The sequence below is a fragment of the Gadus chalcogrammus genome, chromosome 18 (genome assembly GCF_026213295.1).
Source record: "Gadus chalcogrammus isolate NIFS_2021 chromosome 18, NIFS_Gcha_1.0, whole genome shotgun sequence".
NCBI classification, from domain to species: Eukaryota; Metazoa; Chordata; class Actinopteri; order Gadiformes; family Gadidae; genus Gadus; species Gadus chalcogrammus.
In genome coordinates this window covers 6,684,861-6,827,835 of record NC_079429.1, presented here as the reverse complement: position 1 = coordinate 6,827,835, position 142,975 = coordinate 6,684,861, and the positions used below count along the sequence as shown (strand labels likewise).

The window sequence follows — 142,975 nt, the reverse complement described above, 5'->3', positions numbered from 1 at the left end:
TAACAATATTCCTGGGTGGGGAAACTAACTCAGATAGCGTTTAGAGCCAAGATGGCCGGCGGTTGAATGAGGACCAAAGACGGCCCAAAGCACTCTGGTGTTTTACACGAAGGAGTCAGGTGCTGAGAGGTTAGGGGGGGGGGGGGGATGACAGATTGTCTACTAGCAGGAGACAGAACACCCCTGGAATCGAATGTTGAAGTGATAACGTGACAGCACTGGACTGTACACAGGAACAGGAGATGTCAGACCGCGCCACACCTCTGTCCTCCCCCTCTGTAGAGGTATGGGGGGGGCCGAGTGTGTGTCCGTGTGTGTGTGTGTGTGCGTGTGTGTTTGTGTGTGTCCAAAAGTATGGCCAGTTCTGAGCTCCAGTAAACTGCTCGCTCTGTGACCTATATATATTGTGTTGTGTGAGTCATTGCAGCGGTGTGTGTTTGTGTGTGTGTATCTGTTTGTGCTTGCATGCAAATGATTGAATTCCCCTTTGATCGTTGTGGCGTAACCCACGATCTAGTAGCTTGTTTGGAATGGATTTTGCCATGAATGTAATGGCTTCCATTACAGACACACACATGGACACACTGCAACCACAGTGTTCTTACTGATTAACATGATATTTTTTGTATAGAGATGTATGTGTGTGTGTGTGTGTGTGTGTGTGTGTGTGTGTGTGTGTGTGTGTGTGTGTGTGTGTGTGTGTGTGTGTGTGTGTGTGTGTGTGAATGTGTATGTGCGTGTGTGTATTTGTGTGTGTGTGTGTGTGTGTGTGTGTGTGTGTGTGTGTGTGTGTGTGTGTGTGTGTGTGTGTGTGTGTGTGTGTGTGTGTGTGTGTGCGTGTGTGTGTGTCTGTGTGTGTGTGTGTGTGTGTGTGTGTGTTTGCGTAGTTGTGTGTGTGTGTGTGTGTTTGCATATTTGTGTGTGTGTCTGCATGTGTATGATTGTGTGCATATTTGTGTGTGTGTGTGTGAGAGTGTGTGTGTATCCAGAAACAAATCAACGCAAGTTAATCAAAGGAACGCTATTTAGACCAACTGCCAAAGGAAAGAAACGTCAATCAATCCAAGCCGTATGGTCTCCTGACACGCCATCATCACAGACCACACATCATTCAGGTAACGATGAGCAATGTTGTCTATCAACCGTTCCATGAAATGTGGCCTATAGGACATTTCACACAGAAACGTGGAGAACAAATACCCGATATTCTGATCTAGCGTGAACAAACGTTTCCAGAAACATGTCCTCACCAGACCAGTCCCACCACACGCTTTACCTTCACAGTTCCCTCACTACTGTTTGCATTTGGAATCGGGGATGCAGCCAACCCATTGGTCCATCAAGCTGCCCGTTCCGCCCTTCAATTCGTGTCAAGACCAATCCGCCCAATCACAGCTCAAGCTCACTTGGGATTGGCCTGCCCCTCGACTGTCAGGGTCTTCCCCTGCAGGCGCTCTTGTACAACAACCGGGACATCACATCGGCTGACGCCGCACAGAATCCCTGACAGCGCGCAGCCCAGTGAGACCGCTACACCTTCTAGTCGGTTCCTGTTTGTTCAACGGGGATCAGCCTATAGCTGGCAGCCGACGCAAAACACACAAACCGCTTTGGTATCGCTTCCTGCTAAAGCGACTTTCGGAAACTGAATCCCACCTGCTGTCACCGCAACCCCACCTGCTCTCCCTGTGTCCTCACCTCCCCTCGCTGACATAGGGGGGGGAGGGGGAGGCCCTGTCACTCGCTGTGGTTTGACGTGAGGTGATAGACAGAACCGGCCCGGTAGCGGGGCAGCGGATGCTAGCCGGGGACCGGAGTCCGGAGTCCCTTTGATCTCCCATCCTACCGGACCCGGGAGTGAAGGGACAAAGCTGCTGATGACTACAGGAGAGCTGTGTGTGTGTGTGTGTGTGTGTGTGTGTGTGTGTGTGTGTGTGTGTGTGTGTGTGTGTGTGTGTGTGTGTGTGTGTGTGTGTGTGTGTGTGTGTGTGTGTGTGTGTGTGTGTGTGTGTGTGTGTGTGTGTGTGTGTGTGTGTGTGTGTGTGTCCCAGAGAGAGAGAGAGAGAGAGAGAGAGAGAGAGAGAGAGAGAGAGAGAGAGAGAGAGAGAGAGAGAGAGAGAGAGAGAGAGAGAGGAAATTGAAGAGAAGGAGTAATAATGTTCTGTTTGTTTAGCACGGGCACAAACCGCCAAAAATATATTACACAATAAACGAACATGAACAAATGACAAGCAAAGATTTCAGGCTCAAGTTTGTTGCGTGAGTCAGACATTGGACTGGGCATGCAGAACAAATGCACGAGATCCCTATCCTTTAATAAGCTCTTATTGGTATTATGTGGTGTGTGTGTGTGTGTGTGTGTGTGTGTGTGTGTGTGTGTGTGTGTGTGTGTGTGTGTGTGTGTGTGTGTGTGTGTGTGTGTGTGTGTGTGTGTGTGTGTGTGTGTGTGTGTGTGTGTGTGTGTGTGTACGCACCAAATAGGCCTGTATATTGATCATGCATCAAATCAAAGACAACGCATTGTTGCAGAAACCATAATGACACGTAGGCCATCATTGCTGAATAAACTCATCATCCCGGTCCGAATGACACTCGCCCTGCGGCATAGCCCGGGTTCTTAGTTGTCGCAAAATATAACACTGGTGGTGCTGTGCTGCTTCAACTCACCATTCACTCCGTCCACATCCGAGGGCTCTGGAAGTCCGGCCCATTAAGCCGTGCAGGTGATAAACAGAGCGGCTGACACGACGGCATACTACCCCGGTGGAGCTGGGGATGGAACCGACAACCGTGGACGCGTCCTGCTCACTCCGCGCGACACTGAACCACCACTGTCGAGGTGTATTCGTGCTGCCTCTTGGCATTTCGCAGCAGGGTCCCCTTGAGCGCTGTCCTCCTAGCTATTGTCTCCTCGGTCTGTTGGCAGGCAGGAGGAGGGGAGAGCAGGGAGATGGGATGGGGGATGTTAGACCCGCCCCTTTCCAACCGCTCGACCAATCAGAGGGCCGCTCCGTCGGACTCCCGCTATGCTCAGCTCGTTCCTGAGCGACCGGCGGGTACGCTGTCTCCGTACAGATTAGACCACAGTCCCGTACGCACCGGGAAACAACGTGCTCGCTTTCTTTAGATTTATTCCAAACATGAGTATTGTCCAAGTAGGTAAACAATATCATACAGACTCCACGCCGTGGCTGCGGAAATCTGCCACGTCGCGTTGGAGTGATAGACATCGACGGCAAGTGCACAGCATCACACGCCGAGTAGGCTACACACACCGACGCGACGAGGCTACACATCCACCGCCCGGTTAGATTACCAGCTCATTTGTTTTAGTCAGCAAAGTGAAAGCTGCACGTCAGACTGGTTGTAGGCTAAATATCGCACAGCATGAAATTGCCAGATTGCATAAACACAACATGACAATGTCCCTCCCTGTGGATGCCCGATCCTTGGAGAAGGGTCCAGCTGCAGGCTTGGGCGTTTCCGTCATGACACAAGAACGCCCGTGCCCACTACCTCCTTCAGTCAACGGAGGTGGGAAGGCGTTGCTGACTGATGGGGGAGTAGTCTTTGCAAAGGCATCCGTCAGCCAATCAAATCAGTTCGCCGGGTTCTTCCCGCTACTTCCTGCTTGTTGCGATGCAAGATGACCCGCTTTCCCGCTTTCCAGTATCGTCAGAGCCCGAGTCGCGTCACAGTGCTTAAATTTGCAGACGCGATCTGATTGGATGACGGATCCGTCGCTGCCGAAAAAGTTGAAAATTTTTCAACTTCTTGACTGAGCCGAAGGCTCCAACGGAACGGACGGATCCACAATGCATTGCGCGTCCGTCCCCATTAAAGTCAATGGGGATCACGCAACGGACGGAGGTAGTGGGCACGGGGCGTGAGGCGTTCCTGGTAGCGTTTCATCGACCAATCACGAGGTGTTTCGAAAGGCATACTGGGTTTCGCAAGGCATACTGCGAAGCACAGTCGCAAGGCATACTATGCTTTCCTTCCTAAATGGTAATTTTACCTCTCTCATTAGATTTAGCAATCATGGAGCCCCCACTTGGCTAACGTTAGTTCTATGCTACCCGTACTTGAAACTGCTGTTTGAGAAAATCTAACTAGCGTATGTTTCGGATGTTGACAGCCGTGCGAAAAAGAAGGGGTTCGGTGTGGACGGTGAAAGTTAGGCCGGTTTATAGCAGAGTTTCCGTTTTCGGTTATTACCGGTCAATGACCGGAAAAAAATGAGGAGGACCGACAATTCTAAATGTCCCAGGTCAGAATGACCAGTGGCGACTGGTCATTAGGGGCAAGTCGCTACTCTCACAAGAAAAAAAGAAAATGAAAAAAAAAGAAATATATAAAAAATAGAATATATATATATTGATATATATATATATATATATTTTTTTTTAAATAATAATAATCTCCCCAGAAAGTACTATAAAATAATAATTTCGGCGCTTTTATTTAATTTTTAGTCGACCCTGGCTTGCTTCTTCCGGCTGAGTTCGTCTGGAGGGGCAAGAGGGGTTCTAGCCCCACCAGCCCAATGTAATGTGTATTGGACTTGAAACATTGAAATGCGTGTTTCTCTGTTGAAGTGGAAAGAGATTATTTTACTTACTGGTGGGGCTAGCCCTTATTATGTCCATGGGCTAGCTCAATATGTACATGGTGTGGACTTGGGACCGTTAAATATCCCAGGATGCATTTCGCATTTCGCATTCCTGTTTTAAAATATCAGTGTGTAAGCTATAAAATAGGCTATGTAGGAACATTTTAAAAGTATAGAAAGATGGAGGCCTATTCAACATATTTACATACTATTATTTTAAAATGAAAGAGGGGTTTTGTTTTACATAATTTGTGTATTGTATAAGTCGCTGATGGAGGAAACCCATCGCAACGGAAATCCCGGTCGGATCCATCTGAGTGTGTGTGCGTGTGTGTGCGTGTGTGCGTGTGTGTTTCTATTCTATTCAATTCTATTATATTCTATACAGTGTTACCCTTTAGGTTTCATTTGATAAAAACGACAGTGTTAGCCCTTATGTCTTTTTCCCATGATGAATGATGAAAAACAACAGTGTTACCCCTTATATTTTATTTGACAAGGACACATTTTTTTTTTTTTTTCAAATATGTTTTTTTTCATGACGACCAATAAAATACGACAGTGTTACCCCTTATATTTGATTTGACAAAGACAACAGTGTTACCCCTTGTGTTTTTTTTCATGACGACCAATAAAAAACAACAGTGTTACCCCTTATGGTTTTTTTTCATGACGACCAATAAAAAACAACAGTGTTACCCCTTATGTTTTTTTTCATGCCGACCAATAAAAAACGACAGTGTTACCCCTTACGTTTTTTTCATGACGACCAATAAAAAACAACAGTGTTACCCCTTGTGTTTTATTTGACAAAGACAACAGTGTTCCCCTTTATGTTTTTTTTCATGACGACCAATAAAAAACCACAGTGTTACCCCTTGTGTTTTTTTTCAAGACGACCAATAAAAAACGACAGTGTTACCCCTAAGTTTTTTTCATGACGACCAATAAAAAACAACTGTGTTACCCCTTGTGTTTTATTTGACAAAGACAACAGTGTTCCCCTTTATGTTTTTTTTCATGACGACCAATAAAAAACCACAGTGTTACCCCTTATGTTTTTTTTCATGAGGACCAATAAAAAACGACAGTGTTACCCCTTATGTTTTTTTTCATGACGACCAATAAAAAACGACAGTGTTACCCCTTATGTTTTTTTTCATGAGGACCAATAAAAAACAACAGTGTTACCCCTTATGTTTTTTTTCATGAGGACCAATAAAAAACGACTTATGTTTTTTTTCATGACGACCAATAAAAAACGACAGTGTTACCCCTTATGTTTTTTTTCATGACGACCAATGAAATAACAACAGTGTTAGACCCTATGTTTTATTTGATGAATTTCGACATTACAACAGAAGACATCAACCGGACTTGAACCCCGGTCTCCAGGGGGTTAGGCAGAGTGCACTCCACTGCACCACGGAGGCGAAGACAAAACATATTAATCAATAATCAATAAAGACGATATACATGACATTAAAATGTATGTTTGTTTATTTTGCCTGTGTTGATATGGATCCTCCTGGGTCTGAAATAAAGAATTATTATTATGTGTGTATTTCTATTATTTCCCTTATGTTTTTTTTCATGACGACCAATAAAAAAACGACAGTGTTACCCCTTATGGTTTTTTTCATGACGACCAATAAAAAACAACAGTGTTACCCCTTATGTTTTTTTTTTTTTTCATGAGGACCAATAAAAAACGACAGTGTTACCCCTTATGTTTTTTTTCATGACGACCGATAAAAAACGACAGTGTTACCCCTTATGTTTTTTTTCATGACGACCGATAAAAAACAACAGTGTTACCCCTCATGTTTTTTTTCATGACGACCGATAAAAAACGACAGTGTTACCCCTTATGTTTTTTTTCATGACGACCGATAAAAAACGTCAGTGTTACCCCTTATGTTTTTTTCTCATGACGACCGATAAAAAACGACAGTGTTACCCCTTATTTTTTTTTTCATGACGACCAATAAAAAACGACAGTGTTACCCCTTATGTTTTTTTTCATGACGACCAATAAAAAACAACAGTGTTACCCCTTATGTTTTTTTTCATGACGACCGATAAAAAACAACAGTGTTACCCCTTATGTTTTTTTTCATGAGGACCAATAAAAAATGACCGTGTTACCCCTTATGTTTTTTTTCATGAGGACCAATAAAAAAGGACAGTGTTACCCCTTATGTTTTTTTTCATGACGACCAATAAAAAACAACAGTGTTACCCCTTATGTTTTTTTTCATGACGACCGATTAAAAACGACAGTGTTACCCCTTATGTTTTTTTTTCATGAGGACCAATAAAAAACGACCGTGCTACCCCTTATGTTTTTTTTCATGAGGACCAATAAAAAAGGACAGTGTTACCCCTTATGTTTTTTTTCATGACGACCAATAAAAAACAACAGTGTTACCCCTTATGTTTTTTTTCATGACGACCAATGATATAACAACAGCGTTAGACCCTATGTTTTATTTGATGTATTTCGACATTACAACAGAAGACATCAACCGGACTTGAACCCCGGTCTCCAGGGGGTTAGGCAGAGTGCACTCCACTACGGAGGCGAAGACAAAACATATTAATCAATAATCAATAAAGAGGATATACATGACATTAAAATGTATGTTTGTTTATTTTGTCTGTGTTGATATGGATCCTCCTGGGTCTGAAATAAAGAATTATTATTATGTGTGTATTTCTATTATTTCCCTTATGTTTTTTTTCATGACGACCAATAAAAAACGACAGTGTTACCCCTTATGGTTTTTTTCAGGACGACCAATAAAAAACAACAGTGCTACCCCTTATGTTTTTTTTTTTTTTTCATGAGGACCAATAAAAAAGGACAGTGTTACCCCTTATGTTTTTCCAGCCGTGTCCTGGAGGAACGGACATTCATGTCCATGCGCTTCTTGAGCTTATTACCACTAGATGATGACGCTGATTGTACTCAAATACCTTCAGCCTCCACCACCGGTGTTGTGCTGGCGCAGTGGTTAGCACTGCTGCCTCACAGCCACAAGGTCCCTGGTTGAAACCCGGTGGGGGTCGGTCTTTCTATCTCCCTGTGTGGAGCCTGTCTCTCTCTCCTCGTGTGGAGCCTCTCTGTCTCTCTCTCCCCGTGTGGAGCCTGTCTCTCTCTCTCCCCGTGTGGAGCCAGTCTGTCTCTCTCTCCCTGTGTGGAGCCTGTCTGTCTCTCTCCCCGTGTGGAGCCTGTCTCTCTCTCTCCCCGTGTGGAGCCTGTCTGTCTCTCTCCCCATGTCGATTTATTATTTTTATTATTATATATGCAGAGATCATCAGACGACCAATAAAAAACAACAGTGTTACCCCTTATGGTTTTTTTCATGAGGACCAATAAAAAAGGACAGTGTTACCCCTTATGTTTTTTTCATGACAACCAATAATAAACAACAGTGTTACCCCTTATGTTTTTTTTCAGGACGACCAATAAAAAACAACAGTGTTACCCCTTATGTTTTTTTTTTTTTTCATGAGGACCAATAAAAAACGACAGTGTTACCCCTTATGTTTTTTTTCATCACGACCGATAAAAAACGACAGTGTTACCCCTTATGTTTTTTTTCATGACGACCGATAAAAAACGACAGTGTTACCCCTTATGTTTTTTTTCATGACGACCGATAAAAAACAACAGTGTTACCCCTCATGTTTTTTTTCATGACGACCGATAAAAAACGACAGTGTTACCCCTTATGTTTTTTTTCATGACGACCGATAAAAAACCTCAGTGTTACCCCTTATGTTTTTTTCTCATGACGACCGATAAAAAACGACAGTGTTACCCCTTATGTTTTTTTCATGACGACCAATAAAAAACGACAGTGTTACCCCTTATGTTTTTTTTCATGACGACCAATAAAAAACAACAGTGTTACCCCTTATGTTTTTTTTCATGACGACCGAAAAAAAACAACAGTGTTACCCCTTATGTTTTTTTTCATGACGACCGATTAAAAACGACAGTGTTACCCGTTATGTTTTTTTTCATGAGGACCAATAAAAAACGACCGTGTTACCCCTTATGTTCTTTTTCATGAGGACCAATAAAAAAGGACAGTGTTACCCCTTATGTTTTTTTTCATGACGACCAATAAAAAACGACAGTGTTACCCCTTATGTTTTTTTTCATGACGACCAATGAAATAACAACAGCTTTACACCTTATGTTTTATTTGATGTATTTCGACATTACAACAGAAGACATCAACCGGACTTGAACCCCGGTCTCCAGCGGGTTAGGCAGAGTGCACTCCACTGCACCACGGAGGCGAAGACAAAACATATTAATCAATAATCAATAAAGAGGACATACATGATATTAAAATGTATGTTTGTTTATTTTGTCTGTGTTGATATGGATCCTCCTGGGTCTGAAATAAAGAATTATTATTATGTGTGTATTTTTATTATTTCCCTTATGGTTTTTTTCATGAGGACCAATAAAAAAACGACAGTGTTACCCTTTATGTTTTTTTTCATGACGACCAATAAAAAACGACAGTGTTACCCCTTATGGTTTTTTTCAGGACGGCCAATAAAAAACAACAGTGTTACCCCTTATGTTTTTTTTTTTTTTCATGAGGACCAATAAAAAAGGACAGTGTTACCCCTTATGTTTTTCCAGCTGTGTCCTGGAGGAACGGACATTCATGTCCATGCGCTTCTTGAGCTGATTACCACTAGAAAAAACGACGCTGATTGTACTCAAATACGTTCAGCCTCCACCACCGGTGTCGTGCTGGCACAGTGGTTAGCACTGCTGCCTCACAGCCACAAGGTCCCTGGTTGAAACCCGGTGTGGGTCGGTCTTTCTATCTCCCTGTGTGGAGCAAGTCTCTCTCTCCTCGTGTGGAGCCTGTCTGTCTCTCTCTCCCCGTGTGGAGCCTCTCTGTCTCTCTCTCCCCGTGTGGAGCCTGTCTGTCTCTCTCCCCGTGTGGAGCCTGTCTCTCTCTCTCTCCCCGTGTGGAGCCTGTCTCTCTCTCTCCCCGTGTGGAGCCTGTCTGTCTCTCTCTCCCCGTGTGGAGCCTGTCTCTCTCTCTCCCCGTGTGGAGCCTGTCTGTCTCTCTCTCCCCGTGTGGAGCCTGTCTCTCTCTCTCCCCGTGTGGAGCCTGTCTGTCTCTCTCCCCGTGTGGAGCCTGTCTCTCTCTCTCCCCGTGTGGAGCCTGTCTGTCTCTCTCCCCATGTCCATTTATTATTTTTATTATTATATATGCAGAGATCATCAGACGACCAATAAAAAACAACAGTGTTACCCCTTATGGTTTTTTTCATGAGGACCAATAAAAAAGGACAGTGTTACCCCTTATGTTTTTTTCATGACAACCAATAATAAACAACAGTGTTACCCCTTATGGTTTTTTTCATGAGGACCAATAAAAAACAACAGTGTTACCCCTTATGTTTTTTTCTTGACGACCAATAAAAAACGACAGTGTTACCCCTTATGTTTTTTTTCATGAGGAGTTGAGGACCAATAAAAAACGACATTGTTACCCCTTATGTCTTTTTTCATGACGACCGATAAAAAAGGACAGTGTTACCCCTTACTTTTTTTTTCATGAGGACCAATAAAAAACGACAGTGTTACCCCTTATGTTTTTTTTCATGACGACCAATAAAAAACGACTTATTTCTTTTTTCATGAGGACCAATAAAAAACGACAGTGTTACCCCTTATGTTTTTTTTCATGACGACCAATGAAATAACAACAGTGTTCGACCCTATGTTTTATTTGATGAATTTCAACATTACAACAGAAGACATCAACCGGACTTGAACCCCAGTCTCCAGGGGGCTAGGCAGAGTGCACTCCACTGCACCACGGAGGCGAAGACAAAACATATTAATCAATAATCAATAAAGAGGATATACATGACATTAAAATGTATGTTTGTTTGTTTTGCCTGTGTTGATATGGATCCTCCTGGGTCTGAAATAAAGAATTATTATTATGTGTGTATTTCTATTATTTCCCTTATATATTTTTCATGACGACCAATAAAAAAACGACAGTGTTACCCCTTATGGTTTTTTTCATGACGACCAATAAAAAACGACAGTGTTACCCCTTATGGTTTTTTTCATGACGACCAATAAAAAACAACAGTGTTACCCCTTATGTTTTTTTCTTGACGACCAATAAAAAACGACAGTGTTACCCCTTATGTTTTTTTTCATGAGGACCAATAAAAAACGACAGTGTTACCCCTTATGTCTTTTTTCATGAGGACCAATAAAAAACGACAGTGTTACCCCTTATGTTTTTTTTCATGACGACCAATGAAATAACAACAGTGTTAGACCCTATGTTTTATTTGATGAATTTCGACATCACAACAGATGACATCAACCGGACTTGAACCCCGGTCTCCAGGGGGTTAGGCAGAGTGCACTCCACTGCACAACGGAGGCGAAGACAAAACATATTAATCAATAATCAATAAAGAGGATATACATGACATTAAAATGTATGTTTGTTTATTTTGCCTGTGTTGATATGGATCCTCCTGGGTCTGAAATGAAGAATTATTATTATGCGTGTATTTCTATTATTTCCCTTATGGTTTTTTTCATGACGACCAATAAAAAAACGACAGTGTTACCCCTTATGTTTTTTTTCATGACGACCGATAAAAAACAACAGTGTTACCCCTCATGTTTTTTTTCATGACGACCGATAAAAAACGACAGTGTTACCCCTTATGTTTTTTTTCATGACGACCGATAAAAAACGTCAGTGTTACCCCTTATGTTTTTTTCTCATGACGACCGATAAAAACAACAGTGTTACCCCTTATGTTTTTTTTCATGACGACCAATAAAAAACGACAGTGTTACCCCTTATGTTTTTTTTCATGACGACCAATAAAAAACAACAGTGTTACCCCTTATGTTTTTTTTCATGACGACCGATAAAAAACAACAGTGTCACCCCTTATGTTTTTTTTCATGACGACCGATTAAAAACGACAGTGTTACCCCTTATGTTTTTTTTCATGAGGACCAATAAAAAACGACCGTGTTACCCCTTATGTTTTTTTCTTGACGACCAATAAAAAACGACAGTGTTACCCCTTATGTTTTTTTTCATGAGGACCAATAAAAAACGACAGTGTTACCCCTTATGTCTTTTTTCATGACGACCAATAAAAAACGACAGTGTTACCCCTTATGTTTTTTTTCATGAGGACCAATAAAAAACAACAGTGTTACCCCTTATGTTTTTTTTCATGAGGACCAATAAAAAACGACTTATGTTTTTTTTCATGAGGACCAATAAAAAACGACAGTGTTACCCCTTATGTTTTTTTTCATGACGACCAATGAAATAACAACAGGGTTAGACCCTATGTTTTATTTTATGAATTTCGACATTACAACAGCAGACATCAACCGGACTTGAACCCCGGTCTCCAGGGGGATAGGCAGAGTTCACTCCACTGCACCACGGAGGCGAAGACAAAACATATTAATCAATAATCAATAAAGATGACGAAAATGTATGTTTGTTTATTTTGCCTGTGTTGATATGGATCCTCCTGGGTCTGAAATAAAGAATTATTATTATGTGTGTATTTCTATTATTTCCCTTATGTTTTTTTTCATGACGACCAATAAAAAAACGACAGTGTTACCCCTTATGGTTTTTTTCATGACGACCAATAAAAAACGACAGTTTTACCCCTTATGGTTTTTTTCATGACGACCAATAAAAAACGACAGTGTTACCCCTTATGTTTTTTTTCATGACGACCGATAAAAAACAAGTGTTACCCCTCATGTTTTTTTTCATGACGACCGATAAAAAACGACAGTGTTACCCCTTATGTTTTTTTTCATGACGACCGATAAAAAACGTCAGTGTTACCCCTTATGTTTTTTTCTCATGACGACCGATAAAAAACGACAGTGTTACCCCTTCAGTTTTTTTTCATGACGACCAATAAAAAACGACAGTGTTACCCCTTATGGTTTTTTTCATGACGACCAATAAAAAACAACAGTGTAACCCCTTATGTTTTTTTTTTTTTTCATGTGGACCAATAAAAAACGAGTGTTACCCCTTATGTTTTTTTTCATGACGACCGATAAAAAACGACAGTGTTACCCCTTATGTTTTTATTCATAACGACCGATAAAAAACAACAGTGTTACCCCTCATGTTTTTTTTCATGACGACCGATAAAAAACGACAGTGTTACCCCTTATGTTTTTTTTCATGACGACCGATAAAAAACGTCAGTGTTACCCCTTGTGTTTTTTTCTCATGACGACCGATAAAAAACGACAGTGTTACCCCTTCAGTTTTTTTTCATGACGACCAATAAAAAATGACAGTGTTACCCCTTATGTTTTTTTTCATGACGACCAATAAAAAACAACAGTGTTACCCCTTATGGTTTTTTTCATGACGACCGATAAAAAACAACAGTGTTACCCCTTATGTTTTTTTTCATGACGACCGATTAAAAACGACAGTGTTATCCCTTATGTTTTTTTTCATGAGTACCAATAAAAAACGACCGTGTTACCCCTTATGTTTTTTTTCATGACGACCAATAAAAAAGGACAGTGTTACCCCTTATGTTTTTTTTCATGACGACCAATAAAATACGACAGTGTTACCCATTATGTCTTTTTTCATGACGACCGATAAAAAAGGACAGTGTTACCCCTTATGTTTTTTTTCATGAGGACCAATAAAAAAGAGTGTTACCCCTTATGTTTTTTTTCATGACGACCAATAAAAAACGACAGTGTTACCCCTTATGTTTTTTTTCATGAGGACCAATAAAAAACAACAGTGTTACCCCTTATGTTTTTTTTCATGAGGACCAATAAAAAACAACTTATGTTTTTTTTCATGAGGACCAATAAAAAATGACGGTGTTACCCCTTATGTTTTTTTTCATGACGACCAATGAAATAACAACAGGGTTAGACCCTATGTTTTATTTGATGAATTTCGACATTACAACAGAAGACATCAACCGGACTTGAACCCCGGTCTCCAGGGGGTTAGGCAGAGTTCACTCCACTGCACCACGGAGGCGAAGACAAAACATATTAATCAATAATCAATAAAGATGAAGAAAATGTTTGTTTATTTTGCCTGTGTTGATATGGATCCTCCTGGGTCTGAAATAAAGAATTATTATTATGTGTGTATTTCTATTATTTCCCTTATGTTTTTTTTCATGACGACCAATAAAAAAACGACAGTGTTACCCCTTATGGTTTTTTTCATGACGACCAATAAAAAACGACAGTGTTACCCCTTATGGTTTTTTTCATGACGACCAATAAAAAACAACAGTGTTACCCCTTATGTTTTTTTTTTTTTTCATGAGGACCAATAAAAAACGACAGTGTTACCCCTTATGTTTTTTTTCATGACGACCGATAAAAAACGACAGTGTTACCCCTTATGTTTTTTTTCATGACGACCGATAAAAAACAACAGTGTTACCCCTCATGTTTTTTTTCATGACGACCGATAAAATACGACAGTGTTACCCCTTATGTTTTTTTTCATGACGACCGATAAAAAACGTCAGTGTTACCCCTTATGTTTTTTTCTCATGACGACCGATAAAAAACGACAGTGTTACCCCATCAGTTTTTTTTCATGACGACCAATAAAAACGACAGTGTTACCCCTTATGTTTTTTTTCATGACGACCAATAAAAAACAACAGTGTTACCCCTAATGTTTTTTTTCATGACGACCGATAAAAAACAACAGTTTTACCCCGTATGTTTTTTTTCATGACGACCAATAAAAAAGGACAGTGTTACCCCCTATGTTTCTTTTCATGACGACCAATAAAATACAACAGTGTTACCCCTTATGTTTTTTTTCATGACGACCGATAAAAAACGACAGTGTTACCCCTCATGTTTTTTTTCATGACGACCGATAAAAAACGACAGTGTTACCCCTTATGTTTTTTTTCATGACGACCGATAAAAAACGTCAGTGTTACCCCTTATGTTTTTTCTCATGACGACCGATAAAAAACGACAGTGTTACCCCTTCAGTTTTTTTTCATAACGACCAATAAAAAACGACAGTGTTACCCCTTATGGTTTTTTTCATGACGACCAATAAAAAACAACAGTGTTACCCCTTATGGTTTTTTTCATGAGGACCAATAAAAAAGGACAGTGTTACCCCTTATGTTTTTTTTCATGAGGACCGATAAAAAACGTCAGTTTTACCCCTAATGTTTTTTCTCATGACGACCGATAAAAAACGACAGTGTTACCCCTTATGTTTTTTTTCATGACGACCGATAAAAAACAACAGTGTTACCCCTTATGTTTTTTTTCATGACGACCGATAAAAAACAACAGTGTTACCCCTTATGTTTTTTTTCATGACGACCGATAAAAAACGTCAGTGTTACCCCTTATGTTTTTTTTCATGACGACCGATTAAAAACGACAGTGTTACCCCTTATATTTCTTTTCATGAGGACCAATAAAAAACGACAGTGTTACCCCTTATGTTTATTTTCATGACGACCGATAAAAAACAACAGTGTTACCCCTCATGTTTTTTTTCATGACGACCGATAAAAAACGACAGTGTTACCCCTTATGTTTTTTTTCATGACGACCGATAAAAAACGTCAGTGTTACCCCTTATGTTTTTTTTCATGACGACCGATTAAAAACGACAGTGTTACCCCTTATGTTTTTTTTCATGAGGACCGATAAAAAACGACAGTGTTACCCCTTATGTTTTTTTTCATGAGGACCAATAAAAAAGGACAGTGTTACCCCTTATGTTTTTTTTCAGGACGACCAATAATAAACAACAGTGTTACACCTTATGTTTTTTTTCATGACGACCAATAAAAAACAACAGTGTTACCCCTTATGGTTTTTTTCATGAGGACCAATAAAAAACAACAGTGTTACCCCTTATGTTTTTTTTTTTTTTTCATGAGGACCATTAAAAAACGACAGTGTTACCCCTTAGGTTTTTTTTCATGAGGACCAATTAAAAAGGACAGTGTTACCCCTTCTGTTTTTTTTCATGACGACCGATAAAAAACGACAGTGTTACCCCTAATGTTTTTTTTCATGACGACCGATAAAAAACAACAGTGTTACCCCTCATGTTTTTTTTCATGACGACCGATAAAAAACGACAGTGTTACCCCTTATGTTTTTTTTCATGACGACCGATAAAAAACGTCAGTGTTACCCCTTATGTTTTTTCTCATGATGACCGATAAAAAACGACGGTGTTACCCCGTATGTTTTTTTTCATGACGACCAATAAAAAACGACAGTGTTACCCCTTATGTTTTTTTTCATGACGACCGATAAAAACGACAGTGTTACCCCTTATGTTTTTTTTCATGACGACCGATAAAAAACGACAGTGTTACCCCTTATGTTTTTTTTCATGACGACCGATAAAAAACGACAGTGTTACCCCTTATGTTTTTTTTCATGACGACCGATTAAAAACGACAGTGTTACCCCTTATGGTTTTTTCATGAGGACCAAAAAAAAACGACAGTGTTACCCCTTATGTCTATTTTCATGACGACCGATAAAAAACAACAGTGTTACCCCTCATGTTTTTTTTCATGACGACCGATAAAAAACGACAGTGTTACCCCTTATGTCTTTTTTCATGACGACCGATAAAAAACGTCAGTGTTACCCCTTATGTTTTTTTTCATGACGACCGATTAAAAACGACAGTGTTACCCCTTATGTTTTTTTTCATGAGGACCAATAAAAAACGACAGTGTTACCCCTTATGTTTTTTTTCATGACGACCGATAAAAAACAACAGTGTTACCCCTCATGTTTTTTTTCATGACGACCGATAAAAAACGACAGTGTTACCCCTTATGTTTTTTTTCATGACGACCGATAAAAAACGTCAGTGTTACCCCTTATGTTTTTTCTCATGACGACCGATAAAAAACGACAGTGTTACCCATTATGTTTTTTTTCATGACGACCAATAAAAAACGACAGTGTTACCCCTTATGTTTTTTTTCATGACGACCGATAAAAAACGACAGTGTTACCCCTTATGTTTTTTTCATGACGACCGATAAAAAACGACAGTGTTACCCCTTATGTTTTTTTTCATGACGACCGATAAAAAACGACAGTGTTACCCCTTATGTTTTTTTTCATGACGACCGATTAAAAAGGACAGTGTTACCCCTTATGGTTTTTTCATGAGGACCAATAAAAAACGACAGTGTTACCCCTTATGTCTATTTTCATGACGACCGATAAAAAACAACAGTGTTACCCCTCATGTTTTTTTTCATGACGACCGATAAAAAACGACAGTGTTACCCCTTATGTCTTTTTTCATGACGACCGATAAAAAACGTCAGTGTTACCCCTTATGTTTTTTTTCATGACGACCGATTAAAAACGACAGTGTTACCCCTTATGTTTTTTTTCATGAGGACCAATAAAAAACAACAGTGTTACCCCTTATGTTTTTTTTCATGACGACCGATAAAAAACAACAGTGTTACCCCTCATGTTTTTTTTTCATGACGACCGATAAAAACAACAGTGATACCCCTTATGTTTTTTTCACGACGACCAATAAAAAACGTCAGTGTTACCCCTTATGTTATTTTTCATGAGGACCAATAAAAAATGACAGTGTTACCCCTTATGTTTTTTTTCATGAGGACCAATAAAAAATGACAGTGTTACCCATTATGTTTTTTTTCATGACGACCGATAAAAAACGACAGTGTTACCCCTTATGTTTTTTTTCATGACGACCGATTAAAAAGGACAGTGTTACCCCTTATGGTTTTTTCATGAGGACCAATAAAAAACGACAGTGTTACCCCTTATGTCTATTTTCATGACGACCGATAAAAAACAACAGTGTTACCCCTCATGTTTTTTTTCATGACGACCGATAAAAAACGACAGTGTTACCCCTTATGTCTTTTTTCATGACGACCGATAAAAAACGTCAGTGTTACCCCTTATGTTTTTTTTCATGACGACCGATTAAAAACGACAGTGTTACCCCTTATGTTTTTTTTCATGAGGACCAATAAAAAACAACAGTGTTACCCCTTATGTTTTTTTTCATGACGACCGATAAAAAACAAGTGTTACCCCTCATGTTTTTTTTTCATGACGACCGATAAAAAACAACAGTGATACCCCTTATGTTTTTTTTCACGACGACCAATAAAAAACGTCAGTGTTACCCCTTATGTTATTTTTCATGAGGACCAATAAAAAATGACAGTGTTACCCCTTATGTTTTTTTTCATGAGGACCAATAAAAAATGACAGTGTTACCCCTTATGTTTTTTTTCATGAGGACCAATAAAAAAGGACAGTGTTACCCCTCATGTTTTTTTTCATGAGGACTGATAAAAAACGACAGTGTTACCCCTTATGTTTATTTTCATGACGACCGATAAAAAACAACAGTGTTACCCCTCATGTTTTTTTTTCATGACGACCGATAAAAAACAACAGTGATACCCCTTATGTTTTTTTTCATGAAGACCAATAAAAAACGTCAGTGTTACCCCTTATGTTATTTTTTATGAGGAACAATAAAAAATGACAGTGTTACCCCTTATGTTTTTTTTCATGAGGACCAATAAAAAACGACAGTGTTACCACTTATGTTTTTTTTCATGAGGACCAATAAAAAAGGACAGTGTTACCCCTCATGTTTTTTTTCATGAGGACCGATAAAAAACGACAGTGTTACCCCTTATGTTTATTTTCATGACGACCGATAAAAAACAACAGTGTTACCCCTCATGTTTTTTTTTCATGACGACCGATAAAAAACAACAGTGATACCCCTTATGTTATTTTTCATGAGGACCAATAAAAAATGACAGTGTTACCCCTTATGTTTTTTTTCATGAGGACCAATAAAAAACGACAGTGTTACCCCTTATGTTTTTTTTCATGAGGACCAATAAAAAACGACAGTGTTACCCCTTATGTTTTTTTTCATGACGACCAAAGAAAAACAACAGTGTTACCCCTTATGTTTTTTTCATGAGGACCAATAAAAAACGACAGTGTTACCCCTTATGTTTTTTTTCATGAGGACCAATAAAAAAGGACAGTGTTACCCCTTATGTTTTTTTTCAGGACGACCAATAATAAACAACAGTGTTACACCTTATGTTTTTTTTCATGACGACCAATAAAAAACAACAGTGTTACCCCTTATGGTTTTTTTCATGAGGACCAATAAAAAACAACAGTGTTACCCCTTATGTTTTTTTTTTTTTTTCATGAGGACCATTAAAAAACGACAGTGTTACCCCTTAGGTTTTTTTTCATGAGGACCAATTAAAAAGGACAGTGTTACCCCTTCTGTTTTTTTTCATGACGACCGATAAAAAACGACAGTGTTACCCCTTATGTTTTTTTTCATGACGACCGATAAAAAACAACAGTGTTACCCCTCATGTTTTTTTTCATGACGACCGATAAAAAACGTCAGTGTTACCCCTTATGTTTTTTCTCATGACGACCGATAAAAAACGACAGTGTTACCCCTTATGTTTTTTTTCATGACGACCAATAAAAAACGACAGTGTTACCCCTTATGTTTTTTTTCATGACGACCGATAAAAAACGACAGTGTTACCCCTTATGTTTTTTTTCATGACGACCGATAAAAAACGACAGTGTTACCCCTTATGTTTTTTTTCATGACGACCGATAAAAAACGACAGTGTTACCCCTTATGTTTTTTTTCATGACGACCGATTAAAAACGACAGTGTTACCCCTTATGGTTTTTTCATGAGGACCAATAAAAAACGACAGTGTTACCCCTTATGTCTATTTTCATGACGACCGATAAAAAACAACAGTGTTACCCCTCATGTTTTTTTTCATGACGACCGATAAAAAACGACAGTGTTACCCCTTATGTCTTTTTTCATGACGACCGATAAAAAACCTCAGTGTTACCCCTTATGTTTTTTTTCATGACGACCGATTAAAAACGACAGTGTTACCCCTTATGTTTTTTTTCATGACGACCGATAAAAAACAACAGTGTTACCCCTCATGTTTTTTTTTCATGACGACCGATAAAAAACAACAGTGATACCCCTTATGTTTTTTATCACGACGACCAATAAAAAACGTCAGTGTACCCCTTATGTTATTTTTCATGAGGACCAATAAAAAATGACAGTGTTACCCCTTATGTTTTTTTTCATGAGGACCAATAAAAAAGGACAGTGTTACCCCTCATGTTTTTTTTCATGAGGACCGATAAAAAACGACAGTGTTACCCCTTATGTTTATTTTCATGACGACCGATAAAAAACAACAGTGTTACCCCTCATGTTTTTTTTTCATGACGACCGATAAAAAACAACAGTGATACCCCTTATGTTTTTTTTCATGACGACCAATAAAAAACGTCAGTGTTACCCCTTATGTTATTTTTCATGAGGACCAATAAAAAATGACAGTGTTACCCCTTATGTTTTTTTTCATGAGGACCAATAAAAAACGACAGTGTTACCCCTTATGTTTTTTTCATGAGGACCAATAAAAAAGGACAGTGTTACCCCTTATGGTTTTTTTCATGAGGACCAATAAAAAACAACAGTGTTACCCCTTATGTTTTTTGTTTTTTTTCATGAGGACCATTAAAAAACGACAGTGTTACCCCTTAGGTTTTTTTTCATGAGGACCAATAAAAAAGGACAGTGTTACCCCTTCTGTTTTTTTTCATGACGACCGATAAAAAACGTCAGTGTTACCCCTTATGTTTTTTTTCATGACGGCCGATAAAAAACAACAGTGTTACCCCTCATGTTTTTTTTCATGACGACCGATAAAAAACGTCAGTGTTACCCCTTATGTTTTTTCTCACGACGACCGATAAAAAACGACAGTGTTACCCCTTATGTTTTTTTTCATGACGACCAATAAAAAACGACAGTGTTACCCCTTATGTTTTTTTTCATGAGGACCAATAAAAAAGGACAGTGTTACCCCTTATGTTTTTTTTCATGAGGACCAATAAAAAAGGACAGTGTTACCCCTCATGTTTTTTTTCATGAGGACCGATAAAAAACGACAGTGTTACCCCTTATGTTTATTTTCATGACGACCGATAAAAAACAACAGTGTTACCCCTCATGTTTTTTTTTCATGACGACCAATAAAAAACAACAGTGATACCCCTTATGTTATTTTTCATGAGGACCAATAAAAAATGACAGTGTTACCCCTTATGTTTTTTTTCATGAGGACCAATAAAAAACGACAGTGTTACCCCTTATGTTTTTTTCATGAAGACCAATAAAAATCAACAGTGTTACCCCTTATGGTTTTTTTCATGAGGACCAATAAAAATCAACAGTGTTACCCCTTATGGTTTTTTTCATGAGGACCAATAAAAAACAACAGTGTTACCCCTTATGTTTTTTTTTTTTTTTCATGAGGACCATTAAAAACGACAGTGTTACCCCTTAGGTTTTTTTTCATGAGGACCAATAAAAAAGGACAGTGTTACCCCTTCTGTTTTTTTTCATGACGACCGATAAAAAACGACAGTGTTACCCCTTATGTTTTTTTTCATGACGACCGATAAAAAACAACAGTGTTACCCCTCATGTTTTTTTTCATGACGACCGATAAAAAACGACAGTGTTACCCCTTATGTTTTTTTTCATGACGACCGATAAAAAACGTCAGTGTTACCCCTTATGTTTTTTCTCATGACGACCGATAAAAAACGACAGTGTTACCCCTTATGTTTTTTTTTCATGACGACCGATAAAAAACGACAGTGTTATCCCTTATGTTTTTTTTCATGACGACCGATAAAAAACGACAGTGTTACCCCTTATGTTTTTTTTCATGACGACCGATAAAAAACGACAGTGTTACCCCTTATGTTTTTTTTCATGACGACCGATAAAAAACGACAGTGTTACCCCTTATGTTTTTTTTCATGACGACCGATTAAAAACGACAGTGTTACCCCTTATGTTTTTTTCATGAGGACCAATAAAAAACGACAGTGTTACCCCTTATGTCTATTTTCATGACGACCGATAAAAAACAACAGTGTTACCCCTCATGTTTTTTTTCATGACGACCGATAAAAAACGACAGTGTTACCCCTTATGTCTTTTTTCATGACGACCGATAAAAAACGTCAGTGTTACCCCTTATGTTTTTTTTCATGACGACCGATTAAAAACGACAGTGTTACCCCTTATGTTTTTTTTCATGAGGACCAATAAAAAACGACAGTGTTACCCCTTATGTTTTTTTTCATGACGACCGATAAAAAACAACAGTGTTACCCCTCATTTTTTTTTTTCATGACGACCGATAAAAAACAACAGTGATACCCCTTATGTTTTTTTTCATGACGACCAATAAAAAACGTCAGTGTTACCCCTTATGTTATTTTTCATGAGGACCAATAAAAAATGACAGTGTTACCCCTTATATTTTTTTTCATGAGGACCAATAAAAAACGACAGTGTCACCCCTCATGTTCCATTTGGTGAAAACGACCGTGTTACCCCCTATGTTTTATTCGATACATTTCGACAGTGCAAGCAATGTTATACTTAAAAGGAGCAAGTAAATTACATATTAATTTAGTCTTTCGGCCTGTAGCATGTAAACAAAATGAAGCAACTGTCCCATATTTCTAACTCCATTTGAAGTAGACATTGAGACTCACAAAAAATGGACGCTATAGGGCAGTGATCATGATTTGTCTCAATATCAGAATAACAACAATGGGTCAAATAGCAATGGCTGGTGGAATGGCCATAAAGTAGGTCTGTATATGCAGTGTAAGCTTGTCCAGGCCCTGCAATTCAGGATGTAGGCTATGAATCTGAATGAAAAGCAGGTAAATAGGTAGTGGCCATCCCCAAAATGCACCAGAATACAGGAAATCAAATCTATTAAATTCCAATATTGGGGGGGGGGGGGGGCGAGAACCTCAGACCCCCTGTCTATTACTGTGTGCCCCACCAACATGTTTGATCGCCAGCCGCCACTGACCAATGGAAATAATTCTCTGCACAATTTGAATTGTGTTTAAATGCTACAGTGGTCATTTGTTTAGCCAATTCATGTTAAACAATGAGGGTTTTGATTGTCGGGTCGGGCCTTTGATCGATCGTTTGTGTTCTTTTTGTTTTTGTTATCATTGCTTTATAGGCCTCATTTTAGGAGAAATCTATGCCATAAACAGACATTTTATAGGCCTTTATTACACGGGTCTTCTCAAAGCCGTGGAACACTCCGTTCAATTGCATGGGTAGTAGTCCGGTATCTTGTCAACCCCAGCGTCTTCGGTTGCTAAGCGACGTCAACGTCTTAGAGCGGACTATTTCACTGCTGATCAACACTACGAATGCTGGTAACGAATACATTGTAAAAAGACACACCATGTGAAGTTATTTTCCAAATAAGATTTGAAAAGCTTTGAAAGTTTATATACAACACTATTTACATGGTTTCGGAGTAGTACACTTTGACATTTTAATACAGTTCAGCGAGAAAGGCGACGAAAGAATAAGAAGAGGGCGTTCCAGTCTGCGTAAACGGGAACCCCCACCGCACGAGAACGCCCATTTGCGTCTGCAGTGGGATGATATTGGATCCTTGTGGTTGCCAAGGGGTTGCATCACAGTACCCATCATCTCCACCCGAGGCACGGGTGGGGATGAGAAACTCTTCCCAGATACAGTACAGATACTACACATCTCTCAGACCAGACACGAACCACCCAGCTGGGCGAAACGCTGGGAATAGCAGAGCAGCACTGCCCGAGGAAGGATGATCTCTTTTGACCATCAGAATCCGAATTAAAGTAGCTGGTGAACATCAGCCAGCTGTCGTGTCGCAGCAGGGAGCCGTGCAGTGACTGGATGTTATATTTAGCCATGCGTGGAAAGGTGACGACAATCTCAGGGTGACCTAGGCTTTATTCTGTTCAACAGTGTCCATGAGGGCACAAGCTGTTAAGGATACTTTTTCAGTAAAGAACGGAATACATTTATTGAATTATTTTCAGAAAAGTAACAGATTGCTTTATTGGAAAAGTAACTGATTACTTTTCTGAAAAAGTAACGGAACACCTTTTTTATTGTTTATTAACTGGATTACATTTGATGATAACTTTTAGATAACACTTTTCCGCCTGTTTTTTGTTCCTTTTATTAATGCGTGACATGACATGGTTGCGCAATGGTGAGAAGAATGTTCTTGAAAAGAGCCTATGTCAACTTGATAATTAATAGAGGGAATTGCATTTAAATGTAATATCAGAAGCTTCTATTTATCTTCCCAAGGTTAAGAGAAGGAAATACAGAATATCTATTGAGTTTATTATGCTCCATTTACTTTAACACCACTTTGAATATTTAATGCATGGTTTTAATTTGTCCACGTTGGGTGCTGTGATGAAATGTTTAGGCCCTCTTATAACGTCATGTATCCAATGATTATTTAGGTCTCCTTGCTTATTACTAAAACGCACAGATGAATATCAAAAGCAAAAACAATGAACTCAAGTCAGAAACATTTTTATTTAGATTAAAATGCCACAGGTAAACAGAAGCATCAATATTAAAAACCTTGTGAACGTGTGCCTGAACGGGGAATGGTTTAGATGCTGAAACTGGAGGAAAAGCCTTCACAAATACCACAAAAGTTCTGGGCAGTCTACGCTATACGGTCTGTTGAGAAAAGATTGGACAACCTTTGTAAAATTCAACATTTTTAAAAGGAAAAGTGCAAACGCTGCTGACAAATGACAGTGGATACACAGATAAAAGCAGCGATTAAAAAACACTAATTAATTTAGTAAAAAATCGGAACAAAGTACACAAATCCAGAACAACGCAAACAGCCTGTGCAGAGGCAGTCAAGATCCCTTCCGTTTTCAGTGCCTGAGTAGAAACAGTAAATAGTGCCCAGCACGACACAGAGGCCTCCAGCAGGTCCTCATCTCGGGGGTTAAAGGTCACCACAGCTTCTAACCACCACCTGGTCCACAGACTAATAAAAATAAAAATACAGAGTGCAAACTACCAAGGATACAGGTGTGGGAGAGGGAGGGGGGGGTTGGGAGGGCTCGGCTGGGTTGTGTTGTGTGTTTGGGCCAATCACAGCGCTGCGTCAGATGAACAGGAAGAGCTCCAGGTCCTTGGCGTGCAGCTTCTGCGCCAGGTTCCGGACGCGACACAGGCGCACGTTCTGGGCGTCGCCCACGCTGTACACCCGCAGGATGTGGTAGCGCTCGCGCTCCGTCAGGGCGAAGTCCAGCTCGTTGGCCGACAGGTGGATGAAGGCCTTGTCCCGCTTCACCGTCGACTTCACCTCCACGTACACGACCTCCCCCTCAGCCCCGGGCTGTGGGCCCGCCGCCGCCGCCGCCGCCGCCGCGGGGAAGGTCAGCTTGAAGTCGTAGGGCTGGCCGCTCTCCGCCTGCTGGTTGCACCAGGTGACCTCCGAGGGCCGGTCGGCCGCGTCGCCGTCCCGCCAGTGGCACAGGAAGGAGTGGACCAGCTGCTCCCCCCACGCCCCGATGGCCGCCAGGTCCCCCGGGACGTCCGTCAGCACCACCTGAGCAGGCACCACCACCCAACCATCAGCTCTTTGGTCTCATGCACACACCCCCACCCGACACCCTAACATCGGAGTCACCTACACCGCCCGCCAACCCCGGCAGCTCCTTCACCAACCCACCACCTCAACCTCGGCTCCACCTTCACACACACACACACACCCACACACACACACACACACACACACACACACACACACACACACACACACACACACACACACACACACACACACACACACACACACACACACACACACACACACACACACACACACACACACACACACACACACCACTACTACAACTGCTTGGGTCTCAGGGATTGGTGTTGAACATTTCTGAGATTTTTGACAGAAATGTGTCAAGTGGAAGGCTCCGTTTAGAAGGCTCTGTTTCACAACACCTGGCACACCCGCTCCTTTGTGTCCGCTGCTCCTCATACCTCCAACATCCGTCTTGTTTTGGCCTAATCGTCTGGACGGATGTTGTGCTGCGACGGGTTTGGGGGGCTTAGTAGAGCCAGCAGTGCTGGCGCGGTACTCACGGTGGTGGGTCGCGTGCAGGCCAGCTCCATGTCCTCCAGCTCCAGCAGGGCGCTCTTGTTCCACTGGGGGAAGTCCATGGCCAGGGGGGGGCGCTGGGACACGCCCTCCGTGCCCTGGAAGGTGCTGCCCGCCACCACCAGCTCGGGGACAGGCCTTTGGGCGGGGGGGGGGGAATCGTTTAAGGAAACTGATGAAAAGTGTTGTGTCTTGAATCAAGCAACTACCCAAGAGGTCTGTATAACATGAATATAGTTATGTATACACATCCACATGTTGGCCACTGCCATATTTAAAAGTAACCAACATGCTCAACTGTTTTCTACTGATTACCGCCTTAGAGGGTACTGCTAAAACGCATGTGCGCCATCTTCAACACAGAAAATCAGACGACTGACGTCATCAGTCCTACATAGAGAACCCAAATCCTACCAGGAGAACCCAAATCCTACTAGGAGAACCCAAATCCTACATAGAGAACCCAAATCCTACTAGGAGAACCCAAATCCTACCAGGAGAACCCAAATCCTACTAGCAGAACCCAAATCCTACTAGGAGAACCCAAATCCTACTAGGAGAACCCAAATCCTACTAGGAGAACCCAAATCCTACTAGAGGAACCCAAGTCCTACTAGAGTAACCCAAGTCCTACTAGGAAACCCCAAATCCTACTAGGAGAACCCAAATCCTACATAGAGAACCCAAATCCTACATAGAGAACCCAAATCCTACTCGGGAGAACCCAAGTCCCGACTGATGTCATCCGTCTGCAGTACTAAGTCCTCTCAGGATCGAGCAGAGCGGACCGCTCCCCTCAACGACAGGGCTAAGGGGAGGCGAAGGGCGGCGGGGGGTCTCACTGGATGGCTGCTGGACGCTGGTCTGAGTCCGTCTTGGGCCGGTCCGGAGGGGGGCCGCTGTGGACGGGCCTCTCCCCGCCGCTAAACCCGGCGCCGGGCCCCGGGGGGTGACCCTCGCGCTGGCCGCCCTCTGACCCTGAAACAGGAAGGGAGTTAGGACCCCACGGAAACACGGGAAGACCGCTCCACACAGGCTAGGGCTGAGCCGTTTGAGGTTCAGAAGGAGATCTTTCTCTTTTAAAGTTCCTATTGTTCTGTAGTATTCGTTAAACAAGCAATGAATATCCTATACTTTGACCGACACAACACGTGAAGCAGTCGACATATAAAGTGCTCTTTCCTTCAGGCCAGGCCTGTGTTGTTATGATTTGATGCATGAATTGATACAACATTTGTATTCAAATGTCGAATACAAGATAATTATGTTTTTGTTACGCAAACCGCAGCCGTGGCGATGTGCATATTGCGTTCTATTACATCGCAACTTCGGTTTGAACTAGTCTAATAGTTCCGCCCGCGCACGGGCAAACGGTCCTCAGCCGGGGGAGCTCGGGGCAGAGTCTCTCCCGACGCGGCGTGCAACACGCCGAGTGCTACAACCAGAGGAGAGCCGGCGTGAGTCAGCCCTACGCTGAGAGGGCTTCAACGGGGGTGGAGAGGACGTGAGTCACCTGGGGACGGCTGGCTGCTGCCAGCGTGGCCAGCGCCGGGGGAGCCGGCGTGGGCGAGCCTGGGCAGGTCCGAGCCGGGCCTGGGTTGGTCCGAGGCGGGCCTTGGCTGGCCCGCCGCCGCCGCCGCCCCTGGGTCGCCGCTGTGCGGGGGCCCCGGTGGGCCCTGTGGCACCCCCGTGCCGGAGGAGGCGGGGCCGCGGTCGCCCCTGTCGAGGTCCTGGTCCTTCGGGGGCGCCGGGGGGGGCCACATCTTCATGACGGCGTCCACCGCGTCGCTGTCGTTGCGGGCGCCTGCGGAGCAACGGGGATGATCGTGTTGTTGCCACGGTGACTACAGCATTGAACACACATCGCCTCTGACAGCACGACTGCATCAGGGGCGAAGGACAACTGAACGATCTCCGACATATCCTCCACTCATGGAAAATAACAGCGTTACTCATTGATTTAACCTGAACATTCTAATCAGGACACTGAGCATCTCATGACAAGTGATAGGCCAAAAAAGACCTCGCGTAACGTTTGGGGTCAGAGCCTTCTCCAGGGCCGCTCCTAGGCTCCATCCCGCCTCAAAACCCATCTTGTCTCTACTGCCTACTCTTAGCCGCCGCCCCCCCCCCCCCCAGATTGACAGCCATGTGTCAATGCTGTCAGTCTGTTTGTTTTACCATCACGCCCCTCAGTGTCCTGGAAAAGCTCTTTATAAATCCCATTTAATATTATAATAATTATTCTATTATTATTAGAATAGAATAAGTTGACCTCTTGTGGTTTGGTCTACAAACAGATTCCTGCATCCCTCTCGCTCCAGAGAGCCTGGTGTTTCCAGGGCGAGGGCCAGCCTGAGCGTACCTGTGCGACCGGACGTGGCCACGGTGCCCATGCTGGCCTTCGGGGGCCAGCAGGCCAGAGTCTGCTCTCCGTCCTCCTCCCGTCGGGGAGCCTCCTCCGGGGGCGCCAACGGCCTGGGTGCTGCTGGTCGTGGGGGAGGGAGGGCGGGGGAGAGGAGGGAGGGGGGAGGTTGTTCAGTCGGGGGGGGGGAGAGGAGGGGAAACAACGGGAGAGGATAATTGAAGAAGGGCTAATGTGACATTTCAGCGAACGTTGCAAATGTCATCGAATCAGTTTTTCGGCGTGCTCTTCTCAGATGTCGGACGCGTGTATCGGCGTTACACAATCGAGGGGCAGGGCTCGAGATACACAGCAGCTCTGTGATCGCGGGGTCCTTGCGGTGTTTCCTACGGAGACGTTACCCAACCAGCCCAGGCAGCCTATGCACGCCGCATGAGCAGATGGGTAAAAATAAAGACGGACCCGACCTATTAAGAGGCACGCTTGGTGTTGACGCAAAGGCCCCGCAGACCGGAGCATCTGCGCGCGGAAAGGCAGCGTTAGCAGAACGCTGGCGACATGTGGATGAAGAAAAGGTCCGCCGTGGGGCCCTTTAGGACGCAAGCATCGGAGACAGAGACGCAGCTGTGGAAAATAGGGCCCACTATTTAATTATAGTGTGTGTGTGTGTGTGTGTGTGTGTGTGTGTGTGTGTGTGTGTGTGTGTATCGGTTTCTGTGTGTGTGTGTATCGGTTTCTGTGTGTGTGTATCGGTTTCTGTGTGTGTGTGTTTCGGTTTCTGTCTGCGTGTGTTTGTGTGTGCGTGTGTGTGTTTCTGTGTGCGTGTGTTTCTGTGTGCGTACGTGTGTGTGTGTGTGTTTCTGTGTGTGTGCGTGTGTTTCTGTGTGTGTGCGTGTGTTTCTGTGTGTGTGCGTGTGTTTCTGTGTGTGTGCGTGTGTTTCTGTGTGTGTGCGTGTGTTTCTGTGTGCGTGTGTTTCTGTGTGTGTGTGCATGTTTCTGTGTGCGTGTGTTTCTGTGTGTGTGTGCATGTTTCTGTGTGCGTGTGTTTCTGTGTGCGTGTGTGCGTTTCTGTGTTTCTGTGCGTGCGTGCGTGCGTGCGTGCGTGCGTGCGTGTGTCTGTGCGTGTTCCTGTGTGCATGTTTCTGTGGGTGTGTGTGTCTGTGTTCGCTGTGTCTTATGGACTCCTGGCCCAGCCAGCTGCTCCTTCAGCTGGTGCTGTGAGTCCTCTCTCTGGACCCACAGGCTGTCAGCTCTCCAGTGCTAACATGGCTCACACGCTGCTCACCGAGACCAGGCAGGCCTCCCCGCTCTGCCAAGAGCGGCGACACCATCGCATAAATAACACATAGTGATTAAGCATCTTGGGATGAGCGGTATGAAAAATTAGAGCATGTTTCCAAGTCGAGATCTCCAGGCCCAGAGAGATTTTGTGACGCTCTATTCGGCTCATTTGATGTGATTTGCGATAATTTGACCGTGATGATACACATCCCTCCCTCCCTCCCTCCCTCCCTCGTCGGTACCTGGGGGGAGCTCAGGGCGGGGGGGCTCGGGCACCTCCCAGGGCACCTCGTCCTTGGGCAGCTCCTGCACGTCCTCCCTCTTCAGGAAGCGCTTCAGAGACGCCGGGTCCTGAGGACGGACACACACACACACACACACACACACACACACACACACACACACACACACACACACACACACACACACACACACACACACACACACACACACACACACACACACACACACACACACACACAAAGACAGAGAGAGGGGGAGAGGCACACACACAAACACAGAGAGAGAAGAAGAGACACGGACAAAACCACAGAGAGCGAGGGGGAGAGACACACAAAAACACACAGAAGGAGACAGAAACAGAAAGAGAGACACACACACAAAAAGGTTGGTTGGGTAGTGTAATCCTCAGTGACTTCAGCAGCCGATGGGACGTTCCATGTAAAGGTAGCAGTGATGCACAGAGGTGCAGCGCTCATGAAATACACGGAAGACGTCCCAATAAACACACCTCCATGTTGGTTTTTCTTTAAGGGGAGCTCTGGAGAAGCATGGTCTCCACGGAATGTCAAGAAGCCGATTAGCATGCGCTATCTCATTAGGGCTTCCCCCCCCGCACTGATAAAATAGTTTTTTTTTTAAAGAAATAAATAAACTAAGCAATTTTCAGAAGCCTTTTATGTGCAAAGATCCGGGCGGCGGTAGTTGGCACGGAATGGGATTGCAGTTATTGAGTATCAGATGATGAAACAAATTAATTACACGGGAATGTATTACATTCGCAATGTTGGCAATTTCACCGATGCAGCTTATCCAATCAGAGAAACAGACTCGTTCAGGCAGCACTGAGAAAAAGACTGCACAGGCAACACTATCGGAGCAGTTGTTGCACATAAATGAGGATTGTTCAGGTACAGCACCTTGTACGGGACCGTAAAAGGTGTACGGGCAAATTATCATGATTACAAAGATTAGACACCAGAAGTCGTAAAACATATTATTCAATTACAAGACATTCCTTTTTTTTCTTATTTTTCAGACAAAGAAAGGCATAGCCTATATTCCAATAGACCCTAAACACTACTGCTTGAGGTCAATGCTGTACCAGGAAAACTAATTTGGTTTGAATGTTATTGGGCGTGCGAAAGCAGTGGTTAGTGCTAGTGTCCCATTTCACGTTGTAAACCGGCACCCCAACGAATCTGTTGCATTTCTCGGATCGGAAATGAGGACACGCCTCATCACGACCAGATCGTCATTACTGGCCCGTCTGTTACACTAAGCCTCTAGTCCGGCTGGGTGCACTGCAGGGAGAGGCAGAGGACACACTGATCGCTTACGTCCAGTGAGGTCATCAAGCCACTGAGGAAGTCGATGAGCTCCTTCCTGTGGGCCGTCTCCACGCAGAACAGCTTCACCAGCTCCCTGGAAACACAGCGCAGGCAGACGCCGTTACAACAGGGCCCGGCGCTACGACCCGGCTATACACACGCCTGCACACGCGCATGCTATATGCGTTATAATGAAGGGCACGCAAACAAACAAATGGCGTAATTGATGACAGAATTGTCGCGATTCCAAACATTTAATCGGCCCAAAATTCCTACTCCAATACTCCAGATTTCATATTTAAAAGCTTTCAGGGGAGGAGGAATTTGTTTCAGGAACGTTGTTTTTAAAGCCAAACACCATTTGTAGAATGGTGTTAATAAGATGGCTTCATCTATGGGTGCGCACACCATGGAATGCATAGCCTCTGATTGGCCGATACAGTGACAGGGTACACCTGTCCTATGAAGCGTCGATGCGACACACCTGTCCTCCGATGACTGGAAGCTAACTGAAGGGGTGTTGACAGGGGCCGACCTCCCAGGAATTAGAATAAACAACAAGTCGGGAAATTGATGCACGCGCACGCACACACACACACACACACACACACACACACACACACACACACACACACACACACACACACACACACACACACACACACACACACACACACACACACACACACACACACACACACACACACACACACACACACACACACACACACACACACACACACACACACACACACACCTGCAGATGTCCATGTGTGCGGTCAGATGGTCCTTCTGGATGTACAGCTCCTTGTCGTCCCTCAGCAGACACACCACGTCCTGCATCTCCAGCAGCGGCTGCTCCTGGTCGGGGTCCGGGGGGTCCCCACCGCCCCCCACCGACAGCTGGTAGCGGATGTACAGCTTCCCCACCTGAAGGAGGGCACAGACGGCGCCGTCACCGCTCGCTCGGATTAGGGGGTCACGAGGAGAGCACGTCACAGGTTTTACCGGCCGGGGGACGCCAGAATACACACACGCAGAATTTCAAAGGTCACACAGGGATGTGATGAGCAAGTGCTTAAGGGGGCTTTGTGGGGTGGGGTGGGGTGGGGGGGTTGGACTCAAACTGGACCACTTGCTGTCCCCTCCTGTGTCACAAATCATCACACAGCCCGTCGTCTGCAGGGCTGTGTTTTGTTCTATTGTCACTTACTTTAATATTGGATTCAACTATTGGTTAAAGGTTTGGATGTGAGCGGCTGTGACACCCTGAATTCCAGGATGAATAAAGCGTCTATATAATATATCTATATCACATTAGTACATGCTACACGTGAACCGGCTAAGGGTGCGCAATTTGATTGGTTCGCTATCTCGGGATATTGGGCAATATCCCATAATTGAGATCTCAAACTCGGGATGTTATTTTCTAAAGGGGAGCGCGCGTGACAGTCGTCTAGTCACGCTAATAAAAACAAATAAATCCCGGCAAAGAATGGTATCTTGTTTATTTTTGGAGTGTTCACGTGGGGTATAGACTAAAACAATTATTCACCTCAGGCTCCATGAATAGTGGAGAATAGCGGCCTCGAACCTTCGGTCTCGGGGGCTAGTCCCCACTATTCACTTCTCCTTTGGCGAATAATTGTTAAATATCTATCCATCCATCCATCCATCCATCCATCCATCCATCACTATGTCCATCTAATACACCTATATCACTCCCTACATACATTGAATATATCTATACCTATCTATCTAAAATATCCATCAATCTCTTTCTAATATATCCATCCATCAATATGTAATATTTTCATATCACTCAATCTAATTGATCTATCTATATATCACTCTATCACTCTAGCTATCCATCCATCTATCCATCTCTCTCCTACTCTATCACTCCATCACTCCATCAATCCTCTATCCATCCATCCAGAACTCCTGTGGTGTGAACTGGGCTCCACCTACGGGCGCTGACCCAGGAGGAACCCGGCATGGGGGGGGGGGTGGGGGGCTGACCTGTCTGTACTGGAGGTTCCGGAGCGTCTGGGCCACACCGGCGTCCTGCAGCTCGCGGTAGACGGCCGCCAGCTCCTCGTGGGCGCACAGGAAGCGCTGCACGTAGGGCACCACGGCGCGCACCAGCGCCTGCACCGCCGGGCACGCCCGCAGGTTCTCCGTCTGCGGCTCCGAGCGCACGCAGTCCGACAGCAGCCGCACGCCGCAGATCTCCAGGAAGAGGGCGCGGTCCTCCTCCTGGAAGGCCGGACCTGGGGAGGGATTGGTTGGGTGGGGGGGGGGGGTGGGGGGTGTGGAGGTGGGGTTAGCACGGGCGGTGCCCACGTCTTTGTTTGAGATGACGTCGTATTTGAGGTGACACACGACAAGCAGCCGACCCAGGACCAATCACAGCTACTGCTGCACCCTCAAGGGGAAGGGAGGGGTAGGGAAGGGAAGGGACACCCCCCCCTACCCCCCCCCTACCCCCCCCACACTCGTAGACCCGTGGCTGATCCAACACGACAAGCAGACAGGAAAAGTCGAAACCGCGTGCGGTTGATCGCGTACTACGACACAGGGCTCGACTGCTCTTGTCTTCTTGTCGTGTCGATGCTTTTGAGTCCGACGAGGAGCAGTACGACCTTACTAACATCCTATCCTAGCCCCTTTTAATTGGGATTCCAATATTGACCAAAATAATCTGCTCAGATTTCTTCCATAATCGAGCAGACCTACTTACGACTTGCCTGGGTTAAAGAAAGATCCATGCATCCGGTCTCAAAGCGGGGCTAAACCCGAGGGTCTACGTACCGCGGTGGTCTCCGGGCTTGCCCCTGGGTAGTGCCCCGTGCTTCTTGTCGGGAGGGGGCAGGTTGAGCAGACACACCCCGGGATGGGGTTTGAAGATCTTCTCCAGCTCCCGGTGGTCCGCCACCATGGGCCGGCGGGCCAGGGTCACCCAGTTCTTGGCCTTGGTGGGGAACACCTTCTTGTCCAACACCATCCCTGGATCACAACGACACGCCCGTCAAACAGACGCCCTCCTTCTGTCCCCCAGGTAGCAGTATACACATTTAACTGATTTAATTTGATATAATACAAATTTGAAGACTTTATATATACTACATATTATATAATGATATATAGTGAAAGATAAACTTGGGGGTTATCATCATAGTGCACTGGTTTACAAAAAAGCGCATTTTAATTAATTTTGAACATCATTACAATCAATTAAATGATGGTCAATAATAATCGATTGGATTGAGGATTGAGGCTGTAGATTGGCGTGTTAGATCGAGCCAATGACAGCCATGGGTCTGTGAGTGGGGGGGCGGGCCTCACCCTTGAGGGTGGAGCAGTAGCTGCTAATGGTCCTGGGTTGATCCATGTAGTCCTGCTCTGGTGACGTAGTGGTCTTACACTTCTGAGCTGGGGAGGGAAACACAGTGAGAGAAACGCTATAAATACAGTCTAAGAGGAACTACTACTATCTCTCCCCATATGTGGGTCAGATAATCTCATATTTATTAGATGTAGGGCAACACAAACATATATTAAACCAATGAAATGGAAGAACATAATGAAAATCCTTATATTCTAGGTTAATATCATTGTTATTTCCGCTAAACCCAGGGTAGTTTGTGATAATGAAATTATTGTGCCAAGGCTAAGGTCAACACCGTAATACGAATTAAATACATAGAAATAGAAAATATACAATAAAGTGAAGGTGTTTAGCAAAGACGTTTTTGGGGAAGAAGCACCAAGATGGCGGGTTAGAAGGTACTTTTGTAACTTCAGATCGATCATACGTTTAAAAACGTCCCATTGGTGGAGCTCTGAGCTCCAGAAGGCCCATAGACATGGCTTTAATCTCCCCGTCCCTCCACTCACCTAGGCGGGCGTAGATGACCGACACGTCCTGCAGAACCTCCGCCGTGGGCATGGGGCAGGAGGCACACACCAGCTCCAGAAGACCCACGTACTGGAACATGGTGGGACTGGGCTCCACGTTCAGCTGCTACAGGGGGGAAGCACACACACACACACACAGGGTGCACAAACACGCAAACACACGCACAGGGAGCACACACACAGGGAGCACATACACACACACAGGGAGCATAACCACACACACACACACACACACACACACACACACACACACACACACACACACACACACACACACACACACACACACACACACACACACACACACACACACACACACACACACACACACACACACACGTCAGGTCTCTGCTTCCTCTGATCGGAGTAAACACGGACTAGGGTCAACAGAGTATGCCGTCAACTTTCGTCTGTGAATAATTGTTATAATTTATATTTAAATTAGATGCCAACCTTGAGTAAATGAACAAACTTTCCCTCAGGCGAACAAAAAAGCAGTTTCTATACATGTTCCTTACGAGCTAGCTAACTGTGCATAAAGTCCTTATCCTAGCCTGCTGACACATGCACGCGGCCAACAGCTCAGTCATCTACTGCGGCCAAACGAGGCGGAAGACGGAAGACGGCCAGAATTGAACCACGCTTCTTGCCGTGCCTTTGTGTTTGAGGACGTGAAGCAGCTCCGTCCGCTTCCGTCTCGAGACACAGCGCGAGAAGTAGCATAAGAGTAAGGCCAAAGAGACGAGAGAGGAAGAGGGGAGGAGGCCCAACGGCGCCCCCGGTGGTTACCCTGGTGAAGAGCTCCCGCATGCCATCAAGGGGGGAGTAGAAGGGGGCCAGCAGCCGGGGCTCCGGCAGGGGGCTGTCGGGGGCGCGCACCAGCTGTTTGTAGCGCCTGAACATTTGGGTGGGGTCGCTCCAGCACACCTCCTTCAGGTGGTAGAAGACCCCCGAGGTCCAGCCGTCCTCACGCCTGAGGGGGGGGGGGGGGGGGGGGGAAACCACGCAGCGTTATGGGGTTAGGGTTAGGGTTACATTTAAGCTGGAAGGGGCTGGGGTAGTCTCAGCAGCCAGACTTTAGATTCATATCGAGAGTCAGACTTTGGATTCACATCTAGAGTCAGAAGGTTGGATTCATATCTAGAGTCAGACTTTGCCTCAAATCTAGAGTCAGACTTTCTATTCATATCCGGAGTCAGACTTTAGATTCATATCTAGAGTCAGGCTTTAGATTCATATCTAGAGTCAGGCTTTAGATTCATATCTAGGGTCAGGCTTTAGATTCATATCTGGAGTCAGGCTTTAGATTCATATCCGGAGTCAGACTTTAGATTCATATCTAGAGTCAGGCTTTAGATTCATATCTGGAGTCAGACTTTAGATTCATATCTAGAGTCAGGCTTTAGATTCATATCTGGAGTCAGGCTTTAGATTCATATACGGACGTAAAACTTTAAATTCACATCTAGTGAGACTTCAGATTCATATCTAGAGTCAGGCTTTATATTCACATCTAGAGTGAGACCTCAGATTTGTTTCAACCAATCCGTGATGTTGGAGTCGGGGATCGTAATTACATCACGTCATTGGCTCGTCAAAGCGAACACAAACTCAGCCAGTTGTACAAGTCGGTTAAGAAAGGTTTCTGTAGCGGTTTCAAAGCAACACATTGTGTTTGGCCCTGTAGAAATCCACTTATAGAACGCTTCAGTCGCTAGCGGGAATGAGTTTCTTCGGTAGAACCTCTCTAATGAAACAGGAAACAGGAAAGTTTGTGATTTCAGGCCCAGGCTCTTTGCCATCTCCCCATAGAAGATCTGCTCTAAATTACTGCTGGGCCCGACAGAGTGGTTAGGGTGACCCCACGGCGAAAGGGTCTGGGTTCAAACCTGATGTCCGCAGATAACAGACAACTGCACGCTACCATCTTTCAGCTTATTTTGGTTGTATTTAATTCTCACAAAACTTTTCTTGTATCGCAAAATCAAAGCTGCTAATCAGCTGTAAGATAGATAATATAATGTTGTTTATACTTTCTAAACTTTACTTTCTTCTTAATGTATTCAGCCTCTTATCCAAAACCAATACCCAGAATTGTCATTGAAAAAGAGTCATGGGTGCGACCATACAGGCAAGCATCACTGAGCAAGATTCCCTATTGTTAACCCCTACCTGCTACTTAATGACATCCTAACTTACTGCGGGGCAAGGGTCAAATCCCCTGCTCAATGTAACGGCGTTAAAGGTGAGCTATTCAAAACGGCTTGTAGCGGCTAATCCCACTCAACCCTGGTGGTCATCTACGTCCCCTCTAAACAGTACAATGTGCAGAAGGGCCCCGGCCCCGCCCACTGACCTGTCGTGCTCCACGTAGACGGCGGGCGAGTGCTCGAACAGCTCCTTCAGGGCCCCCTGGGAGCAGTTCTTCTGCAGGTAGGAGTACACGTTGAAGACGTGCTGCACCGTGCTGGTAAACTTTGGCCCCGGCCGGCCCTCCGCCTCCGTCTCCTCCGGCCGGGAGCTCCAGGTCTTGAGGTAGGAGATCATCTCCTCCACCGAGACGCTGTGCTTCATCCCTGAGGAGGAGGAGGAGGAGGAGGAGGAGGAGGAGGAGGAGCCACAGACAGGAGGATGAGAGGCGCGGACGCTCTGCCCTCTCTCAGAGCGCTGCTTCTCCCCTGGTCTAGCCTCAGGACGCACTGGACGCTGGTTATTGACTCACAACCCGAACATGTCATTGAACAATGACTGCCTTTGCTGATCGTATATGTCCCGTTTAAAGCATTGAGCAAACAAAAAGCTGCTACAGTTGGTGCTCAGCTCAAAGAAATAACAAGCAATTAAAAGAGTGAATTAACATTAAATCATTAATTAATTCACGGGTTTCTTTCCAAAGATGAAGGTTTGGCCGTGCCCAATGCTCGACCCGCCGGTTGAGAGCGTCAGTTCATGTTCTCTACTCTAAATACTCTAAAACCACTCTATTAATAACCTGTTATATTATAATTAATAATAAACAAAGACAATCAGACTGATTGTCCTGCTGGCAGGATGATCAGCAGGGTTTACATGTCCTCTGTTTGACTGGAGCTCGCCTGCCAGACTTAGCAGAGACCAGTTCAACTCCAACACCCAAAACACAAACAGAGTCTAAGGCCCAATCTCATTTCTACCCCTTCCCCCTTCCCCCTCCCCCTTCAAAACAAGGGGGAGGGGTAAGGAGTAGAAATGGGATTGGGTTTAAGGCCCAATCCCATTTCTACCCCTTACCCCTTACCCTTACCCCTTCAAAACAAGGGGGAGGGGTAGTGGGTAGAAATGGGATTGGGCCTAAGACGCTCTCTGGGGCGACATCCTTACCCAGCTTGCGACTCAGCTCGCTGGGGGTCTTTTCCACGTAGCAGACGTGCACGCCCAGCAGGCCGTGCACCTCGGGGGACACCAGGTACACGGCGTCGGGGACGAGGTACTGGACCTGCCGCTCCCCGCCCTCCAGCAGCCGGTAGGCCGCGACCCAGGGCAGCCGGGACAGGAAGTGGAAGAAGGAGGACTTGGTGGTTTTGGCGGGCTGGCCGTCGGCGTCGACGACCTGCGCGGTGATGTACTGGGAGTAGCGGTCGCTGTGGACGGAAAGGAGACGCGGTTAATGGGACGCGCAGACTTGCAGGCTCTGCAAGACGTCGGCTCTGCTTCGGTACTTCCTGGAAAAAAATAAAAAAAATAAAAAGCTGCATGAATATAGGTTAAGGAAATGTGGACAATTTGACCTCTACCGTTTGTGTTTGGTAGGCTGTGATCTTATGTGAACCATCAAAATAGGCTTCACGTTAATGATAGGGCAGGCGTTGTATTTAAGAAGCTTTTTTTTGTTAAAATTCTCTTTACATCACTGTCATGGCCTAGGGTAACCAGACAATGATGGAGGACAGAGGCGTGGTTCTAGTTTCACAATGATCACGGTTTATTTGACCACATAACCAACAGGAGATCAAAAACGTTGCAGCGTGGCAAGCAGGTGGAGATGTCAAAAAGGAAGGGGTTGACTGCTGGAACAGGGCGCACCATATAGGCCACCAACGCGGCGACTCCGCCCCTCTTCATCAGTCCTAATTGGGAGACAGTCATACCAGTCCTAATTGGGAGACAGGACAATCATAGGCAAGGCCTTGCGGCCGTCACATCTCCCCCCATAAAAAAAATCCACCGGATTTCCGCTTCGGTCAATACAGCAACTCCACTACCTACTGCTCTTAAATAAAACTCATTAACCTGGTTCATCAATCAACCATTTCTAGCAATACAAATATTCTAGGTCAAACAGTCGTAACCCACACATAAAGTTACTCAACACTACAATATACAACCTGACAAACAGCTCCTGGTCTCGTAATGACCCCCGTATTCCGGCGCCTGGAATAACTAAGGATAAGAAAAAACGAGAGACTGCATAGAAATTACCACGATTGCATGTTAGACACACTAGATGGCAGGAGCGCGTGACAGCGCGTCCGCGATCACGTTCTCTTTGCCCCTGATATGCCTAATGTGCAGATTGTATGGCTGGAGGAAAATACTCCAGCGCATCAATCTCTGGTTCGGGTTTTGAAGTGAGTGAAGGAAAGTTAACGGGTTGTGATCACTATAGATGACGATGGGTGTTGGGCTACCCCCAATGTACACCTCAAAATTTTGCAAAGCCCAAATTAATGCCAATGCTTCCTTTTCTATGGTTGAGTAATTCAGCTGATACGAATTGAATTTTCTCGAGAAATAGCATATGGGACGTTCAACGGAATCCTCATCATCTTGGAGCAAAACGGCTCCAGCTCCCACATTGCTCGCATCTACGTGCAACCTGAATGGCTTATTAATTTCTGGAGCCAACAGAAGGGGCGCAGATGAGAGAAGATCTTTGGCTCTCTCAAACGCCGCTTGACAAGTGGACGTCCAGACAAAAGGCTTGTTCTTTTTTAACAAAGTTGTCAAAGGCACAACGACTGAGGAAAAGTTCTCGCAAAAACTTCGATAGTATCCGATCATTCCGAGAAATCTCATTAACTCTCGCTTAGTGGTAGGTGGTGGGTAACCATCTATGGCCAGGACCTTTGCGCGCACTGGGCGCACAAAGCCCTGACCAACCACTTTTCCCAGGTAGGTCACCGTCGCCCTGGCAAACTCACACTTCGCCAGGTTGACGGTGAGGTTGGCGTGTGCAAGTCGAGTAAACAAGTGATGAAGTCGTTCCAAATGTGAACCCCAGGTGTCGCTATATACCACCACGTCGTCCAGATAGACTGCACAACCGTCCAAATTTGCCACCACCTGATTCATCAGTCTTTGAAAGGTGGCAGCGGCGTTACGTAGCCCGAACGGCATGACCTTGTACTCATACAACCCACTAGAAGTAACAAAGGCGGATAGCTCCCGTGCTCGCCCGGTCAACGGAACTTGCCAATATCCTTTTAATAAGTCCAATTTGGTAACAAATTTAGCTGACCCCACTTGGTCCACGCAGTCAATCACAAGATGATCAAAAGGTTTAGGTGTAGGAGTTATCGGCCTTAGAGGCACGGGCTTAATCGCCTGGTTCGGCTTACCAGTTAACTGACACACATGACAGGTCTTCACGTGTGAAGCGATGTCTCGTTTAACTCGAGGCCAATAACAGTAGCGCAGGATTCGGTCATACGTCTTTTTAACCCCCATATGACCCGCATCATCATGGGCCGTTTCCAACACTATTTTGCGCAGTGAAGATGGCACCACCAACTGCCAGTCATATACTCCTGGCAGTCCGCTGCGTGCGGGACATCTGCGCATTAGGACATCCTCTCTAACCACATAACCATGTGCGGTATCGCTGTCCTTCACTCTAGCGTATAGAGACTGTAACGAAGTGTCAGATCGTTGCGCATCGATCAGCTGTTCTCTCGGGATCGAATCAGGCAAACCAGGCAACGGTGGCAGCGCAGAACTGTCGCCATCACCTGTTTTGGCAGTAGCCCGCGAGGCAGAGCGTGTCACAGCCGCTACTGGGTGCACGCAGGGGGTCTCACACCCCTCAAAGAGAGATCCTAGGTTAGACTTATCAACGCTAGGCGGTGCATTGGCCCATACTCTGGACTTGGCCAGTCCGTTACCCAGAATCATGGCGGCGCCCTGTAACGGGAGCGCCGGACGTACTCCAACAGCCACCTCACCTTGGACCAAGTCGGAGTCTATATACACCCTATGCAAGGGCACAGACAAAACGTGCCCATCTGGCCAATCGTGCAGGTCAGCCGCACGCTCAAATAAAGTAAAAAAAGTATCTACATTAGACTCTTCAAACTTTGGCAGAAGTCTTAGGTACCTCGTAACATCAATATTGCCACCACTAATAGGTGTAATAGGAGTTGATTTACCCTCCTCAATTAATGCTAAGCGCTTGTGCTCAAGCACCATTTTTTCGCGTTCAAACTCCTGTTTTCCAACTTCGATATCGCGCTCCAATCTGCACTTTTCAACAAGAGCTTCACGCTCTAAAAGTTGCAGCCTGCCTTTGTCTATTTGCAATTGCAAAAGCTCTTTTTGCTGCTCAAACGACAAGCCAATGGGAGGCCGCTCGGGAGGAGGTTCGGGTTCTGCCGGCAGAACCTCCTTCTCAACTAGCGCGTCTCGTATAATCGTTTGCGTTACGCATTTATTTCTCTTTGCAGAGCTAGACAACGACACTCCATAATGGCCCGCAAGCAACACAAGCTGTTCCTTGGTAAATGCCTCGAACACCTCCAACGTGGGAGTGGCGACGAAATTATCAATCTCAGCCATGGCTGTGGCAGATGGCTCATCGATCAGCTGTTCTTAACGATAAATCAAACGAGACACGCAACGCGCAACTCTACCCATGTAACGAGACAACACAGAGCTCCCCCTAATTCCCCCCCGACTAATCTTACCTATCTTCTGACTGCGTCCGAGAGCCGGGGATTAGCAAAAAGGCTCTGCCCACATAATACCGCTGGAGTTCCAGCCATCCCGACTATGTCGATCCAGCCTTCCTTCCAGGGCGGTGACCACCAGCCCAGACGCAGTCGCTGGAACCTAGGCACAAACGCCGGAGCGTTCTAACTGGGGATAACGTTGCTCTGCCATTGTTATCTTGTCACACGAGCATGAGCAGCGAACATGAAAACGAAATAAACTATGTATCCGAAAACCCATCCCAACGCTAAAACGTTGGTAGGATATTGAACAGCTATCGGAGACCACTCATGATCAGACCTACCACGCCCGACACTTACATTTAACATTACAAAAAACACATTTTAATAACCAATATCGCACACCTCTCGCCCTCCCAAAAAAAGAACGATCTCTGCTCAGTTACTACGTAACCAACGTAAACAATCACTGGAGTTACTCACGTGATGTGTCCATTCATTCATAAAATGGAACCAAACAAATCCGACTAAACAAACCACGGAGCATGGCTATAGTTTGACGAGCCCCCACATTGTCATGGCCTAGGGTAACCAGACAATGATGGAGGACAGAGGCGTGGTTCTAGTTTCACAATGATCACGGTTTATTTGACCACATAACCAACAGGAGATCAAAAACGTTGCAGCGTGGCAAGCAGGTGGAGATGTCAAAAAGGAAGGGGTTGACTGCTGGAACAGGGCGCACCATATAGGCCACCAACGCGGCGACTCCGCCCCTCTTCATCAGTCCTAATTGGGAGACAGTCATACCAGTCCTAATTGGGAGACAGGACAATCATAGGCAAGGCCTTGCGGCCGTCACAATCACAAAATCCAATGCTCTTTCGTGAAGGGGGAAGACCCCCTGTTATCCGTGGCCCTGGCAGGCCTGTAATAAGCCCTACCTGCAGCCCCGGCTACCTGCAAGCACACTGCCTTTGCACTCATTGCGCATGACCAGAGTCTTCCACAAGGCTGGGCAGACATATTGCTAAAGCTAGCGAGCTAGTCACGTTTTGCTGGGGAGGGGCTTTGGAGGGCGGCTTGAAGGGAATGGTGGGATTTTTTTCCATCGGACAATCTCAAAATCTAGCTCATTCTGGCCGGTTTCTCCAAATTGCCCACCCTTGAAGGAAGAAACCAATAATAAAGCAAAGCCAAGTGTATATAACTTGGGAGACCCCGTTTGGAGAAGACTGCCTTTTGCATCGACAAACCTAAATGAACACCCAAACCTCCTTCCATGAATTGATCATCAAAAGGCCTTGATAATACGACTACAACCCAGCGTCAGACAGCAGAGTCCACACTTGCCTGCTCAAGGATATCAGATGGGGGGCCTTTTGAAACCTATATTGCCTTTGGAGGACTGGGGAACAGAGTCAGAACTAAATTACCCACATTCCCGCCAGGGAACAGAGAGACTGGAGGCGTCTAGTAACTCGCCGGAGCCAGTCTGCACTTTGAAGAAGAGCCAACCATCACACGCTATTCATCAGGGTTGAATGACATTCTAGTGCTGTGGTGCGAGACGAAAGAAAGCTCGATTTGGATCACATCTAGTGTGTGCCTGTGCGTTTGTGTATGTGTGTGTGTGCGTGTGAGTTGTGAAGACTATATTTTAGGCGTGTGCGAGTGTGAAGGTGTCTTAAATCAGTTTTTGTTTGGCAGCGACACTTCGATCCATTAGTAATTGCAACCACGAGAATCTTTTTATTAAAAGAGTTGCATAGTGATAGTGGCAATTTCCAATGACTGGATTTAAAAAGGCGAAACTACAGAGCGAGAGACACAGTGAGCGAGATGCAGCTGTTCTAGAATAGAAAAAAATATATAGACTCATTCAGAAACATCAGAGGCAGCCATTATATTAAGGAAAAGCTACCTCAAAACCGCAAGCCCATTTATTCATTAACCAATTGATGCAGATGAAAAGGTATTTTTGACAGGGATTTGAGCAGTAAGGTACAGACTGACCTATTTCACCTGAATTAATCCCCAATACACACACACACGCGCCAACGCACGCACGCGCGCACGCACGCACGCACGCACGCACGCACGGGGTCGGAGTGAACTATGAGCAGCTAAATCCCAGGGTAATCCCTGGAGTGAATTCAAGGCCACAGTGCTTGACACCCAAACAAAGGCTTAGAATATTTGTTGTCATCCCTGAGGACATCCCTCACTCTGAGTGTATCATGAGCCACAGCCTCCAGTGACAGTATATACTAACCCTTATTGAGTCTAAGGGCCCTCAGCTTCCAGTGACAGTATTTACTACTAACTCTTACTTTAACTCTGTAACCAAAGAAGTGGCAGAAGAGATCATGTGTGTGTTGAGATGTGTGGGTTTAAGTGTGTGTGTGTGTGTGTGTGTGTGTGTGTGTGTGTGTGTGTGTGTGTGTGTGTGTGTGTGTGTGTGTACGTGTACGTGTACGTGTGTGTGTGTGTGTGTACATGTGTGTGTGTACATGTGTGTGTGTGTGTGTACATGTGTGTGTGTGTACGTGTGTGTGTGTGTGTACGTGTGTGTGTGTGTGTACGTGTGTGTACGTGTGTGTGTGTGTACACGTATGTGTGTACGTGTGTGTGTGTGTGTACGTGTGTGTACGTACGTGTGTGTGTGTACGTGTGTGTACGTACGTGTGTGTACGTACGTGTGTGTACGTACGTGTGTGTGTGTACGTGTACGTGTGTGTGTGTGTACGTACGTGTGTGTACGTACGTGTGTGTACGTACGTGTGTGTGTGTACGTGTACGTGTGTGTGGTGTACGTGTGTGTGTGTGTGTGTGTGTGTGTGTGTGTGTGTGTGTGTGTGTGTGTGTGTGTGTGTGTGTGTGTGTGTGTGTGCGTGCGTGCGCTGTCCGTGTTCCGAGGCGCCCTCCTCACCCCTTCTCCCAGTTGTCCTCCAGCATCTCCAGCAGCGCTCGCCTCTGCTCCACCAGCTGCCTGTCGGGCAGCTCAGCCGTGGCCAGGGAGTGGAACTCCTGGCAGGGGTAGTCGTCCATGACGTAGCCCCCCTCAGCTGTGTCCTGGGGCCAGGAGTCGCTCCCCACAGCCCAGGGGCTGGCGGCCTGGGGGACACGGAGAATGAAGCATCACAATGAGGACAGCGGTCAAGGTTGGCACAGCCATACATAATGTAGTGCACTATGGGGTGTTATTATGGTATCTGTCAATACTGGAACTGCGGTACTAGGGTACAATAGTACAATATATTGAGTACAACAGATAGGGGAAGATGGTGACAAATCTCATACTTAGTGCACACACACACCTAAAGAAATCAAAGATTTGATAGAAAATAAGATGAACCAAAATTGATCAATTGAAAAAAAAACGCCCATGACAACAGTCTGTTATTCATAGCCACGATGTGCGTGTGCAATTCAGAAATACAAGACCGTAGAGCACCATAACTCACCAATTAGACTGGAATACCCAACAAAGCTAAGTAATATAAATAGCCGTTTGTTTAAGTGTGTATGAGTGTGTGAGCAGTGCCGAGTCAGACGGTAACGCCGTCTGAACGCTCCCTCTGTGAGCGGACGCTAAACCCGGCGGGCTGCTGAGTGTTCACAGCCCGGTCGGGGCGGTCGCGTCGCATCAGTCACCGGGCCGCTCCCCGCTCCTCGTGAAAGCCCTCTACGTGTCTCTGGCTTTAGCTGGGACTCCACACTTTCTGGGGGACCTTCATCCTTTAATCTGCCATGGATTACCGCTGCCTGACTCACCGCCGCGGCCGGGCTGCAGCCGAGCGCACGGGAGTGGCTGGTGGAAGCTGCTCGGTAGCGTGCCGTCTATGAAATGTGTTTCAAAGGCTGCATCTGTTCAGCCTGTTCCTACTTCATCAAACCGTACTCTAAACTCTCTTTGAAAAAAACAACTTGAATAAAACCCTCATTCGAGGGGTTGGGTAGGGGGGGTTTCAAATTGCTAATGCTATATACCGGGCTCAGTTTACTATATCTATTTAGTTTACTGTTATTATAACTACTATTATTCAGGGTGACACGCCATGGAAGGAAATAGTGGTAAGAGGCCTCCTGCTCAGCAATGGCTACCAGTATGCTGTGGACACTGGGACGAGCCTCCTGTCCCGAGAAGGACTGTTTGAAGCTTATAAAGTCAAAGTTCGCTCTTTTTCGGATATGCAGCAATTGCAAAAAATCCTGTGCAGCATTCAGCTGCTAAATACCATGGGTTCATTAAAAATAGCCCACACACAATGTCACACACGCTTAGGCCAAAGGATGACACACGCGCGCGCACACACACACACACACACACACACACACACACACACACACACACACACACACGCTCACCAGTTCGGAGGGGGAGAGGGTGCGTCTCTCCTTGCGGATGATGAGGTTGTCCCGGACCCCCAGGGCGGAGAAGAATTCCCTCCACCCCTCGACGTCTCCGTCGGTCTGCACGTAGCAGGGGCTCAGCAGCAGCCAATCACAGCCTTTGGTTCGGGTTGGACCAAGTGGGTGGAAAGGGGTGGGGGGCGATGGGACAGGTGAGGAGGACAGGTGAGTGAAGTTCAGGCTGTACATTGTGTGTGTGTGTGTGTGTGTGTGTGTGTGTGTGTGTGTGTGTGTGTGTGTGTGTGTGTGTGTGTGTGTGTGTGTGTGTGTGTGTGTGTGTGTGTGATTAGAGATTTGCAGTTGGATAATAAAATGAGCAGCTAATAAAGCAAAAGGCAGAAAACACAAGTAGGGCCTCAAGTGGTCTGTAACACGACGGCCAGGGCTCTGCCTCTTACGTAACGGGTGGGTGTGGGTGTACGCGCGCGGGCACAGACACACACACACATGCACATGCATGACAGCACAGGCTCCCCTACAGCTGTGTTCCACACAAGCTAACATTTCATGCTGGCTTTACTCCCAACAATGGAGGCATTGCCCACAGAACACACACACACACACACACACACACACACACACACACACACACACACACACACACACACACACACACACACACACACACACACACACACACACACACACACACACACACACACACACACACACACACACAGGGTTGAAGATCACAAAATCTCCTGAAGCATGAGTGAACTCTGGGTCAATTCAAAACCAGGATTATTCAAATCCTTCCACTTTTTGCCAATATACCAAAATGTGAGTTTGATCACACAAATATGCATGTGTGCGCATGGGGTTGTGTGTGTGTGGGCACGCAATTATGTGCATGTGTGTGAATGTATGCGATTCATCATGCATGCATGAGGATTGTGTGTTTGTTCGACTAAATGTGTGTGCGTGGGTGTGAGGGGAGCGAGTGTGTGTGTAAGACTCTCACCAGGCAGTATCTTGGTGAGGTCCACGTTGTTGTACGCGGAGGAGAAGTGCACCCGGTGGAGCTGGGGGCAGAGCAGCCCCCTGCTGGTCCGGACGGGTACTGCGGTGTCCAGGAGGGGCCAGCTGGAGGCGGAGCTGTGCTGCTTGATGAACACCAGGTAGCTCACCACCACCGCCTCTGGCTTGGCCTGATGGGGGTTCACACACACACACACACACACACAAGTTGGTAAGGGTGCACACACAACGCCATCAGAGTAAATACACAGACACTCAAAGAACAACAAGAAAGTTGGTTAGGGTGCACACACAACGCCATCATAATACAGTCACACACACACACACACCACACTCACACACACACACGAGAGTTGGTTAGAGTACACACAAATACACACAAGAGAGTTGGTTAGGGTGCACACACAACGTGATCAGAGGGGTACCTTCCAGGAGTGGTCGCGCAGCGCCGGGTAGATGTGCTTCTCCAGCAGCTGCTGGGGCTCCAGCTCGTGGACGCCCATCCTCTTCAGCAGCTCCCGCACCTGCTGGGCCTCCAGGGGAGCCTCGCAGGCCAGCAGGGAGGGGTGCACCACGCTCACGTCCTCGTACAGCGCCGCAAAGGGCCCTGGGACAGGGGGACACAGCGAGTGGGACAGGGGGAACACAGTTTGTGGGACAGGGGGACACCGGGAGTAGGATAGGAGAACACAATAGAACAGGAGGACAAAAAGATAGTCTTCTATTCTGTATTAAAGACTATTGCGTATGACAGAGTACACGACATATAGAATACATCTGGGCTCAGAGAAGAGCTGTTCATGAATATCGTTCTCAGTAGCTTATACAGCTGTAGTGGTGTTGTGTGAGTGTGTGGTTTGGATGACTGTACAATCCTGCATTGATTTCATTTTTTCTACCCACTGATCTTCCAGTCTGGAATTGGAGGACAACTGAAGGTTAACTGAGTGAGCGTGTGTTTGTGCGTGTGCGTGCAGAGGTGTGTGTGTGTGTGTTTGAAAGGCTGTGGTTGCCATTGAAGTGCAGCCAGAGTGATGACGTCACGGTGTGGGAGAGGAGAATTATTCCTCGTCTGACTCTGACTCCTTGCTTTCAGAGAGGCGGGGGGGGGGGGGGGGGCTTTTATTGTGAAATGGATGACGCAAAACACTGCCAAGTTTGCCAACCCACGTGTGGGCAATGGGCATGCCTCTCTCTCCCCTCTGTGTGCGTGGGCGTGTGCGTGTGTGTAAAAATAGTGTAGGTCTGTACTTTTTAGAGGTGAGAGGTGGACATAGTCATATGCCTACCTCTGCTGCTGCAGTTAGATGTGAATGTGCGTCGGTGGGTGCTTGTATGTGTGTGTATGCATGTGGGTGGGTGCGTGTGTGTGTGCATATGTGCCTGTATGTGTGTTTGTGTGTGTGTGTGTGTGTCGGTGTGTGTGTGTCGGGTTGTGTGTGTCGGTGTGTGTCTGGTGTGTGTGTGTAACTGCTGACACGTGGTTCTTAAGAGTGTTAAAATAACCTAAAGAAAAGAAAAGAACCAAGCAGGTTCTATTTGTATTCCTCCTCTGAAGAGACTCGAAGGCAGCCCACACCTGCAAGCCGACGACAGGTCGACCCGGTGTCCAGAGACACAACGCACGTCCTCTTCATCCTCAAAGACAAACTACGACACTCAAACCCTTACAAGTGCACCTTAACTCGCTGGCTGACCTTCGCTCTGAGCACCAGATTTAAATCAATATCTTCTTCATTTTATAATCTTGGAAAGAGCCTTGGACGAGTTCCCACTCTGTGGCGATTTAACATCTTCCATGACCTCTTTTATCATAACATGACACTTTCTTCAACGGCCATATGTATTATTAACACTGTCCACATATATTCACTCGATGAACAGTTTCCTCTTCGGTATTCTCATGTCACAACAGCTATACAGCGCATAAGAACACGAGCACAGCGGGAATCCAGTAGCAGGCAGACAGGAGTTCATGATCCTCCATGATAGCCCCATCAATCCCAGGTGGGGGAAAGATTCCCTGACATGGCAGAAATATCCTAGCCTGGTCCTACTTCTCTCGTACTTCATTTCATTTGCACAGAGTGTCTGGCCACTCTCCATTGACAAACGTTAACTCACTTGAAAGCGGGCACCTGTTGGAGTTTAAAACTATTGGATCTGCCCTAACCAATCGCAAACGTTTGACTACAACGCAAACTAGTGCACAACCTCAACGTCATTGATCTCAGCCACTCCCTCTGATCGCTGATTGGACGGCCAAAAGGTTGGCTGGAGAAAACCTGCGAATATATACCGCAAATTCCAGACGTAGTACTGAAGGGAAATTGAAATTTAGCGGAAGTATGTAGGATAGCGGAACCAGGCCAGGAATATCCATGGCAGCCGACACAAGGTCAGAACACGGCGTTCCCCGGGGGGGTGTACCTGCTGGCTTCTGCTTGCCCTTCTTCTTCTCGGCCTTCTCCATGGGGAAGAAGACCCCCACGCTGCTGAGCGCCACCACCCGCCCGTCGGCCAGGGGGATTATGGGTAGCTCCCGCAGCGCATGCAGGATCTGCTCCTCCTCGCCATAGCCGTACTCCAGCGCCCGGAAGTTACAGACCAGAAGCCTGGAGAGCCGGCGCAGTCCCTCATCTGGGGGGGGAGAGAGGAGACCGCGTCAGGTGATGGGGCTTCATTCAGCCTCACAGGACAATTAAAGCAGAATGTGTTAAAGAACAAGTGTACCCTACAGGTTAAAAGGTGATATGTTATACAACCAGGCGTGAGGGTGATTATCCGCTACAAGCTGTACAAGTGGGCGTGTCCACCTAGATGTGTGCTGGATGGATCGGTCTACCAGCCTACCCAGTTGACTGGAGCAAACGTTGCTCATCTGTCCGTCATGCATCTAGATGGACCCGCCCACTTGTGATGTCAGAAGAGGCCGATTTTCAAAACGGCTTGTAACGGCTAATCACACTCACAGCCGGTGGTATAATATGTCACCTTTAAGGCCTTACTGGAAGTTCTCCTCAAACTCCTGATGTCACAGATAGGAAGGATCAGCTTTTATAACCTACGTACTTCATGCAACATTAAAACCAGTCTTTATACGAATGCTTTTCTTGATTTCCATGAATGGCCCTTTTAAAGTAGAGTTTACCTCTAGGAACATACTATATAATAGGGCTGAACGAGTTGGGGAATTAATCGAATTGCAATATTGTGTTTGCGATTTAGAATGCGATTTTTCTTTTTCAGAGTATGTTCTTTATAATTCACTAAATAAGCAGTAAATCATTCTATAGTATGACCAGCACAACCCAATTTATTTTTCTTATCACTCTCTTTGCCGATTGCTAATTGCGTTCTATTACAACACAATGTTGGTTTGTATTCGGTTAATCGTTACTATATACACATCTGTACACGTCACCACACTATGGGACAGTAGTCAGGCAGTACATCACAGGTACACAGCAAGGTACACATGGCGATGGTGTAGATAGCGACGGTCGCGGACGCACCTGTGTGCAGCTCGCCCCCTGCCGTGAGCTCCCGGGCCATGGCGGTGGTCACCGTGGTAACGTCGGAGCCCCGCAGGTGTCGCACCCCCAGGTGCGTGAGCAGGGAGAGGGGGGGCAGGGGCTGCAGGCTGGGGTGGAGGTAGGCCAGGGACAGGTGCCTGTCCAGCTCCTCGCGGCCAATCACGTTGCGGATCACCGAGTCCTGGCAGACAGCTACCTGGGAGGGCAGTTTGTACTCCACCTCCCGTTCTAACGATAACCGAGAAAAACACTTTTTATTCAGATTTTATAAGTACTGAAACACACACATTTATTTTATAAGAAACTAAGTAAAAACAAACTCAGGAAAAATATGAAAAAATAAGTAGCGTTAAAACATTAAAAAATGCATACAGATGCTTTTAAATCTGAGGAGAGTTTGATGTTAAAGGCAAATTCTGTGCGGAACGGTGAGAGAGTGGCACAGACATACAAAGATACAGATACAGACAGAGACAGAAGATGTTGACACTACATTCCATTACCATGATAACTAGTCCCGCTAATCAAACATGACCTTTCTAAAATAATACCGCTATTTGGCATCGTGCCCTCAAAGCCCTGCACGCCTTATGAATTCACACTTTGGGGAAGCCGAGTTTGACCAAACCAGGTAGGTGTGAGTGAGTGTGTGAGTGTGTGAGTGTGTGAGTGAGTGAGTGAGTGAGTGAGTGAGTGAGTGAGTGAGTGAGTGAGTGAGTGAGTGAGTACCTGAGTTGAGTGTGGGCAGGAAGGCCTGGCCCTTCAGCAGCTGTATAATCTGCCTGGCCACCGGCTTGAAGAAGTCCAGCACCTCGTCTGGCAGGGGGACGAACTGCAGGAAGTGGACCAAGCCCTTCATCCCGCTGAACTCTGGGTGGTCCTGAAGGGGGGAAGGGAAAGGCGGTGAGTCGGTGAGTCGTAGTGAGTCTACTCAGCCCATCTAAGGATTGTTTGTGTTGTCGAGAGTCGGACGTACGTTGAAGACGTTCAGGGCCTGGACGAAGAGCTGGGGGATCTCGGAGCGCAGCCACTGGTTCCAGGGGCTGTCTCTGTCCACGTCCTCACGGGACGAGGGGATGTCGAAGTCGCCTGAGGACACACGGGAAGAACCAGATGCTTTTCCGGTGAATAATGTGTAGTTAACCTCTTCATGCGTGGTTAACCTCATCGTGTGACATGTTGGTTTGGTGGCCAGGATAAACCAAAAACAAAGATTGATGCTTTGACTGGTTTTACTCAGTTTGAGTAATGCATTGTACAACAATGTGTACTGATAAGCTCAGCCGGAAAGATGCGTCGTCCAATAGAAAGTCAAAGTCATGACAGAATTAAACAGAGACAGAAAAAAACAAAACACAATGAAAAACAGAGCGACAGAGACTGAGACAGAGAGAGAGAGAGACAGAGAGGAATAATAATAACGTATAATAATAACGTTAATAACGTGATGCGTTCTCCTTGCGAGCTCACCTTGGACGATGAAGCGGAAGCCGAAGCTGCGCAGCGGCAGGAAGGCGAACACGGGCTGCTTCTGGGGCTGGGTGATGATGTCACCGGGCAGAGAGCTGTCCCCCAACAGGAACGCCAGGGCCAGCTCCGTGGACTCCACCTCCTCCTTGATCTGGACAACCACCGGGCGGTCTCATTGAGTACAACACCCGGTCACCACCACTGGGCGCTCTCATTGAGTACAACACCCGGTCACCACCACTGGGCGCTCTCATTGAGTACAACGCACTGTCAAAACCATCGTTCACTTTCATTTAGTGCCATACACTGTCACATCCACCATGCACTTTCATTTAGTACCTCAAACAGTCACAACCGCCGTGCGCTTCAATTAAGTACAACACAGAGTCACAGTCACAACAGCTAGTTCCGAGGTCTACAGACTGATCAGCCTTTGTGTTAACTGCTTCCTTTTTTCCCGTTGCCTTCAGACGGGGACGCCGCTTGGTAAAGTGCTTAATCTCATATCGCATCGATCATGTGAGCAGACGGCAGGGTGAGTTTGATTATCGGTCCCTTGGGGCAGAGGCTGGAGGAGGCAAGGGCCAGACCAGAGGTCAGAGAGCAGAGGTGGATCTCTTTAGTGATGGGGAGAGATCCTCCGTCTGGAACATCAAACCACTTACAGCTGACGTTCCACAGAGTTCTCTTGGAGAGAATCGAATCCCACACAAACGGCTCCACTCGCTTGCCGGTCAAACTACGAGCAGAAATCTGAACTGAACCTCCATTAACCCTCCACATTATGCGTGCCGTCCATGCATTTTACCGTCGTTGGTCCTGTTGTGTTTACATGTTTATTGGCTATGTTGTTGATCACCGCATTACGGCACCCCTGTGTGTGTGTGTGTGTGTGTGTGTGTGTTTCAGTCTGTGTGTGTGCGTACCTTCTTCGGTTCCAGCGTGCGCTTGATGACCAGCCAACGCTCCGTACCCTCCGTGTGCTCCACCTCCAGAACGTTGTGGCTCCGGTCACGTCGGGTCATCGCCACCACCCGACGCTCACACTGCAGAGGAACACACACGGGTAAGGATGTTGATCGTGTGGGAGAGTGTGGGAGAATGACAGAGTGTGTTGCATGTGTGTATCTGCGTGTGTGTGTGTGTACGTGTGTGTGTGTGTTTTTGTGCGAATGTATGCGTGCGTTCTTGTGTGTATGCTTGTGCATTTGCGTGTGCGTGCATTTGCATGTGTGTTTGCATGTTTATTTGTGTTTTTGTATGCGCGTGTGTTTTTGTGTGCGTGCGTATGCGTGTGCATCTGCGTGCATGCGTGTGTGAGATTGTATGCACGCGTGTGTGCATTTGCGTGTGCATTTGCATGTGTGTTTGCATGTTTATTTGTGTTTTTGTATGCGCGTGTGTTTTTGTGTGCGTGCGTATGCGTGTGCATCTGCGTGCATGCGTGTGTGAGATTGTATGCACGCGTGTGTGTGCATTTGCGTGTGCATTTGCGTGCGTGTTTGCGTGTGCAGCCACCTGGTTGTATATGGTGATGGAGCGCAGACGATGGAGGAACAGCAGCAGTGAGGGGTGGACGTCGTGGAACAGGTTCCTCGTCTGCTGGTTCTCCGACCGTAGCGGGAGGCAGATCTTTGTGGTCCAGCTAGCAGGGAGAGGAAGAGGACGAGGAGGAGGAGGGTTACCAAACAGGCCAGAATATCTGACCCCGTGTTGATGTTAATGTTCTACCTAAACATTTTGCTTCTCGGATCCAATTCCTTCCCTTGCCGTGATTGGCAACTCTGATGATCTGTATTGGTATATATTGTCCTTGACTTAACATTGTGCTGCCGCTTAGCTGTTAAGATTTCAGGGTTCGAATATCAGAGCCGAGCAGAACAGAGCAAGAGAAAGAAAACACCTCCCTCCAGGCTCCCTACGTTTCGCCTCCATTTAAGAGTGCAACCTTCCCGCTGCCGTGTGCACGCTTGTGATTGACAGGCAGATGGGAGTCCCAGAACCAATCGTTTCTGCCCTGATGGTCAGAAACGAGCCGGCTGTTAAATTGTCTCATACAGAGGCATTCGCAGTACACTAGGAAAAGATATTCCCCCAGATAATTCCGCTGACTAATAGCTGACTATCTGACCGCCATGGCCTATCGAACAATCAACATTGAAAGAATGGCTCTTAAATCTTACCTACAGCCCCTCCAATAAATGAATTGTACAAAATAAAACTGCGGTCTCGAGGACAACGTATTCAGAGCTTTCTCCAGACCACAGACCTGTGTTCGCCAATGCTGGGGATCTGCTGGAGGTCCAGGGGTCTCTCCTCCTCCACCCAGTGGGGGAGGATGTACCCCATGGGGCCGCTCTTCTTGTCGAAGCGCAGGTGGAACCCGTTGGAGTGGATCTCAGGGCGGTCCGTCACCTTGAACACAGACTTGAAGCCGATGCCCTTTTGCCCTGCGGGGAGAGAGGCGAGAATGATGGGGAGGGACGTCCAGAATCATGGGTCGAGACACGGTTGTTTCAACATGACTTTTCGTGTCCAGCATTTTATCCATAGCCTTGATTTATTCATAATCAGTATTATTTTTCCTAAGAATGATTTCTCATATCTTTTTCTATGATCTATGATTGATTATATCCAGGATATAATAATGAACTTCTAAGAGTTCACCCTGTAAGGAAAATGTGGGAACAAGTGAACCAAATGGCGCAGTTAGAAGACTGACGTTGCCAACCTGGGGGGGGGTCTCCACTAGGGGTCCCCAGAGAGTCCTACTCCTGACTTTGACTCAAAAGTGAAAGGGAAATACCTATGTATCCGTATTTGTGTTTGCCCTTGGTGCTGCGGCCCACGTCACAGATGGCCCTGATGTTCTGGTCCTGAAAGCCCCTCTCGTTGTTCAGGACGGTGATGCAGTTCTTCTCCACCACCAGGACCAGCGCCGGCACCACCCCCCCCTCCAGCGGATAGGTGTTGTCGTCCGCGTTCTGTAATTAACACGGGTTATTCGTGGTTTTCAAGTTAAAGTGTTTAGAAGGTTAGGGGTATTTTCCTGTGTCGTATTGGTGCAGAAAACACACGATAGAAAAATATGAAAAACAAACTGTTTTCAACTAACTAAAACCCCTTTTTAATGATTCAACAATAAAATGTTAATATTAAATAAACGTAAAATATCAAAAACAGGTCTTGGTAACCCGGTAAGGTTGCTGGTTTGATCCCTGGCTCCTCCTAGCTAAGTGCTGAGGCTTCCCTGAGCAATGCACCTAACCTTTACTGAACCCTAAGAGCTGGCTGGTCCCTCACAGGGCTGAGAAAACAATGTTTTTCTACCATTGGATCCCTTCTGACAGGCAACCAGTCAAATGGCTCTGGAGATAGATGTACCTGAATGAGCTCCAGGACAAAGTGTGCGTCTTTGCTGTAGAGCTCTGTGGACAGGCGGTCCAGGCTGCGGCCCAGGCGCTCCTGCTGCACCGCCATCAGCTTCTTGCATTCAGCGGTCAGCTCCACACCCACGCCAAACTGACTCTTCCTGTGGAGGGAAAGGTGAACATCCAACAGGACTTAATCACTAGAGGTGAGGTCATTTAATAACAGCAAAGTGTACAACTTGTAATCAAGATTTACATATTTTAAGTTCTTCGTTAGGTGTTTGAATGTTGCTATCCTCCTAAACTTGTAGCAGTACAACAGCCAGCAGAACCAACCTTATGTCCTCGATCAGGGCTCTCTCAAAGTTCTCTTCGCCCTCAGTGTCAGCAGCGTCCTCCCCCTCCTCCTCTTCCTTCTCCACCTTCACGCCGTCAGTTTCAGAGAGTTCTGCCTCGCCCATCTCACGGCCTCCGTCGCATTCGCTGGCCGTCAGATAGTCGCTGTGGGTCTCTTTGTTGACGAGCTCGTACCGCGGCTCCTCTTCCTCCTCCACGTCGTCCTCCTCTCTCTCACTCTCGGCTGCGGGCGGAGTAGGCAGACAGATGGAACGGATCAAAGGTTATTGATCCGTATGCTGGCAGTAAGCAGTACGCATCGCAACTCATGGATCTCGGTTCAAGATGAAACATGAATTTAACATCAGCAACTCTGTTAAATTAATTGCATTAACCTTAAAAAATATTTTAAAGAAAATTCTGGGCGCCCCGGTGGCTGACTGAGTAGAGGGCGTACCATTAAGGCTCAGTCCTGATCGCAGCAATCCGGGTTTGATTCCTGCCCGTGGTCCTTTGATGCATGTCTCTCCACTATCTCCCATACCATCCTAACTATCTCACTGTATAATAAAGTATACAACTGCTTTTAAAGTAGACTAATTTTTTATAGAATATATAGATAGTCATACATTGACCGTTAAGTATCGTTTCCCCAGTTAATAAATGTATAAGCTATAAGCGATGTTTTTAACAAGAAGCATCGGAACAGCAAAACCTGAAACGATGACGTAGGCGTGTACCGAACTAGCCGTCGATCTCTCCCATAATGCATTGCAGTTTCCCCCTCTCTCACCTGGGAGCCGTTGGCGGTTGAGCGACGATGTCTCAGAGCTGTCTTCCTTGGCGGGATCGTCCAGGTAGTCGTCATCGCCGTTCAGGTTGAGGGCGGACAGGCTGCCGCCGAAGGAGTCCATCAAGTCAGGCTAGACAGACGGACGGAAACAGAAAACATGGCCCCGAAAAAATAAGAGAAGCGATCATTGAGAACACTAGAGGGGGAGTGGAGCCGAGGTACCGCTCAGCCCCGTGTCGACAACACTACAAACAAACCCGGAATGTAGCCTGTAGCTACAAGCTACAGGCTGCATCCCCAGTCCTCTCTTGGTTTTGTTAGCTATGGGTGTTTTCTAATAGCATAGACAAAAGCCAAATAAAAAAATGTAAATCTTGAGGAAGATTTGTTGCTCCTTTATGGACAGGAGAGGGACGAGAGACAGGAATGACATGTAACTAAGGACCCAAGATTGGAATCATACCCAGGTCGCTACAAAACGTATTGCCGGCATGTTGAGCTTACATTTTATTTATTTATTTTAATTTCTTTAATGGACCTCTTAATAATCGGGGGGTAATAATAATACTGGGGTCGATTTATATTAAGGCAACTGCTATATTCTTGAGATAATGCAGTGTCATCCATTTCGAGCGATGGAGACATCAAAACATTCGCCATCAAAAGGGTGGATGTATCACGATCAGCAGACCTTTGTAGCCGTGAGCGTGTCCCGCGGCTTGGGAGGGTCCATCTTCTTCTGGTAGTCCTTGATCCACTCTGTGACCCCCAGGCGGATGGCAAGCTGGTGCAGGCGGTTGAGGTGCCGGGGGTCCGAGCGAGCCACAGCCAGCAGGAGGGCTTTAGAGCTGGCCTGGCCCAAGACCCGGTACAGAGGCTCCAGGAACACCTGCAGGGGGTCAGGGGGGTTTAATGTTAACCATCTAAGAGCTGCTGTAGGTAAGAGGGAGGAGTTGTAAAGGGAGAGAGCAATGTGAGTATGAGTGAGTCTGAGAGTGAGTGAGTCTGAGAGTGAGTGAGTCTGAGAGTGAGTGAGTCTGAGAGTGAGTCTGAGAGTGAGTGAGTCTGAGAGTGAGTGAGTGAGTGAGTGAGTCTGAGAGTGAGTGAGTCTGAGAGTGAGTGAGTGAGTGAGTGAGTGAGTGAGTCTGAGAGTGAGTGAGTGAGTCTGAGAGTGAGTGAGTGAGTGAGTGAGTGAGTGAGTGAGTGAGTGAGTGAGTGAGTGAGTGAGTGAGTGAGTGAGTGAGTGAGTGAGTGAGTCTGAGAGTGAGTGAGTGAGTGAGTCTGAGAGTGAGTGAGTCTGCATTGCATTGTCAGTAAAAAAAAATTGGAGAGTTTCCCTGCATTCTAGCACCACCCAGTGTCCTGCCGTGATGTCACCGTCATCCTTTTCATTTACACCGTGATATCATTTTCTGGCCATGCCGCCTAGCACTTAGTTAAGGCTCAGTTATGTTTCCACGTGGACGCAACGCAATGACCACGCAGAAGCGTCGACGCCGTCGACAGCGGCGGGTTTTAGGGAGCGGACCAATCACAGCCCTTGCTGCTGCGTTTCCTCTACACAAGGTTACATTTTTGGGAGGCGCACGTCAGACCCTTGCGTTGGATGGAAGGGGGGGGGGGGGGGGGGGGGGGGGGGGGGGGGGGGGGGGGGTGGAGCATGGGTACCCACCTGCTGCAGCAGGGCCTGGCAGGTCATGGGGGGGATCCGAGTGATGCTCTCAAGGAGGAAGCGGGGCACAGATCCGTAGCTGGACACGTCATCGTCCCCCTGAGACATATCTGACAAACACACAAAAAACAGCAGTTAGAATGCCCCCGCTGCAACACTGACCCGCTATGATCCATCCATCCATCAGGCCACCTCTGGATAGAATTGCAGTTATAAAATAAGAAAATGTAATATCGGACGACTACATGTTTGATATGTTGTTTGAAAACAAAAGTCGGGAAAATAATGGGAACAATTCATGAATAAGCCTCTAGTGTCCGATCCCTCCGACGGTTTGAAAACAGGCTTGTGGAAGGAAAGAGGAGGGAGAGCGACGGGAAGCAGAGAGCGGAGGAGGGCGGGGCCTCTACCTGCATTGGCCACGCCCGCCGCCAGGGCGCTCTCCATGTGATTGGCCAGGAGCGCCGTGGACACGTTGACCACGCCGTCCGCCACCGCCATGGACACCAGGTGGCCGGCGGTGCCCACGGGGTCGAGGTTCGTCGCCGCCTGCGAGAAGAGCTTGTCGCCCGTCGCCGTGGTGATGCGGAGTAGGACCCCCGGGCTCACCTCCAGGGCCGCCAAATCAGAGTTGGCCGGCACGGCTGCGGATAATCCAGGGTTAAGGTTGGGGTTAGGCTCTCTGAATTGTCCCATCGTGTGCACAGGAACCCAACCGGCACGTAGTCTTCATAGATATCATGTCCATGAAACTGATTATACTGAGAAACACACACACACACACACACACACACACACACACACACACACACACACACACACACACACACACACACACACACACACACACACACACACACACACACACACACACACACACACACACGCACGCACGCACGCACGCACGCACGCACGCACACTCCGGGATGGTGTACCTGCGTTCCTCTCGATGAAGTCCTTCAGCGGGCCGTGGACAGGCCTGAAGACCACCTCCCACTGGCTCCACTGCTCCAGATCCTCCAGCAGGGGGCAGGACAGCAGGCAGGCCAGGGCCTGGTCCTGGGAGACCTCCCCCAGGAGACCCACAGACGCTCCACCCACGTCGGTGGTGCTGGAGGACAACATGACCCAGGGGAGGAATATGAACAACCATGGGATATGACTGATGAAATGATTGCAGTTCCTCGATCCTGGATGAATACTATTTGTTTAGTCAACCGTTTTGCGTAAGACCTATTTTACATGTACCTTAACGTTAGACCTGGGGAGAAAAATGAAAGAAGGTGTATTGTGTTGTTTGTAAGTGCGTACTTTACAGCTTAGCGAGTGTATTGTGTTGTTTGCAAGTGTGTACCGTATTGTTTGTGTGTGTGTGTTAGTGTTTGTAAGTGGCTACTTTATGGTTTGTAAGGGTGTACTGCGGTTTTGCCCTGCAGTGTGTTGTTGCTTATCAGTTCTCTCTTGTAAAAGAGATCCTGATCCTCAATGCGCCTTGACCTGTATAAACACACAAACACACACAGTGTACCTGCTGTGCTTGGCGAACAGGGCCGTCTCATAGTGGACCTGGACGCAGGCCCCGCCCCCCAGAAGGTCTCTCTGGCGCTTCACCAGGTCAGCCAGCATCTTCAGGGGCCCGAAGCCCAGGTCCCGGCTGTCACGCACCCTGTAATGGGCCCTTAGAGCCCGCTCAATGTGCACCAGCTGTGATGACGATGATAGGGGTACAGAAGATGACGTCAGACAGTGTGGATCTCACGAGGTCATTCATTGTTTGTGATCGATTTATTTTCTTCTTTGAGTGAGTGAGTGAGTGAGTGAGTGAGTGAGTGAGGTGACCCACCGCGTCAGGCTCGGAGGAGGTGAACGCTCCACACTGTTTGATGAACTCAAACACATCCTGGCGGCTGGGCCGGAAGCCACAGCCCTGGAGCTCTGCGCCGCCACCACCACCCAGGGCCACAGCGCCTCCTACAGTCTCCTGCAGCAGCTGCAGAGACAGAAAGAGAGAGAGAGAGAGAGAGATAGATATGAGCCCTGGACCATTTCTGTTCCCTACAACTATCCCACGATTGGAGGCACTCCCTAATGCATTGGAGGCTCAAAACGCAACAGAGGGGTAAATAAAAACTACAAAATGGGACACAGTACACTGGTACACACAAGATATGGTAAAATATGGTTGCGCTCGATTTCACTAGCCCATTTGAGCCTGTTCATTAGTATACACTATACAGCATCCATCCTCTCATTGCTTGTGTAAAAAAAACCTGTAGAATATTAGGGTTAGTGCTTCTTGTGCTTTTATCTCAAGGAGCCACTATCTGCAATCGCTCCATTGGTAGGGCCACCTGCAGGGCAATACCAGTGTGTGTGTGTGTGTGTGTGTGTGTGCGTGCCTGCGTTTGTGTGTGAGTGTGTGTGAGATACCTGGACGTTTTTAACCAGGAATTCCAGGAAGGTTCCTCTCTGCAGAGACCCAAACTCCGGGAGCTTAAAGTTTGAGCTCAGCTTCTTCTCCAGAGAAGCCATGGAGCTCAGAGAGAGAGCTGTACTCTGATTGGACAGACTGGTCCTAAGGAACTGCTTCACAGCATCTGGGAGGGACAAGCACCAGGGAGAAAGGAGACTCAGTAGTGCTTATTCAGTACAATAGAAGTCATTCCATCCTTCATCTAGAACCAAAATGGAGCACTTTTGATCTCTCAGTTTACATTAGATAACAGATACTCATTTTTTGAAGGTCAAATATGAGTAAAGCTTTTGGGTACTCTCATGAATACTATAAGAGATACGACGAGACATCCAAACAAAAGATGAGATTTCAGTTGTTGTTTTTTTAAATCAGTTTGTCATCTTCTGCGTGTATTTCTTAGTGTTAGGCCTGTATGTTTTTATTTTCAGTTCTGTGTGTACAAAGTAGAATTCTAATATTAATTCGACTATATATGTGATTGATCATACTGCACATGAAAAACACCTGCGTTTACATAATCAGCCCGCTGTGTTTTGTGATGCGGGCTCCCATGATGTGTGCATCACCAGTGGATTAACAGTGTACTGGCTGACCTTCACTGGGCAGGGCGACCGCAGGCTCGTGTGTAGCAGGTTTCCCTGCAGCCTTCGCCGGCTGGTCTTTGGCCACAAGGTCCTGAGGAACGGCTAGGGACCCCCCGCAGATGGCCAGCTGGAACATGGCCGAGCACAGCCGATCGCCCGACACCTGCAGCAGGAAGTCCTGGACGCGCTGGACAGGAAGTGACACGAAACATCAGCCGAGGAGGTCGTTTTCCATAACCCCAAAGAGGTTTTTTCATGGAAAAATCTTAATCAATCAATAAAATCCTTGGTGAACAATCGTGGTTACCCAAAGATTATGCCGTATCCAATCCCATGATCGTGTAAAGATTGGTAACTTTGAGATCTGGCATGAGTAACGCCATATGTCACGTGTATAAAACCTTATTTGCTTTAATACTAGTTAATTTCGTAAGCCTTTGATTACATTTTCGTTGAGGAAAGCACCCGTCCTCAGAACAGAATAATTATGTTTGTAAGTAGTTTGTATGCTCGTATGTTACGCAATGTCAGTATGTTATGCGAGTTAGCACTTTGGTTGTCACTGCAATCCATACAAGCCTCCTTTGTAGTCGCAGTCACTGCAGACGTTAAAACGCTGCACTTTATCCTGCTCCATTCCCCCGAAGGTCTCGACAAAAGAGATTGGTGGATCTCACCTTGTTCAGCTTGGAGCTAAAGATGTCTGCCGCGTTGGTGAAGACCTCCAGCACGACCTCCACCGCCGCCATGGAGATGTACTTCTTGCGGAGCTCCAGACTTCCGGCGCCGAAGGAGGCGGCGGAGAAGGGATCCATCACGTTCCTCTTCATCTTCCTCATTTTGTCCGTCACCTCATCCTCCAGCTCCCTCTGGATCAGATGCTGGGCCCGCTCGAGATGCTGATGCTCAAGGCGGGTCACCTTGTTCAGGGTCTGGGAGTGGGCGGGGCCAGGGGGCAGGGGGCGGGGCCAGAGGGCAGGGATTCATGACTGTGGCTTCTGCGTGTCCTTAACGTTTCTATTTTCTTTACTTAAAAACGATCTTTCTACAAACATAGAGACGAGCAATAGTTGCTTAACCTTCCAAGGCACTCCGGTCAGGGATTGACGTCATTACGTTTGAATTGTAAATTACTATTTGCCTGTTAAATTGAAAGCGGAGGATCTCCATTAAGTTCTTTCTCCTATTCATTCAATGTTTGCTGAAATCATCGAACCCAGAGTAATTTTTAAAACCACACTCATAGAAATGAAATATAGTAACTCATCCGTGACAAATGACCAGGAACTAGATAATAACTAACTTAAACTTGTTTTATGATTATTGACCTCACAAAGGAAATTATATCAAATGCCTTTTTTTTTTTTGAGTACGATCATTCCTATCCATAACGGATCGTGTTTATGGAACCCTGTTCCGTGAACAGGGTCAGAAAAGTTTGGATCAATGGTTTCCCTCCATGGGAGATGGTCTCTCACCGCTATAGGTAGGCCCAGGCTTTGGATCCGGATGCCCAGCTCGTAGGGAGACTCACAGCTGTGCTGGTCCGCCAGATGCTTCATGAACTCAGCGAGGTCCACCTTCTGCTTGTGCTCGGTGTGCCTGAAATGTTTCAGGCTCTATGGAAGAGGAGGAGTACGAGTTTACCAGTGGAACAGCGACACAGGTCTCTATCTCAGGGTTTACCGCAGGACTTTACAGTTTAGGCGGCCGCCTAAAGCAACACAGGCCTGCCGCCTTAACTACGACATCTGAAATGAAGCCTACCTTCAGGATGTCCACGGTCTCTATCTGAGGGATGTCGTCATCCTTGGTGCTGCTGTCTATCTTGAACATGCGGTGGACGATAGGCAGCTTGCAGAGCGGGCCCAGGTTCAGCTCCTCGTAGCGCTTCTTCTCCTTCAGGCTGGCCAGGGACAGGCCCAGCTCATAAAGGGTGCAAATGGCCGTCGCCGCCTCGGTGGACTAACAAGAAGGCAAACGACACCCGTGGATGAATATTCATTTTTATAAGAAAGGCGAGGCAAGCTTATTGATAGAGCCCCCTTCAGACACAAGGCCATTCGTAGGGATAAACAAAGGTAGGAATCAAATGTAAAAATAAATAAAAAGGAAACTACATTGGAAGATTCAAGATTCAAAATCAAAGATGTTTTGCAGCAGAATTATTGTTGTTGTTCATTTAATTTAAAGTGAGACGACACGGCGGCAGAGAAGTGTTTTAAAGCAGACGTACCTCAAGGAACATGTTGATCTCCCGGATGGTGTACTGAAGCTCCTTCACTGCCGGTATGTGCCAGGCTTGAATGATGCCCACTGACCGGAGGGACGGGACCTGCATCAGCATGCACACCTTGGACACCACCTGGATACACAGAGACGGACAGAGTCAGAGACAGAGACAGAGTCAGAGAAAGAGAGAGACGGATAAAGACAGAGACCTAGATGAGGACAGAGAGAGAGGGAAAAAAATGCTGCCCTCCAGCCTTGCCCCCACTTTGAGTAACACACCCAAAAGGACCACAATGGAAATAAGCACTTGGGCTTCATTGTGTTTGATTGAAAGCCAAAGCAAACTCATTGAAAATACTTTGTCGATGCACTCCATCACAGTTTGTGTCCTCCACGCCATAAGAGGACTAATGGTGACGCTGACTGCCCCTGTGTCACTCAGGGCTCACCTTCTCCTGCGTGACGAACTCGCCCTCATCGGCCAGGTCGCGTATGACGCCCTCCACCAGGCTGTTGACCGTCTCCGGGTCCAGCACGCGGTTCCTCTTCCGGCCTTTGGCGTCCTCGTTGTCCGCCTCCAGGACCTCCACCGCGCGCCGGTTGGCCGCGTGGACGTGCCGCAGCTGCCCGTGGTAGTCGTCCCTGAAGACGGGGGAGTTCTTCCGGGTCTCCTCCAGCGGCGGCCGGGTCGGGGTGGCCCGCCGGGGCTCCCTGGCCACCGCCGCGCCCAGGGCCGGGGTGGCCCGCCGGGGCTCCCTGGCCACCGCCGTGCCCAGGGCCGGGAAGTCTTCGTCGGACGGGCCGGCGGGCGGGGGTTTGATGGGCAGGGAGCCGATGGCCACCGGGAGGGCCACCTTGGAGGGCAGTGAGGCAGCGGGCATGGGGCCGGCGGGCCTGGGGCCGGAGAACAGGGAGTTGGTGGGCGTGGTGCCGGCGGGCACGGAGCTGGAGAACAGGGAGCTGGTGGGCATGGTGCCGGCGGGCACGGAGGTGGAGAACAGGGAGCTGGTGGGCATGGTGCCGGCGGGCACGGAGGTGGAGAACAGGGAGCTGGTGGGCATGGTGCCGGCGGGCACGGAGGTGGAGAACAGGGAGTTGGTGGGCGTGGTGCCGGCGGGCATGGAGGTGGAGAACAGGGAGTTGGTGGGCATGGTGCCGGCGGGCACGGAGGTGGAGAACAGGGAGTTGGTGGGCCTGGGGCCGGCGGGCACGGAGGTGGAGAACAGGGAGTTGGTGGGCCTGGGGCCGGAGAACAAGGAGCTGGTGGGCGTGGTGGCGGCGGGCACGGAGCTGGAGAACAGGGAGTCTGAGAACAGGGAGTTGGAGAACAGGGAGCTGGTATGCCTGGAGCCGAAGGGCTGTGGGTAGGGAACCTCTGAGGGCAGGGCGCCGGAAGGCAGGAGGCCAGAAGCCAGGGAGTGGGCGGGCATTAGGGGAAGGATGTTGGACGGCAGGGAGCCAAAGGACAGGAAGTCCTTTGTAGTCGCAATGGAAGACGTGGTGGGAGCTGTGAGGACAGAAGATAAGGAGGAGTGGGGAGGAGGAGGCGGAGGAGGGAGGAGCGCAGAGAAGGAGAAGTGAACAGGAAGGGGAGTAAAGAGGAGGAGGAGGAGGAGGAGGAGGAGGAGGAGGAGGAGGAGGAGGAGGAGGAGGAGGTTTCAAATGTTACTTAGATTATTGAGATCGAAGCAATGATATTGAGTTACTTCCCTATGACATATCTAAACATGAGAATTCTTCTCTTAACGTGTGCATCAATTCAATTGAACATTTTCCAGGTACCATAAATAAGCCAGAGTCCATTTTCTACACTGTAAACGTCAAACACCGAGAAGCACCAACCTTCAGTGTGCTGTGTGGGCACCGGCCTGCGCGGCTCTGCGGCTTCCGCCGACGCCCCGGATGGTCTCCCAGGGCGTCTGGAATCCCAGGTGTCATACAGAGTCATGTACTGTTCCAGTGGGAGAGCTTCCCCAAACCGCTCGGAATAGCTCTCGGCCAGCCGCGCCATTGACCCGCCAGCCAATTTGTCCTCCTTCATAACCTAGGACACATCAGTGTTACAGTCACCAAGGGAAGTGTTGCTATGCTACACAGATTAAAAAACAGGCGGGTTCTACTAGTATCTGAAAATCAGACTCCTCATTTGGTAGGTGTAATATTAGACTGAGATACTGAATATTAGATTAAAACCTCTCATCCTGATAAATGATGATTCATGATTAATGAAGCGTAAGACACTTAGACACACGCATTTTCATTATGAACAGTGATTTTGTCTTCTGAAACACTGTGCAATCTAACATGCTCACTGTCAAAAACCGGGTCAAACTTACACGTGTCACTAATATAGCTGCCAAAATAATTGGTCTACCCACACCCACACTGTCAGAGCTCAATATAAAGGCCATCTCACGCATTGCATCCACAATAGCACAGGACAACACACACCCTCTCAACTGCCACTTCACTGTCATGCCCTCTGCACGCAGGTATAGGTCCCTGTTGTGCAGGAGGGCTCGCTACGGCCAAAGCCTGGTGCCTGCAGCCATAACAGCACTCAATAAAAGGCCATAAATCACCCCCAGTCCTACTCTGTGTAGATGTTTACGCAGATCTGTGTAGATGTTTATTTGTTTCTGTTTATTGTCTGTCGGCGTGCGGCCCACATATGTAATGTACTGTGATGTGAAGAAAAATTTCCCCTTGGGGACAATAAAGTCTAAAGTCTAAAGTCTAGGTGAAAGATTGCACTTTCAGTTGCATTTTGAGATTGGCAAGCATGCATCACCCATCAGTCATCATCATCACTCATCAGTAATCATCACATGCAGATAAACCAGATCATAAAGCAAAAGCATTCAAGCTTAACAGTTTGCGTAACACAACCAACCTGTGTGATCCTCTGCAACAGCTGATCTTGCGACAGCGTCTCTACGGTCTCGCCCGCTCCGGCGGGAACGCTGTGTTTTCCAAGAGGCGCTTGGTAAACGCCGAATGATGGGACGCCTCCAGAAGAGGAACTCACCTCCAGCGGCTGGCCAGCAGGGGGGGCCGGGGATGCTCCCCTCCCCGATCGATGCCTCTTCTTCCGGGCCTTCGCCGGCTGGCCGTCCCCCAGGGCCGACACTGAAGGCCTCTCGCCCGCCTCTTGGGCAGTGCTCTGGTCCCCGTCCCCGGCCTCGAGCGCGGTGTCGGCGACCCCTGGTGGCCAGTGGCTCCGGTGGAACACCAGCTCCCCCTGCACCACCAGCTCCTTGTCCAGGGAGGCCAGCAGCAGGGCCATGGACTTGAAGCCCAGGGAGGCCACGGTCAGGTTCTTGTGGTACGTCCGGTTGTACTGCTCGGCCACCTTCCTTCCGGGGACGCCGCCGGGGAAGCCTTTAATCATGGCCACGATTTCCTCCCGGGTTTCGCCCATGATGGTCGTCGCTATGACAAGAAGAACACAACATAGAATATCATGAATAAAAAAGGCATAATAAGGGCCGGGGCCATACTAGGGCCCCGCCTTGACTACCAATGTACTACCAATGTATAAAACAAATATAAAAAAAATGAATATAAAATAAAAATATTCTATTTTAAATTTTTTATACATTGGTAGTCAAGGAGGGGCCCTATTGTTGTTAAGGCGGCTGCCTTAACCATATAGTGCTGGGGGAAACACTGCTATATATATATATCATTTTAATTATTATTATTATTATTATTATTATTATTATTATTAATAATAAAAAATACCTCCAAAAGACCACCTTGACTAAGACATTTCCTGGGGGAATCACTGAAAATAGCTGTGGAATTGTTACCATGCTTAAATCTAAGATTTTGGTAACATATAGTCCAGTCCTGGATAGTACCTGGTGTTAAAGGAATAAAGCGGCTGTCAACTGATGCTTATCTGATGCAAATAAGATGTAGATAAAACACTTTGCATTTATGGTGAAAAAGCCAATAAAAGGCTATTCATCCATTTAGTAAACACCTTATTATTAACCCTGAAGCACAATATGAGTATTAGTCATTAAAAGTCTTGTCTTTTCACTAAATAACCGATAACTTTCTGTAGTTGAGAAATATCCAGCGTCCTATTAAACAATATGTTGATAAAAAGCAAACAAGACAATGTCTCATATCTTTTCAATATATTACACAATGCAAAACCTAATCAAACTAAGCAAACCGGTTAACCTAGAAGAGACAAGCATTTTAATCTTACCTATTCTCTGAAGCAACTCCTAGGGTTCACCAAACGACAAATCATAATGTTCAGGCACAAGACAAACGGACATCAGTGGATGGACTACCAACTGAATATGGGAGAGCAGCTGCTGTGATCGGCTGTGTTTATCAACTGCCTCCTCCTCCTAAGGACTTACAGAGAAGCGTTCACAACTGACGTGAGGGAGAAACGAAACTGAAAGTGATGCAGAATGATGCTGCTGAGCCCCCCGGTCATTGGGTAACCCCCCCCCTTTCCTTTGAACAAAAGACCTTGCATAAAAGACAGCAAAAAAGGCAGAACAGCTTCTTCACGCTCATGTGTTACAAGTGTTCTTGCGTTACAAGTGTTCTTGTGTTACATGTGTGTGTTTGTGTGTATGAAAATTTGCATGCAAGACGGGTAACAGAAGTAAAAGGCCTACCTTGTTTGGTTGATTCTAATGAACTCATAATTTGTAATCTGTAAGCTTCTTAGAGCAAGATCGGGCATCCTGTTCCTGAATGCACCAAAGGGGCCATAAAAGGACATGCTAAATGACTTAAGAGTAAGTCTAGTCATATTCAGCCGTAATAATAAAGCCTTTGATTAAATGTTTGAACAAGCAACATTAATAATGACATAATAATTTACTTATAATCAATATCTATAACAATAATACACTTATAAATGGAACCAGCCTAGGGTGTCACCTTTAGTTTACTTTTGAGTTGGGAATGTAAAACGACATGGAGAGAGAAGGGAAAACAAAACCAGAGGTAGCAGCAGCAGAGGGAGGGAGAGAAAGAGAGGGTGTGAGTGTGTGTGTCTTTAAGTTTCAGATTCCTGATCCGCAGCTGATTCAACTCGGCTGTTGCCAATGAAATCACGTGACCCTGCACCAGGGCTATCAAGCTGTGACTAGGGGCCAGCTTCAAGCACAAAACAATATGAATATATATGGCTACTAGAATACAGTTTATTGCTTTTTTACTAGATAAGAGCCCAACATATCAGCCTGATAGATGCATCTCTTTACACAAAGTTATCAAAGTCATGTCACAATTAAGCTGGAAATACACAACATTGATTTAAATTTGCATCCATTTTCACCAGCGATGCAGGTGACAGTCAATCCTAGTCAATCACGTTGGTACAGTTTTTATCCAAAGACACAGTCTCAAAGGCCATCGTGTTATGACATTTCATAACCCTAGCCCTCAAAGTGCAAGAAAATAGGATCCAATGTTTTGTTTAAACCCACCTTATTTACACCAGTCAAATATTCTCTACAGGATATTTTAGAATGTGACCAGGGTCATACGTCTCCCAACAAAAGGCCTTTTGTAAACTCATTTTGTAAACTCACATTCTCCATATCCCAAAAATACTCTGTGCTATTATTGTACTTTGACGGGGACAAAGAGTAATCCATGTCCTTATTTTCTCATGAGTCAACTACTCAAATGAAACTTTAAACAAAGTCACTCTGCTCTCCAACTCAAAGCAGAAGTACAGAATCCAGTGGGAATTGAATGTTTAAATAAACCAATATATGAATAAAAGGTGATGTATGCAAGATACAAGAGCTATTTGAGTATACTTTGTTAGCAATGCCATAGCCATCAGCTATTCGTGAGTGAAATGCTCTGTTAGAATATCTGTGCTAGAATAATGAGTGTGTCTTTGTTAGTATGAGCCTAATCAGAGACCGCTCCCAGATAATTGCTGGTTCAACCAACTGATCTGGAGATAAAGTATTATGGCACACAGCGATCGATAACTGGCCGGATGAGACGTTTACAACACACTGCAGGCGCTGCCCCTTCCGATTTCTGGGGCAAAGAAACTTGCAAAGTTAGTCCCATCCTCCCCCTCATCCATTTTAAGCTGCATTAAGTCACTCATTCACCTTTTTACAAGTATAACAATCATACAAACACATGCTCAGTCAATTGGCCTTTGTAACTTTGACCAGAAAAAAGGAGGGAATCCCCAACAAGTTTATGAAGGAAGGATGTTGCTTAACGCAAAAGATATCGGATCAAAGAACTCGTCTGCATCAATGATGACCCCGTTCACACCAGGAAAACTTAGGCCCCATTACCTTGACACTATTTTGCGATCATTTTGGGTCCGTTTTTTGAGATTAGTTCCAGTATGTATGTGTATGTGTTTTGGATGATTCCATAACAGGAGGACTAATGTAGCCCGTAAGTTACGAGCCGGAACTTGGAGTACATCGATCTGGTATGAGTTCACGGGTAATGAGCTGCGGATTCGACTGCCGTTCCAGGGCACTTTCACGGGTAGAAGGTTGTGGAAACACGAGTTACGGGTTGCCTGGAATGCACCATTTGACAAACTGTCAATGCATCAAAGATGCATGCAGGACCCATCGTTTGGAGATGGACTGGGCTGCATATGGCCCCATATATTGAGCAGTGCGTCCGCTTATGGGGCCATACATCCTTGGCCACAATGAATGACCGCCTACTCATCAGACCCCCTCTGCGTAAGCAGAAATATGTACTTATTCACAGAGCAACGGTTTCATATTAAAGATAATCAAAATCATTAAATCGTGCAAGCTGGTTTAGTCCACCACGTAGGCCATTTCAAAAAGCCCATTGATATATTATGAGTGAAAAAGAAACCAAGGACATCTCTCCACACCACACTGGCGTTCCGAAAAGAGTCGACGGCTGCTGCTAGACGGACGGAACATCCCCTCACCTCAGCGGCTGCCGATGACCTCACTCACCTTTAACGCCGGAGCTGCCGTTCCGCGGGGAGGCCAGCCGAGGGCCGCGTGCTGCTGCTGCTGCTGCTGCTAGGGCAGCCGGCGGCGACGGGAAAGAAGGTGCCGGCCGCGAGGCCGATGGCCGAGATGCGATGGGCCACACTACCATCTCCCCGTTGGTGCACAGATAGAGATGGTCAGGCACGCTCCTAAGCAGGGTCTGCAGCGGGGCAAACCTACGCAGCACACAAACGGGTCCATCAGACACGGTTTGTAAAATCACATCCTGATCTGATGTACCATGGCCAAAGGTACAGATAGGTAGCCTAAGGTGAACATAGTGAATCTGCCTTCTTTCGTCCACTGATGTGGGCTTACCTTTTAGGGGTCCCGAGACGCAGGGGTTTCCCGTAGGTCCGCTGGTAGAGGCCATGGATCTCCTGTATTGGAAGACCCTCCGGGTAGCCGTTGCACAGCCGGACGACCTCCTTCTGTATCTCCTCCATGGTGTCCCGCTGGTCTGAAACAGGGTTTAACATCACATTGGTAGAACCCTGGGACTGTTTTCTCAGAAAGAGAAAGGAGACCCATATATTTATATATATATAGATAGGGAGAAATGGATTTACACCTGTTCTTACGTTAACTCGTTATGACTCATAAGCATTATGTTGCAGAGAACTGAACTCAAGACAGATATGAACATTCACACAAACAAAGGACTTATGCATAGGGAAATGGTAAGAGGATGAGGGCAGTTTCTAGACGCATTTCACACCCAGTAACCCATCGGTTACTTGCCATTCTGCGGACGTGACTAACGAGCAGATAAAGTGCGTCGATCCGCTAGTTTGAACACATCTAAAACTTGCATTATCAATCGATTAAAAACGGTGCGAACCGATTGCTCCTCCGGGGAAACACAATGGTCCCTTGAAAGCAAATCGACCCATGCAACAGTTAGCAATTAGCTATCGTAAGGTATTAGCCAGGCTTAATTACTGGAAAAACAAATGAATATCAGGTGATTGTGTGATGTATAATAACTACCATATAATGTGCTTATATGCTGTTCATTTCTCCATGTACATGTCGCCTCCGATGCTCACTCATCCCAAGACCCTTGGCAATAACATTCTCTGCAGCGTTCACAACATGTATTTGACATGAGCTGCACGTAAGCCCACTAGTAGCACACTAGCAGAGTGGTGTTGGTTTAATTCGGTGTAATATATGTAAGCCCCAGCTCCGAAAAACACTTTTTGGTGAAACGCAAAGTAGAAACGGGAGCGTTGGCGGTAGAATATATGTAGCGCAGCGGTCACGTGCTCATCTGACGTAATTTGTATACTCTTCTAAGGCAGCATCTAGTGGACAAACTTGTTCACTTCGTCGATTCGTTAAATGTAGTGGAGCGCATAAGAAATATACAGAGTAGCCTATACTACTATTGGAGATTCCTGTGTTTTTTTTATCATTTGGTTATAATTTATATGTTTTGATTACATAATTAAGGAACTCGAAATTAGAGGACTCTACCAGCTGACCTACGGGAAACCCCTGTGCCTTGCCTTGGGACCACCAAAAGGTTGTGTGATGGGACCATCACATCAGTTAATGGGTGAAGCCAGAGTTACTTCTACTATTTACTCATGATGTTTTCAAATCTCTTTTTTAAATAAGTTCTCAATACATGTTTGTCCATGCCTGTTATGATTAACCCCCCTCTAAGAACAAGTCAACTTTTCTGAAAGAACAACGAAATACATTTCCTCTAGGTCTACGGCGTTATAAAAGAATAACCAAACCAAATGACGAAACCTTTTCTGGACAGACACCAGTCCCGCCCCTCTCTCTCTCGCCTCTCTATCATTTGGAGGATCCCGATCCAAGACTTTCGTCGTGAGAGGATAACGAGGCGTATCGGGTAGGCCATAACGTAATTCGGTTCGGTAACACTTTATAATAAGGTGCCATAATAAATAGCAAACTAGCTATTTAACCCTAACCCTAACTAACCCTTTGTTAATATTTGTTAATTGTTACTATGTCTATTTGGCACAAGTTAATATTTTTTTTCCACTGACCACAGTGTCGCTGGTTGGGGTTATGGATAGGGTCGTGTGTTAGGGTTGGGTTAGGGTTATGCAAACAACTAATGTTTAATTAATGATGAAAAACTATTAACTTGTGCCAAATTGATATTTTAGTAGTGATAAACAAATATTGACAATGGGTTAGGTAATGAATGAGTGTTACCTTAACTTCAGGACCGTAGACCAAAGTCCGGATGGTTCAATATAGTCTCGCACTGTCTTGCTTGTCGACTACCCGTCTTATCCATTCATGTTGCAGAAATGACAGAAGAAGAAATGTATACCACGTACAAGGGTGTGTATTTGCCCAAAGTGGTTCACTCCACAGAGAGCCTGAAATACTACGAGGAGTTCTCTTTTCGTCCAGATGACATTCTTATTGTAACTTATCCGAAGTCAGGTAAGAGTTTTCCTGGTCACTCAGTGGAAGTAAATGGCAAATGGAAGCAAAAAATAATATTAATAGGTAGTTTTGCAAAATTAGTTTTAAAGTAGTATTTAGGTGGGACCTTTAAAAATATAAGTTGTTATAAATTGTCAACATTTATATATAGTGTTGTTGTTTTCACCGTGTTTAACATTCAAAAGCAAAGGTTAACATTCATTGAAATTCTTCCTGCAAATGTAGGAAGAATTTGTGTATGTGTTTGAACATGTAGTGTTAAATGTGTTAAACACTGTGAACAACAAGTATGGACATGGATATAGAATATGTGGAATAAACCACAGTGGAGTCTCCCATTATTGTAAATAATTATTGGAAATAATGACCTGAATAAACAACAACAGATTATGCTAGTATGACACTTTAAGCATATTGTTGGATTTGTGGAGGTGTCTAGGTATTGCAAAGTAATACAAATAATAATCAACTCTTGGAACGATATTGATCAATCAGGATCAATTACTCAACCACACTGTGGTATAGCCTAGATAATAATGGTGTTTAAAAAAATGATATCAAAACCAGTTGGCCATTTAAAAAAACATGTTTTAAAGGTCCCATGGCATGAAAATCTCACTTTATGAGATTTTCTAAAATAAATATGAGTTCCCCTAGCCTGCCTATGGTCCCCCAGTGGCTAAAACTTGCGTTCGGTGTAAAACGAGCACTAAATGTTCTGCTCGCCTTTGAGGAAAACGGAGGCTCAAGCGCACTGATTTGGAATGTGCTCCAATATGTCGTCTTAAAGGATCTAAGCTCCTCCCCTTTCTCTGCCTTGCCCGCCCAGAGAATTTGGCCCGCCAATGAGAGACGACCATGCGAGCGCCACATGTGTGTGTGTGTGATTACACACACTGTAACGCAAGTGTTTGCTGTCGGTTCTTTGACGTCTCTTGTATTTCCAAAACAAGACTGTAGTGGGGGTTATCTCAGCCATGGTTGAGAAGGAATTGGGGGAAAGGAACTTTGGCTTTGACTCCCTGAAGTACATGAACTGCGACATGCCGCCGGTTGCCGCGAGGCACCACCGCCGCGAAGCACCACCGCCCGGCAGCGGGCAGCCGGCAGCAGGCAGCGCACGGTTCAGTCTACTTTAGATTGATGTGGAAGTGGAAGAACCAGAGACGTCGGTTCTGCCGACGAAGTCGTTCGTGATTCATAATATCGTCTGGAGGCGCACACAGCTTTTGGCCGTGATAATATGTATTCTATAGATAACTATGTATTATATGATATTATTTAGATATAGAGCTCCAGGACTGTAACGTAAGTGTTGTACACTTCCTTGTTATTTGGATAACCGTTCTGCTTTTGGTGTTATGGTGCATAACACGTCGGGCTCCCGTCTCTAGTATTTCTACAACGAGACTCGTATTGGGGGTTATCTCAGCCATGGTTGAGAATGAATTGGGGGAAAGGAACTTTGGCTTTGACTCCCTCAAGAACATGGACCACGACATGGAGGAGAAAGGGATTGTTGGCCGCAAATGTTTCCCGCTTGAGCCCGCTTCCCGCTGCCAAGGGACCGCTGCCGAGGGACCGCTGCCGAGGGACCACCCCCATCCGGCGCTGCAGGAGGCGGAGGTGCCTAAGCGCTGCCCGGCAACAATCCCTTTCTCCTCCATGTCGCGGTTCAGTCTACTTCAGATTGATGTGGAAGTGGAAGAACCAGGAACGCAACGCGGTCATTTGAGATTCATAATATCGGCTCACACAGCTTTTGGCCGTGTTATTATTGTGGCGAATATCAAAAGCAGAGGCGTGCTATATTCTTTCAGTGGCATTATTGAAAAATCCCCAGTTCCCCATAACCACAACAAAGCTCAACGAGCACCCCGTAACCACAACAAAGCTCAATGTCTTTTTAACTCCTCCCCTAACTTCCGCACTGCAAAGCATGATGGGAACACATCAACCAATAGTCGTATAACAAAACAACAAACATAACCCCGGTGCTACGTTATATATTATATAATATAGATATCTATGTATAATATGATATTATTTAGATAAATAGCTCCAGGACTCCCGTGTGTTCTAGAATATTTACAGAACGCACACAGCTAAAGGCTGTGTGCGCCTCGCCATTGTGACACATCCACTGTAAACAGAGTGCCTGGTACCGTGGCTGCAAGCTGCTCAGGGCCACACCCCCACCCTCCTCCTTGACCCGCCGCGCTCCTCCTCATTTGCATTATAGCTACAGCGCATTTGGGGGAAGCTCAATGTGCGACTAGCTCGGAGTGGCTGTAACTCTGCACCACGGCTGAATTTCGGGAACGTCTTTGAATACTGTGTTAGTGGCCCACTAACACCTATATTAAAGCATCCATAAAATAGCATGTTGTGGGACCTTTAAATAAGACAACTGCAACAGCAAAAACACCCTGCGTGATGCTTTCAGGGACAACATGGATGCAGGAGATAGTGCCTCTGATCATGAGCCAGGGAGACCCGGAACTGGTGGACACTGTGCCCAACTGGGACCGGGTACCCTGGTTGGAGGAAACCAGAGCATGTGACCTTAACCTGGACCAGAGACCGTCCCCACGTGTCTTCATTACTCACTTCAAGTACAACATGATGTCAACGGGCTTCTTCAAGGTCAAACCGAGGGTATGCTATCCAGCTTGGAGCCATACAGGTTCATTATGGAAAGATATAAACCAATGGAAATGTCCCTGAAAACTCCCGCTTCTACTTTACTACCCTACGGGACTTGATATGATAACTGTGCGTGTGCATGTTTGTGTGTGTGTGTGTGTTTTCTTTGTTATTTAGGTAATTTATGTGATGAGGAACCCGAGGGATGTATTCACTTCGTATTTTCACTTTAGTGGGATGGCCTCCTACCTTGTTACACCAGGGACACAGACTGAATTTCTCCACAAATTCCTTGACGGAAAAGGTATAGAGTAAATGGATTGCTTGTGTATAACGTTTGTTCACTTTTACCCTTTGTGTTTGTTTTCACTGCTTGGCCTAATATTTAATCCAGAGACGGGTATTCTATGTCTTTGGCCAGTTGCACAATCATATATGACTAATGTCTTCTCTAACCTCAGCAATTTTCGGCTCGTGGTTCGATCACGTGAAGGGCTGGATTTCTGCTGCAGAACAGCAGCACATCATGTACATCTCCTATGAAGAGATGATCCTGGTAAGAAGATGGCAAATAAAGCTGTATCTTGGATACTTAGATAACTAACTTTAAATATAATGGGAGGAATTGCAAAACTCCCCTGGTTCATAGCGAATAGTGTAGCTCCTGTCCATATCCTTTGGCCAGATGACAATTGTTTTTGGCAGTGTCGGTTTGTAGTCAAGTAATCATTCTAGATAACAAAGGTCGATCTATAACCTATTTTGGCTGGGAGTGCCACAAAGAAATCTGAAGGATGCAAAGAGAGACAATGCTGATGAACGGAATCATGATGAGGATGATGATGAGGATAATGAATACTCTAATAACTGTTCTTTGGTAATCTCTATTGCTGTAGGACCTGGAGGCCTCTGTGACCCGGATTTCTCAGTTCTTGGACACACCTCTGGATTCTGAGATGAAAAGGAAGATTGCAGAGCGATGTGTGTTTAAGAATATGAAAAAGAACAAAATGTCAAACTACTCCCTGGTCCCGAGTGAATTGATGGACCCGAATGTGTCAGAGTTCCTCCGGAAAGGTAAAGGGTTACTAAGAGCAGAAACAAGCATTCAACAAAATGGTTAAATATATCATTAGCCCTCAATACTATGACTGAATTCATCTGATCTTTTATTTTTCAGGTATTGCCGGAGACTGGAAGAATCATCTAACTGTAGCAGAGGCGGATTACTTTGATGAATTTTACCGAAAGAAAATGCAGGATGTAAAATACACATTTGTTTGGGATTAGAAATATATTTATTGTGTTATCTAAAATGGCCAAGGACAAAAGTAGCCAACCCATTGAACAGTGCTATCATTAATGATCACAATCAGAGTCTGAAATTTGTTTTTGTATATTCATTTGGTCTTGTCATCTTAGTTAGGCTTCTTCAGAACAGGTGTAACATAATAGCTGTCTAATAACTATAAGGAAATTGTTCCGTTTTTTCTCTCTATGAAGTGTGTAACTTTCCTGGGACTAGCTGAGAAAATATTTGACTGACTTACTTGATGAATACAAACTGTGATTTCATTAAGGTCCATTCAAATTCTTGAAATAAATTATATCTCACATATATGTCTCTTCCAAGTGTTTGGTCGATGACACATTCCATATCTGTAAATAAAAGGTTATAATCTGATAATAAAAACTTGGGTTTCAACTAATACATCACAAAGCACATAAATGCTTGATCAGATGAAACAGCACCACTTTGCACTTTTGCTTAACTTTTGTTAAAAAATATTCTTTCAAACTTAACTAATATTGTGAACCAGGTCAGATATACAATGAATGTGAATTGGTTTACGAAAGCGCAATGACAAGCACACGCTAGATAACCCATCGTGGCAAATCTTTAAGCTGCAGTTTAGCGCAGTGAATACTATATTATCATCAGACATGGGGAGATTCTCGTTTATACTACCTACTATAAAATGTTTTGTTTTATGTACTTTAAATGTTTATTGTATGTTATATATTCTTATTCATCAAGTGCTTTTCGAACACTTTGGAAAAGTGGTTTTTAATGTTGTAGTCAAACCTCTTCCTAGTGTATTTTCTAAAGACCTTGTGATGTATTCACGCCTCTTTCCACACGTGTTCTTTTTGAAAGCTGGAACATCTCGTACTAGTACTGAATGGCATCTCATTAGGTTGTAAAGCGGCCCTTCTGGTCTCTCTCTCTCCCCCAACATCTGAGGATGCGTGGCTGAGGCCCGTCCTGCTGCCTCTTTACCAGTCTGATACCAATCTTCAGAAGACAGAGACGCCTCTGGTCACTAGCACAACGTCTAAGACACATTCACAGTGGGCTACCCAACGACTATAGATGACTATGACATGACAAATTCTAAAAAATGTCGTGTTACAAGACAGAGATATCTGATATTTATTTTGTTGTTCATCCCTGGTTATGTAGAGCCGGACCCCGGCCCAGTTTACTCTTGGATTAAGATTTGTCATTATCATCAGCAATTCATTGATTCAGTCATTTTATTAACCCTTCAGGACTGTAGATCAGAGACTGAATGCTTCTATAAAGTCTTTCTCTGTATGCTTGTCAACTACCATTCCTATGCAGGTTGCAGATATGGCAGAAGAAGACCTGTATATCGTGTACAAGGGTGTGTATTTGGTCAAACTGACTCAGGTAAGTCAGGTAAGAGCATTCCTGGTTACCCAATGGAAGTAAATGGCGAATGATTGGTTAATCCAATGTACTGGTTAATCCAGGGACACGGACTGAATTACTCCACAGATTCCTTGATGGAAAAGGTGCCTATTAATTATTGCTGGTGAATAATTGTGTCACTTTTATCCTTTGAATGATGATGGGTATTTGATGTCTTCGGCCATTGCAGATTCACATAAACTTTTTTCTTCACTAATCTTAGTGGTTTTCGGCTCTTGGTTCGATCACGTGAAGGGCTGTCTGTCTGCTAGAGAACAGCAGCACATCATGTACATCTCCTATGAAGAGATGATCCTGGTAAGAAGACTACAAATACAGCTAAAAAAAAACCTCTGTACATCATGTACACTATAACAATCTAGATCAATCTTAAAACTTAAAGTGGTTCTATATCATACTAAGAAAATGAATAGTCATGATGCTTTTAACCCATCATTCTATGTAGAACCTCTAAGCTTTAGTTTTTTGAACCCCAGAAGGGGGGAGATATCAAAGGTCTGTATTGAACCTACTGCTGGAAGTGGCACAAAGAAACCGGAATGATGCAAAGAGAGACGATGCTAATGTTATTTAGGATGATGATGATAATGAATACTCTAATAACTGTACTTTGGTAACCTCTGGTGCTGTAGGACCTGGAGGCCTCTGTGACCCGGCTGGTTCAGTTATTGGACACACCTCTGGATTCTGAGATGATAAGAAAGATTACCGATCGGTTCCGTGCCGGTGCCGTACAGAGGTGTTCGATGCGGGGCTGCAGTGCAGAGAAATATACGCAAGTCGTCCTCCACCTGCAGCCTTGATCTGTATTTGTTTTTAATCAGGGTCAGTGCGGAAAACCCACACTCAAACAAGTAGCCTACGTGGTGAAGGGGATTAAGACTTCCATAGCTTTAGTGGAAATCTGGGGGAACTCGCTCTCCACAGACAACCAGGCGCGCTTTTAACATCATATTTCCTAAGTTTTTTGCGGGGTCCTGTCTCCTCCCTTAATGCTGACTCCTGTTTACTTGGGAAAAGGAAACGATGCATTTTAAAACAAATACACGCACGCACAATTATCGATATCAATAGAGCTGCATACAAGTTTTTATTTTTTCGTTGCGTGTCGCGTGTCGCGCCTCCCCTTTGGCTCTTTGGCGCCCCCATGGGAGGCGCGCCTCACCTATTCAAAACCGCTGCGCATAGACTAAAGTCTGAATGCTTCAATGAAATCTTGCTTTTCAATTACCATTCCTATCCATGCAGGTTGCAGCTATGGCAGAAGAGGAGCTGTATATCGTGTACAAGGGTGTGTATTTGGTCAAACTGACCCATACCCCAGAGAGCCTGAAATACTGCGAGGAGTTCTCTTTCCGTCCAGATGACATTCTGATTGTTACTTATCCCAAGTCAGGTAAGAGTTTTCTTGGTCACGCAGTGGAAGTAAATGTCGTATGCTCCAACGCAAAATCAATGAAAAATGATGCACTTACAACTTTAAGCTTTAATATAACACGAATGTGAGTGGGGTTGTTAGTTTATTAGTATTTTTTTATTGGGGGGGGCGCCAGAGGATCAGGGTAAGGTCAGGGGGGCGTTTGCTCAAAAAAGGTTGAGAACCACTGGTATAAGCCAATACATCACAACCAGTTGGCAAATAAAAGCACATGAATCAAATAAGACAACTGCAACAGGAAACACACAACAGCATCACAAACCCCACAATAACAACCTGCGTGATGCTTTCAGGGACAACATGGATGCAGGAGATAGTACCTCTGATCCTGAGCCAGGGAGACTCGGAACTGGTGGACACTGTGCCCAACTGGGACCGGGTCCCCTGGTTGCACAATAACAAGGCCCGTCACCTTAACCTGGACCAGAGACCGTCCCCACGCGTCTTCATTACTCACTTCCAGTACAACATGATGTCAACAGGCTTCCTCAAGGTCCAACCCAGGGTACGCTTTGCAGCTTGGAGCCATACAGATTCATTATGGAAAGATATAATCCAATGGAAATGTCCCTGAAAACTGCTATTTTTATGCTCAATCTTTAAAATTTAGTCATTGAGCAGATTTTCTTGCCTGCTAGGTGAATTAGGATGAGTAACAATCAAAATTGTATTGCTGAGGTAAAGCCACGTGTGTGTGTGTGTGTGTGTGTGTGTGTGTGTGTGTGTGTGTGTGTGTGTGTGTGTGTGTGTGTGTGTGTGTGTGTGTGTGTGTGTGTGTGTGTGTGTGTGTGTGTGTGTGTGTGTGTGTGTGTGTGTGTGTGTGTGTACATGCGTGTGTGTGTGTGTGTGTTTGTGTTTTTCTTTTTTATTTAGGTAATTTATGTGATGAGGAACCCGAGAGATGTATTCACTTCCTACTCTCACTTTAGTAGGATGGCCTCCTTCTTGGTTAGTCCAGGAACACAGACTGAATTTCTCAACATATTTCTTGATGGAAAAGGTATACAGTATATGGATTGCTTGAGTATAGCGTTTGTTCACTTTTACCCTTTGTGTTTGTTTTCACTGCTTGGCTTAATATTTAATCCAGAGACAGGTATTCGGTCATCTTTGGCCATTGCACATTCACATAAACTTTTTTTCATCTCTAACCTTAGTGATTTTCGGCTCTTGGTTCGATCACGTGAAGGGCTGGCTGTCTGCCACAGAACAGCACATCATGTACATCTCCTATGAAGAGATGATCCTGGTAAGAAGACTACAAATACAGCTAAAAAAAAGGCTGGGAGTGGCAAAAATAAACCAGAATGATGCAAAGAGAGACGATGCTAATGATTATTTAGGATGATGATGATAATGGATACTCTAGTAACTGTGCTTTGGTAACCTGTTGCTGTAGGACCTGGAGGCCTCTGTGACCCGGATGGCTCAGTTCTTGGACACACCTCTGGATTCTGAGATGATAAGGAAGATTACCGATCGATGTGTGTTTAAGAATATGAAAAAGAACAAAATGTCTAACTACTCCCTGGTCCCCAATACAATTATGGACCAGAATGTGTCAGAGTTCCTTAGGAAAGGTAAGGGATTACTATGAACAGAATCCCACATTTAACAGTATGGTGAATCATATCATTAGTCCTATGTATATGACTTCTTCATCATTCATCTGATCTTTTCTTTTTCAGGTATTGCTGGAGACTGGAAGAATCATCTAACTGTAGCAGAGGCGGAATACTTTGATGAATTTTACCAAAAGAAAATGCATGATGTAAAATACAATTTCTTTTGGGATTAAAAAATATAATTATTGTGTTTTCTATCATGGCCTGGGGCAAAGTAGCCAACCAATTGTTAAAGTGCTGTTACTAATGGCCATGATTCATCATGATTTAGAACCACAATCAGAGTCTGAAATTTATATTTCTAATGTTATTTTGTCTCGTTAACTTAGTATGAGCAGGTGTAACGTAACATGTGTAACAAAGCAGCTTAATAACGATAAGGGATAAATTCAGTTTTTTCTCTCTAAGAAATGTGTTAATTTGCTGAGACTAGCTCAGAGAAGATTTGAATGACTTGCCTTCATGAATACAGACTGGGATTTCATTCAAATCCCTTCTAATTCGTGAAATAAATTATATCTCACCTATATTAATGTGTCTGTTCCTGGTTGTGGGTGAGGGACAAATTCTATAACAAAAAAAAAATGCTTGATCCGATGAAGCAGCACCACTTTGCACGTTTGCTAATTTTATTGTGAATCATATCTCTTAGGTGTAGGTTAGCGCAGTAAATACTATATAATAATTACAAATGATGAGATACTCCTTTATATGCCTTCACATTAGGGGCACTATGCAACAGCATAGTCTGCGGCAAGAAATGGCCCTGCTTGTACCTTTGCCTTACCTTCCGTTTAGCAAATATTTTGCACCAAATCAAATGTTTTTGTCTGATAAATGGCTTGGTTCCAGGCTAACAAATCTTTATTTAATGATTCTTAGAAAGGTCAATAGAGAATTTTTTTTTTTTAAAAAGGGGGCGGTCACTATTCAGTCGCCTTTTGAAAGGCGCCTCTAAATTAAATGTTGTATTATTATTATGAACCCTGACCCTAACCCTATTCTAATAGTACCCAACAATTCAATTATTTACCCCCAAAAAATCGTCATAAACCTGTTGGTAGTACAGCTATAAATTAGGCCTGCATAAAATAGGGTTGAACTTCACGACCATGCACACCTAGAAGTAATAGAGCAGCATGTAATTCCTTCATTATTTACTTTTGTTAACCTTCATTGATTCAGGACTGTAGAGCAAAGTCTGAATGCTTCTATATGTGTTTAACTTGTCAACTACCATTCCTATCGTACAGGTTGCAGATATGACAGAAGAAGACCTGTATACCGTGTACAAGGTCGTATATTTACTCACAAAAATTCATGCCCAAAAGAGCCTGAAATACTACGAGGAGTTCTCTTTTCGTCCAGATGACATTCTGATTGTTACTTATCCCAAGTCAGGTAAGAGTTTTCTTGGTCACGCAGTGGAAGTAAATGTCGTATGATGGATTCAACTAATGATAATAATTAGTTTTGCTAAACTAGTTTCAAAGTAATATGTAGGTGGAAAGTTTAATAATAACTTGTAACATCAAGTATGGACATGGACATAGACTATGTGTAATAAGCACTTGCTATTATCACACATACTTTATTACACACTACTTTTTCTTGACGGACCTGCGCATATTGTTGGATTTGTGGAGGTGTCCACGTGCTGAAGAGTAATCAACATAATAGTCATACCCTTGGAACAATATTGACCAATATTGATCAGCACTGATTTATACTGTGGTATGGATTTTACAATTATGATACAATTTTTTTGATATCACAACCAGTTGGCAAAAAATAAGCGCATGACTCAAATAAGACGACTGCAACAGGAAGTACACAACAGCACCACAAACCCCACAATAACACCCTGCGTGATGCTTTCAGGGACAGTATGGATGCAGGAGATAGTACACCTGATCCTGAGCCAGGGAGATCCAGTAGTGGTGGACACTGTGCCCAACTGGGATCGGGTCCCCTGGTTGGAGGCCAGAGCATATATCCAAAACCTGGACCAGAGACCGTCCCCACGCGTCTTCGTTACTCACTTCCAGTACAACATGATGTCAACGGGCTTCCTCAAGGTCAAACCGAGGGTATGCTATACAGCTTGGAGCCATAGAGGTTCATTATGGAAAGATATAAACCAATGGAAATGTCCCTGTAAACTGCTATTTTTAAATGTTGAACTATTTGTATGCTCAGACTTTATCATTTAGTCATTGAGCAGATGTTCTTGCCTGCTAGGTGAATTGGGATGAGTAACAATCAAAATGTTATTGCTGAGGTAAAGCCACGTTTGTGTGTTGTGTGTTGTGTGTGTGTGTGTGTGTGTGTGTGTGTGTGTGTGTGTGTGTGTGTGTGTGTGTGTGTGTGTGTGTGTGTGTGTGTGTGTGTGTGTGTGTGTGTGCGTGCGTGCGTGCGTGCGTGTGTGTGTGTGTTTTTCTTTGTAATTTAGGTCATTTATGTGATGAGGAACCCGAGAGATGTATTCACTTCCTACTTGCACTTTAGTAGGATGACCTCCTACTTGGTTAGTCCAGGGACACGGACTGAATTACTCAACAAATTTCTTGATGGAAAAGGTAAACAGTATATGGATTGCTTGTGTATAGCGTTTGTTCACTTTTACCCTTTGTGTTTGTTTTCACTGCTTGGCTTAATATTTAATCTAGAGACAGGTATTCAGTCGACTTTGGCCATTGCACATTCACATAAACTTTTTTTCATTTTATAATTTGAGTGTTTCATCTCCGTTTACTGATTCAATACTTCAAATTTTGCGTAAAATCAGGGGGATGGAAACGCAGCTAATGACATCAGTCTATTGCTCAGTAAACTTAGATTATAGGTATAAGTAAGGTTGACTTTAAGTACAAACCATACAAGATAAGTATTTTCCCCAATGTTAAACATTATTGATATTACCTGGCTTTCCTTGGTCAACAAGTGCCTGTACTATGAGGGACATCATCATGTGTCCCTCATCCACGTCTTACAAAAGATGAACCCCCAGCCGCCTCATTTACGTATAAGTGGCCCCTCAAAGACGGCTGGCTCACGTCACGGTGAGAGGAGACGCCCTCCAGTGGTTTCTCGTCTGTGGCTTTAGAATGTATATTCTGTAGGCTTCAAGTTAGCGTTAAATTAACTAATCCATACCCTGGTTAAAATCAAACACTACCAGCTTTAGGATTATGACTGTATATGCCACAGACAAATAAAGTGGCATTGTTAACTATTAAAAATGCATATTTTACTGTTTAAATTAATATTGCTGTCCCAGCGCTCATCTCTTAAACCCATGTGGTAAGTCATGGTGATTTAGATCAGGTTAATAAACAAGGCGATGAATGGATTTTAAGACCTCACTTAATATAATTAATGTATAATATATAACTTCATGCCAATATAATGTTTAATATGTAACCCTTTTGTACGTACTACTTGAATTACTGTATGGAATTAATTTTTTACATCGTGGGCAGGGCATAAATGCTAATGAGAACGTCAAGGGCCCGTAGTTTAGAGCATTGTGATTGGCCAAGGACATCTTGGAAGAGGCCACACAATTAGAATATAAGGCGGAGCTCAGAGACTGTTGGCGTCCGAGTTCTTTGCAAACCAACCAAGTGATTTTGTTACTCTCTGCGGTGACCAGAAATCCTTGATCGTTCAACCATACTCCATCTTGACCTCTCGTAATTTGTTATGGTATTAGACCTGGGTTTTTATCCACGACACCACTCACACAACTACCCCAGTTATTTAAATTAAAAGAATAAAACATAATACAAAAAAGGATGAAATGTAATATTGGGTCCCCTTGTGTCATTAGGGGCACGATTCAACAACATAGTCTGCATATGGCGATTAATGGCCCTGCTTGTACCTTTGCCTTTGCTTCCGTTTACCAAATATTTGGCTCTGAATCAAACGTTTTTGTCGGATAATTGGCTTGGCTAACAACTCTTTATTTAACGATTCTCAGAAAGGTCAATAGAGAAAATTCATGGGAAATTGACTTCCCAGGAAAAGGGTGAGGTCACTGTTGTGCCCTATGGCTCTCACCCATAAGCCTAATGTTGAGCATCCCGTTGCACGAGTTCTGTCATGAGAGGAGAACTCCTGAGGACGAGAATACCTTTTTGTTAGTTCGGGGCCGGAAGTCAACGAATGGAATCAACCCCGTCGTCATAAACCTGTTGGTAGGACGGCTATTAATTAGGCCTGCATAAAATAGGGTTGAACTTCACCGACCATGCACACCTAGAAGTAATAGAACAGCATGCAATTCCTTTATTATTTACTTTTGTTAACCTTCATTGATTCAGGACTGTAGAGCAAAGTCTGAATGCTTCTATGTCTTTCACTTGTCAACTACCATTCCTATCATACAGGTTGCAGATATGACAGAAGAAGAGCTGTATACCGTGTACAAGGGCGTATATTTACTCAAAAAAATTCATAACCAAGAGAGCCTGAAATACTACGAGGAGTTCTCTTTTCGTCCAAATGACATTCTGATTGTTACTTATCCCAAGTCAGGTAAGAGTTTTCCTGGTCACGCAGTGGAAGTAAATGAGGTATGATGGATTCAACTAATAATAATAATTAGTTTTGCTAAACTAGTTTCAAAGTAGTATGTAGGTGGAAAGTTTGATAATAACTTGTAACATCAAGTATGGACATGGACATAGACTATGTGTAATAAACACTTGCTATTATTACACATACTTTATTACACACTATTTTTTCTTGACGGATCTGCGCATATTGTTGGATTTGTGGAGGTGTCCACGTGCAGAAGAGTAATCAAAATAATAGTCATACCCTTGGAACCATATTGACCAATATTGATCAGCACTGATTTATACTGTGGTATGAATTTTATAATTATGATACAATTTTTTTGATATCACAACCAGTTGGCAAAAAATAAGCGCATGAATCAAAAAAGACGACTGCAACAGGAAGTACACAACAGCACCACAAACCCCACAATAACACCCTGCGTGATGCTTTCAGGGACAACATGGATGCAGGAGATAGTACCCCTGATCCTGAGCCAGGGAGACCCAGCAGTGGTGGACACGGTGCCCAACTGGGACCGGGTCCCCTGGTTGGAGGCCAGAGCATTTATCTATAACCTGGACCAGAGACCGTCCCCACGGGTCTTCGTTACTCACTTCCAGTACAACATGATGTCAACGGGCTTCCTCAAGGTCAAACCGAGGGTATGCTATACAGCTTGGAGCCATACAGGTTCATTATTGAAAGATATAAACCAATGGAAATGTCCCTGTAAACTGTGGACATTTGTAAACACATATCTTTAAGTTTTGAACTATTTGTATGCTCCGACTTTATAATTTAGTCATTGAGCAGATGTTCTTGCCTGCTAGGTGAATTGGGATGAGTAACAATCAAAATGTTATTGCTGAGGTAAAGCCACGTGTGTGTGTGTGTGTGTGTGTGTGTGTGTGTGTGTGTGTGTGTGTGTGTGTGTGTGTGTGTGTGTGTGTGTGTGTGTGTGTGTGTGTGTGTGTGTGTGTGTGTGTGTGTGTGTGTGTGTGTGTGTACATGCGTGTGTGTGTGTTTGTGTTTTTCTTTGTAATTTAGGTAATTTATGTGATGAGGAACCCGAGAGATGTATTCACTTCCTACTCTCACTTTAGTAGGATGGCCTCCTACTTGGTTAGTCCAGGGACACAGACTGAATTTCTCAACATATTTCTTGATGGAAAAGGTATACAGTATATGGATTGCTTGTGTATAGCGTTTGTTCACTTTTACCCTTTGTGTTTGTTTAAACTGCTTGGCTTAATATTTAATCCAGAGACAGGTATTCGGTCGACTTTGGCCATTGCACATTCACATAAACTTTTTTTCATCTCTAACCTTAGTGATTTTTGGCTCGTGGTTCGATCACGTGAAGGGCTGGCTGTCTGCCACAGAACAGCACATCATGTACATCTCCTATGAAGAGATGATCCTGGTAGGAAGACTGCAAATACAGCTCTGTTAATCATGTACATTATAAGAATCTAGATCCATCTTAAAACTTAAACTGGTTATATTTAATGCTACTAATAATAAAGACACATATTTAGATTATATATTGATATATTCATACAGATGAAGATGGGGATGATGATGATAATGAATACTCTAGTAACTGTGCTTTGGTAACCTCTGTTGCTGTAGGATCTGGAGGCCTCTGTGACCCGGATGGCTCAGTTCTTGGACACACCTCTGGATTCTGAGATGATAAGGAAGATTACCGATCGATGTGTGTTTAAGAATATGAAGAAGAACAAGATGTCGAACTACTCCCTGGTGCCAAGTACAATGATGGACCAGAATGTGTCAGAGTTCCTCAGGAAAGGTAAGGGATTACTAAGAGCAGAAACACACATTTATGGTTGATCTTATCATTAGTCCTCAATACTTCTTCATCATTTATCATATATCTTCTTTTTCAGGTATTGCTGGAGACTGGAAGAATCATCTAACTGCAGCAGAAGCGGAATACTTTGATGAATTTTACCGAAAGCAAATGAAGGATGTAAAATACACATTTGTTTGGGATTAGTTTTGTGTGTTCTATCATGTCCTGGGGCAAAGCCAACCCATTGTAAAAGTACTATTCCTAACGGCCATGATTCATCATGATTTAAAATCACAATCAGCATTTCTTAGACGGAGACGATCTTGACAGAAAACGCTAAAGTGGCGTTGCGTTCTCACTTTTTATTCAGCGTTTAACAGGCACTGTTCAACAGGCCCACCCAAAACGTTTCTGAAAAAAAAAAATATATATATATATAATATATTTTTAATTTATTGCACGGCTCTTTTCAATGCTGTTGAACGAAAGTGTCAAGGGAAGTGTTTTTCCCTCTGTGATATCCGGTGATATCGCACACTATTCGGTTGCTAAGCAACGTAAACGTCTTATGCGGACTATTTCTCTGCTGATCAACACTGCGAATGGTAATTATAAAAAGACACACCTTGTGAAGTTATTTTTTCGCTTTGGCAACATAGCCGTGTAATAAGCGGCTTTTAATTTGTGCAAAAATTGTCTAAATATGCATTGTTCAATTTAAAAAAAAAAGGTTGAGGTTTCGTCGCGAGTTCAGCAGACAGTTACAGACACACAAGCTCAAGCCTCCAAGTGATCTGAAAGTTTAAACATCATTCCAGTAAAGGACAATGCTGCAGCCGTCTGCCGTTGTCGTTTAGGTACCTTAAACATACACGAACGGTCTCGGAGTCATACCTGCAACCAGGAGATGAAGGAGAGCTGGGATTCACAACACCTACATCTTCCTCTCTGCCGACCCAGGATGCTAGCGCGACCAGCGCCGATTCTATCCTATTCTATAACTATTCCTACCTATATAAACAAGTTATAGGCTACTACCTTTCATTACATTATTAAAAGTTATTTCCAGCAAACAGCTTCAAAAACATGTTTTCTGGAACTCAAATACGATGTTTACTTGTCGGGAAAACACCATAATATGTCTCCTTTAACTAATGCTGGGCTTACACCAAAAGATTTTCACAGTCACTGCAAGAGAGAATTTAGCGTTGGATCAAGTTTGTTATTTAACAAGGTTTTTGTAGATATGGGGGGTGGAGATGCAGCGACCACAGCAGGTCTGTTAACTTCCTGTTCGGGTTTCACAACTTTCTTGTTGGCAGGACAAGAGACACAAACTTGAAAAAAAAGAAGAAGCAACAACTGCTATTTACAGTGCTCTACTATTATTCAGATGTATGTACTTGATTAAATTGTTTTAATCAAGTACATACAGGGTTCCTCCCGTTTGTCTCGTTCCACCCCTAGTGCTGATAATGTAGTGGACTGTTCTGGACAGAAAATGCCAGGGCTGAATTTTTGTCCCAGTCCACCCCTGATTGTAGGGATGCTAGTAAAACGAATTTGGGAAACAATTGTATCTTACAAACAAACTGGAGTAAAAATGCTGTCTGCCTAAAACTAAACTTCACACAGTGTGTGTGTGTGTGTGTGTGTGTGTGTGTGTGTGTGTGTGTGTGTGTGTGTGTGTGTGTGTGTGTGTGTGTGTGTGTGTGTGTGTGTGTGTGTGTGTGTGTGTGTGTGTGTGTGTGTGTGTGTGTGTGTGGCGCTGTTTGTTTGTAATCTGGATGAAGCCACTATCGTGAAACATTTTCATGATTGCTAACATATTCTATCATATTAGTATCCACCAAATCGTCATTGTATTAAGGCAGCAAACGGGGGAGACGTTGAATAAAAACAGTTAGGACTATGATTAGATAATAGTTACTTCTATCTATATCGTTGTTTTATCAACTTAATCGGCTTAAATAGATAGATTATTACGCGTTGCATTTCATTTTTTTTTTTTTATAATATAATAACATAAACACTCTTGGAACGTGATGGTTACTGAACAATCAGGATCATGTGGGCCATTTAACATGTTGTGGTATAAGTTATTGTATTGATTTACTTTGAAAAAATACTTGGAAGGAACGGTTAGGGTTAGGACCTGCAACTTAAAGCCCTGCCAGTAGATGTCCATGTCCTGTCCATAAATATTCCACTTGAACTATGGAACAAAATTCAGCAACTCCATCATCTGACGTTAAATGCCCATACCCTATGGGCTGTCTAATGACAAGGTATCTTTAGGATGACAGAAAGAGGATTCAATCCTTCAATAGCAAGTACAGAAAATTATTCTTTAAAAGTACTATTGGATAATATAGCATAAAGGGGTGGGATGCACACAAAGTCAGCTGTTATGGTATACAAAGGAATACAACTAATATTACAACTTAAATTAAATTAACTCAAAGGCAGGGGGTTCTCACTCTTCACTTCTCTCCGCAAGCCGTGAAATACTTGGGCCTGTGGGAAAATAAAAAAAAACATGTATCAAGATCTGCTCGGACCTTGTTGTTTAGAAATTATTAAAGCACTGCAATGTGACAGGGAACGCCAAAAGCTAAAGCTATATTCTTTGACATCTTGCTTTCTGCGGTTCTAGACTCATGGTGCCTTAACAATGACATATACATGTAAAACGAATAGGCTACTGTAGATATCATCATAAAGGGAATGAGGTACCTTCAATGTAGGACTACAGGCCAGGCTACTCACTCATGAGCCAAAGGCCTCAAGATTCTCTGCAACTGAATGATTACAAAAAATAAAATAATAACTTACCACAATGATGGGCAGAAGAAGTTTGAGAAGGCATATGGCCAGGAAACAGCCAACTGTCTGTGGGATGGGCAGATCAGGTGGCTCAGGAACGGGGGGCTCAGTCACACAAACTGCAGAAAGTCAAGAGACACTCATCGGCACGATGGAGGCTCAGCAGCAAAGCACAGTAATTGCAATTCAGATACAATTCTTGTTTTCTAGAGAACAGATTTTTATTTTATTTCTTACATTTAAATGTATTGATTTAGATGTCAATATGTTTTAAAATGTTGATTATGAGATAAAAAAAAAAAGACAATAGAAAACAAACCAGAAGTTGTATTTAGTTGGAATATACACTTCAATGAAGGAGTGTAAGTACCAAGGGTGGGAGGCCATACTACAAATTATTGGCGAAAGAAAAGAGAAAGAAGAAAATCTTGTCCTTTCGAATATTCAAATGACCAGATAAATATAAACTGATAGTTAATTTTTCGTATTGTGACAGAATGATAATTGTTTTACTCCCCCCCCAAACAATTTTAATTTTCATGTCAGTACTTCTAACTCAGTGGCTGTAAGTGGGTTATGATAAGGATTTCAAGTAATTCTGCAAAAATGGCCAAAAAAGCAAGAATTCCATACCCAACCTTTAAACTAAAGAATGTATCCTACTTTTTAATTCTAGGCCTATGTAAATGCTTATTAAAAGTGAATGGCCTAAATTAATCAGCATATACTTTTTTGATGTGAAAACACATTTAGTCCTTGTTGCATGACGGTTTATACAAAGTTAAATAGGCCTTCTTGTTTTGGGATTAAAGTATAAATACATTCTTTATATCAAATTATAAAATCAAGTCTAAAAAAAGTAAATATATTTGTTGGTATGTTGTTAGAGCTAGTATGGTTGTAGGCAAGGGCTCCTTTCTATAATAATATTATATTATTTATCTGTAACAAAAACAACGTTTTAATTGCATCATTAGAAATCCTAAAAAAAATGAAAAATTCTTCAAGGTGCCTTTTGGCCCTAATCAACTAATGACTAAACTAGGGCCAATGTTTACCTGAGCACGGGCTGTGTAAAACGTACTGCCTACCTGGAACCTCCAGGAACACCTCGGACTTGGAGTTCTTACCCCCGGGGATTGCCCCGATCAGACACTCGTAGGTTCCTGAGTCTTCAGGCGTAAGGTCAGGGAGAAGAAGGCTGTTTTCATCGGTCAGGTAAGCAGTCCGATTGAAATCATATAGCCAAATCTGACCACGGCTTCTTCTGATTATACGGAAAGACGGATGCTGTCCCCAATAGAAAGAAAATGATCATTTCTTTGTAGGGGGCTGCTTTTATTTTGATCCCATTTGAGCCAGAGCTCTTTGTCTCAACATTGCTATAATATGGATGCGTAATAGATGAACGCAGATCAAATGTTGAATGTCTGATAGGATTTTAACTGATTTTCATTTAAATTAAAATACAGTACAGTATTTACCTGCAAACTAACTAACCTTGGTCCATGTGATAGCGTTGTATTGCACACCCTTTTCGATTCCATCACAGTTTAAAGTACCATTTTCTTTGCAATTCCCCACTATTTTAGGACTTGAGGTTGCTAAATGTAGAAACGCCAGCTAAGATGAAAACATAAAAGCATGCATTCATTGTTTTATTCTCTCATTTCATTGACATAGTTACACATTTAGGGCAAACATAATGAAACTAAAAAAAATGAATATGTATGTACTCACCTCAACATATATTGACAATAACATCTTCTGCAATTGATCAGTGTTGGAAACAAAGTGGGCCCCTGAAACCGCTTCAGTGTAGACAGTTTCCTGTCAAGGGGGCGGGGGTTAGAAATCCAGTTCAACGCATTACTGTAATGCACTTTTTTTCTAACTTAAATATTGACTATTTATCCTCATCAGTTGTTTATAGGCCGCTCATAAACGGAGCCGCACTGACTTTAGTATCACCGCAACCCCCCCCCCCGTGCCTCCATGGTTGAAAAAGTGTCCTCAAGAGTGACGAATACGAGAGGAGGTGCCTTATTGGCTGCCCTTTACATGTGAAAAAAATTATTGGGTGCCCTGTGGTGCCCCTTCATACAATAAATTATGATGATGAGCCTTCTAGAACAAGAAAATTCGATAACGTGCCTCAATGAGTGCCCTAATGCCCTTACAGTGCCTCCATGGTTGACAAAAAGTGCCCTCTAGAGTGGTGGGTATGAGAGAAAGTCCCATGCATGATGCATCATAGCTTTTTGCAGGCTGGTTGGGCCCCATGTTGTGCAGAATGTGCCCTTTTTATTTTTTCGCCCCTGCCCTTCAAACAGTCCGAGTCCGCCACGGGGTATCACCAGTTACAGGACCACAGAAGGCATACAGCGGGTTTTGCAAAAGCACCTCATCCATCAAACCCAACGTTCGCTTGGCGATTGACTCTCTGACCGATGCCCCATCATGCCCGACCACCCTCACATCAAACAAGACACAAGAAAGTTGGCTCATTGTCCAATTGAAAAACATTGAAACGTGTATGTGTCACCCGCGCTGACACCGGGGTTAGGACGGTTATTAAAAGGAGAGGCTTGTGGTAAGGGAAGAGGAGAGAGGCTCAGAACGTACCATCTGGATTGAACAATGCGGTGAGTTGCAGACGAAAGGTGCACATGCAGAGCAACGGCCACTTCCTGTCTTCTACTTGTAGCATAGGCACACTTACTTTACAGGCCTGCAGGATTCGCATAGACGCAAGTGTGTCTTTGTGGAGGCGTTCCAGTGGGGCACATGAATATCACCTGGAACATTTTATGGTGAGGCACATCTGATCAAATATTTGGTCATTTTCACCCGCAAGCGTCGTCGTGTAAACAGGGCGTCAAATTAGCATTTGTAAGGTAATTTTGTCTTGTTAACTTAGGAAGGTTTCTTCAGAACAGTTGTAACATAACAGTGGTTTAAAAATTATAAGGGTTTGCTTTTTGATCTCAATGAAGTGTGTTAATAGGTTTGGAGTTGCTCAGAGAAGATTTGACTGATTTGCCTTCATGAAGACTGTGATTTCATTAAAATGCCTTGAAATTCTCACCCAATATCTCACACAAAAATATGTACATGCCCGATTGTGGGTCCAGGACGCAATCCATACCTGTGATTAAACGTTGATCATTTGATAATAACAACTTGGGTATCGCATAACACATATGCTGATGAAACAGCGCCACTTGGCGGCTCAGTAAGAGAATGTCGTCCGGACTATAACCCCCCGCCCCCTCCCACCACAAGACGGAAGAAAACAATACCCACACCATCTCGATTGTTAAGGCAAACCGATCGAAAGCTTTTATTGAAAATTATTCTTTTTTTACTTCGCTATTCGCATTATGAACCACACGTATAGGTCGGATCTAGTATGAACTACGAAGTGTTTAACGAAAGCGCAAAGACGATCTCACACACACACACCACAAAAGATCGCGACGAAATCTCCAAGCTGCAGGTTAGCGCGCTAAATAACCATCACACATGGTTATATTCTCGTTTATATTTCTTCATATGCATGGGAACGGAGAGTGTGTTGGATTCTGCAGTGTGCTTATAACACATGCATGGGTTCAGGTTCTACTGTTATTGTTCTGTCTGTGTATGTCTAGTCAACAAAATGGAGGACAAGCTATGCTGTCGTTATATTTATAGTTTTAGTTGGACATACATTTAAAATTGATGTTCAGAAAGAGAGATAGTGAGTGACTGAATGGGTGAGTGAGAGATAGTGAGAGAGGGATAGTCTGTGTGTGTGTGTGTGTGTGTGTGTGTGTGTGTGTGTGTGTGTGTGTGTGTGTGTGTGTGCGTGCGTGTGCGTGCGTGCGTGTGTGTTAAGAGACCTGACTTTGTTGTTATGTTTTGATTCTAGGCGTAGGAGCACCATATTGTGCAAGATAGCTTTCAGAGTCTGACCTCAAACCGAAGCTGGTTTAATTTACAACATGAGTGACATCGGGGACGTGGAAAGTGCCCCGGGGACGTCTGGATGTGGCAGCCGGACCGGACTGGGGTTCGCCCTGGGGAGGGGGCATCCAGGACGCCTCACAGGGCTCTCCTCCCCCGTACCACCAGGAAGACTGACATCTCTGAAATCCAGAGACCTCACCTTGGGCGGACTAAAAAAGGCAAAGGTAGGCCTACAGAGCAGAAGATAGTTGCGTCTTTTAAACAGCACTAAACTCAAAACGAAAAGTAAACAGTACAACCTGTTTCATTCCTGACAGAAAATCTTCGAGCCAAACGTAAAAGCTGTTAGGAAAAGTAAAGACGAGTAAGTGGCTGGCAATAAATTACGTTTAAATATAAATAACCCATTTGGACTAATAATGACCTGGTGTTTATTTGCTTCATGTGTTGCTTGTCAGCAGGCTACAAGACGAAAGTAAGGAGGTGCCGAAGAAGGAGAGAAGGAAACGAGATGAGAAGCAAAGAGAGAGCCGAGGGAGGAGGAGAGAGAGACCCCAGACCATCCAGTCTCACTCCATCTTTGAACAAGGACCCGCCGACACCATGCGCAAAATAGGTGCCCCCACCCATCCCAACCTCTCACTTCTGTCATTCAGTATCAGTATATTTTTGGGGTATACCATGCCCATCATAAATTACCAGAGTATAAAGCGACGTCTGTGCGTTCACACCAAAAGCGAATTGAGCTGCCAAATCACCGGAGTCATTCACTTTCTATGGGCAAGAGCGACCAAAGCGACCCAAGCGTCAAACGCTACCAGCGGCAAAAGGTGAGCGACCAGAGCGACCAAAAAAAGCTGAAGACGGCTGAACTTTATGCAAACTACTATGACCCGTTTCAGCGGCAAAACACTGACAGACAATCGGAATGTAGACGCTCTTTGCTTGCGTGGATCCCAGGGAACACCGGACACCGGTGTGGGGACCAGATTGACTCGGCTGCCAGATCGACTCGGGGTCCTGCGCTTACGGATGACGTATCGACACTTGACGTATCGACGCAAGCCAACGGACAAAACCCGGAAGGGTTGTTTTATAAACGGGGCTCAATCATGGACATAAAAAGAAGGCTCAATCCGTTTTGGTTTTGATTTCATTGAACGCAGCCCGTTCTTTCGCACAAACAAAGCCATTGGAAACACGTCTAAAAGCACTGATGAATGCATATGTAACCCAGTTCCTGTTAGGGACTCTTGTTCTGAAGGAGGAGAACGGAAGTGTCTCCGTGTGGATCGCTGTTTTGACTCTGTGTTGGGGGCGCTGGAAATAAAGTGGATCGCCCCGTTCAGTGGATGGAGTTAACCGATTCGTCTTTTATAAATAACCCACATATAGGCAGATTATTATTCATAGATTAGAATAATCAAAAGGAGATTGTTAATATTTGGGAATAACATGGCAATGAATGAAACGCGCATGCGCATTTAAAAGACAGCGTTTACAGGAAGTGCTTCATTATTGCGCATCTAGGACCCCGAGTCGATATGGCGGCCGAGTGAATCCGACGGCCACACCGGCACTTTGGTTCCTACCTACTTCTTTAGTTCCTACTGACTGTACATAATGTCGACTGAAAAATTAATCGCGGCTGTAACTGGGCGCCCGGTGTTGTACGATCCGAGCCTTTTTCATTTCAAAACATACGTTGTGCAAAGGAATAATACGTTGTTCAAAGCAATAATGCACGAATAATAATGCAATAATAATGCAAATGCACGAAACAAACGTGTCGCTTCAATGCAGTTTAATAGAGGATTTGTCATAAGAAGTGAAACAATATATCGCTGTTAGTGACAGTGATAATGACAGCTGTGTTTTCTGTTTTTTGTTCAATAGTTAATGAGTGCAACATCAATAGTGATTTTGATACAAAGTGATGATAAGCGGTAGTATTTATAGAAAATATTTGCGATCTAGAACGTTCACATTTAAGCGGGAATCATTTTCATTGGCTCTCCATACCACCAATCTAACCAACCAATCGCGTGTAGTTTAAACAAAACACGTTTTTGAAATCGCCACATACACAAACTAATCGACAAGGCGAGGGATAAATGACAAGGGATATATCTCGTCTTTTATCCCTCTATTCCCTCTATTCCCCACTATTCACGGAGCCTGATGTGAATAATTTTTAATTTAATAGTCTAGATAGATAGATAGCCTAGTCAAGTCTTTATTAATACCACCGACACAAATCGTCGGGAATTCATTTAGGTGATTCGGCTCACAGGACAGTAGCCTACAAGACCACACAGAACAAGGGAGACAAGTCTGTCTGCGGTTCATTATTTAAAAAAGGGGACACCCAGTCTTGGTTTATTACACATAGTCTATGCCCATGTCCATACTTGTTGTGACAAGTTATTATTAAACTTCCCACCTACATCTCATCTCATCTTCGAGATTTTATTCCCACCTACATACTTCTTTAAAACTAGTTAAGCAGAACTCCTTAATATTATTATTATTATTATTATTATTATTATTAATTGTTGCATCCATCATTCGCCATTTACTTCCACTGAGTGACCAGGAAATAAGCCAGTATACAATGATCTATGAATCAAATATTTGAATTTCTGAAGCTGAATGCAAAACATTTGATTGGTATTGGAACATTTGATTGGTATATAAATGACGTTAAATGACGTTAAATCAGTCATCACAGGATCAATTTAGCAACTGATCGTTGCAGTCCTATAACGTACATCGTTTTCTGTGGTGGACCCCCTCCCTCCCTGCTCAGCGTGGCGGGGGACCCCAGATCTTGGCGAGGCCGCAGCGTCACCTTTGGGGAAGGCGGTGAAGAAGGAGCAGTCGGAGCAGGATGAAGATGAGATGCTGTTTAAACTGCAGCGTGACGACGTGAGTAGACACTCTCTCTCTCTCTCTCTCTCTCTCTCTCTCTCTCTCTCTCTCTCTCTCTCCCTCTCTCATTCTCTCTCTCTCTCTCTCACTCTCTCTCTCTCTCCCACGTTTTACTCAACACACGGCTCAACATTTCTGCTCTATTGAGACAGAAGTTTGAGTAGAGTGGCAAAATAAAGGTAGTACTTCAAGGTAGTACTACAATAGTATACCAGTAAAGTCAAATAAAACGAATTGTCTTGTGCAAATGTGTGTGATGCAAAACAAATGTCTAAAATAATAACACCATAACACTATATTGTATCATACAAATCTCTTCAGAATTCACCCTACTTTGTAAAGCGTGGTCCATTAAGATTGAGTGAGTTTAGCCCCCACATTTCCTGTCTGGGATTGATATAGTTCATCTCAAATCGGTGTGAAAAAACGTATTACCAGTAACCACACAAGTTAAAACATTTCCTATTCCTGAAGTCTAGTGGAGATATATTTGAAAGCTGGAACAGGGGGTACAACCTGAAGTAGTATTGTATGGCATCTCATAAAGGTTGTCTCTCTCTCCCCGACGACAGTTCATAGACGACCCTGACCTGAGGAACGATGCGCGACTGAGGCCCGTCCAGCTGCCTCTTTACCAGACTCACACCAACTTCCAGAAGACAGAGACGCCTATGGTCACTAGCACAACGTGTAAGACGGTTACGGAACGACTATACTCTAATTGGAAGTGTTTTTCCACGACTTGCTTTTTATTATTTTGTGTGAGCTAGTCTCCCTCTTCCATAGCGTCTTGTCTAAGGACCTTGTGATGGATCCATGTCTGTTTATACGCTAACTACTCTGGGGAAGTAATAATGAGGTTTTCACAGTTCTCTGTCACAGTCAGCGTTTATTGCAGTCGTTCCGACAATAATACAATTTGCCTGCGTCTATTTCTCATCGTAATTTACTTGTTTTTCTGTGTTTGTGTTACGGTTCTGTAAAAGCCGTTCTAAATATGGCCAACATCAAGCTAACGACCATTCAACGTCAATTAGTCCCACTAGCATGGAGTGAAGCAGAACTACACCACTGTTTATGGGCACTCCATGAGGTCCATAACCGACACTCTCTTCAGTTGTGTTATGCATATTTTAATTCAACGCTTTTATTCTCCCTCTCACTGGCACAGTTAAAAAGGACACATCCATGGGTGAGTCTCCAGTCTTGGGGACGGGTGCTGGCTGTGACCCCTCCAGGAGAGGGTCCCAGATGCGGGCAGCAGAGCTACCCGGGCATGCGGCCCCGACCCTGGGGAAACTCTTCCATGAGCTCAGCCTGAGCGGGAAAGAGGAGCTCTTCTTCATCCAGCTGCCGGACTGCATGCCCGGCCCGCCCTCAGCGTCGCAGGGGGAGGCGGACCCCGCCGGCCACGCCACGGCCCCCGAGAAGACCCCCAGCAGAAGGGCAGCCCAGCCCCCGCCACCGGTGAGTCACCCGGGGGCTGAGGTGTCCGTGCGGGCATAGTTGTTGTGTGTATTTTCAGAGCATATATTGATGTTGAAATGTTGACAATTAATTGTGTACATCTTTTTTGACTTTTCTTAATTTTGAAAACTTGGTGTTCCAGACAGACGGAAAAAAGTCCTCAACATGTTCAAAAACATGTTGAAGGCTATTTCCGTATTTAAATTGGTCCACTTGTGTACAGTGCACTAATCGGAGCGTGTGAACAAGTCAACAACTGATGCACACTTATTCCAACACTTTATACAATGTTCATAGCATTTTCCGTTTCATTTGTATCCCATGCTACCGTTGGGCAGAAGGTGCCGCTGAGGGAAAGGCAAGCGGTTCTGTCAGACTTCTCAGAGGGCATGCTGGGTAAACTGCTGGTCAGACGCTCTGGTCGCGTCCAGCTGAAACTGGGAGACAACATCATGGATGTGTCTGAGGGTGCAGCCTTCTCATTCCTCCAGGTGTGCATTTATAGATACAAATATCATCTTGTCTTTTTTTTTTTAACAACCACCAATAGACTCACTTATTAAGTTGGTCAATATGTTATGGTGTCTTAACCGTAAATTTGTAACTGTGACGCTTCCATCTGCTAATATAAGATTACTTTACTCAACTGCTTCTTATTACATCTCTCTCTCTTTCTCTCTCACGACAGCAACTGGTGTCCGTGCGTTTGTCTGGCGGTAGAACGGGGGACATGGCGGTGCTTGGGAACGTAGAGAGGAAACTGGTGTTCTCTCCGGACTTCCAGACTCTCCTGCAGGAGGCCCCGGCAAACCAGACATCGGGGCCGAGATGATGAGCTCCTCTCTGTTAACGATTGGACTTCACCGTCTGACGGAGACACGCGACTGTCCAAACTATCAGAGATGACCAGCCTCGTCCTTCCATCTCTGAAACAAAACAAAAGATCTTAAAAGCATTGCTGAAGATCACGTTTAGCGTCCAGAAGGAATACAGACGCGTCCTGTAATGCAGTAGGATGTGTTTGGGGTTACATGGAGATATCTGCCGTTTGTCAATAATCTCCAGTGGAGAGCAGGAACACAGTTTATACTGGTGGAATTGCCAGCTTCCTAGAGAAGGAGGGCAGCGAGTAGGACCTCCATTTATTCAGGTGGAATTGACAGAGCTTACTAGGAACATGGCCTTGAGATTGACACTCACCAGCAATGTAGGTAGTACTGATGCATTTTAGATCTTCTGACAACATGGAGTCAAGCTTTAATGGGATGAATGTAATTTAATACAAGAGGAAAGCCCATACTCACTTGATGCACTGATGAAGATAATGTATGTTTAATGTTACATTTAGATTCTCGTTCTTTGTAGTCCTCTGGCCTTTTTATACTTGGATTGATGACCATTTTCAAAACGTAGCTAGCAGGTTCAGAAAATGAGTTCAGTTAAAATGGTCGAACTCATTGTTTATTTTGTCCAGGTGCACCAGTGTTCTCCGACCATAACGCAATTACAACCGTTACTGAACAAGAAGTGGTCGTGATCTCCGACTGGCTCATCACCGTGTTTAAGATGGGTGACTGAATAATAGCATATATTTTGTGTTAAGATTAAAGTCAAAACAGGGTATGTTTTGGAACTGTTGACTTAAAAGTTATGCCGCTAGATACTTTTACACAGTGGCCCTTAAACCGCAATATACTGAGCAGACACCTTAAATCAGCAAGTTCTCAGTTTGGGATATTACCTTTGATATAAAAAATGTAATTGAAAAGGATTTTTTTTGTATTACAAGACCAACGGTTAATAAAAACAGCACTTTCTTCAAGCAAGTCAACTGAATATTTCCACAATGTCAAACGACATCCCTTTGTATAACGTATATGTTCGTCCTTATCACTCTTCTACATCCCAAACAGTCATTTTGTGAAAAACAACATTTGTCAGTTTATTTGGTAACATTTAACAATGTAATAAAACCAGATTTCTGCAAGAAGCGCATGATCCAAAACCGTTTTCGTCAAACACTGGTAGTAATAATAATGGTAACTTCATAACTGGCCGGTCTAGAACTTGAGAAAACGTGAAAAAAAAACAAAAAAAAAAATAACATTGTCTATACATTCAGTCAGACATTGAGGTGGAACACCTTAAGAAGCTACCTGGTCAAATATGAGATATTTTTTCATTTAGCTACAAAAAAGTATTGAAACTAAAAGAAAACAAAATACATTTTGTATGCCAAAACAAAATCGAACCGCTTTATTGCATTTGGAGAAAAAAAAAAAAAAACATTTTAGAGTTCTTTTGTGTCATCCTGTTTTTAAATGAAACCCATTTGGAAAAGATGCAGAAACAAATGCCTGGAGAAAGTGAGGCTGCCTTTATCCAGACACTTATCAGCCGACAAGGACTGTATACAATTTCCTCTGCCATTGTGGCTTGGAGACATGCCAACAACAATCTGTGGATCATCTTGGTACACAAACCAGTCTCCTAGCAACAGACACAAAGACCATCCGAAGGCCCTTCAGGAATAATGTGCTCATGTTCACAGTAACAAACCTGTTCAATATGGGAGTGAAATGTTTTCTCTCAGACCTTTTATGACACTTTCAGCGCTGGTTACAAGGAACATCAAAGTGTTGTTATTGTTTCTCTGCCAGGCAATTTGAAAAATAGAATTGAGTGGTCACTGAAACCGTTTTTCAAGAAATGACTGATTCTGGACAAAGGTTTGTCCCTTTGTACTAAGGTAGCATTCATGACGATGACCACCCCTCCTGGTTGCAACGGGATGGGTTGAGAGTCCTAGAACCTCCTGGTTATACTCATGAACATTTCAGTAGTCTGGGATCCAGTGGTCCAGCTCGCCTCACTCCTTTACTTCTTACTCCTGGTGAGGGTCACTTTCCCAGCCGTCTTCCCTTTCCCAGCGGCCTTCACCACTCCGGCCGTCGCAGTCTTCTTCGCTTTGGGCTTTGCCTTCACCTCCTTCTTGGTGGCCCTCTTCTTGGCGGGGGCCTTTTTGGGCCTGGTGTGTTCCCGGAGGAGGTCCTCACGGCCGATCTCCAGCATGTGTTCCTCCCACGACTTTATCTCGTTCTTGTACCGGATCTTGTCGTCTTCCGCCAGCTGCATGTAAACCTGGAGCCAGGGGAGAGGCATGAGGGACAAGGAACGCTGTGTAACACACAATCTCAGACTATACGTTTTAGGTGGAGGAATCTTCCATTAATAGTCAGACTGTAAAATGGAAATTCGTTATGTAAAAAATGTAATACCTGTTTTTTGTAACCGAGAAGACTTCTCCAGTCATCCATCAATGAAATCAATTTGGCCTGCATTAAAAAAAAAAAAAAAAAATGAATTATTAATGTCAAGACAACACGTTGTATCCGGGTCCAGGTCAATTGTAAACAAAGGCCCTTAACAAAGCTGCAACGCATAATCTTCAGAAAAAATAATATAGATTACATTTAGGGCATTAAGCAGACGCTTTTATCCAAAGCGACTTACAATAAGTTCATTTGGTATAAGAAGTGAAACAAGATATCGCTGTTGGTACAGTAAAGATGTTGATAGAACCAAGTGCAAGTTCTAACAATCGCTAGGCTTACCCATTCCCCGTGTACAGCAGTGATAGCAGCAGCTGCAGATGCTACACAATTAAGTACTATGATTAAGTCCGTACTATAAGTGCGTACATCAATTGCCAGGACGTATAACATACTATGGTGGCCGGAAGGGACTGGATGGCTATGCAGAATCAAGGTGAACTCTGAACAGTTGAGTTTTGAGTCTTTTGCGGAAGCTGGTGAGCGACTCCGCGATCCTGACATCGGCAGGGAGCTCGTTACACCACTGAGATCCCGATATATTAGTTATTATGGGGCATCAGATACATATAATAATGTGTCTGAACTCAATGAGTAGTCGGGTGGCCCACCAGCCAGAGATTCCTTATGATGGAGCATGTCATAAATGCATTTTATGGCCCACCGGCATTGTGAGTCCCCTGGCCTCAACAAAGTGCTCCGACATGTAGATGTTGAATGCAGAGCGCGGCCGCTTGGGCTTCCCCAAGCTGTTCATCTCCTAAAGCCAGCGGGGGGAGATAGAGGGAGAGGAGCTTTAACAGATTGAAGTTGACATGTTGTGCAGAGACAAACTTGGCCTCCAGGGATACATGAGAGATTCTAGCCATGCCACTAGAGGTGCTGTCTGCATTTCTAAGCATCAACTCCCATGAAAAAATAAACCATTTCACCAGAATTCAATGTCAGCTTCCATGCACAATTATACAAGTAAATGAATGGCCATTATAGTTTGCATAATTTGCATTAATACAACTAACTGATTAGGCTGCTCTACGCCAAGCTAATTATTTAAGCAGTGACAACGATTTCTCACTTACCCGCTTCCTGCGGATTTCTTTCCTTTTAGCCATCACTTGTTTCCTTTCAATGGCCTGTTGCTCGAACTCTGCAGGGGTGAGCTTGGCCTCGTACCTCTTGAGGTCCAGCTTGAACTGGTCCCTGGCCCGCTGAAAGTCCTCCACGAAAGGCTACAAGGAAGAAGTTCGCTCCATTGATGACGGAAACTTTGGCTTCTTTGATAACTTTATCTGCTGCTCTTGTGCAGTGTGATAAACGTTGGCCACAGTATGAACACAACAATAACACATCCCGGTAAGAGCTGCAGTTGCGCTTTTTGACGTCTATCATCTACACGACCAGATTTAGTGCTGCAATAACCTGTGCAGGACAGGAGGAACCGAGACCTAACCATTTGCTTCTCTATGGACCGCTAAATTAATGCTGCTACAGCTACACACTAGAGAACTAGTTAAACTAATAGTTTAAACACGTTATCACCACATACTGTACGTGGTGGGTTATGGTTACTTACTCTACTTTGAAGGTAATTAGCTAATTATGTATATATAACTTTCCTTTAAAATATAAAGATATATAACAAGTGCCTGGTACTTGCATTTGGTGCTCATTCAACTTTTCAAAAAGATGATAACGTGATGTCAGCCACGATTACATTAAACTAATTCATTGCATAGTATAAGGGTAACTCACACGTTTCTGTTCTGCAGACATCAATCTCCACTCTTGGGCTATCTTCCTGATTACTTCAGTTATCTTGATAGCTGAAAGCGTATAAATAACAAGATGTCAACCCATTTTATATTGTGACTAAAACAGATTTTCAAATAAATACAGATTTCTGATTGAAAAGAAAGGATAAGCACACATAAGAGTAAAGATGTAATGCACAGTTCAGAGTAGCCAATCACTAGATCCAACACCAATAATGCAATCGAGTGAACAATAGCTCTATAGATTGCTAGATCCATTTTAGAAGTAGTGCAAGAAGTGGGCATAATAATACATCTTAGACAAAACATATGATGATCATATTGTTGTAGGATCAGGCCTTCTAAATACCTGGGTTTTGTTGAACTATGGTGGGCTGTTGCTGCACCACGTATCGCATGTATCCATTGAGGGGTCTCTTTGGAGGTCCACCCGCCTGGGCAGTCAGACCTCTTGATGTTAGGAAGAAGGACACTGGGTGGACACTGGTGCACCTGGACAAAACCAACCACGAGTTCGACCATTTTAACTGAACTCATTTTCTGAACGTCCTCAACAACGATACAATCTCATATTTAGCCCATAATTGAATGATTGATCTTCTAAACTCATGGGAAAATAAGTACACGGTGTTTCACACAAAACCTCATCCCACTGCCATTACAGTCAATAACTGCAGTTCGTACTTGTATGCATGGTGACACGAGTGACTCGTTTTAGATTGACACACGTTGGCTAACAATAGCCAGCTAGCTCCCATAACAAGTTGAAGTTACCTTGCAAGAGAGTTGGTGCAGGATAAGGCACTGAAGGATTTAGCCAAGAGGCTAACACCTGCAGTCATTAGATTAAAATGCGCCATGCCTGATCTCTAAAAACCGCTACGTGATGAAACAGACCGATCTATTGTCCTGGATAAGCCAAGGGCGTATCACTATTCCATTAGAAACACAGAATGACTTTGGTCCAGTTCTCTGCTCCCTCTAATCGGCCATGCAGGAGCTGCAAAAGGCGCCTTCCTCCCGGACTCGCGAGATCGGGATTGTCTCACGAGGATAGCTTCTGCCCGCGCCGCCAATCACAGAAGGTCAAATACAAATATGTTGTAGTATTTTATGTTCACAACAGCACTTTCGATATAAGCTTGAGACCGTCCGCCTGAGCATATTTAAATGTATGTAAACAATCATTTATTATTCGACTGTCTAAACGATGTAGGTCAGTATAACGTTTGGATGTAGAAATGCGCTTGTTCAGCTTTATTATCTTATTTATCTTGAGTGTTTCCCTTGTTCGCGTCAAATCTAACATTTCGCAAAGTATCTTCGTAATCGTTTGGTATATTCGACATTTAATAACAGTTACTACTAGGCAATATTTACTACACTCAAATCAAATCACAGTGACAGACAGCACAAATCTGTCAATAAAGCTGTTGATGATGGTCTAAAAATGCAATTAGTGGAGTTGATGTAATTAAGCCCACTAGTAAAGAACACTCATAATGTTTGGTTTTCTACTCAACAGTAGGCCTAGGGCCAACTAGTTATAGTGGCCTACTGCAGTTTGACAGTTGACAGCCAGTGTTTGCTGTATGGTAATATAATAAGCATTTATACCACGGTCTGGTGGAATGCTCGATTCTGATTGGCTGCAGGGTATGCATTAACTCCTGATATTCGGACGCCTGCTAAGTAGTTCCAGTCAAATTGTCCGTTCACCGTTCTCAATTAATTAGGAACTAATGTCATATGGCATGTAGGCCTATCTTTTAATTTGTGCGGCAATGCAGGGTCTACTTGAAAAATACTTAATGTTTGTTTTATTATGAACCTGCTCTGTATATAGTTTTCTTTCACATAGGTCTCATATACTTCCGACAAACAATTGTTGATTTCACATGAGCCAGTAAAGGTTATCTTTTCTTATTTAATGGAGAATAAAAAGTAAATTAAAAGTAATACTAAGACATTTATTATTTAGGAACACATTTGAATACATAATCAAATCAAGGTGCATTTGTGAATACAAAACAAGTGTGGACTGTAGGTCTGACAGAGAGAGAGAGAGAGAGAGAGAGAGAGAGAGAGAGAGAGAGAGAGAGAGAGAGAGAGAGAGAGAGAGAGAGAGAGAGAGAGAGAGAGAGAGAAAGAGAGAGAGAGAGAGAGAGAGAGAGAGAGAGAGAGAGAGAGAGAGACAGAGACAGAGAGAGAGAGAGAGAGAGAGAGAGAGAGCGAGAGAGAGGGAGGGAGGGAGGGAGGGAGGGAGGGAGGGAGAGGGAGAGAGAGAGAAAGAGATGTAATAAGAAACAGTTGAGTAAAGTAATCTTATATAAGCAGATGAAGAGGTTAGGAATAGAAAAAGTTATGCACAGAATAAAGTCTGTTTTCCCTTGAATATAAGTTACCTTGAGCGAGACAGACACTCTGCCTGAATAATATTAATGAACCCATGGGCAATTTAGTGCTAGCTCAATCGACCATTTCTTCTAGTTTCTGTTCACCCAAGGACCACAAATCAAGGGGAGTTTTCTAGTCCATGTTTTCACATTGGGGTTCAAATGGTTGTACATCCTGAAGTCATGTTTCATCAACCTCAAAGTAGGCAATGCGAAGATAAATAAAGAAAGGACATGTTAAAACAAAAGGTTTACTACTTGAGGGTGAAAAAAACATTACCTATAGGTATAATAATGAGCTTTTTGGATGATAATGAATGATGCAATGTGAACAAAAATGTATGGGATCATTAAGCACCGAATGCAGCCCATTCTGTTAGAAACAACACTGCAGAAACTAAGGGACCAAATGGTTAGTGACTGCGGTGTGTGTGTGTGTGTGTAGCCCCACCTACCCCGAGTCAGACTGATTGGACTCTGGGTGAGGCGGCAGAACTGGGGTGCACTCTCCAGCAGGTCGTCTGTTGAAAACAATGGAACAATGGAGCTGCCCAGCGGCTGTTTATTCTTTTTTTCCTCTTTCTTCTACAAATAAGCTTTTATCGAGGCCTATAATTCACAGAAGATCGTTAACCAATTTTAATCAAAAATAATTGTATACTGCGAAATGACTGGCTTTCTTTTTATAGATTTATTTTATTAAATTGTTTGACATCTTTATGCTGTCAAACAATGGAGTTAAGTTAAAGATTTGTTGTCTATGATTTGTCAATGGTTGGGGCTGGTTAAAAGCTCTTGGATAGTGTGTTTTATTCTTGAGAAACTTTGTAGCTTGGATTTATTTTTTTGAGTTGTTTATGGAGTAAATAGCTGCGGCCCGGCGGCACGCCTATAGAGGGCGCTGGGGCGCCGCCCTCCCGCCGACCGGCCATCTTTTCTTTTTTAAATATATTTATATATATTTTTTTTAAAAATCTTCTAATTTTGAGAATTAATCTATGTTAATTGCATTCAAATAATGCATTTACTTTAGAATATATTTAGAATCCCCCATAATTATATCTTCATTCACTTACATGTTCAACGTTCATTTTGGTGAAGTATATGTCTTCCGTGGGGCGCATTTCGCTCAGCCCCACATGCCTGAATTATTAGCCAATGGTTCCCCCATTGCTAGGCAGAATAGTACATCATTTCGCCAATCAGCGTCGTCGAATTGTATGGCTTTGGGGCGCTCAAGATATAGCCCCAAGCGCAGTGCACCGTCCACTGCGCGTAACCGCGCATTTGCCATTACCTCAGAGATCAGCAAGATGGCGACTTTGAGTACTGCTACCACTGTGAGTTCAGCTAGCCCCAAATTCAGTCAAATCTTTGCTTATGAATCTGCAAAAACATTTGCAGAAAAATCGCAAGTTAAAGAACTCAGAGCAGAAAAGCCAGAAGTGGACATAACCCAACAAGCAAGAGAAAAGGATAGAGCCTACAAGAGAAGTTTTTCCAGATTTTGGTTCAGGCTTGGCTAACTAGCTGTGGGTATGCCAATGCAATTTTTTGCTTTCCTTGTATACTTTTTAAAATAAGCGCATGTGATAGTTCGTGGACACAGACAGGGTTGACAGACCTGAAACATCTGTCAGAACGGATAAAAAAAAACACAAGCGAGGAAGAGTGCATATGAACTACTGTGTGAAGCTAGCCATGCTAGAGGTAAGCAACTTCTATTTATTCCACTAGCCTATATGTATTTCCCTTGAGATGGACACTGGTTGCAGACCCTCACAACCTCCCCCCACCCCTTTCAAGTGTACTGTATATAGTTTTCTACAAACATGTGATGGGACCAGGCCTTCATTGTGCATATTGTATATAGTCCTCTGCAAACCTATTCAGTGTACATACTGTATATAGTTCTCTGCAAAACTATGGTTGCTTCAGGCCTTCAGTGTTCATATTGTATATAGTCCTTTGCAAACCTATTCAGTGTACATACTGTATATAGTCCTCTGCAAACCTATGGTGGCATCAGGCCTTCAGTGTGCATATTGTACTTTATGTAGTCCTCTGCAAACCTATGTGTGTGCCTTAAGTGTGTCTTCAACAACCACACACAAAAGTTTGCACATTTACATGAATTTTGTGGAATTCATATTTCATTGTATTTGTCTAAATGCTTACTAATGCAGACTGTAGATATATTAGTGACGTTTACCAACACAATGGCTTGGCCGTAACACACTCACCCATTATCTCTATCTCTCTCTCCCTCTCACACACACACACAGAGAGAGAGAGTATGTTACCTTGTGTGTAATTCAAAGTTATTGTTGATGCATCTGCACTCTTAATATGGCTGATTTCTACAAGGCAAAAAATTAACTCTTAGTTCCCTGGCCCCATTCGTCTTTGTAAGTATGTGTTCTTTTTTTGCCGTTACTATTTTGTCAGAATGCACCAGAATGCTCCGTTTGTTTGTGAAAATCATGAAAAAATCTTGTGGGGGAGAATCCCCCCAGACCCCCCTACAGTGGTTTGGAATGCAAACGTTCAGCCCCCCCTCAAATAAATTCCACCAGCCGCCAAGCCTGCGGGAGAAACGTTAGATAGGGTTTAAATTTGAGCTTCTTTGAAGACCTACATTATTGTGTATTCAATGCATCTCTACCGCCGAGGTTATCAACGTGGCCAAATTAAATAAGCTGCTGTATGACTGTTGAGGTGGCCCAAAGGTCGAACCGTAGTCCTTCCTCTCTCGGTTTACGATGGATGTTCAACGTGAGATATGAGGTTTAATCAGCAGGGGGCGATCTAGAAGCACATGTTCTATTAGATTGACTATGCAGGCCGATCATGGGGAGGAAGGATAGATGTGCTCTGATGTTCAAAGACATCTATTTAGACGCAGGGTGGGTTGTAAAATCGAAATCCTGGCCTGATCTCTATTCGGTGATGTGTCCTTACATACAAAAAAATCATCAAATTCCCTGCTAATCATGTTCTGAGACAGACACTTAGACCTCGGATAGGAAATATAGAGTGAAAACATATTTGGAAACCAGATCGATATCCGCACATGAAGTGAAGGTCAATACCAGAGATAATGTTTCCCATCCCTTTGCTTTGACCAAATGAGCCAAAAGTAACACAAGGTCGAGTCAATAGCGGGAAGTACATTAGCATTCGTGCTCAGCTCATCTCAGATATTTGAGGTAGGCCTAATCTGAGATGCTATCAATTTGCCTGTGTATTGGTACTGGGCGGGTTTAGCTAATCCTGCTCGGTTGGTCATTATGGGAAATATCTGACCTGATAGCAACACGTATATCTGTCCTCTGTCTCTCTCAGTCTCGCTCTCCCTCTCTCTGCGTTTTGCCTGCTCTATATACCTGCCTAGATATTAAGACTTATATTTCACTCCTTTCCCCTTCTTCCTCCTCTCTTAAGGTCTTAAAGCCAGTGCTTCTATTGGTTTGTTTTACTTGCTTTTTTTGCTTGCTGTCAGAAACAAGAATAGGCCTACAACTATTTTCCGGATGTGATTGGCACTGTTTGGTGCATTGTGGTGACTGTTTTGACTGAGAAAAGATGGAGAATGAGATTGTCTTAAGTAAGCAGCCAGAAATAATTACAATACAAATCAACACAACGTGAACACACTAGTTTATCTAGGTAACGCAAAATACTACACAGCCTTCTTTTTTTAATTCATCCAAAAAACGGGTAATGTTGAGGCAGTAATGTGTTGGGTTGCTTTCAGCACACTGGCCCAGATGAGGCATTGTGAGGTCGCATCCGTAGAGCGCTCTCGCTCAATCTGCCACAGAGGAGAGGCTGTGGAAGCTGATTGGCTGAATACGAGGACGTCTCGTTTTATGGGCTGCGGCAGATGATTAGTTCTTTCAGATGATGAAATCTCTCTGTGTGTTGTGTTTTTCTGTGTGTGCTTGGTCGGATTGTATGTGTGAAATTGCCTCTGATTATATGTGTGTGTGTGTATGTTTCCATGTCTGATTGTGTGTGGGTGTGGTTATGTGTGTGTGTGTGTGTGTGTGTGTGTGGGGGGGGGGGGGGGGGGGTATTATTGTGTGCGCGTGTTTGTCCATATCTGATTTTGTGATTGTGTGTCCAGACATGCGTGTGTGATCATTCATACACATGCACATATTTACCCTGATTTGTTAGACAGTCTAGGTGGCCTGAAATTCAAGCATTTCCCGTGAATAATTTCAAACCATTTTTCTCTAATGCGCCTAAATAAACATCCAGTTTTGACTTTGAATTTGTTCCAGTTCCTGAAATGCTTTCGCTGAAAGTGTTCAGAGGGCTCAGTGTATTCAGAGCGTTTAGAGTGTTTGGAGTATTCAGAGTGTTCAGTGTATTCAGAGTGTTCAGAGTGATCAGAATATTCACAGTGTTCAGCGTGTTCAGAGTATTCATAGTATTCAGGGTGTTCAGTGTATTCAAAGTGTTCAGAGTATTCAGGGTGTCCGGTGTATTCAGAGTGTTCAGTGTGTGTAGGTTGAACCTGAATCTGGGTATGTGGGTAGGCCTTTGAGCAACAATTGGAACCAGCAGACATCTCCATGACCGGCAGCAAGCAGCGCATTACTGGTGCAGGGAGTGAGTGAGAGGTATAGGATTGGGTGCATACCCAATTGAGCTAGATACGTGTCCAAGGATCCCTGACACCTGCCCCAGGGGTGGTTTAAAATGTTTTGGTTTTTTATTCCAGTACAAAAAAAACATAATCTTAAAGTTACATGAATAATATCACTACAGAACTGAAAAGAAGAACACAAATTAAAGAACGGTTGACGGTTTTCTTGCCATGTAGATCATTCAATCATAATTTCATGGTAAAAGCACAATTGATTCAATCCATTCACTTCATTCATTCATTTGTTCTAAGTGTGCTTCTTTCAAATTTTAGTGTTAAGTGACACACACACACACACACACACACACACACACACACACACACACACACTCTTGATACTTGTGAAAAGAGAATCACGCAGACAGATTCAAATCAAATCACGTTTCCACGTGATCGACTTTACATACCAACTGTACTATTATTGCCTTGACTACAGAACCAGTACAGTAGACAGACAGTAGATACATATATCTTAAACAGAAGAAGATACATATATTTGATACAGTAGATACATTTCATGCAGTAGACACATCGTTTGAAAAAGTAGATGTATTTACACTGCTCATACATACATTTGATACAGTAGAAGTTTCATGCAATCAATAATATATAATAGTCTGCAACGTGATAGAAAAGGGATTATTCACTTCCCTTGTGTAATGGAACACACTTTCTGTTTTCATGCCTGTGATTAGAGTACTAAAGAATCAGTGGCTCCGGCTACCTACATCTATTTTTAAAACAGTGATCACACATGATTGTTGATTAACTCCACTGTGTTGTGAAAGTTAGTGGGGCCAGGGGGGGGGGGGGGGGGGGGGTGTGTGTGTGTGTGTGTGTGTGTGTGTGTGTGTGTGTGTGTGTGTGTGTGTGTGTGTGTGATGAGGGTGTCTTGGTCGCTAGTGAAGATGGAGGGAAGGCTGCCTCAAAAAGAAAAAGGAGAAAATGGAGAGAAAGTAATTCTGGGAGAATTATTCCAGTGGGAGGATATTTAATAAATTATATATATTAAATATGATGTTTGATCCATCTCGGCGTGATTCGGACAAAGCCTTACTGACGCTGTGTTTGTGTTTGCCGCGGCATGTGTGCGTACGTGCATTTGTGTACGTTTGAGTGTTTGTGTGACACACACACGCACAAAGTCACACCCACACACGCAAACACACACACACTCGTTCTCTCGTTCTCTCGTTCTCTCTCTCACTCACTCACTCACTCACTCACTCACTCACTCACTCACTCACTCACTCACTCACTCACTCACTCACTCACTCACTCCCTCTCACACACACTCTTTATGTCAGAGTGATGACCTCGTCAATATAAAGTCATGCTACCATCTTTAAGTAAGATGCATGTAGTCAAGCTGGTATATCCAAGCACACACCTCATTTATTGAATACAGGGCGGGTAGAAATTGAATAGTGGCTGTAGGTAAAAGAGCACATAATATATAAGAGCGCTGGCCAGTGGCCACCGTAGTGAGTTATAAAGGATCAAAAGATTTCAGTAGGTTTTCTGAAATGTATTCATGGAATATATGAAACCGCCAGATATGCTCCTACCTTCAAAGCTTTCATGGCGGCGAATGGCATATGCCTTCTAAAGAACCCTCAATGCTTTGAATTATCAAGGCAATGGCAACGACCTTGGACAAAAATGTAGTGTTACGTAACTAAAGAAGTGTTCCGCTGTGCTAATAAATTCACTACCTTTTATAGAATATGATATAATTCTTTATTGTCATTGCACAGGATACAAAAATATTGGATGGCAGTTCTCTTGGTGCTTTATAAATAAATAGAGTTCTAAAAAGAACATTCTTTATTTCAAGGATAGCCCCTTGAGATGTATCATCTCATTTTCGAGGGGGTCCTTACAATAATGACAAATAATACAATGAAAGTAAAAAGTAAGTTATAAACATAAATTCAAACACATAAGCACAAGGACAAACACACGCACACTCACACACCCACACACACTCCAACAATGCTCCCCATAGCTACCCCTCCCCCCTTCCAGCCAGTATTACACAGAGTACAATCAAATATATTAATATACATTACATACAATAAATACATTTTCTTGCATGCACAAGTAGAATATACAGTACATATTTGAACCCAGATACACACATGTAAATAGTATAGTGGACAAAAGGAAAGCAGGTATGAGTAGAATGAGTCCTAGAGAGAAAAGGTAAGATAGATCAGAAACAAGTGCAGGATGTTTTATAATGCAAAACTAAAGATGATTTGAAGATATGGAAAGAAGTAATAGACCTAAGTGAGGAGGGAAGGTTGTTCCAATCTGATGGAGCTTTGATTTGAATGCCCGACGACCAATTTCTTTCCTGATTCTAGGTTTAACTAGAAACAGGTGGTCCATGTGCCGTAGGCTGTATTGAGAAGTTAAAGGGATTAAGAGTTGTTTCAAATATGAAGGGAAATTGAGATGGATGCATTTGAATGTAAGTATTGACCAATGGAATTGCCTTCTGGAATTAGGGGCAAGCCAGTTCAGGGACTCATACATGAGGCAGTGATGGGTTATATAAGGACACCTGAGTACAAATCTACAAAGACTATTATATAACACATTAAGAGGACGGAGATTTGTTTCAAAAGTGTTACCATAGATAACATCAGCATAGTCCAATATTGGGAGTATTAATTGCATTATGTCTTTTCCGGACTTCTTGTGAGAAGCAGTCAACAGAACGATAAAGAGATTTCAGACAGCCAAAGATTTTCTTGGTGATTGCATTAATATAGGGTTTAAAGGATAGCTGAGAATCAAGACATAAAGATGTCGTCAAGATGTTTCCAGATCTGGGGAGGAAAGGGGGGAAATTCTTTCACCATCAAGGCACTACATACAATAATATACATCAACAGGACAGTAAATACATCAAGACAGGGCACAGTACAACATACACTGGTGGACAGTTACGAAGTGGTGGACAGTAACGAAGTACAAGTCATTTGTTACCATACTTAAGTAACTTTTTAGCGTTTACTTGAGAGTCTTTATACTTTTACTCAACCACATTTCGCAGGGAAAAATCTTACTTGGTAGTCCAAAAGAGGTCCTCTGTGATGTGTGTGCCAAGGAACTTGAAGAGAGGAACCCTCTCCACACATTCCCCATTAATGCAAAGCGGTTCCGTGTCTTCCCTTTTCCTACGAAAGTCCATGATTATTTCCTTCGTCTTGGAAGTGTTCAGGAAGAGATTGTTGTCCTGGCAACGTCCCGCCAGTCAGCTGTCCTCCCAGTAGACGGCCTCGTCTCCCCCGGAGATGAGACCAACGGTGGTTGTGTTGTCCGCATACTTGACGATGGTGTCGGTAGGGTGGGCGGGGGGCATATAGCAGGGGACTCAGTACACAGCCCTGAGGGGAGCCAGTGCTGAGTGTTAGTTGGGAGGAGATGCGTGGGCCTATTCTCACTGTTTGAGGTCGGTTGGTCAGGATGTCCATAATCCATTGGCAGATAGATGGGGAGAAGCCTAAGTTGGTGATGGATGGTTGGTGGATATTGTTATTTTCTTAATGTCTACGCGGATCTCTGTATCGCTACTGAAGCCGTAGTGCCATCTGTCTTACTCTACCAAAATCTTTAATGGTGGACACTGTTAGTGACGAGTGTTGTCGTGCATAAACACAGACATGAAACTGATCAAGGTCACAGAAACAATATTTGTTTTAAAGTTAAAGCTCATTTAGGATTTTCAATAACTGGGCTCCATCATTGGCTGGAAAAACACATTTCATCCTTATGTCTGCGGAGAGAGATCCTCACACACAAAAGCAGTGTGTATGGTGGTGTATGTTAGTCTGCCAATAGCGCGTCAAGGGGAACAGCCAGCTTGGTGATTGGCTCCCGCAAAAACGTATCGGAAGCAGAATGAAATGTGCTGCTCTTCTCCAGACCCTTGTGCAGGGCGAACTCAAATCGCCGGCAGAATGGGCGGGGCAACCCAGTCTAGGTGTATGTAACAATCAGGTAAAAGCATTCATATAGGGAATAGTTTTGTGGCTTTTGTTGAATATTGTGTCTGAAATACTGTGATTTGCGCTCTGAGAACCCTGTCTATATCATGCTAAAGGCAATTTCCAAAGCCTATTTTTTTGTACTATTTGACCGTTTTCTGAACCTTATACATGAAGTAAGCCTATAATCTACTCAGGCTAGAATCACTCCTGCATTTTAATTGCAGCTTTATGACTTACAGTATTCAACCATAAGAGCAGCTTAGAGGTGTGTCTGCGTTGATTGATTTTGTTGCTGAAATGTAAACAGGGAGTATCTCCCAGGTCCAGCTAGACTCATGGGGCCGCCCGTCTCTCTCTGTCTAGGCCCTGTTCTTGTGTTCTGGTGCTGGGCACAAAATTACAAAGACACACACAAACACAGAAGCACACACACACACACCCACACACACACACACACACACACACACACACACACACACACACACACACACACACACACACACACACACACACACACACACACACACACACACACACACACACACACACACACACCCGCAGAACACACACACATGTACACATACACAAACACAAACCAATGAAGGCAACCACACGCTCTCACATACACACAAACTCCTGTTTGTAGAGAGAGAGAGAGAGAGAGAGAGAGAGAGAGAGAGAGAGAGAGAGAGAGAGAGAGAGAGAGAGAGAGAGAGAGAGAGAGAGAGAGAGAGAGAGAGAGAGAGAGAGAGAGAGAGAGAGAGAGAGAGAGAGAGAGAGAGAGAGAGAGAGAGAGAGCCAGTGTCTATCGACCAGGTTCTGACTCTCTCTCTCAGAAGGCCGTCGCGGGTGAATGGAGAGGTGGCCGGGGGAAATGAGTTCTCCTGACTCTCTCTCTCTCACAGGGCGTCCCCGGTGAATAGAAAAACGGCAGAGAGAAATTAGCTCTTTTCGCTCTCTCTCTCAAAAGCCTTCTCCGCTAATAAAAGGCGGTTGTAGGTGAGCTCTGGCCTCTCCTGCTGATTCAGCCCGCTTGCCCCCCCCCCCCCCCCCCCCCCAACCACACAATTACATCCGCACAGTGGCCCTCCTTCGTTCTCCCTGCTAGTTCCCCAGCGAGATGAGAACTCATTTTTACAGCGGACTGAAAAGCCCCTGAAAGTGTTCTGCGGAGAGGAGGCAGAGATTGACTGAGAGGTTCAGAAGAGTCATTACAGGTAGGTCTGAAGCAGACAGTCTGGCTGTTTTGTGTGTGTGTGTGTGTGTGTGTGTGTGTGTGTGTGTGTGTGTGTGTGTGTGTGTGTGTGTGTGTGGCCGTGTGTGGCCGTGTGTGGCCGTGTGTGGCCGTGTGTGTGTGCGCGGCCGTGTGTGTGTGCGCGGCCGTGTGTGTGTGCGCGGCCGTGTGTGTGTGCGCGGCCGTGTGTGTGTGTGTGCATGCTGCTGGCTGTGAATCAGCAGGACGTGGAGATAGAGTGTCCGCGGGACGACGGTCTGAATCCCGGGTAATCCCTGCTCCTCGCTGGCCCGATAATAATCCCCGGTACAGCTGACTCTGTTTACCATGCTGCCTCATGCTCCAGACACGCCAGAATGCCACTCAGACGTGAGGACCCGTAGGAGACCCACACGCCCGCGACTTGGCCATTTAATCATCCTGTCCGCCGGACCCTGGGGCGGACGGGGCCCAGTGAACGTCTCCCCTGCGTGGGGGACTGCAAGCCCCGCTGCTCACCTTTTGATTTATCGCTCTCCATTTTCTTTTAGTTGGCTGTCCACAGACTTTTTTAGTTGAGACATGTAGACCACAGCGGTGTTTATGGTTCCGGGTTCAGGGCGATGTGCCGCGTCAGACAGTGAATTCTTGAGTGGAGGATAACTAGGAGAAGGAGAATGAGCGGCACTTTTTTTTTTATCATTTTCATCATATAATAGAGCAACAGATTCTTCTTCTGCACAGAGAGTGTTTGTTCGACGCCTTCACTCAAACAGATTGAATCAAAAATGTCGGTGTGCAAAAGTCCTCCTTTTAACTACACCTGTCAGGGCCTCTCTGCGTGACTCTTGCGGCACAACACTGCTTTTGTGTTATCCTCCTGTGCCTGCCACACCACCTGTTTGTCTCTATGATGTGCCTGCAACCCCTCAAATGTTCCCGCTTTGCCTTCATCAGCTCACCAACTCCCCTTCAAATACTCCTGGTTTCCCTGCAGTCATCAGCAGACTGTACTTCGAACTTCAGTGGGAGATATTCGTACATATATATACACTTACTAGTCGTTCTTCTCCCTTGGAATCTCGTGCCTCATCTTTGTTTCCTTTCCTTAGTGTTTTGTGGATCGACACCTGCTTCGCTCCTTCCTGCCTGATGCTCCGCACTCTCCAACCTGCCCCAGGCCTCACCCCTGGTCTGCTCCAAATAAACCCCTTCATTACTCCAACTCCAGCCCTGTCTCTGTGTTCTGCTCTTGGGTCCAGCAGCTATCGAAGCCAAACAGGCTACCCATCTGCCCAAGAGAGCTCGTAGGATTTGTGTTGTGTTCACTGGCAACAGAGGCTGTTTACCACACATTGCTGAACGTACGCAAAAAGCCACATGGATTCCGGCATTACTGTTCAGACGAGTTGAGGTTGCTCCGGGGCTACCCTGTATCGGATTTAGGACGAAATATGAAAGTGTCCCTAATCAGAAATGCAAATATCAGATTCCATGTGACTTTTGTTGTTCACACTGATATGAAAAACTGTCACATTAGTAAAAAAAATACTTGGGGAAAGAGTTTGATCCACCTTTCCGGCAAGTCTTTAAAATCTGATAGGCAGCCATATTCCTGATGCGCACCAAATTAACATTCCACCCCTCTCTCCATCCTACCCTAGTCCTTGCTTTGTCCTGTGAGGGGTTCACCAATCATGTCAGACAGGGTCACGCCCACATCAAGTCCCATTCATGTCTGAGCGTCCCTCGCATGAATTCCAAACTTTAAAAACGCCGCTAGCTCCTCATTTTCCAGCAGAATAAACATGACATCAAGTTGTTCTCACGTTCCTCCTAGCCCTCTGAGGAAATACAAGTAAGCAATAGAGTTCGGCAAATGGGAGTTTTTTATCAGCCCGAGCTGGTTTGACCGTCCGTGCAGTTTGGTGGCGCCGATGCATTGGACGCATTTATCAGCATTAAGGTGCCGTCGTACCGCTCTGCGCTCTGCACACAGAGCAGATGCTCTTCGACTTCTAACGCCGCGTCAAGGTCTGTTGTTGTGTTATGTCAGGAAAGCAATCGTCCAAACTTGTGCAAATGAAACAAACAGGTGATGGATGACGGATTGATTTAGTTTATTTGAAAACCAGACAAGACAATAAGTCACTAGTATGCTCACAGTTCATAGGTACGTTACGGCAACCAATGCCCAATCATCGGTCCACTTTGTGAGTTTTGATTACCAAAGTTATGTATGCATTACTTTTTCTGCTTTCATTTCTCAATGTTATCTTTTGGAATAAAACTGGCTTTGTAGAAAGACATCTACCCTCCCTTCATGTCCCCCAGGAAACAGACTTCATGCAGCTGCTTTGATCCCTGTGTTAATATTAGTAAAGAGTCTGGTATTTATTCTGCAAATATTATGGTCTGTTTTAGTTTGAAGTAGGGGTTATCAATTCTTCTTATACAAGCTTGTTTAAGATGGGCAGATGGACAGCTTTGCACTAGATCTAAACACATATTGTCTTCGTCTCATGAAGTCTCTTTTAATTACTTATAATAAATGTGAACAGAGGTAAATGTTTTGTGCTTCCCCTTATGATATAAATATGTTGATGTTAAAGCAAATGACCATCATTGGTAACACTTAACAACAAAAACTACATTCATTAACGTTAGTTAATGCAGCAATAAGCATTATCATACTTAAGGTAAGGATACAGGTTAAATAATGTCTACCATTCGTCAACTTGACCACCATAAGTAAACATGAACGTCATTAGTTATTGTTCACTAAATGACTAGACACTTTAGTTAACTGTTTATGAACTGTTGCTTAATGCTTAGTACTACATTAACTAATGCTATTTACCCGGCTTATGGATAAATTTGCTACCGCATACATTAAATCCCCTTTATAGATCAATTAGCTGGCCTTGTCTCATGTCCCACCTCTAGCATCCGGTGTCCAACAGGTAGACGGAGCCATGACGTTCTCAACACGGCCACGGCAAACCCAACTCAGGAGACCTTTTCAGCAAACAACACACTTTGCACTTCACATCACTTACCGACCTTTCAATTCAAGAGCTCGCTGCGCATCGGTGGCTCCCCGGGAGGAGGAACGACAAGCACATTCATGTTAACAGAGGGAAGACAACAGACGAACTGAATGGGAAGGAGGACCTTTATCCGTGATCAATTCAGCAACACAGGGAGACTGCCAGCTAGACAGACGTCAAGGACTTTCTTTTCAGGCCAGGCGCATCCCTGTAGATTTCACCCAGCATGTTGTGACGTGAATTGTGAGCTCGCTACAGTCTACGAACACACTTTGAATCGCTTTTAAAGAAATCATCCATGAAATTTCTTGATCGTCCCTGGCCCCTAGAAGTGACCTCCAAGAGGGATACATCTATTCTGTTACTGTGTCTAGTCCATGTCTATTATTTTCCTTCTATCCTCTGCCACAGGCCCTCCACAGTTCATCTCAAGCTGTGTATCGTGCCAACAATGATGGATACTGTGTGTTCCCTCCCTGGCATGCTTGTAAGCAGCGCAGCTTTGTCCAGAGTGGACCTGGTCTTTGTCCTGAGGCAGCTGTGGAACGTTTTGCCTCCTGGTTTGGCTTATGGTCGCTTCCCGTCTGCCTTTAGGAACTCCAGAATGTTAACATCCTGTTATCATGAGCTGCTCCTCCTAGCACCCTTTAACTCAAACACTGACAGCGCTTGTTGGACAGTACGCGCACGCCACACGCACGCAGACGAGAACGTAGACCGGTCCTCTATGGCTCTCGTGTCTCACTAAGTGTCTGTCAGGACTTTCTTTGTGCGTGAAATTGAGATTGGTTGACTGCAGCCCTCGGAAAAGACTAATATATGTTTTCATCTTTCATCATAAGGCTTCTATTTGGGTCTGGTGGAGCTCTGATGGGTGTTTGTGTGTGAAAGAGAGGGAGGAAGTAATGTGTGTTTTTGTGGTTGTATCTGTGTTTGTGCGTCTGTGTTTGTGTGTGTGTGTGTGTGTGTGTGTGTGTGTGTGTGTGTGTGTGTGTGTGTGTGTGTGGTTTTGTGTCACACGCTGATGGCTGTCATGAATCAAGAAAACGCAGTAAGCAATGCCCCATCACCATTTTCGCCAAATCATTTCACACTGACCCCCCCACCCCATCTCATCTCCTCTTTCTCCCCTCGTCTCCTTACCTCTCTCTCTTCCTCTCTCCTCTCCACCCCACTCCTCTAGCATCTGCTCCTCTCGTATGTCCTCCCCCTCCTCTCCTCTCCCTACACACTCCCTCCACTCCTCTTCCCTCATCTCCCCTCCTCACTCATCTCAACTCCTCTCCTCGTCCCTCACTCTCCTCTCCTCCTCTCCATCCCATCCTCTCCTCTCCTCTTCGCCCCTCTCCTATTCTCTCCTTGTCTCTCCTCTTCTCTCCTCTCCTCTCCTCGTCCCTCCTCTCCTCTCTCCTCTTCTCTATTCCCCTGTCATCTCCTCTCCTTTTCTCTCCTCGTCCCTCCTGTCCTTGTCTCTTCCCCTCTTCTTTCCTCTCCCCCTCTCCTTGTCTCTCCTCTTCGCTCATCCCCTCCCCCTTCTCCCCTCTCCTCTCACCCCTCTCCTCTCCTCCCCTCTCCTCTCCTCCCCTCTCCTCTCCTCCCCCCTCTTCCCCTCTCCTAGTCTCTCCTTGTCGCTCCTCTTCTCTTCGCTCATCCCCTCCTCTCTCCGCCCCCCCTCTCCTCCCCTCTCCTCATCTCTTCGCTCATCCCCTCTCCTCTCCTCTCTTCTCCTCTCACCTCCTCCCCTCTCCTTGTCCTCCTCTCCTCTGGTTCCAGTGACTCAGCCTGCGTTTATTTGGCCGATCCTTGGGATTGGGAGTGAGCAAGCGACTCGAGGAGTGTTTTCAGTCCTCCGTTCCGGATGAACCGGCTACCTTGGCCCAGCTCAATATAGATCCGCACCTCTGGTGAGCGTCTCTCAATGCAACTATTCAGAGTACTGCGTTCGTACCATTCAATGGATTTGCAAGAAAAACCCTAAATGAGGGGGATGAATAAAATAAAACACAAAAGAAAAAAAACCTCTAATGTTTTCTAAGAATGAATCAAGCTCTTTCAGACATTTATTCTGGAATGAACGGATACAATTTTCTGTCTCTATCACTCTCCCTCTCGCTCTTTCTCTTTATCTCCCTATTAATCCAGTTGAATTTAATTAGGAAAAAACGACATTAGGACGGAAAATAAACATTAACATTGCCAAAGCAGTCTCTCTCCCTCTCTTTCCCTCTTCCTCCCTCCCTCTCTCCCTCGACACCTCTCTTCCTCTCTCCCTCTACACCTCTCTCCTTCTTCACCTTTCTTTCTCTCGATCACTCTCTCTCACACTCTGTGTGTGTGTCTCTCTGTCTCTCTCTCTGCATGTTATTTTTTATCTCTGCTTTATGTCTCTCTCACTCACTCAAACATACACACACGCATACACACACACCCACAAACACACATACACAAACACACACACACACACACACACACACACACATACACCCACACAAATGACACACCATACATATACACAGCATATAGGTCAAGGAGAACAGTGGGTAGGAGAGTCACAAAGTGTTCCCTGATGTGCATCATCGCCTGTGTGTGTGTGTGTGTGTGTGTGTGTGTGTGTGTGTGTGTGTGTGTGTGTGTGTGTGTGTGTGTGTGTGTGTGTGTGTGTGTGTGTGTGTGTGTGTGTGTGTGTGTGTGTGTGTGTGTGTGTGTGAACATGCGTGCATGTCTGTTCAGATCTGTCTGTTTTGGGGTGTGGAGCAAATGGCGTTCTTTGCGTCACGCCTAGAGCCACGAGGACACGTGGCCGCCCGTACATTCAGCTCCACTGCATTGAGAAGGTGTTGATTTTTCCTCTCACTCTGAAATTCCGTTTTTGCAGACCACTGAATATAGGGGGTGGTGGTAAGTGTTCCCTGTGTACACAGCAGGCCTCCATGCTGCTGTAAATTGCAGCAGAATGGAAACTAGAGGTGGTTATGGGGCCGTTGCTTCTTTATAAATGGGTCTGGGTTTTGAGTGCAGGGGGATCGATCGGTATTTTGGGGCCTCTAGTAATGTGGACCATTGAGAAATAAAATGCATTATTTGAAATTTGAAGTACACTTGTTTTCAGTATATGATGTGTAAATGTTGTGGGTGGGTGTTTTTGTGGGACTATCTTACAGTGGCCATCAAAGGTCTAATACACAGCAAGAGGGAGTTTGAATTTAACATCATTGGTTTTAAAAAAACAAATTGATATATATGATAAAAAAAAATATATATATATACTGTATACATATAATTCAATGGAATCGAATACAAAAATAAAACATGGTTGACAAAACTCAAATCGATCTGCTAATACAGTATGTATATAAAAATATATATAATGTATGTAAAGAAATGTTCAATATTTAAACATTTAATATTATTCAAGGAAAATACCGGTTCTGAACGATAAACACGATCTTGATCTAAGCCTCTCTTTCTATTTTTATCTCTCTCTCTCCTTGTTGTTGACCGTTCTCTCAATGCCCTCAGTCGAAACCTGTTACTCTCTCACACACACACACACACACACACACACACACACACACACACACACACACACACAGACACACAAAAACACACACGTACAATTTGTGTGTTTATCCATCAGACAAGAGGAGCACAAATATTGACCTGGTGGTCGATGATACATCAGATTTGTGAAACTCTGTTTGTTTGATGACCGATTTGATGGAGTTCTGTCTGTTGTCTGTGACAGGTCCGCCTCACAGTGGTAACGAACCACCTTGATAATGAGGAGGTATTGGACATTGTTCGATACATCTCTTTGTGAATGGATGACTCAGGACCATCTTAATCATCTACTTTAATTACCTTACCCCCACATCTGTCTCTGGGAGAAAGGCAAGGCAGGGCAGTTTTATTTCTATATCACTTTTCATACACGAGGCTGTCTCAAAGTGCTTCACGAAGAAACATTGTCATAAAATAAAATAGCTAAGTAGAAGAAAACAAAGTCAAAGGTAAAACTGCACAATAAAGTCAAGCAATAAAATAAAATACATACCTAAGAGAAAATAAAGGCAAAGTTTAGCGGGTGGATCCAGAAGGATCGGGAGGAACTGATTCAAGAGCCCGTCTAACTGGCACATCTGGGGGAAGGTCGAGACCCCAGCATGCCCTCTTTGCCAGAGGAGAAGGACCCTGGAGCATATCCCCAGCTCCTGCTCGAAAGCCCTGGGGGAGGTGCGCTACCGTGGGCATCATGAACAAGTCCTCAAGGACGTTGCCGACACCATCTGTAGCGGAGTCAACCACTGCAAGGGCATCGGCCCTTCCAAGAAAACCATTGCTTTCATCAGACAACAGCATCTTACAGGGAGAGCACAAGACTGGGAGCTGAAGGTTGAGCTGGGGTTGCAACTCAAGTTCCCGTTAAATTTTGCTGTAACAACACTGAGGCCGGACATGTTGCTGGTCTCGGAAGCCTCAGTCAGGTCAACCCCTTGGAAATCAGCGAACCTGGGGAAGACTGCAATGAGAGGAGGTCAGTGAGAGGAAGAGAGTGAAGCATGCCGAGCTGGTAGAGCAGTGCCTCTCCAACGGGTGATGTGCGAGGTGTGAGCACATCAAAGTAGAGGGCAGCGTGTTCGCTGGCCGGTCCCTCTGTGCATGGGACCTACAGCATACTGGGCATCACAGGGGAATGCAAGCGAAGGTTCACAGCAATGGCCGCTGCGGCAGCTGAAGTCGCCTCATGGTGGTTGAGGATCAGGAGAGGAGAGTCGTGGGTGAGGTAGTGCAAACTGGACACAGGCCGGGACTTTGTCAATCCCGGCTGGGTCACCTGGGCGATGCTGTCTGTTGAAAAGATGCAGGCCCGCCACTCCCTATACGCAGAGTAGGCAGAGTGCGTAGGGCACCAAGTACCTGCGGGGGCACCAAAATTAAGGTTTGTAAAAAAACAAAAAATATATATATATTACACTATTGAACTAAAAATATATATAAATTAGTTATGAAGAGGCCCACCATTGTTTTTTCTTAATTGTATAACCTATAACTCAATTTCGGCAAATTAGATGTTTTAACCTAATATATAAAAATAATAATATAATATATGGAAAGATGTGTTAGGTTTATCGCAAGATATATACTACAAATCGTGAGGATGAGTGCTAAAAGTGTTTAGCCCTCCAGCCATCGATGCGGCCAGCAAGAAATATGCTGAACTTTTATAGAAAAATAGTCAGTACACCCTCGAAGGGCAATAGGAGACAGAGGGAAGAAAGCAAACAAGTTTGATTTGGCAAGTATAGTCCTTTGTTTTATTTTTGTTTTGACTTAACCCCCTGAAACCTTTAACAGCAATAAAAAGGAGACTCATTCATCGGTAAAAAGTGTGGTCAGTCTCTCCGTCTACTTCAATTCATTCCCCACCTGGCTGTCACACACACTGGTCGTGAACGCGACCATCCAAATCTCATACATATCTAATGCTGTTAGAGCGCACTGTTTTCACTTCAATTTCAGCAATTTCAACATGTGGAATATCATTTATGATCACATTTTAATATGGAGACTCAGATTTGTTCTCGCAGCAGCAGGCAAATGATAACTGCCGACGAGGCTGTTATGTTCAACTTCACAACAGAGCAGAAAATGTGGAACCAAAGAAATAATGACAGCCTAATTTATTGCCAATGTTTTCAAATGTATTTGCTGATACATAATTTCCCACAAAATGCATCGTCGACCTCGGACCACAGTTCTTTAGGTTTATTTTTCGACGTAGTAATTTCAGTCAGTAAGTGCTGATGAGAGTGGCACTGAACCTGCCCTTGCATACCTCCAGTGTTGGTTATTGAATGTTGGTTTAAAATTAACTTTCATTTAAAATTAAGTTTTTTGGGAGCAGTTTGTAAATTGTATCGAAATAATGGTCATCCAAGTATTTTATTGTAGACCAAACAAGAATGTAGCCTAACATACTTTTTTCGCACAACCCTAGTCAAGATAGTGGTATGCCGATTGGACTACTATAAGCTAGCATTAATGTTGCGTGTCATCAGTCAGTCGATGCCAACAGAACTCCCAGTTAACAATATAGCTAGCTATATCGTTTAAATATAACAAACTCAGTTGGTATTCCAGGCAAGGTAGAGAGTGGGTAAGGCTATATCAAACTGACAATATTTTCCTTGCACACAATCAGTTCTAGGATCAGTTCTAGTCCTTCATCAAATTAGGGATTTGGAATCATCACGCACTAGGAATCAACAAGCATTAAAAACAAACATAAAAGATTTTCAACCCCAAATCAACCAGATCCCTACACTCAAAAAAGTTAGCAAAATAACATCAAATCAACTTAATGGTTTGCATGAGGTCCAAAGAAACCACAAATATCCATATCAGTTCTCAACCTCTATTAACCCTGGCCCGATGTCAAAACTGTCTTTGCTTGGCAGAAGAAAGCCATCTTCAGAAGGGCGAGACATTATGCCTCAGCACTTTTCGACATCTCTTAGCTTGAGAGGCTTTTATCTGCATCCACAGTGGAGGCCGCGGTGGTACTGAAGATGCAGAGATTAAACGTGTCCTGAGTCACAAGCGAATTACTGAGCGTTTTTTTGTCGCTCTACAATCGCGAAACATCAAGTCGTGGCTTATTTTGGGAGAAGTCTTCTCTTTCTTCCCTTATTCCCTTCATTTTCAAGGCTGCGATCTGAGATAAAAGAAACTTTTTATCACTTGTCAGATCTTGGGTGCTTTTAAATATTGACTGCATCTCACCTCATCCGGCCATGCCTCCACAGATATACAGTAATCCTCTCTGGGTACCAAGGGAAAATAATTATGATTATTCAAAAAAAACATTATATAAAAAAAAGAAAAAAGTGTCCATTTCTTTCACGGCCGACACATAGTAAACCCATTTTTCTTCCTGTACTTTCTCCCCTCTTTCATGACCACAAGCATTGACAGTACATTTTCAGCAGAAAACCCAGGGAAGCAACCGCAAACCATAATCAAATGCATCTACCTTTACAATCACCGCAGCTATTTTCCATTTAGATGATGACGTTGGCGGTGGTAAAGAGGAGAGGATAATTGCTTCTCTCTTCGTCTGATTACACAGCACATACTGCCAGACAGAAGGGTCCATGTTCTAGCAATATAAAATGTGGAAATAATTCCAATGAAATTGGTTTTTATATAAGATGGGTGATGGGATATGACATAACATGAGGATAGGCTTGTCCAGAACACGAGGATAAGTCTATATTCTAGGTAGGCATGGAACACAGGGATGGGTCTATATCCTGGGGAGTAGGTCCAGGACACAGGGATGGGTCTATATCCTTGGGACTAGGTCCAGGACACAGGGATGTATCTATACCCTGGATGGTAGGTCAGGTCTTCCTGTGTGACCGTCATGTCCGTCATGTGATTATAACCTGAGTTTCTCATTCCACTTCTGTCCCTCAGCAGATTCCCTTCGCCTTGCTGGTGGTGGTCCGTTAACCATCAAACCATCATAAAGTTAAGCAATCAATCAAACTTCTTTGCAAAATTCTAATATATTGTATGAAGTTACAGAATGCAACAAGGGCAGGAAAACCTATTGTGGTTGTCAGAGCTGGGCGGCTGCCATTCGATTTGAGCTGTGAACACACATAACTAAACCTAGTAGCTAACAGAGATAATGTTTAAGGAGGAATCTTAAGGGATTCATATCAGTGCTCAGCCGGCAGCATCCTCCTCAAAATGTCGCCAGAGGGTTTGAGGGTTTGAGGTTGAAATGTCACACATGTATGTCCCCCAGTTATTGAATGTTTTTGCATCTACTGTGTGTGTGTGTGTGTGTGTGTGTGTGTGTGTGTGTGTGTGTGTGTGTGTGTGTGTGTGTGTGTGTGTGTGTGTGTGTGTGTGTGTGTGTGTGTGTGTGTGTGTGTGTCTGCGCTCACGTGCCCCTGTTCGTTTGTGACAGTCACAGTGCTTGTATGTTTGATTGTTTCGTACACCTTTGCGTCTGTCGAATCCCATTTGTATTGAGGTTACATTCATAGACGGCATTGCGTATAGACATCTGTCCAGGGCTGATTAGCGGAGAGGAAACTCAATTCTCTCTGAACGGTCCCCCAGAATCGGAAGAGACATAACGTTATGCTAATTAAATAAAACCACATGCAACCATCAAGTCCTGGCCATCATAATGGTGCCGTTGCCACTCAATTACTCTTCCCTGGGAAAGTGTTTGATTGTGGGGTCCGTCCGTGAGAAGCCACCGCCGGCTGCTGTCTCCGCCTGTCTGCCCGCTCTCACGCATGGCGCACCCCCCCCCCCCCCCCCCCCCCAAATAGCGGTTTTATGGAACGGAAAGAGGGAATCACACAGATGGGTTCACCTCTAACTTTTTCCCTCCTGTGAAACTGCTCAAACTGTTGGCCCCTCCTCCCCCATCACCTCACCCCCCCTGTCACCCCCCCCACCCCACCTCCATCACCCCACACCCTCCCCCCTCTCCCCCCCGAGGGGAGCTACCGGCGAGTGCCGAGTCATTACTCCCTTTCACCGTGTGTGTGTGTGCGCGCTCTGAGGTTGCGCGCGCGTGTGTGTTGGCCATCGTGTGTTTGTTTACTTTCTGGACTGTTCCGGGCCTGCCTGCCTGCGTGCGGTACAACGTTCCCGCCCCCCCCCCCCCCCGGAAAACGGTTGGAGGGGCCGCTTGCTCTTCCCGAACCAAGGTCGGTGGAGCAACCGTGCGTGATATATTTTCTGGTACGTGTGTGTGTGTGTGTGTGTGTGTGTGTGTGGGCGTGTGGGCGTGCGTGTGTGTTTGTTTGTGTATTGTGTTTTTTTAGAATGGATTCACTGAAAGCAACAGCTCCTTAATCACGTTGGACACAAAGGCAGGTTCACTCCCACGATGGTATTGCTTTGTAACTTTTAATGTGTTTATAATATAAATATATAATATATCTGAGTGTCAGGCAAAACACAATAATAGAATATGAAAAAAAACGTGCGGTTATTATGAACAATGATGTTGTGTTTGGACTGGGCATTGTAAACAAGTGCGATTTCATTTGGTGGGTTTGAATTGTATGCATTTAAATGAAGGCATTGTTTATCACTTAATTTCATCACCAATAGAATCCCATGCAGTGCTTTGGCACATCCTGCAGTGCGCTGCGCAGCTTCTCTCTATAATTTATTTACAGCTCAAACCTTTTCCTCTCAGGTCCCGTAAAGACAATTTCAGTGTGTCCTGGGGGACCAAATCAAACGCAAACTCTGGGGGGGAAAAAGAGCGTTCAGTGCTGTGAGAGGCTTGTGACCCCACGACTTCCAAACCGGATCACGCACCATTTCTGGGTCCTGACCCCCGCCGTATCCAGGAGCGGTTCTTCACGGAGCTCCATGCTCCATCCCTCACCTCACCATCCCGTCGCTATGGCCGGTCGCAATGGCCCCGTCGCTATGGCCCCGTCGCCATGGTGCGTCTAGGGCCGCGGACGCTGCTCAGCAGGGTGGAGGAGAGGGGATGTTGGACGGGGTCCGTGCAGTCATGAGTTTATTGGAAAAAAAACATCACCCAGTTGGACAGTCTGGACACGATCGGTTGCGTAATGCGTCTCATGTTATAGGGGCAAGGGGGGAGAGAGGAAGCGGCGGGAGAGGGGAATGCGTGTGTGTGTGTGTGTGTGTGTGTGTGTGTGTGTGTGTGTTTGTGTGGTGTGTCCCCAGGCATGTCTGTGTTTGTGTGTTTGTGTGTGTGCCTGGAGGGGGTGATGGTTTGGAAGGTTGCACGGCCGTCTGTTGGGGATTATCTTGTGAGTAGGTGGGTGAATGTGTTAATAGGACTAATACGTTATAATGTGTGTGATCTTCGGTCAGCAACACATTAGAAGGGTGTTGTATTAGCCTGAAATGGGCAAATAAATATACTTTTTTCATCCTGCGTTTCCTCCTGCCTGCACACTTACACACACACACACACACACACACACACACACACACACACACACACACACACACACACACACACACACACATGCACACTAACACCCCATTATTAATGACCCTGACATTTCACCAGTGAATGAGCTGTCTCTCTCTCAGTCTCTCTCTCTTTCTCTCTGTCTCTGTAGCTGTCCCTGTGCCTCTCTCTCTCTCTGTGTCTCTGTAGCTGTCTCTGTGCCTCTCTCTCTCTCTGTGTCTCTGTAGCTGTCTCTGTGCCTCTCTCTCTCTCTCTCTCTCTGTGTCTCTGTCTCCGGCTCCGGCTCTGGTTTCCATGTCTGTGTCTATATCTCTGTATATATCTGTCTCTGTATCGCACACAAACACAAACCCAGACACACAGGCCCAGGGTGTGTTTGTGTGTGTGTGTGTGTGCGTGTGCGTGTGCGTGTGCGTGTGCGTGCGTGCGTGCGCGCGTGCGTCAGGTGGGGAATGGTCAGAGGCACCCCCTACTACTTTATATCACAGATTTACAATCCAACATGGACTCCCAGCTGTGGGCCCAGCCGTCTCATTTCATGCTTTGCTTCTCAAAAGGTGCGAGCAACACGGAGGAAAGGGCAGTCAGTCGTCCGAGAGACAAGAGACGCCGTCTATTTTTACAGGCAACACCCAGCACGACCCAGAGGTCTTCTTATATCACACATGACGGGACCTCTTGCTGGGGCTAAATCAAGCCCTTCAGAGGGAAATTACCTCCCATCTCCGCTAAATCCTCTCATCAATTGGGGAGCGAGCGACGGACCAACCTCTCACTCTCTGAGGATTCATACCGGAACTTTAATGAGGAATTACGGAATAGCGAGCTGGAATTAAAACGCGCGCTGCCTCAGCGCCTGCTCAGAACCATGCGTGTTGGTAATTCGTCTGAGAAACACATTTAAACACCATTAAGTCGTCGACATTAAAATGGCATTAGCATTCATTTAAGATAGCAGGATGAGATTAAACACTAACAGCACCCATGCACAAGCCTGCAAAGTCTTTATGAAATACACACGCGGTTCGGTGAGATACCTTCATGAAACAGAACCTAGAATACATATTTAACATGTTCGATCTATGTTTCTGATTATTTAACATATTCATAACATGTTTACTTAATAGGATGATGTTTATGAATATGAATAAGTCATATTAAAGTGAAAAAACTGCAGTCAAAGTCCTCATATATGATTTGCATAATTCATGAAATATTAATGTTGTTTTTGCTTTCATGGTTAGAATGAGTACATTTACCGAGAAGTTCATGCAAATGAATGTATTGGCTTGCTTTGGACAACAAAGAATTTTCCTCAATCTGTTTTTACCTCACCAACCCACATGGTTTCAAATAGAAAGTGAGCTTTATTTGGATCTGCATCCTTCTAAGTGTGTGAGGGTGGCAGGGATGGATGTCTAGTATCTTACCACATCCGCTGGTGGTGGTGACACTTAGAACGGGCAGGGATAGTAAGAGACGGACCGCGCGCCACCTCACAGTGCAGCTCTGACCAGCGCACGAGACACTGCATGGGATGACTCGGAGCGGAGTACTTCGTATACTCTGAGTGGTATACTTATCACACTTTGAGCGGAATGCTGCGTGCGTCTTTTCTTCGTATCCAGGCACGCACAGATAAATGAAAGTGGTTCTAAACGGCTCGCTGTGTTCCCGTCGCGGTCCGTCTGATATCGGCGGCTCCTCGCGCCACCTCCTCCTCCTCCGGAGTGATGGACACTTTCCAGAGCGCGTGCGATGTGACCGGCCGCGGGAAATGAATCTCTCCAGGATCTACACGCGGTTCGAGCACTTCTTATCCGCCAACTATTCCCTCTGGGAGGACCGTACCCATGACTACAACTGGACCTTCCTCAACCCCAACCCCTTCTCCGTGGACGTGTTGTTCTCGGGCCACGAGCCGGGCACCATCGCGCTCGTGGTCATGTACACCGTATCGTTCATCGCGGGGCTCGGCGGGAACATCATGGCGCTGCTGGTACTCACGCGTAAACGGAACCGGCTGTCCGGGGTGTCGGCCACGCGCCGGCTGCTCGTCAACCTGGCGGTGTGCGACATGATGGTGGTGTGCGTGTGCATGCCCGTCAACCTGGGCCACCAGGTATACAACGCCTGGGTGTTCGGGGACCTGATGTGCCGCGCGGTGCCCTTCGTGCAGGCGGTGTCCGTGTCCGCGAGCGTCCTGAGCCTGGCTGTCATCAGCCTCAACCGCTACTATAGTGTGCACAACCCCCTGCACGCGCGCTCCTTCTTCACGGGCCGGCGGATCCTGGGCATGATCTGCCTGGTGTGGGCGGCGGCGTCCGGCCTGTGCCTCCCGCTGCTGTTCATGAACACCACGCGGGCCCTGGCGCTGCTGGACGGGGCGCACACGGTCACGGTGTGCGTGGAGGGCTGGAGCCAGGTGCGGCTGCGGCAGGGCTACAACTTCCTGCTGTTCTGCTCGCTCTACTGCTTCCCCGTGGTGTTCAACCTGGTCATCAGCTGCCTGACCGTGCGCAAGCTGTGGGGCGCGGACGAGAAGCTGCTGAGCGAGCCCAACCAGCAAGGGAGCGCGCAGGTGGTCTCGCGCATACGGGTGCGTAAAAGGATCGCCAAGATGGTGCTGTCACTGGTGCTGCTGTTCACCCTGTCCTGGCTGCCCCTGTACGTGGTGGACATCTGGATCGATTTCAACATGCCAGACTCACTGGAGCGCGAGGAGGGGAGCGAGGTGAACCACTTGCGCCACGAGTGGATCCTCCAGGGGAGGCCGTTCGCGCAGTGGCTCGGGCTCACCAACTCGGCGCTCAACCCGCTGTGCTACTGCTTCGTGGGGAACCTTTACCGGTCGGCCCAGAGGTTCCGGCAGAGCTACCGGGATAAACTGTCCTCTGTATTCAGCCTGTCGCTCCAGCAGCCCTCCACGTGCAGCTCGCAGAGCAAAGCGACCCCGTGCGCTCCGGCGCACGTGGAGAAACGCGCGCCAGGCGTCGCGAGCGCCTCCAAGGTTCACGGGCAGGGCGGGAACAATTTGGCCAAGACCAAGAGCCTGTCGGCCGTGACGGTGTGTGAGACGGTGTTTGACTGAGAGTGGGTGAGACAGTGTGGGACGGAAAGTGTGTATGTGAGTGCAGTGTTTGACTGAAAATAGTGTGTGTTGGACGGTGTTTGACCGAGAGTTTGTGGGACGGTATTTGACTGAGAGTGTGAGTGAGCCGGTGGAGGACTGAATGTGTGTGAGTCGGTGTGGGACCGTGGTGTTTTACTGAGGAAGCCGTAATGACACACCCGAGACCCTGCAAGTATAGGGAGGAAGGTGTCGGTGGAAGTATTGCCCATTGGACCATTTCACGTGTATCTACATTTTGCGTATGTTGTCCAGTAGCCACAAAGTTGAATTGTATTAGACATTTATAAACAGTTTCATATCAAGCTGCTATTTGCTGTTAAATAGTCTTCACTGGGTTAAACAACAACATCAACAACGTGTGCATTAAAAATGTATTTCCATATATCTGAGTCATCCCGTCATTACAAAACTTTTTTCTTCAATAATAATCCAGGAGATAATTTAGCTTTTACTATCACAACGTTTTCGTTTTGATTTTCGAAAGGTCCCCTATTGAAAATATCTGATAAAGGATTAAAAAAAAGAAATCAAACGCAGAGCAAGCTGTTAATCTTTTCGATGGCCGGGCTTCTGGGCGCGAGGCGCGCTGTTCCACATGAGCTGCTCCCTGACGCGTCATCCTGTTGACAAGCTCTCCCGCGAGACAACCGCTCCTGGCGGGACGCGGTGCAGAAAAAAATGAAAGAGAAGATGACTGACACAATCAACAGCCCTGTTGATTTATATATATAATTTTATTTTTTTATATATATATTTATAAAATGTCTCATGTCTCCATGTGTTTATCTCCAGGGCAAAGTGTGGCATGAGAGAGAGAGAGAGAGAGAGAGAGAGAGAGAGAGAGAGAGAGAGAGAGAGAGAGAGAGAGAGAGAGAGAGAGAGAGAGAGAGAGAGAGAGAGAGAGAGAGAGAGAGAGAGAGAGAGAGAGAGAGAGAGAGAGAGAGAGAGAGATCGTCACATTGAGTGAGTGTCATATTGAGTGAGAGAGAGCTAGAGAGTCACATAGAGAGAGAGTGAGAGACAGAGAGAGAGCAAGATAGTCACATTGAGTGAGAGTCAAATTGAGGTAGAGAGGTATTCACATTTGGTGAGAGAGAGAGACAAAAGTAGAGACATGAAGGATAGACCTGATGGCTGACAGTGAGCTATCCGTTACCAACTGCCTTATTCGTCCTGACATGAGGACTACCAATTCGTGAGCATCAGAATCAACGTCACACTCAAGCACACACACAAACACACACACACACACACACACACACACACACACACACACACACACACACACACACACACACACACACACACACACACACACACACACACACACACACACTTCAAATCAAAGAGTGCCACTTCCTTTCAGAGTACTCTATAGTGTTTCATGAATATATAATATATTTGTATTGTTTCATACAGGGAAAGCAAAACCGATAAGCTCCCCTCCTCGCGCATAAACACCTTTCTCTAAAGATTAATGTAAATACGAAAAATAATATCTAGAGCTGTCAAGCGATTAAAATATTTAATCGTGATTAATCGCATTAATGTCATAGTTAACTCACGATTAATCGCGATTAATCGCAAATTCTTTTTCTATGCTAAATATCCCTTGATTTTTTTGTCCCATAATTCTTCTCATTTTAATTCTCTTATCAACATGGTGAAGTGCATCGGCTTGTCTTGTGCAAATGATTTTTTATTGATAACAACATTGGCATATACTGATCAAAACAGGATGATACAAAAAAAGAGCCTATAGTGCAATTAAACGACTGCTTTGAACAAATGCCATTTGAACATAGCAGTCAGGCTACTGCTTCTTTGTTTTGAGCCAAAGAAAAAAAATATTTTTTTTTTTTTTTTTTTGTAAATAAAATATTTGCGTTAATCGCGCGATATTTTTTTTAACGCCGTTAAAATTGTTTAGCGTTAACGCCGTTAATAACGCGTTTAACTGACAGCTCTAATAATATCATAAGCACATTCAGTTGAGCTAACTTGTTGCTGTGTGTTGGTGTCCTACATTACATTTACGTTTACATTTAGGGCATTTAGCAGACGCTTTTATCCAAAGCGACTCAAAATAAGTACATTTGAAGTGCACAATATATTGCTGTCGGTACAGAAAGGATGTTCATAGAACCAAGTGCAAGTACAACAATCGCTAGGCTAACCAATTCCCCGTGTTACAGCAATGATAGCAGCTACTGCAGTTGCTACACAGTTAAGTACTTTAATACAATACAATACAATACAACACAACACAATACAGTGTACAATGGTGGCCAGAAGGGGGAGGGTGGCTATGCAGTGTCGAGGTGGACTCTGAACAGGTGAGTCTTGAGTCTTTTTCGGAAGATAGTGAGCGACTCTGCGGTCCTGAGAGCGGCAGGGAGCTCGTTCCACCACTGAGGTCCCAAAACCGAGAAAAGTTGTGACTTTGCTGAACAGCCTTTGCTAGCTCTTAGCGATGGCGGTACCAGACGTCCAGCTGAGGTAGTTGAGCGGAGGGATCGAGCTGGGGTGTGTGGCTTTAGCAATGCTTGGAGGTAGGCAGGGGCAGTTCCATTGACTGCCTTGTATGCCAGTACCATCGCCTTAAATTTGATGCGAGCTACTAAAGGGAGCCAGTGGAGGTCCCGGAAAAGGGGGGTCACATGGGAGAACTTCGTTAGGTTGAACACGAGGCGCGCTGCCGCATTCTGGATGCGCTGCAAAGGTTTAATCGCAGAGGCAGGAAGTCCAGCCAGGAGTGAGTTGCAGTAGTCGAGGCGGGAGATGACCAGCGATTGGACTAGAAGCTGACCTGCTTCCCTTGTGAGGAAGGGCCGGATTCTGCGGATGTTGTTAAGTGTGAATCTGCAGGATCGGGCCACCGCAGTGATGTTTGCGGTGCAGCATAACTGATTGTCCAATACCACACCGAGGTTTCTGGCAGTTGGAGAAGGAGATACAGTGATGTCCTCAACGGTGACCAGTAAGTCCATGTGTGGGCAATTCTTCCCTGGCATTCCGATATGCGTGTTGCAATCAGGGCGTGTCAAATGCTGCGGAAAGGTCGAGGGAAATGAGAACCGATGAGAGGGACGAGCTCAGTCACCGCGAGGAGAGCCGTCTCAGTGGAGTGTGCCTTCTTGAAACCTGACTGGTGAGGGTCAAGGAGGTTGTTAGATGAGAGATAGGAGGACAGTTGGTTAGCAACGGCACGTTCCCGTGTTTTAGACAGGAATGAAAGAAGAGATACCGGTCTGTAGTTCTGGATGTCGGTGGTATTAAGAGTGGTTTTTTTGAGGAGAGGCTTTATTCTGGCAGTCTTGAAAGACGCTGGAACATTGCCTGAAGTGAGGGAGGAGTTGATAATTGAGGTGAGAAATGGCAGGATGTCGCTTGAGACATCCTGGAGGAGAGAGGAGGGGACAGCGTCAAGTGGGCAGCTGGTGGCATTGATAGATGTTATTATTCTGTTGACCTCGTCAGAGGTGAGAGGGCTAAATTGGGTGAAGACAGAGGAGGGGATGGGAGGAGGGAGAATGGGGCAGGGATAAAAGAGGAGCTAATGTCCTTCACTTTCTGGGTAAAGTAGGTAACAAAGTCATCAGCAGTGAGGCAGGAAGGAGGTGGGGGTGAGGGAGGGTTGAGGAGGGATGAGAACAGGGGAAACAGTTTCCTGGGGTTTGAGGCGGAGGAGTTGATTTTGTTCCGGTAGAAGGCAGATTTGGTTGTTGACACACAAGATGTGAAATCTGAAAGAAGGAAAAGATAGTGAGATAGATCATTAGGACAGTCTGATCTCTTCCACTTCCTCTCAGCTTCTCACAACTTTGTTCTACAAGTCCGCAGAGGATGGGACAGCCAAGGAGGGGGGGGTGTGAGGATCTCACTGGTCTGGAGTGGAAGGGACAGAGGGAATCCAGGAGGAGGAGAGGGAGGATAGCAGAGTGTCTGAAGATTCATCTGTAGATAGTTGAGAGAATCGTTCGATAGAAGGTAGTGAAGACAAAACAGTAGAGGCAAACGTAGAGGGAGAGAGGGATTTAAGGTTACGGCGGGTGGTGACAATGTGGGGACTAGAGGGGAGGGGGGGAGAGGATTTCAAGGGGAGAGAAAAATCAACAAAGTGATGGTCAGACGCGGGGTAACGGAGAGAGCAGAGGTGCCGCAGGACCTGGTGAATATTAGGTCAAGCTGGTTCCCGGCCCTGTGTGTGGGAGGAGAAGGGGATAGTGTTATCATTTAGTGCAGTCATTATTTAAATAACAGGAGCTTGTATGACAGTTCTGCGTGCGTGCGTGCGTGCGTGCGTGCGTGCGTGCGTGTTTGCGTGCGTGCGTGCGTGCGTGCGTGCGTGCGTGCGTGCGTGCGTGCGTGCGTGTTTATATGTTTTTATCTGAGTGTATAAATGTCCTGGTGATTGTATGTGTACGTTTACATCGGTGGGATAAGCTTGTATATCCCACAGAAGAGTGTCTGGAGGTGCCGGGGGGGGGGGGACTATTTGAGGTGTGTGTCGCTCGGGGTCTTCAAGGCTGGTGTGGATGCGCGCAAACTAGGAACCAGCCCACGGGCTCCAGAGCACAAAAGGAGTCTGCGATGGGAGAGAAGGAAAAAAAAAGCTCCACAGAATTGTGACAACACTTCCCCCACTCTCTTGATTGCGATAATCATGCAATCAGTCGGATAACTTCCAGCTCCGTCTCTGTTTTACACAGTCCATGTGCGTTACACACCCAACAGTGCTTGGCTGGTCTCACACGCACACACACACACACACACATCTAAACACTGGTGAGGGGAACCAAGTTCAAACAGACCCCCTCGACTTCAGTACACGACAGCGTGACCGCCAAGGGTTCTGACTACATAATGCTCCTATCCCGCTCCAAAACCAGGAGCTGGAGGGGCCCCAAGGAGGCCCCTGGTACTACCAATCCAGCCTTACCCGGGCTGGACTAATGAAGCCCTGAAGGACCCTCTCTGACAGCTCTCTTAGCAGCCGGAGCAGCTGGAGCGGTACACACACACTCCGCTCTCCGTCGTTGAGAGCCGTCGCTAGCTGGCGCTCTGCCTCTCTCCGTTGGGAGTCTCTGAGCCGTACCGGGGTTTGAACATCCAGGGATGTTGGATGTGGCGTTGGTTAACAATGTCGTTTGATGGAACATGATGGCCCAGCCGAGGGAATGAAAGCGGTCGGCGTTGCTCTGATTATCCTCTTCTTAGATTCTATCTGCTAATGTATTAATTTGGTAGGCTCACTATACGCTCCGTCTCTGATGATTGACGAGGAGCAATAAGGAAGTCATTAATTATAAGATAAGATAAGAAGACAGGGTAATATATACATAGGCGGTTATTTCCCTGGTACTGAGTTACATTATGGGAAAGCAAAGCAATGTATGCATCTCAATTTAAACAGGCAAATGACTTGCCAAACTAATTAATTGCCACAGTTCTTAATGTTATCGTAATATGCAAATGAGCAGCTGTGCATTAATCCCAAATGCTACAAGACAAATGGCTTCCGAAAGGACGTGATTGCGGCTGCGGGTTCGAGCGACGGGACGAGAGATGCACTCAATCAAAGATAGAGGGGTGCGCCCCATGTCCCAACACGTCCCATGATGGCCCATCCCATGTGGCCCACTAACACCGTTCCCACACGCGGTTAGAAACATGCCTTCTAAAGGAGTTTTTCAGTTGATACAATTTGCAATGGATTGTACAACAGAATGAGATCCATTTTCCACGTGCCCTGTTTTCATAATTGCATTCCATTTTAACCGTGACTCTGATTTGCTTCTCTTTCTGAGCCGGTCGATTTCAAGGTCCCACCGACACATGAGCCATGCTGCAGAAAAATACTTATAAAAAACTATAAATAAAGCATTGAAATTATAATAATGTTCCGGGGTGCATGTTTTTTTTGTGTTCCTATGATGCATAGGAAGTACATACAAACAAGTACGAGCAACTACCATGTCCTTATGCAAGACGGGTTGCTCGAATCACGGGCTTAATTCCTTCTATAGACTTCATTAATATACTCTTCTCATATATCTTCCCTATAGTCCTCTAAATGTTTGATTAGATTCACTTTCAGTGGACCACTAGCTCTCTGGGTGTTCAGTGAAACGCCTCACTGCTCTTCCAAACAGCCGCCCGCAAAAAGAAAATGCATGTATAATACATTCCCCAGCAGAGGACTCTAAAGGCTCAGTTATGGTTCCACGTCGACGCAACGCAGGGACCACGCAGACGCTTCGACGCAGACGTGAACCCGTTTGGGTTCTGCGTCAGGTGTTAGTAAGCGGACCAATCACAGCCCTCGCTGCTGCGTTGCCTCGACGCAAGGTTACAATTTTTTGTGGGGCGCACGTCAGGCCCTCGCGGTGCACGGAAGGAGGGTCTGTGTGAGGACGTAACGGGTCTGTAAACCCCCTCGGGTTTACAGACGTGCAACCATAACTAAGCCCAAACGGGCTGTGTGGACCAATCAGAACCGCCGCTGAGTGACAACGTTCAGAGAGCGGAACGGCCGACGTGGGCTTTTTCTCTTAACAAGACAACCGAGGTTCCCGGGGACTGGAGTGATCGTCGTTAGGTGCAAAGTCCTCTCCTCTGCCCTCCTCCTCTGCCCACTTATCTCCTCTGTCTGTCACAGGCCTGAGGCCACTGTCAATATGGTACACAAGAAGAGCTATGCAGCAGCGCAGACATGCTGGGATCCAGGAGCCATGGGCATGACACACACACTCACAAACACACACACATGGAGGCACACACACATGACATAGACGCACGCATGCACGCACAAACACACACACGCACACGCACACACACACATGGACACACACACACACACACACACACACACATGCAAACATACGTGCACACACACACAGACACAAAAACACACACAAACAAACACACATGGACACACACATGGAGACACACAAACACACACAAACACGGACACACACACACACACACACACACAAAGACACACACACACACATACACACACACACACACACACACACACACACACACACACATGCAAACACTCACATATACAAACACACACAAACACACACACGCACACACACACATATGAACACACACACGGGGACACACAAACGCACACACACACATACACACACACACACACACGCACAGAGAGCCTCACACACCCACCTATGCACACACTTTATGTGAAAGCCCAGCATGTCAAAATAAGCTATTTATCGAGCCCATTGGTTCCAAACCAGTGAACATGGTGCGCCTTGAAGCAAGATTAGGAGAGCTGTGAAATGTTGTGGGATTTAATCCTGACAAAGGTTACTCGTGTTAGTACCATTTATAATTTGCTTGATCGTTGATTAAATCTGCCACGTAATGCTACTCAATTTCAATACATATTTGACCGATGATTCAATTGCTTGCCTGCTTTTTATGAACGTGCATTCATGTGAAACTTTTCTGACTGTCTGCTGGGTGTGAAATATAATAATGAATGCTACTTACCTAGTATTATCCTGAATATAGCGCCCACTTCTTCGTAAAAAGAAGAAGGTGGCGTTTAGAAGGTGGCTTTGTATGTGTGCTTGTTTGAGGATTTTAGCCTCAGTCATAAGATGAGAAAGTTGATACCTTATTCCATGAAAATGACAGAATTCATCGATATTACAAAACATGTTTATCTGCTCGAGCTCTTAAAGGATAATTTTGCAATAAAGCTCAGCATATGTCTGATAAATCTCAGGTTTTAAATATAATTATAGTGTGAAATCAATCAGGCTTCCGTCCCTGCTGTTGGACAGCAGGACAGCGCTAAAAGTAATCCCAGCTGTCTAAACAAACAATTCTCACATCCAAGTTTTTCACACAGAAAGCATTTATCATGATACTTTATTATAAAAACAATTTCACGCTCAACAGTTGTTTGCACTGTATGAAACAGCTCTAAAGTTGTAAAGTTTAATTGGTTTCTTTGTGTTTTCCTGTGTGTGGTCGAGTTAAATATTTGTACACCGCTAATTTCAATCCAATAAAGTTGGAGGCCTTTCTAGGTGAGACTGGATTAGCCAGCAGTTGAAGGGGGGATTGGATCTGTTTACCATCGGGTGACACTGTCCATCAATGTGATGATTTTTAGCTAAGCGTTCACTAAAGATTGGCTGAACTTTCCTCTTCATTATCTTGTAGTATAGAAGTAGTGGTTATGTATCAATATCCAGCAGCGCAAGTATTACTGCTCTCACTCAGTGTGACTCTCACTCAATGTGACTCTGTCTCTCTCGCTCTCTCATGTTTTGATGTTTCAAGACAAAACAGGAACACAAAGCAAGCCCATAATGACATTTTTGAATTAATCCGGTGAACCTGCTTGATTCTGGGCGAGGGGCATGAATCTATGACAAAGATTAGTAGAAAAACTCATGGAGACCATCTTCTGAATCTAAATCTCCTTTTTGATTGGTATTCTTTAGTGCTTACATGACAGTCGCACATTTCCGAATGAAACTGTGCCGTGCGTTATAGTATGCATGTAAACACATTGACCAGTGTCATCCCCAGTTAATCATCTAGTCATTCCAAATGTATGTATTCAACTCCAAAAACAGATTTAATTCCGTAATGTACTCCAATCCACTTTCCCACGGTGCGCCAAACCCCGTTTTACCATAACCACATAACACACCTGATACATAGTCACTACGTTCATTACAGCATATGTTTAAAGGTCCCATGGCATGCCACCAGGTGTGGTCTAATTAGCCGTTACAAGCGTTTTGGAAATCTGCCCCTTATGACATAACAGGTGGGCGTGTCCACCTAGATGTGTGACGGATAGATCAGTCTACCAGCCTACCTAGTGGCGGCTAATCACACCAAACCTGGTGGCATGCCATGGGACCTTTTAATGTCGTGATCGCGATCAGGACACTTAATCCTGCCGCTCCTGAACGTACGACATCCGATTCTCCAGCTAAACAACAGAAAGGACAGCATTCGTTTGAATGCATCCCGGTGTGTTGCGGGGGTCAGACGTACAACCTCAGGGCAGTGAGTCAGGCAAACCTTAAAAGGGATTATTCCGACAGGGGCCATCCTGCGGTGACTACAGAGATAGGCAGGCTGGGTTGTGCTCCTGGCTGTCTCTATTTGCAAATCAGATTGTAGAAGATTTAAAATGCTGACGGTCGTTCCAATGAGAACAGGGAATATTTAGTTAAAGGGCGGCAATGTCCCGGGTCAGCACAACTCTTATTATGTAAATACGCTTTTCTGCTACGGTGGTTTTCAGGGGCTTCAAGCACATTTGCTTACTTGCATTCATGTAGGTTGCGGGGGAAACTCAATCTGGGGCATGCACACACACACACCCAAAACACACACACACCCAAAACACACACACACACACCCAACCCACACAGACGTGCGTGTGTGAGTCTTCCCTGGAGTCTTCTTGTTGCATTGAATATTCCAGTCGTCTCCATTATCTATCATCTATCAAAATGCATCAATAAATACCTGTTCAAATAGGAATTCCTGACGGTGGCAGAACTTCTCTAGACACAGCCGCACACACACACACACACACAATGCACACACCCGCCCACTGCTCTCCCTTCAGACAACGGGGAATCCCGTTAGGAAACCTGCATCGTAACGGCTTTCATCTAAGTTATGTTTGGCATGTTTGATATGCTGCCCTCCTCCTGAACTCTAGGGAGGGATGAAGGGGTGGCATGTGAAGGCAGGGTTCCATCATAACGCCTGTCAGGGGGATGGAGAGATGCCAAGGCGTCCTCCCGGTGAATGAGTTCACACAGTGGGTCACATCATCCCCAGCATCTCCTACTGGAACCCGCCTCCACTCTCTAATGAAAGCAAATGCACTCTGCACAGGCACTCTGGCTGATGGGCCATTTGTCATGAAAGAAGGGCAAATTGCTTTATTGACTTTTTGTTTCTCTCGTTTAATTGCTTAAAGCGTGATTTTTGTTATCCAGCCCATATCAAAAGCTTTCAACAACGCGATGTGAAGTAAATGTGACATAGAACATTATTGGACAGCCAGAGAGAACTGTTATCGCTCTGAGCTAGTGTGTGTGTGTGTGTGTGTGTGTGTGTGTCTGTGTGTGTGTGTGTGTGTGTGCGTGCGTGTCTGTGTTTGTGTACGTGTACGTGTGTGTGT

General features: G+C 45.0%; 9 protein-coding genes across 14 annotated transcripts in view; 5 read left to right on the top strand and 4 right to left on the bottom strand.

Annotated features, from left to right (window-relative positions):
* bsk146 (brain specific kinase 146) overlaps positions 1-3,076 on the bottom strand; it is a 14,952-nt gene extending 11,876 nt beyond the window's left edge. The window contains exon 1 of the mRNA XM_056576878.1: positions 2,668-3,076. The gene's annotated coding sequence lies outside the window, so the exon portion shown is untranslated. The remainder of the gene's footprint in view (positions 1-2,667) is intronic.
* A 20,627-nt stretch (positions 3,077-23,703) lies between these two features.
* Positions 23,704-72,204, bottom strand: wu:fj29h11 (uncharacterized). Its single transcript, XM_056577638.1, has 49 exons — positions 71,772-72,204; positions 71,100-71,241; positions 70,743-70,957; positions 66,668-67,206; positions 65,617-65,818; positions 64,224-65,281; positions 63,779-63,907; positions 63,310-63,507; positions 63,021-63,161; positions 62,220-62,474; positions 61,552-61,729; positions 60,913-61,079; positions 60,326-60,472; positions 60,011-60,186; positions 59,418-59,593; positions 58,893-59,126; positions 58,483-58,592; positions 57,502-57,699; positions 56,811-56,940; positions 56,018-56,261; positions 55,695-55,842; positions 55,117-55,294; positions 54,580-54,760; positions 53,829-53,955; positions 53,237-53,356; positions 52,311-52,461; positions 51,817-51,929; positions 51,570-51,720; positions 50,820-51,068; positions 49,735-49,944; positions 47,730-47,911; positions 47,288-47,474; positions 46,282-46,424; positions 44,843-45,027; positions 38,348-38,607; positions 37,344-37,563; positions 35,777-35,960; positions 34,967-35,093; positions 34,415-34,501; positions 33,881-34,075; positions 33,089-33,339; positions 31,824-31,996; positions 31,076-31,160; positions 29,738-29,846; positions 28,215-28,337; positions 27,363-27,653; positions 26,692-26,827; positions 25,834-25,987; positions 23,704-25,285 (listed from the first exon to the last, which is right to left on the bottom strand). Exons 2-49 carry the CDS (start codon positions 71,225-71,227, stop codon positions 24,839-24,841), a joined length of 9,792 nt encoding a protein of 3,263 aa, XP_056433613.1. The 5' UTR covers positions 71,228-71,241; positions 71,772-72,204; the 3' UTR covers positions 23,704-24,838.
* Positions 72,205-72,515: 311 nt separating this feature from the next.
* Positions 72,516-77,862, top strand: LOC130371966 (sulfotransferase 2B1-like). 2 transcript variants are annotated; one of them, XM_056577861.1, is made up of 7 exons: positions 72,516-72,648; positions 73,077-73,217; positions 75,667-75,878; positions 76,044-76,170; positions 76,328-76,422; positions 76,763-76,943; positions 77,047-77,862. In XM_056577861.1, the coding sequence occupies exons 2-7, from the start codon at positions 73,079-73,081 to the stop codon at positions 77,154-77,156; spliced, it is 864 nt and encodes a 287-aa protein (XP_056433836.1). In that variant the 5' UTR covers positions 72,516-72,648; positions 73,077-73,078; the 3' UTR covers positions 77,157-77,862. The 2 variants fall into 2 exon arrangements, with proteins under 2 accessions (XP_056433836.1, XP_056433837.1); XM_056577862.1 differs by lacking the exon at positions 72,516-72,648 and having other exon boundaries at positions 72,683-73,217.
* A 1,888-nt stretch (positions 77,863-79,750) lies between these two features.
* LOC130371964 (sulfotransferase 2B1-like) lies at positions 79,751-82,269 on the top strand. The gene is made up of 6 exons (XM_056577858.1): positions 79,751-79,999; positions 80,335-80,546; positions 80,915-81,041; positions 81,199-81,290; positions 81,441-81,621; positions 81,730-82,269. Exons 1-6 carry the CDS (start codon positions 79,846-79,848, stop codon positions 81,837-81,839), a joined length of 876 nt encoding a protein of 291 aa, XP_056433833.1. The 5' UTR covers positions 79,751-79,845; the 3' UTR covers positions 81,840-82,269.
* Positions 82,270-84,155: 1,886 nt separating this feature from the next.
* On the top strand, positions 84,156-89,661 carry LOC130371962 (sulfotransferase 2B1-like). 3 transcript variants are annotated; one of them, XM_056577856.1, is made up of 7 exons: positions 84,156-84,245; positions 86,061-86,208; positions 86,689-86,897; positions 87,283-87,409; positions 87,567-87,658; positions 87,868-88,048; positions 88,146-89,659. In XM_056577856.1, the coding sequence occupies exons 1-7, from the start codon at positions 84,237-84,239 to the stop codon at positions 88,253-88,255; spliced, it is 876 nt and encodes a 291-aa protein (XP_056433831.1). In that variant the 5' UTR covers positions 84,156-84,236; the 3' UTR covers positions 88,256-89,659. The 3 variants fall into 3 exon arrangements, with proteins under 3 accessions (XP_056433831.1, XP_056433830.1, XP_056433832.1); XM_056577855.1 differs by lacking the exon at positions 84,156-84,245 and adding an exon at positions 84,411-85,868 and having other exon boundaries at positions 88,146-89,660; XM_056577857.1 differs by lacking the exon at positions 84,156-84,245 and having other exon boundaries at positions 86,128-86,246; positions 88,146-89,661.
* Positions 89,662-90,066: 405 nt separating this feature from the next.
* LOC130371967 (uncharacterized) lies at positions 90,067-93,656 on the bottom strand. Its single transcript, XM_056577863.1, has 6 exons — positions 93,600-93,656; positions 92,618-92,707; positions 92,378-92,500; positions 91,969-92,167; positions 90,887-90,996; positions 90,067-90,568 (listed from the first exon to the last, which is right to left on the bottom strand). The coding sequence occupies exons 1-6, from the start codon at positions 93,621-93,623 to the stop codon at positions 90,506-90,508; spliced, it is 609 nt and encodes a 202-aa protein (XP_056433838.1). The 5' UTR covers positions 93,624-93,656; the 3' UTR covers positions 90,067-90,505.
* On the top strand, positions 93,335-102,561 carry zgc:171971 (uncharacterized protein LOC569690 homolog). 3 transcript variants are annotated; one of them, XM_056577853.1, is made up of 9 exons: positions 93,335-93,690; positions 94,791-95,052; positions 95,146-95,192; positions 95,287-95,444; positions 97,638-97,756; positions 98,332-98,449; positions 98,931-99,226; positions 99,565-99,717; positions 99,915-102,561. In XM_056577853.1, the coding sequence occupies exons 2-9, from the start codon at positions 94,864-94,866 to the stop codon at positions 100,056-100,058; spliced, it is 1,224 nt and encodes a 407-aa protein (XP_056433828.1). In that variant the 5' UTR covers positions 93,335-93,690; positions 94,791-94,863; the 3' UTR covers positions 100,059-102,561. The 3 variants fall into 3 exon arrangements, with proteins under 3 accessions (XP_056433828.1, XP_056433829.1, XP_056433827.1); XM_056577854.1 differs by lacking the exon at positions 93,335-93,690 and adding an exon at positions 94,095-94,376 and having other exon boundaries at positions 95,290-95,444; XM_056577852.1 differs by lacking the exon at positions 93,335-93,690 and adding an exon at positions 94,096-94,376.
* Positions 100,498-105,396, bottom strand: tfam (transcription factor A, mitochondrial). Its single transcript, XM_056577859.1, has 7 exons — positions 105,105-105,396; positions 104,680-104,822; positions 104,311-104,381; positions 103,638-103,787; positions 103,223-103,318; positions 102,505-102,561; positions 100,498-102,367 (listed from the first exon to the last, which is right to left on the bottom strand). The coding sequence occupies exons 1-7, from the start codon at positions 105,188-105,190 to the stop codon at positions 102,104-102,106; spliced, it is 867 nt and encodes a 288-aa protein (XP_056433834.1). The 5' UTR covers positions 105,191-105,396; the 3' UTR covers positions 100,498-102,103.
* A 26,022-nt stretch (positions 105,397-131,418) lies between these two features.
* Positions 131,419-133,127, top strand: LOC130371774 (gastrin/cholecystokinin type B receptor). Its single transcript, XM_056577637.1, has one exon. It carries the CDS (start codon positions 131,419-131,421, stop codon positions 132,730-132,732), a length of 1,314 nt encoding a protein of 437 aa, XP_056433612.1. The 3' UTR covers positions 132,733-133,127.
* Positions 133,128-142,975: the final 9,848 nt, after the last annotated feature.

Coding starts and splice junctions, on each gene's coding strand:
- LOC130371774 (XM_056577637.1), top strand. CDS start 131,419: ATGAATCTCTCCAGGATCTACACGCGGTTCGAGCACTTCTTATCCGCC.
- tfam (XM_056577859.1), bottom strand. CDS start 105,190: ATGGCGCATTTTAATCTAATGACTGCAGGTGTTAGCCTCTTGGCTAAA. Junction 104,823..105,104: donor TGCACCAACTCTCTTGCAAG/GTAACTTCAACT, acceptor GGTTTTGTCCAG/GTGCACCAGTGTCCACCCAG. Junction 103,788..104,310: donor TGTCTGCAGAACAGAAACGT/GTGAGTTACCCT, acceptor TCTTCCTTGTAG/CCTTTCGTGGAGGACTTTCA.
- zgc:171971 (XM_056577853.1), top strand. CDS start 94,864: ATGAGTGACATCGGGGACGTGGAAAGTGCCCCGGGGACGTCTGGATGT. Junction 98,450..98,930: donor TATGGTCACTAGCACAACGT/GTAAGACGGTTA, acceptor TCACTGGCACAG/TTAAAAAGGACACATCCATG. Junction 99,718..99,914: donor CAGCCTTCTCATTCCTCCAG/GTGTGCATTTAT, acceptor CTCTCACGACAG/CAACTGGTGTCCGTGCGTTT.
- LOC130371966 (XM_056577861.1), top strand. CDS start 73,079: ATGACAGAAGAAGAAATGTATACCACGTACAAGGGTGTGTATTTGCCC. Junction 75,879..76,043: donor TCTTCAAGGTCAAACCGAGG/GTATGCTATCCA, acceptor TTTGTTATTTAG/GTAATTTATGTGATGAGGAA. Junction 76,171..76,327: donor CAAATTCCTTGACGGAAAAG/GTATAGAGTAAA, acceptor CTCTAACCTCAG/CAATTTTCGGCTCGTGGTTC.
- LOC130371964 (XM_056577858.1), top strand. CDS start 79,846: ATGCAGGTTGCAGCTATGGCAGAAGAGGAGCTGTATATCGTGTACAAG. Junction 80,000..80,334: donor TGTTACTTATCCCAAGTCAG/GTAAGAGTTTTC, acceptor TGATGCTTTCAG/GGACAACATGGATGCAGGAG. Junction 81,622..81,729: donor GTCAGAGTTCCTTAGGAAAG/GTAAGGGATTAC, acceptor TTTCTTTTTCAG/GTATTGCTGGAGACTGGAAG.
- LOC130371967 (XM_056577863.1), bottom strand. CDS start 93,623: ATGCGAATCCTGCAGGCCTGTAAA. Junction 92,168..92,377: donor ACGCTATCACATGGACCAAG/GTTAGTTAGTTT, acceptor TATTGGGGACAG/CATCCGTCTTTCCGTATAAT. Junction 90,569..90,886: donor TTCTTCTGCCCATCATTGTG/GTAAGTTATTAT, acceptor ATTTTCCCACAG/GCCCAAGTATTTCACGGCTT.
- wu:fj29h11 (XM_056577638.1), bottom strand. CDS start 71,227: ATGGAGGAGATACAGAAGGAGGTCGTCCGGCTGTGCAACGGCTACCCG. Junction 56,262..56,810: donor CAACCGCCAACGGCTCCCAG/GTGAGAGAGGGG, acceptor CTCCGCCCGCAG/CCGAGAGTGAGAGAGAGGAG. Junction 51,721..51,816: donor AGGCCCTGAACGTCTTCAAC/GTACGTCCGACT, acceptor TCCCCCCTTCAG/GACCACCCAGAGTTCAGCGG.
- LOC130371962 (XM_056577855.1), top strand. CDS start 85,743: ATGTTGAGCATCCCGTTGCACGAGTTCTGTCATGAGAGGAGAACTCCT. Junction 85,869..86,060: donor CCGTCGTCATAAACCTGTTG/GTAGGACGGCTA, acceptor CCTATCATACAG/GTTGCAGATATGACAGAAGA. Junction 87,410..87,566: donor CATATTTCTTGATGGAAAAG/GTATACAGTATA, acceptor CTCTAACCTTAG/TGATTTTTGGCTCGTGGTTC.